The sequence below is a fragment of the Tachyglossus aculeatus genome, chromosome 2, assembly GCF_015852505.1.
Source record: "Tachyglossus aculeatus isolate mTacAcu1 chromosome 2, mTacAcu1.pri, whole genome shotgun sequence".
Lineage (NCBI taxonomy): Eukaryota > Metazoa > Chordata > Mammalia > Monotremata > Tachyglossidae > Tachyglossus > Tachyglossus aculeatus.
The window spans coordinates 133,048,601-133,173,908 of record NC_052067.1 but is presented as its reverse complement, the minus strand read 5'-3'; the positions used below and the strand labels follow the sequence as shown (position 1 = coordinate 133,173,908).

Sequence of the window (125,308 nt, the reverse complement as noted above, 5' to 3'; positions counted from 1 at the left end):
ATAAAATAAAGAAATAAATAGAATAGATATGTAGATAGATAGGTATGGCAAGTTTTGAGACAAGATGGAGCTATTCCTTCCTTAGCAAGGTCAGGACCCCTGGCCACCTAACTGGGTAAAAATTACGGCTGCTTGTCTTAGAAAATATACTTTGTATTGGTCTCTTTGATCATGTGTGAACTGTATGTGAAGAAACTCTGTATTGCTTGAAGTTGAGCTGGCCTCGATTAGTAGAGGAAACTCGGCCCGTCAAACCACCACTCCCTACTGTGCTACTAGAAATGAACTTGTCTCTGACAAACCTCCTTGAACTCAATACAGAGCCCATGAAATTTTCTTCGACAACAGGTAGTATGCAACTAATAAGTGCCACAGTTATTGTTATTTGTTTTTTAAAGAAGCTCAGATGCCAGGGCAATACTTCAGCAAGGAAGCTTCAAGCCCAAAAGGTTGGATGTCTAATGCCCTTTGGAGAGAATAGATTACCCCGTGCCGTATTTTCTTTCTTTCATTCATTCATTCATTCATTCATTCAATCATATTTATTGAGCGCTTACTGTGTGCAGAGCACTGTACTAAGTGCTTGTTCTTCTTGTTCTTTGTTTGGGAAAGGATGAAGTTAATTCTGCCATCATTCATAGCCAAATTCACAAGTGATGTCAGACATAACACTCCCCTCCCTGCCCCTGTCCCAGGTCAAGAGCAGTGCTTGACACATAGCAAGTGTTTAACAAGTATAACAATAATAGTGATAATAATAACAATAATAATGACATAAGCAATGATAATGATAATATATTGATTCTTTAGTACCTCTTTAATTTTCTAAAAGTCCACCGTGACCATTTCTGGTTCCCCAAGGAAATCCAGTCATCCTGAATGAATTATCCAGGGGCTGTAGCAAGAGAGTAATGTGCCAAGGCTGTAAACTCGTTGTGGGTGGGGAATGTGTCTATCAACTCTATTATTGTACTCTCCCAAGCCCTTAGAACAGTGCTTTGCACACAGTAAGAGCTCGATATGTACCACTGACTGATTGTGCATACAAAACAATCGCTCTTTTGGGCAATCAGGTCGCCACTCAGAGCAACCACTGGATGTCATGAAAGCCACAGGAAAGAATCCTATGCTATCGTTGCATTTGTGGCAATCAAGAGAAAAAGGTTTAAAATGCAGCAGGTGAGATTTCAGCTGGATTGAAGAAACAACTTATTGAATGACTGGGGAAATTGGCCACCATTGCAGTGTGAAATCCCCATCCCTGGGCCTCAGTTACCTCATCTGTAAAATGGGGACTAAGACTGTGAGCCCCCCTTGGGACAACCTGATCACCTTATAATAATAATAATGGTATTTGTTAAGCGCTTACTATGTGCAAAGCACTGTTCTAATTGCTGGGGGATACAGGGTGATAAGATTGTCCCACGTGGAGGCCCGCCCGCCATCACACCGCGAGACGCCCGGGACTCCGTTCCCGAGAGGCCCGCCCGCCATCACACCGCGAGGCCTTGCTGCTCCCGGAAGGATCCTCTCCTCAGAGCGCCGCCATAGACGCCCGGGACTCCGTTCCCGAGAGGCCCGCCCGCCATCACACCGCGAGGCCTTGCAGCTCCCGGAAGGATCCTCTCCTCAGAGCACCGCCATAGACGCCCGGGACTCCGTTCCCGAGAGGCCCGCCCGCCCGCCCGCCATCACACCGCGAGACGCCCGGGACTCCATTCCCGAAAGGCCCGCCCGCCATCACACCGCGCGGCCTTGCTGCTCCCGGAAGGTTCCTCTCCTCAGAGCGCGCCGCCATAGACGCCCGGGACTCCGTTCCCGAGAGGCCCGCCCGCCCCCCATCACACCGCGCGGCCTTGCCGCTCCCGGAAGGCTCCTCTCCTCAGAGCGCCGCCATTGACGCCCGGGACTCCGTTCCCGAGAGGCCCGCCCGCCCACCCTCCCGCCATCTCAGCGCCCCCACGGACGCCCCCCCCTGCTTCCACCCCCCCTACTTCGGAGGCCTTCCGTAAAGCGCCCCTCATCCCCCCCCACCTTCCCGGTCCGGTCCTGACTGACTCTCCCCCCGCCCCCAGGTAAAAAGCCCTTGTTAGCACCTTGTTAGCACCATGTTAGCACCATGTTACATGTTACATTAACGACAACCTCATTCACACCTCCTCAGCCCTCCCATGCTAGTTGACTGTTCGCTCCCCTCCCCAGGTATCTCTGCTCCCTGACCCCCCCTTAACTGGCCCACCCTACTCCAGCTCTTAATAGTTTGTATCTGCTCTCTGTGGCATCATTGTCTGCCAATTCTATTATTGCCATAGCATACTGATTGCTCAACTACACCCTGTGATGCCATCGCCTACTTTTATCATTGCTACTGTTTTATTGCTTCTGCATCTCAATTGTTAACCCCCCCGCGGTACTGTCACTCGCCCTGCTGACCTCACTATGAACTTTCAGTTCCCTTGCTCCCAACTGCCATTCCCATTCCTCACCTTCCCCTTCCCCTCTCCCACCCAGCTGTTTCCCTCCCTCTCACCCACCAAGACCGCTCCCCCTCAACCCCTACCAAGGATTCCTCTGTACCAGCGCAGGTCCTCCGCTTCTCCCTCCCGGCCCCCCTCCTCCCCTTCTCCCCGTCCCCACCCCATCCCAGTTCTCCTTTCCCATCGCCACCCCCCCTTCCCACTCTTCCCGCCCAGGCCCCCGCCAACTCATCCCAATCCAAACCCTCCCCCACCCCTCGCACCCTTCCCCCTCCCTCCCCACCCTCGACAGCTGATGCCAAGTGTGGCCTCTGGAACCCCCGCTCCGTTTTAAGTAAGATCCCTTTCATCCTGGACCTTTTCCTTTCCAGTTCTCTACTCCTCCTCGCCCTAACTGAAACATGGCTGTCGCCGGACGACACGGTCTCTTCTGCTGCTCTCTGCAGTGCAGGCCTCTTCTTCTCCCACTCCCCCAGACTCACCGGAAAAGGAGGAGGTGTCGGTTTCCTTCTCGCCCCCCCAATGTCGCTTTCGCACTATCCCTCCTCCCCCTTCCCTTTCCTTCCCTTCCTTTGAAGCCCACATTATTCGCCTCTACCACCCCCTCCAGATTCTTGTAGCCGTCATCTACCGCCCTCCGGGCCCCACTTCCAACTTCTTTAACGACTTTGACCCCTTCCTCACATTCCTTCTCTCCTTCTCCATGCCCACTCTGATCCTCGGAGACTTCAATATCCACATGGATATCCCTAACGACTCCTCTGCCGCCCGCCTTCTATCTCTCCTTGACGCTGCCAACCTCTTCCTCCACCCCACCTCACCCACTCACCAACTTGGTCATACCCTCGACCTCATCATCTCCTACCGCTGCACTGTGTCCACCCTCACCAACTCTGTGATCCCTCTCTCTGATCATAATCTTCTCACCTGCCTCCTCACTCACACTCCTTTCCCCTGTAAATCCGTATTACTCCCTCACAGAGATCTCCGCTCTCTGGACCCCACCCATCTTTCGGAGCGCCTCACACCCCACCTCGCCGCCCTCTCCTCTCTACCCAGTCTTGATGATCAGATTACTGCTCTCAACTCTACCCTTTCTACTCAGCTAGACTCGCTCGCTCCCCTTTCCCTTCGCCGCTCTCGCACCACTAACCCACAGCCCTGGATCACTGCCACTGTCCGCCTCCTTCGCTCTTATGCTCGAGCTGCTGAACGCTGCTGGCGAAAGTCTAAACACCATGCCAACCTCGTTCACTTCAAGTTTATCCTTTCCTGCCTTAACTCAGCCCTCTCTTCTGCCAGACAAAACTATTTCTCCTCCCTTATTGACACCCATGCCCATCACCCCCGCCAGCTCTTCCGTACATTCAACTCCCTTCTCAGGCCCCCGGTTCCTCCCCCTCCTCCTTCCCTCACCCCCAACGATCTGGCCTCCTACTTCATTAACAAAATTAAATCCATCAGGTCCGACCTCCCCAAAGTCTCTTCCCCCCTTTCTCCAACCCCCCGGCTCTCAACACTCTCTGCTACTCTCCCATCCTTCCCAGCGGTATCCTCAGAGGAACTCTCCTCCCTCCTCTCAAGTGCTACTCCGGCCACCTGTGCTTCTGACCCCATTCCCTCTCATCTTATGAAATCTCTCGCTCCATCCCTTCTCCCCTCCTTAACTTCCATCTTCAACCGCTCACTCTCCACTGGTTCCTTCCCCTCTGCCTTCAAACATGCCCATGTCTCTCCCATCCTAAAAAAACCCTCTCTTGACCCCACCTCACCTTCTAGTTATCGTCCCATATCCCTCCTACCATTCCTTTCCAAACTCCTTGAACGAGTTGTCTACACGCGCTGCCTAGAATTCCTCAACAACAACTCTCTCCTCGACCCCCCTCCAGTCTGGCTTCCGTCCCCTTCATTCCACGGAAACTGCCCTCTCAAAGGTCACCAATGACCTCCTGCTTGCCAAATCCAACGGCTCATACTCTGTCCTAATCCTCCTCGACCTCTCAGCTGCCTTTGACACTGTGGACCACCCCCCTTCTCCTCAACACGTTATCTGACCTTGGCTTCACAGACTCCGTCCTCTCCTGGTTCTCCTCTTATCTCTCCGGTCGTTCTTTCTCAGTCTCTTTTGCAGGCTCCTCCTCCCCCTCCCATCCTCTTACTGTGGGGGTTCCCCAAGGTTCAGTGCTTGGTCCCCTTCTGTTCTCAATCTACACTCACTCCCTTGGTGACCTCATTCGCTCCCACGGCTTCAACTATCATCTCTACGCTGATGACACCCAGATCTACATCTCTGCCCCTGCTCTCTCCCCCCTCCCTCCAGGCTCGCATCTCCTCCTGCCTTCAGGACATCTCCATCTGGATGTCCGCCCCGCCACCTAAAGCTCAACATGTCGAAGACTGAGCTCCTTGTCTTCCCTCCCAAACCTTGTCCTCTCCCTGACTTTCCCATCTCTGTTGACGGCACTACCATCCTTCCCGTCTCACAAGCCCGCAACCTTGGTGTCATCCTCGACTCCGCTCTCTCATTCACCCCTCACATCCAAGCCGTCACCAAAACCTGCCGGTCTCAGCTCCGCAACATTGCCAAGATCCGCCCTTTCCTCTCCATCCAAACCGCTACCCTGCTAATTCAAGCTCTCATCCTATCCCGTCTGGACTACTGCACTAGCCTTCTCTCTGATCTCCCATCCTCGTGTCTCTCTCCACTTCAATCCATACTTCATGCTGCTGCCCGGATTATCTTTGTCCAGAAACGCTCTGGACATATTACTCCCCTCCTCAAAAACCTCCAATGGCTACCGATCAATCTGCGCATCAAGCAGAAACTCCTCACCCTGGGCTTCAAGGCTCTCCATCACCTCGCCCCCCTCCTACCTCACCTCCCTTCTCTCCTTCTACTGCCCAGCCCGCACCCTCCGCTCCTCCACCACTAATCTCCTCACTGTACCTCGCTCTCGCCTGTCCCGCCATCGACCCCCCGGCCCACGTCATCCCCCGGGCCTGGAATGCCCCTCCCTCTGCCCATCCGCCAAGCTAGCTCTCTTCCTCCCTTCAAGGCCCTGCTGAGAGCTCACCTCCTCCAGGAGGCCTTCCCAGACTGAGCCCCTTCTTTCCTCTCCCCCTCGTCCCCCTCTCCATCCTCCCGTCTTACCTCCTTCCCTTCCCCACAGCACCTGTATATATGTATATATGGTTGTACATATTTATTACTCTATTTATCTATTTATTTATTTATTTTACTTGTACATTTCTATCCTACTTATTTTATTTTGTTGGTATGTTTGGTTCTGTTCTCTGTCTCCCCCTTTTAGACTGTGAGCCCACTGTTGGGTAGGGACTGTCTCTATGTGATGCCAATTTGTACTTCCCAAGCGCTTAGTACAGTGCTCTGCACATAGTAAGCGCTCAATAAATACGATTGATTGATTGATTGATTGATTGGGGCTCACAGTTTTAATCCCCATTTTACAGATGAGGTAACTGAGGCACAGAGAAGTAAAGTGACTTGCCCAGTGTCACATAGCTGACAAGTGGTGGAGCCGGGATTCAAACTCATGACTTCTGACTCCCAAGCCCAGGCTCGTTCCACAGAGCCACACTGCTTCTCTAACCTCCCCCATGCTTAGAACAGTGCTTTACACATAGTAAGTGCTTACTAAATGCCATTATTATTATTATTATTATTATTATTATTATTTAGACTGTAAACTCCTCCTATAGACTGAAAACTCCTTGCGGGCAGGGAATGTGCTTACCAACTCTGTAACTTTGTACTCTCCCAAGCATTAGTACAGTGTTCTGAATGCAGTAAGTGCTTAATAAATGCAACTTATTGTTGATTGATCTTTAAAGAAAGGACTACACACTAACTGCATTGGGATTAGTCACTCATTTGCCTGGAAATGAGGGGTTTTACTGATGACCCTCAGTAAATGTCCAACTCTGGGATTCTCTGATTGTCCATGGGTGTCCACAATAAGACTGAGAGATCCCTGAGGGTCAGTTTGGTGAGCATTCTCTAGACCGGGTCGCCAGTCATACATACAGAGCTTTGACTCTGGTGACTTCCTATTTATTCTATAAATAGAATATATCCTATTTATTCTGATGGTTTTGACACCTGTCAACATGTTTTTTTTTTGTTCTCTGTCTCCCCCATCTAGACTGTGAGCCCATTGTTGGGTAGAGACCGTCTCTATATGTTGCCGACTTGTACTTCCCAAGCGCTTAGTACAGTACTCTGCACATGGTAACCGCTTAATAAATACGATTGAATGAATGAATGAATCCTCTTAGCTAATGGCCAGGGGTCCTGATGAGTTTTCACTTGTGGCCCACCACTTTCTCACTTTATCCAGGTCATTTCCTCTTTCGCAATGGTTGATTGACTGGACAAAGTCCCCCGGTGAGTGGACTTCAGCAGAGACATGGGACAAGGAGGGGAAATTAAAAAGCACAAAGGTGTAATCTCACGAGAGATTCAATTTATTGCAATCCCATTTATTGGTCTGGATTGTTTCTGTGATTCTAGGTCAGTTGTTTTTTTTTTCCTTTTCTGCTTCATGGGTACATATGTGGATGATTATTTGTGTATATAATGTGATTTTTATTATAATGATGATGATGGCATTTATTAAGTGCTTACTATGTGCAAAGCACTGTTCTAAGCGCTGGAGAGGTTACAAGGTGATCAGGTTGTCCCACTGGGGGCTCACAGTCTTAATCCCCATTTTACAGATGACGGAACTGAGGCACAGAGAGGTGAAGTGACTTGCCCAAAGTCACATAGCTGAAGATTGGCAGAGCTGGGATTTGAACCCACGACCTCTGACTCCCAAGCCCGGGCTCTTTCCACTGAGCCACACAGCTTCTCAATGATATAATAATGCTAATACTGTAATTAATTAACTGTTTAGCAGGTGCTAAGTACTGGAGTAATAATAATAATAGCAATTATTGTAGATGTTAAGCACTTACTATGTGCCAAGCAAGTTAATCAGACTGGACCCAGTCCCTGTTCCAGATTGAGTTCACACTTTTAATCCCCATTTTTTACAGATGAGGTAATTGAGGCACAGAGAAGCTAAATAATTTGCCCAAGGTCACACAGCAGACAAGTGGTGGAGCTGGAAATAGAACCTGTTACCTTCTGATTTCCAGGTCCTTACTTTATCCACTACACCTTACAATATAATCAAATAAAACATAGTCTGTCTCCCAAATGAGGCTCACAATCTAAGAGGAAGAGAGAGTAGGCATTTAATTTTTATAATCATTGTGGCATTTGTTAAGACACTTACTCTGTGTCAAGCTCTATTCTTAGCTCTGGAGAGACCCAAGTTAATCAGCTTGGACACAGTCCATGTCCTACACAGGGATCACAGTCTATGTAGAGATGGGGAAACTGAGTCCCGCAGAGGATAAGTGACTTGCCCAAAGTCACACAACAGGCCAGGGGTAGAGCTGGGACTAGAACCTGAGTTTTCTGCCTCTGAGACTGACCGCAATGTAATATCGGAAATGTCAGAGCTTCCGCATTTCAAAGTCCAAATTTGGGGACAGGTTTCGTGCTTTCTAGATCAATCAATCCATCCATGGTATTTATTGAGTGCATATCGTGTGCAGAACACTGTACTAAGCGCTTGGGAGAGGACAATACAACAGAATTGGTAGATAGCTGAAAACCACAGTCCCAGCTCAGCTGAGGAAAAAGTTTGGAAAACTTTTTAAAGGCTGCACTTCCCCGGATTCCAGTCACTTAACTTCTCTGTGCCTCAGTTACCTCGTCTGTAAAATGGGGATTAATGATGATGGCATTTATTAAGTGCTTACTATGTGCAAAGCACTGTTCTCAGTGCTGGGGTAGATACAAGGCAATCAAGTTGTCCCACGTGGGGCTCACAGACTTAATCCCCATTTTCCAGATGAGGTAACTGAGGCACAGAGAAGTTAAGTGACTTGCCCAAAGTCACAGAGCTGACAAGTGGCGGAGCCGGGATTTGAACGCATGACCTCTGACTCTAAAGCCCCGGCCCTTTCCACTGAGCCATGCTTCTTCTCTATTAATAATAATGATGGCATTTGTTAAGCGCTTACTATGTGCAAAGCACTGTTCTAAGCACTGGGGGGATACAAGGTGATCAGGTTGTCCCATGTGGGGCTCACAGTCTTCATCCCCATTTTAGAGATGAGGGAACTGAGGCTCAGAGAATCAATCAGTCGTATTTATTGAGCGCTTACCGCAAGCAGAGCACTGCACTAAGCACTTGGGAAGTAAAAGTTGGCAACATATAGAGACAGTCCCTACCCAACAGTGGGCTCACAGTCACTTGCCCAAGGTCACACAGCTGACATATGGCGGAGGTGGGATTCGAACCCATGACCTCTGATTCCAAAGCCCGTGCGCTTTCCACTGAGCCACGCTGCTTCTCTAGTACAGTTCTTTGAAACAGTAAGCGCTCAATACATGCAACCTTTGGTTTTGTTCTCTGTCTCCCCCTTTTAGACTGTGAGCCCACTGTGTTGCCAATTTGTATTTCCCAAGCGCTTAGTACAGTGCTCTGCACATAGTAAGCGCTCAATAAATATGATTGATTGATTGTTGGGTAGGGACTGTCTCTATATGTTGCCAATTTGTACTTCCCAAGCGCTTAGTACAGTGCTCTGCACATAGTAAGGGCTCAATAAATACGATTGATGATGATGATGACTGACTGACTGACAAGGAGCCAACGAGGCCGTATTAAGACTATGAGCCCACCGTGGGACAACCTGATCCCCTTGTAACCTCCCCAGCTCTTAGAACAGTGCTTTGCACATAGTAAGCGCTTAATAAATGCTATTATTATTATTATTATTATTATTAGAATCACCGCCCACAGCAATGTTCACACAAGTAGGCTGGATATGGGGCTGGACCTGAGCTTGGTGGGTGAGTTCTGGCAGCTGCTGATTGGAAAGGATTCTGCGATGGCCACAGACTAGGCTGAATGCTCCCTGGAAGAATTTGGGAAGTGAGATCCACTGTCCTTTTTGAGTAGTGGCAAAGGGCACAGGGGTTTTGGGGGGCCTGGTCTGCCCCACCCCAGCCCTGGAAGGCTGAGAGGAAAATCCGAGCGATAGCCGGGGGAGGCTGTCTTCTCCTCTGGCTCAGGAGCAGGGAAGGCTACGACTTCCCAAACTCAATTCAGGTTCATCCTAACGTAAATGTCAGGGATCTTGGGATGGAGTGGCGTCTCAGCTATAAAGGGGAATTCATTCATTCAATCGGATTTATTGAGCGCTTACTGTGTGCAGAGCACTGTACTGAGCGCTTGGAAAGTACAAAACCCGGCTCTGCCGCATGTCTGCTGTGTGACCTTGGGCAAGTCACATAACTTCTCTGAGCCTCAGTTACCTCATCTGTGAAATGGGGATTAAGACTGTGAGCCCTACGTGGGACAACTTGATCATCTTGTAGCCCCCAGCGCTTAGAACAGTGCTTTGCACATAGTAAGCGCTTAACAAATGCCATTATTATTATTACAAGTTGGCAACATATAGAGACGGTCCCTACCCGACAGTGGGCTCTAGAATCTAGTCTAGAATCATTCATTCAATCATATTTATTGAGTGCTTACTGTGTGCAGAGCACTGTACTAAGCATTCGGGAAGTACAAGTTGGCAACATATAGAGACGGTCCTTACCCAACAACGGGCTCACAGTCTAGAAGGGGGAGACAGACAATAAAACAAAACATGTGGACAGGTGTCAAGTCATCAGGACAAATAGAATTAAAGCTAAATCAATCAATCAATCAATCAATCGTATTTATTGAGCGCTTACTATGTGCAGAGCACTGTACTAAGCGCTTGGGAAGTACAAATTGGCATCACATAGAGACAGTCCCTACCCAACAGTGGGCTCACAGTCTAAAAGGGGGAGACAGAGAACAGAACCAAACATACCAACAAAATAAAATAAGTAGGATAGAAATGTACAAGTAAAATAAATAAATAAATAAATAAATAGAGTAATAAATATGTACAACCATATATACATATATACAGGTGCTGTGGGGAAGGGAAGGAGGTAAGACGGGGGGATGGAGAGGGGGACGAGGGGGAGAGGAAAGAAGGGGCTCAGTCTGGGAAGGCTTCCTGGAGGAGGTGAGCTCTCAGCAGGGCCTTGAAGGGAGGAAGAGAGCTAGCTTGGCGGATGGGCAGAGGGAGGGCATTCCAGGCCCGGGGGAGGACGCGGGCCGGGGGTCGATGGCGGGACAGGCGAGAGCGAGGTACAGTGAGGAGATTAGTGGTGGAGGAGCGGAGGGTGCGGGCTGGGCAGTAGAAGGAGAGAAGGGAGGTGAGGTAGGAGGGGGCGAGGTGATGGAGAGCCTTGAAGCCCAGGGTGAGGAGTTTCTGCCTGATGCGCAGATTGATCGGTAGCCATTGGAGGTTTTTGAGGAGGGGAGTAATATGTCCAGAGCGTTTCTGGACAAAGATAATCCGGGCAGCAGCATGAAGTATGGATTGAAGTGGAGAGAGACACGAGGATGGGAGATCAGAGAGAAGGCTGGTGCAGTAGTCCAGACGGGATAGGATGAGAGCTTGAATGAGCAGGGTAGCAGTTTGGATGGAGAGGAAAGGGCGGATCTCGGCAATGTTGCGGAGCTGAGACCGGCAGGTTTTGGTGACGGCTTGGATGTGAGGGGTGAACGAGAGAGCAGAGTCGAGGATGACACCAAGGTTGCGGGCTTGTGAGACGGGAAGGATGGTAGTGCCGTCAACAGAGATGGGAAAGTCAGGGAGAGGACAAGGTTTGGGAGGGAAGACAAGGAGCTCAGTCTTCGACATGTTGAGCTTTAGGTGGCAGGCGGACATCCAGATGGAGATGTCCTGAAGGCAGGAGGAGATGCGAGCCTGGAGGGAGGGGGAGAGAGCAGGGGCAGAGATGGAGATCTGGGTGTCATCAGCGTAGAGATGATAGTTGAAGCCGTGGGAGCGAATGAGGTCACCAAGGGAGTGAGTGTAGATTGAGAACAGAAGGGGACCAAGCACTGAACCTTGGGGAACCCCCACCGTAAGAGGATGGGAGGGGGAGGAGGAGCCTGCAAAAGAGACTGAGAAAGAACGACCGGAGAGATAAGAGGAGAACCAGGAGAGGACGGAGTCTGTGAAGCCAAGGTCAGATAACGTGTGGAGGAGAAGGGGGTGGTCCACAGTGTCAAAGGCAGCTGAGAGGTCGAGGATGCACATCATTAACAAAATAAATAGAATAGTAAATAAAATAGAGTAATAAATCTGTACAAACATATATATGGGTGCTCTGGGGAGGGGAAGGAGATAGGGCAGGGGGGATGGGGAGGAGGAGAGGGAAAAGGGGGCTCAGTCTGGGACCTGATTGTTCTCTTCCCCCAGCATTTAGAACAGTTCTTGGCATTTAATAGACCTCCTCACCCCAGACTGCAAGCTTGTTGAGGGCAGGGAATATGTCTACCAACTCTGTTGCACTGTACTCTCCCAGGCGCTTAGGGCAGTGCTCTGCACGCAGTAAGCCCTCAATAAAAACCATTGATGATAAAATACCATTGTTGCTATAATAATAATAATAATAAGGGCATTTATTAAGTGCTTACTTTGTGCAAAGCACTGTCCTAAGCTCTGGGGAGGTTACAAGGTGATCAGATTGTCCCACGTGGGGCTCACAGTTTTAATCCCCATTTTACAGATGAAGTAACTGAGGCACAGAGAAGTTAAGTAATAATAATAATAATAATAGCATTTATTAAGCGCTTACTATGTGCAAAGCACTGTTCTAAGCTCTGGGGAGGTTACAAGGTGATCAGGTTGTCCCAAAGGGGGCTCACAGTCTTAATCCTCATTTTACAGATGAGGTAACTGAGGCACAGAGAAGTTAAGTGACTTGCCCAAAGTCACCCAGCTGACAATTGGTGGAGCCAGGATTTGAACCCATGACCTCTGACTCCAAAGCCCGGGCTCCTTCCACTGAGCCACGCTGATATGGTATAGTAGATACCATAGTAGTTACCATAAGGAGCTAACAGTGGAAAACGAGGAGAGTCATAGTGTAAAACCAAGGGCAAGTTTGCTTATTCGTTCAGTTGAGGTTGCCTTTAATGGAGCGTATTGCTTCAACTGAGGGGTGTAATCGTCCAAATAAGAGTAAAATTCAACACCCAGTTAATAATAATGATAGCATTTATTAAGCACTAATTATGTGCAAAGCACTGTTCTAAGCGCTGGGGAGGTTACAAGGTGATCAGGTTGTCCCACGGTGGGCTCACACTCTTCACCCCCATTTTAGAGATGAGGTAGCTGAGGCCCAGAGAAGTGACGTAACTTGCTCAAAGTCACACAGCTGGCAGAGCGGGGATTTGAACCCAGGACCTCTGACTCCAAAGCCCGGGCTCTTTCCCCCGAGCCACGCTGCTTCTCAGTTCTGAGGCGTTTCATAGATGTGGTGGTTCCGAGACAGCCTGTCAATCTTTCCTTCCTGATTCATTCATTCATTCCATCGTATTTATTGAGCGCTTGCTGTGTGCAGAGCACTGTACTAATCGCTTGGGAAGTACACGTTGGATGAAATGACTTGAGCGCTGAGCTCCGTGTTATGGGGTTGAGCTGAGAGCAGATATCATCCCGGGCCCTTATTGCTGTCATTCCCTGCCCTCGCCCTTGCTTGGTCCTGGCAGCCTCCTCTGCCCCAGACCCACCACACAGGTTTACTGCCCAACCCTCACCCCAAGGCGGCAAGGCTCACTTCCTTTCTTCCCTAATTTTCTTGTTCAATCAATCAATCAATCAATCGTATTTATTGAGCGCTTACTATGTGCAGAGCACTGTGCTAAGCGCTTGGGAAGTACAAATTGGCATCACATAGAGACAGTCCCTACCCAACAGTGGGCTTACAGTCTAAAAGGTGTTCACCCACCCAACACCTCCCTGTCACCTCCCTGCACCGCTGCAGAGCCAAGCAACTGATAACTGCCATCTCCCATTCATTCATTCATTCATTCAATCGTATTTATTGAGCGCTTACTGTGTGCAGAGCACTGGACTACAAGTTGGCAACATGGTCCCTACCCAACAACGGGCTCACAGTCTAGAAGGGGGAGACGGACAAGAAAACAAAACACGTGGACAGGTATCAAGTCATCACAACAATCATTCATTCACACAGTCTATCGTATTTGTTAAGCGCTTACTGTGGGCAAGGCACTGTATTAAGTGCTTGGGAAAGTACAAAACAACAATAAACAGTGACATTCCCTAACCACAATCAGCTCACCTCTGTACCACTGAAGGCCGCTACCCTGTGGTGCTGTGTGAGGGTCAGGTGGCAGATAATAATAATAATAATGGCATTTATAAAGTGCTTACTATGTGCAAAGCACTGCTCTGAGCACTGGGGAGGTTACAAGGTTGCCCCACAGGGGCTCACAGTCATAATCCCCATTTTACAGATGAGGTAACTGAGGCCCAGAGAAGGGAAGTGTGAGGGTCAGGTGGCAGATAATAAGAATAATAATGGCATTTATAAAGTGCTTACTATGTGCAAAGCACTGTTCTGAGTGCTGGTTAGGTTACAAGGTTGCCCCACAGGGGGCTCACAGTCATAATCCCCATTTTACAGATGAGGTAACCGAGGCCCAGAGAAGTGAAGTGTGAGGGTCAGGTGGCAGATAATAATAATAATAATAATAATGGCATTTATAAAGTGCTTACTATGTGCAAAACGCTGTTCTGAGCACTGGGGAGGATACAAGATTGTCCCACAGGGGGCTCACAGTCATAATCCCCATTTTACAGATGAGGTAACTGAGGCCCAGAGAAGTGAAGTGTGAGGGTCAGGTGGCAGATAATAATAATAATAATGGCATTTATAAAGTGCTTACTATGTGCAAAGCGCTGTTCTGAGCGCTGGGGAGGTTACAAGGTTGCCCCACAGGGGGCTCACAGTCATAATCCCCATTTTACAGATGAGGTAACTGAGGCCCTGAGAAGTGAAGAGACTCGCCCAAAGTCACACAGCTGACAATTGGCAGAGCCGGGATTTGAACCCCTGACCTCTGACTCCAAAGCCCGGGCTCTTTCCACTGAGCCAAGCTGCAAAAGTTGCTGGCTTCGTGGTGTCCCATCACTGGTCAGCCAGAAATGCTACCTTCCCAAGAACGGCCACCAGCTCCTCACTCCTCCATCCTGTCCTACTTTTTCTATCACCTGGCAGAAAAGAGAACAGATCCGCAGCCTGCCACCGCCACAAACCCCTGGGGTGCTGCAGGAACATATTCAGAGCCCCGGACTTTGAACCATAAAGAGCCTGAAATTACAGTGGGGCCTCAATCAATCAATCAATCAATCAATCGTATTTATTGAGCACTTACTGTGTGCAGAGCACTGCACTAAGCGCTTGGGAAGTACAAGTTGGCAACATATAGAGACAGTCCCTACCCAACAGTGGGCTCACAGTCTAAAAGTCTAAAAGTCTAAAGACAACTTTAAAGGGGAATCACCTATAGAGCCTTGGGCAGCGACTGTGTCTGAATGGTTGTATTGTTGTCTTCCTCAGCACTCAGCACAGTGCTTGGCACTCTGCTGATTTTTGTTTTCATTTTGTGTATTTGTCCTTGTCTTTCCTGTTTTAATGTCTTCCCAGTTCATCACTCTTTGTGCGTCTTTCTCCAGTTTCTTCTCCCCTCTTACAGTTTTATTCATTCATTCAATCGTATTTATTGAGCGCTTACTGTGTGCAGAGTACTGTACTAAGCTCTTGGGAAGTACAAGTTGGCAACATATAGAGACGGTCCCTACCCAACAGTGGGCTCACAGTCTACCGTGAGCCCCTTGAGAGGCAGGGACTGTATCAGTCAATCAATAAATCATATTTATTGAGCGCTTACTGTGTGCAGAGCACCGTACTAAGCGCTTGGGAAGTACAAGTTGGCAACATAGAGAGACAGTCCCTACCCAACAGTGGGCTCACAGTCTAGAAGGGGGAAGCAGAGAACAAAACCAAACATATTAACAAAATAAAATAAATAGAATAGATATGTACAAGTAAAATAAATAAATAAATAGAGTAATATATATGTACAAACATATATACATATATACAGGTGCTGTGGGGAAGGGAAGGAGGTAAGACGGGGGGATGGAGAGGGGAACGAGGGGGAGAGGAAGGAGGGGGCTCAGTCTGGGAAGGCCTCCTGAAGGAGGTGAGCTCTCAGTAGGACTGTATCTAATTCCCGCCTGCATATAATAATAATAATAATAATAATAATGGCATTTATTAAGCGCTTACTATGTGCAAAGCACTGTTCTAAGCGCTGGGCACTGTTCTAAGCGCTGGGCACTGTTCTAAGTGCTGGAATTCTTTCCCTGTGTTTATTACAGTGCTCTGCACATAGTAAGCCCTTGTTAAATACTCTACTATTACTTCTATTACTTTGAGAGTTCTTTCCTGTCTCACTGGGGCTGGTCATGGGTGCAAACGATTGCTTCCTGTAAACATGCAAACATCCTGGCCAGGAAGTGGGTTCTGAACAGCAGAGGTTCTTGCCAAATTTTCAGATGAGTGAGCTGGGTCAAGTTGTTAAATCTTTTAATAGTGCGTGGGGTTTCTTTCACAGCTGAAATTGTATTTTGAGAGCATTTAGCCTTCATTTCCTATATGTTGACGTATATTAAATTCTATACTAAACACAAACAATAATAATAATTCATTCATTCAATCGTATTTATTGAGTGCTTACTGTGTGCAGAGCACTGTACTAAGTGCTTGGGAAGTACAAGTTGGCAACGTATAGAGAGGGTCCCTACCCAACAACGGGCTCACAGTCTAGAAGGGGGAGACAGACAACAAAACTGAACATGTGGACAGGTGTCAAGTCGTCGAACAAATAGAATTAAAGCTAAATGCACATCATTAACAAAATAAATAGAATAATAAATATGTACAATATGTACAAACAATAATAATAATGATAATAATGGTACTTGTTAAACTCTTAATCTGTGCCAAGCACCGTTTTAAGCTCTGGAGTAGATACAAGTTCATCAGGTTGGCTCACAGTCTTAATCCCCATTGTACAGATGAGGTAACTGAGGCCCAGAGAAGTGATGTGACTTGCCCAAGATCACACAGCAGTCATGTGGCAGAGCTGAGATTAGACCCCATTTCCTTCTGATGCCCAGGCCCATTCTCTATCCACTAAGCCCTGATGTTTCTCCACGTACCGTGCTATTTCTGGTGGAGACCATCAGCTGCACTGGGATGCTCAGAAGAACCATGCCCACCTTGGCCACCCATCTATCCTCATGGTTGGGGATGGACCAGCCAGCATCTCTACAACTAAAATTCCCCTCTGCATTCTTATCTTCCCTTTTCAGAAACCGGTGTGGGCCTGTCATGTGGAATCCATCCAAAATCCTCCTGAACCTGAGGACACTGAGACATAACTGCTGCTGTAGAAGTGTCCTTGGATCAGCCAAGACCTTGGACCAGACCCCAGAGGAACATTTCCCTCCTGACAATCTTCCCCAGTCTAACCAGATCTCCACAAGCATTCTCCTTTCTTTAGTTCAAGCAACTCCTGTAGCTCTTTCTATTTTGGTAGTAAGGGGAAAGCTGATTGTGTGCCCTAAATGCAATGATGAGGGATTTCTGGTTGCTGCAGATACGGATAGGCAACCATTGGAGGTTTTTGAGGAGTGGAGAGATATATGCAGAATGATTTTTTAGGAAAATGATCCAGGCAGCATAATGAAGTATGGAATAGAGAAGGGAGAAACTGGAAGCAGGGAGGTCAACAGGAGGCTAAGGCAGTAATCAAGGAGGGATATGATAAGTGCTTCAGTAAATGTGGAATTAGTGGATTCTTGAGATGTTGTGAAGGCATGGCTCAGTGGAAAGAGCACGGGCTTTGGAGTCAGAGGTCATGGGTTCAAACCCTGGCTCCGCCAATTGTCAGATGTGTGACTTTGGGCAAGTCACTTAACTTATCTGTGCCTCAGTTCCCTCATCCATAAAGTGGGGATTAAGACTGTGAGCCCCACGAGGGACAACCTGATCACCTTGTAACCTTCCTAGCACTTAGAACAGTGATTTGCACATAGTAAGTGCTTAATAAATGCCATCATTATTATTATTATATATATGCACAATGATTTTTTAGGAAAATGATCCAGGCAGCATAATGAAGTATGGAATAGAGAAGGGAGAAACTGGAAGCAGGAAGGTCAACAGGAGGCTAACGCAGTAATCAAGGAGGGATATAAGTGCTTCAGTAAGTGTGGAAGTAGTGGATTCTTGAGATGATGTGAAGGCAGAATGGACAGATTTTGGTGACAGGTTGAATATGTTGGTTGAGGGAGAGAGATGTCAGGGATGATGCCAAGGTCACAGGCTTGTGAGAAAGGAAGATAATGGTGTTATCTACAGTGATGGGAAGGTTGGGAGGAGGAGAGGGTTTGGCTACCCCTTGCAGAGTGACTCTGTGGGTGTCCCCATCTCTGGAGTCTCGCAGAAGATGAGTTGCTTAAGCGGGATTAGAAACCAGGTCTCCTGATGACCAGTCTGTGTGCTATACATTTAACAACACTGCACACTGTGTATGGGGATAAGGGTCCTCATACACCCCTCTGGATTGTGTTCGTTCTTTCAGGATATGTCCAGAAGCCTCCAGACCTTATCTGTAAAGGGGAATTCAGAACTCCAGACTCTCAAAAGATTTAATGGGTGGGTTCAGCCTTGGCAGGTTTTCTCATAAGCCACCAGCCAAAGGGATCAGGATTGATTCCCACCAATCGTTGCCTGATTTTCCACTTAAAAAATAAGAAGAGGAAATAAATTTCCCTCTCCGTGAGAAGCCCAGTAAGCAATCTCCTTTACGTCACCATGAGCTCTCCATTTTCTTAGTCACTGAGTCTTCTGTTTATTGTAGAGGATGAATTCTCCCTCTAAGTCATTTTGCCTTTGATTGACGGATTGATTGATAATATGAGCTATTTCTGCCCTAGGTTGTTAGCTGTCAGAATTGTGAAAGGGCCAGGGAAACAGCTCTTGATTCCCTTCGGGTGTTGTTGCTCTTCTGACTGAAAATCATAGGCACCTGTCCTTCGTGGATCAGGCGATGTTTGGGGAGATTTTCTCAGAGTGTATGTGTGTGTGTATGATAAGATTGATGTAGGATGGAGGTCCCCTTCCTCATCTTGTGTGTGTGCAAACATTGTGCCTGATGTCATTTTCATTTCTGCCTCTTGAGATCACAATCTTCTTGAAGGCTCTGCTCTGAGACTCCCCATTTCTAATTGTGGTGCAATAAGCTGGCCTGTCTGCAATCTCCATCCCCCAGCTCTCTGGGGCTCGACCACATCCTCTGAGGTTTCACCTTGCTGGGTTTTAAAACGGTTCTTCTGTGCTTCCTGTTTATGTTTTCCCCATTTCAGCTCACCACAGAGCAGCTAATAAAAATGGCTGTGGCATTTATTAAGTGCTTATTATGTGCCATGTATTCTGTACTATGCCCTGAGGTAGATTCAAGATAATCAGGTTGGGCACGGTCCCTGACCCAAAGTGGGGCTCACATTCTAAAGGGGAGGGAGAACAATTTTTGAATCCCCATATTACAGATGAGGAGTAGGAAGGAAAGAGAAGTTAAATGGCCTTCACAGGATCACACATGGTAGAGGCAGGTAGAGGAACCAGGCTCTCTGATTCCACGCCTGAGCTGTTTCTACTAGGCCATGCTGTTTTTCGTGCTGCTATTGGGGTCTTTGCAGAAAATCAAAATTGTAACAGGGACTACCCAAATAATTTCAGGGAAATAAATGACCTGTTGTCTTGTTTGCTATGTTTGTGTGTGTGTGAAAGAGACAGAGGGAGATAGAAGAGAAAGAGTAAATTATGGTGGTAAAATAGGTATAGGAGCCACGCAGCACAATATATGATATTGGGAAAGGAGAAGAGATCAGGGCATTGTACACTAATGCTGTGCTAGGGATCCATACTTCCAATGCTGAATGAAACCTTGTCCCCAGGCTGATTTCAGTTTACCCAGCTGGAATTAGTTAGCGAGGTAGGTAACCCTCTGGGAAGAAAGGTGGAAAATTCCAACTAGAAAAGGGAAAGAAACACTTTTAAAATATTGAATCTATGTGGGTGCAGATATGAAAATGTCCTAGGTCTGTTACAGTTTAATGCAGCAAGGTGGAATTATATCTGCATCCAAGTTTACAGAAGAAATGGGCTGAGTCTCTTGCGGGGTCACTGGACTTGATTTCTGACAGCCTGGGGAAGGTAGTAGAGGGCTGAGTCTGGAAGACAGCGGGTTGTTTCCATCTTCAATGAAGAAAACAGTGGATAATAATAATAATAGTAATAATAATAATGGCATTTATTAAGCACTTACTATGTGCAAAGCACTGTTCTAAGCACTGGGGAGTTTACAAGGTGATCAGTTTGTCCCACGGGGGGCTCACAGTCTTAGTCCCCATTTGACAGATGAGGTATCTGAGGCCCAGAGAAGTTAAGTGTTTAGCCCAGAGTCACACAGCTGACAAGTGGCGGAGCTGGGATTTGAACCGATGACCTCTGACTCCAAAGCCCATGCTCTTTCCACCTAGCCATGCTGCTTCCCTGTTGTCTAAGCATATGCGTAGACAACTCCCAGAGTTGGGCAGGGAGAATTACTACCCCCATCCAAAATCTGCTTTCTCTGACCTCATCCTTCCATCCCCACTTCAGTCCATACTTCACTCTGCTTCCCCGATCATTTTTCTGCATGTTGCCATGTTTGGTCCGTAATTCCCTACTCCTTAAGAACCTCCAGTGGTTGCCCCATCCACCTCCTCATCAAACAGAAGCTCCTTACCAACTCCTCAAATTACTCAATCATCTTAACCCCCCTTACTTTACCTCACAACAGCCCACATACATTGCTCCTCTCATGCCAACCTACTCACTGTACCTTGATTTCTTTTATCTTAATGCTGACCCTTCATCATTAAGATAAATGATGAAGTATCTATTATCTATTAGAAGTAGATAATCATCTAGTCCTCCCCATTGAACTGCCCATCCATATACCAATCTCATTCAAAGATGTCTTACACTTATGAGCCCTCCCATCAATACATATCTTGTCTCTGCCATGGAATGGCCTCCCTCTTCATATCTGACCGACAATTACTCTCCCCACTTTCAAAACCTTATTAAGTAATAATAACAATAACGGCATTTTATTAAGCACTTACTATATGCAAAGCACTGTTTTAAGCGCTGGGGAGGTTACAAGGTGATCAGGTTGTCCCACGGGGGGCTCATAGTCTTCATCCCCATTTTACAGATTAGGTAACTGAGGCCCAGAGAAGTGAAGTGACTTGCCCAAAGTCACACAGCTGACAACTGGCAGAGCAGGGATTTGAACCCATGACCTCTGACTCCAAAGCCCGTGCTCTTTCCACTGAGCAATGCTGCTTATTTAAGGCTCTTCTTTAAGGCACATTAAAGGCACATCTCCTCCAAAAGTCCCCATTTGGGCCCTTACTTCCTCTTCTCCTACTCCCATCTGCATCTCTCTTGCAATTGGATTTGCTCCCCTTATTTGTCCCAACCTCAGCCCTACAGCATAAATGTACATAACTGTAATTTATTTATTTATATTAATAACTGTTTCCCCCTCTTGACTATAAGCTCACTGTGGGTAGGGAGCTGTATGCGCAGCACACAGTAAGTGCTGAATAAATACAATTGCTTGGTTGATTAAGAGTCACCTCAGCAGCTAGAGGAGGCTTAGGTAAACACAAGGCTAGGGTATCATTGGAGGCACAAGGGGTTCCTCATTTCTCTTAGCTCCCCTTCCCTGAGGGACAATTGATTGGGATTCAAAGTCTGAGGAGCATTTCCTTCTAGTCTTGGGCAGTTCCCCCTGGTACTGCTGCTTGGAAGATGGGACACTTGCTGCTGAGGTCTGAGAACCTCCACCTCTGACCAACTGGGGGCCTTTCGCAGCCTTAGTTCTCCCTTTAAAGCCCAGCAGAGCATCATCATCATCAATCGTATTTATTGAGCGCTTACTGTGTGCAGAGCATCAGGAACCACTGCTCCGTTGTCACCATAGGGTTTGTAGCGGCCTCTCAAATCCTGCTTCTGGCTTCTGTCCTGGGTCATGGGCACACCCCAAACTACAGTACCTGCAATCCAGAATCAGGTCTTGTCACCATTGCCCCTTCAGCCCACCATTCATTCATTCAATTGTATTTATTAGCGCTTACTGTGTGCACAGCACTGTACTAAGCGCTTGGGAAGTACGAGTTGGCAACATATAGAGACGGTCCCTACCCAACAACAGGCTCACAGTCTAGAAGTCTGACTCTTGCTGCTCAAGGTTTATTGATTGTTGGGTGTTGGCATTTATAAGCACTAACCCTCTACTGAGCACTAGGGTAATAATAATTATGGAATTTGTTACACCCCCAACAGTGTCTTACAAGGAGCTTGTTTCCCCAGAGGTGCAGGAGGGGGAACCCCAAGTAATCAGTTTAACATTCTTCCCTTCCTCCATACCTGGCTTTCCTCAACTCATCAAATCCACCAGTCTCCCCAACCCCTATGCTCATCTTCTTGACTCCCTCTTCAACCTCCTCCGTTTTTTTTAATGGTATTTGTTAAGTGCTTACTATGTGCAAAGCACTGTTCTAAGCACTGGGGATTACAAGGTGATCAGGTCATCCCATGTGGGGCTCACAATCTTAATCTCCATTTTACAGATGAGGTAACTGAGGCACAGAGAAGTTAAGTGACTTGCCCACAGTCACACATCTGACAAGCGGCCAAGTCGGGATTAGAAACCCTAACCTCTGACTCCAAAGCCCGTGCTCTTTCCACTGAGCCACGCTGCTTCTCACTCTTTTTGTCATAACTATCCAAACTGATATCAAATTGCATCTTTTCTATAATAGTTCATTAATATGACTCTTCACTCTTTCAGCCACTACAATGAAGCAAACTTCTCTTTCTCTTCCCTCAGAACTAGGCTATTTTCACAGCCTCTTAGCTAGCCCCTCTGCCTCCAGCCTCTCTCTTCTATTTCCACATTTAAAAAAAACCTCTCATCAGGTTTCTATCCTATTTTTTTGTAAACTTATACTGGCTGATATCTCCTAATAAACTGTAAGCTTTTCAAAAGAAGCAGTGGAGTTTTGCAAGTGGAAAGAGCATGGGACTGGGAATCAGAAGACCTGTGTTTTAATCCCAGATCCACCATTTACCTGCTGTATCTCATTTAACGTCTTTGCGCTTCGGTTTCCTCATCTGTAAAATGGAGATGAAATGCCCATTTTCCCTCTCTTATATACTATGAATGCCATGTGGTACAAGGATTGTATCTTCTCCGATGAGACCGTATCTCTCCCAGCCCTTAATACAGTGCTTGGAACATCATAAACACTTAATACTTCAGTTATTATTCAAAATTCTAGTACAATGTAGAAATGAGCACTTAATAAATATTGCGGATTATGAATGGCGATTTTGAAGCAGTGTGGACTAGTGGATAGAGTATAGGCCCAGGAGTCAGAGGGATCTGGGTTCTAATCCTGACTCCACCACTTGTCCATTGCGTGACTTTGGACAAGTCACTTCACTTCTCCTGGCCTCAGTTCCCTCATCTGTAAAATGAGGATTAAGGCTTTGAGCCCTAAGTGGGACAGGGACTGCCTCCAACCTGATTAGCTTGTATGTATCCTAGTGCTTAGTACAGTGCCTGACAGTAAGTGCTTAACAAATACCATAATAAAAAACGAGGAGGAGGAAATAACAACTCACCCTCTCCCTTTTCAACTTGGCTCGGTGTGATTTCCTGTTTTGCATAGTATTAATGCCTTGGTGTTAAATTCTGCCTTTCTACACATTGATCTTTGTAGGCAATAGCGAAACTCCAGCCATTAGCTGCAGCTGCTTCTGCAACTGTTAAACTAATAATTATAATGATGGTACATGTTAAATCCTTACTATAGGCCAAGCACTGTTCTAAGCACTGGAAATTAATCAGGTTGGACACAGTCCCTGTCCCAGATGGAGCTCACATCCTTAATCCCCGTTTTACAGATGAGGTAACTGAGGCCTAGAGAAGTGAAGTGACTTGCCCAAGGTCACACAGCAGACAAGTGGAGGGAGTGGAGATTAGAGCCCAGGTCCTTCTGACTCTTAGGTCCGCGCTCTATCCACTAAGCCACATTGCTTAGCTCTGTCGCTTTGCCTGCTGCGTGACCCTGGGCAAGTCACTTCACTTCTCTGTGCCTCAGTTACCCACTGGAAAATGGGGATTGAGACCGAGAGCCCCACATGGGACAGGGACATTGTCCAACTCGATTTGCTTATATCCACCTCAGTGCTTAGTATAGTTTCTGGCACATAGTAAGTGTTTAACCAATATCATTATTATTATTATTATTTATAAAATGGGGATTGAGACTGTGAGCCCCTGTGTGAGACAGGGATTGTGTCCAACCCAATTTGCTTGTATCCACCCCAAGGCTTAGTACGGTGCCTGGTGCACACAGTAAGTGCTTAACAAATACCGCAATTATTACAAATTGAGGTTCATCTTCATTTCTTTCCCCTCTTCTTTCCCCACTTCCATCTGTGGTTGGAGTTCTGTCCTTGAATTGGAAACAGCTGGGCTTTCCCCGTTTGGGTGAGGTCTCGTCATCTACCTGGGGCCAGTGGGAGAAGGGCATGCCTAGGGGTTCATGAGAGTCTTCTAACACTCCCCACACTCCTGTCTCTGAGGACCAACAATGCAGAAAAGCCCATTTCTTCTCCCATGACCCTGGAGCTCCCACTGACCCCCGTTTTAGCTTAGGGAATGTCGTGACCCTCTGCAGCATGAGGCCTTCTCTACTTCTAGAACTCTGTCAAGGTCACCACTGTGGCAGCAGCTGAAACCTCCTCAACCGTGGGTCTTTGAGCTGTGAAGAGGGTGAGATCCCGTCAGCCCTTCTGTAGTTTATCTTTGGCATTTTCGTTTGCCTTTCTTTAAGTGTCTTTCTCCTCTCCTCACTCAGAGATGTGAGGCCCTTGGGGGCAAGGGAGCACGTCTATAGCTCATCTATGTATCCATTTTTCAGTGTGTTATACAGTGTTTTGCATGTAGGAATTGCTTGAAAAAACTACTGCTACTTGGTGGCGATCCTGGGCAGAGGGTGCAGGGGAGGGTGAGGGGCAGAGAGAGAGAGATGTCCAGAACCAGATCAGGCAAGAACCACAGAAAGAGCTGAGCTGTTGCCTTATTGGCTCCCGTTTCCACCTCCCCTCTCCTGCCCACCTTCCTCCAAATATTACTGCCTTGACTTCCTCCTGAATGTGACTTGTCGGCAGACCTCCTCACCTCTCACAGTCCTCTCCCCGGCCCCGACTGCAACATGTTGGTCCAAGTCCAGTTGTTGTGGCTGCTCTCAGTTTTCACAGGTATTTTTTAACTCTACGAACTGGAGTTATCTGCGAGGTGGGGTTATCTGTGAGGCTGTGACTGCTCCTGACTGGCACTCTCTCCTTTGTTGACGGCTAATGTTTGTGCTTTCCTTTCCAGGATCCGAGGGTGAAGTGCGGCTGGTGGAGTCCGGAGGAGGCGTGAAATACGCAGGAGAGTCTCTGCGTCTCTCGTGCCAGGCCTCAGGGTTCAATTTTGGGGACTACAATATGGGTTGGTTCCGGGAGGTTCCAGGAAAGTCCCGTGAGCTTGTTTCCAGCATCAGTTACTGGGCTGGGAGTAGCACTAATTATGCGGATGCAGTGAAGGGAAGATTCACCATCTCCAGGGACAACGCTAATAGCCGGCTGTACCTGCAGATGGACAGGCTGAGAGTGGAGGACACTGGCCGGTATATCTGTGCAAGAGGCACAGTGAAGGAAAGAAGGTGATGGCCCAGACACAAATCCCTCGGGCCCCTCCTGTATCAAATCCCCCGAACCTACTGTGGCCACTACTGCTGCTGCTGAATGGTAGCACATGAGAGGAAGTAATGTCTAGCTACAGTTGGCCAGCACACCAGAAATCTCCCTTTTCAGCCACCCGTCTCCATTTAAACCATTAAAATGTTTTTTTGCTTTACTCACCCTACCCTCCATTTTCCCTCTCCTCTGCTTCCTCTTCCCAGTCCCCACTCACTCTCTATCCCTGTATCCATAGCTCCCCTGGCACTGCTGCTTCCCTGTTCCTTCACCCCCAGAATCCAGACCTGTCCTTCCCACATTCATTTAACATTTATCCACCCTTCCCTTCCTCCCCCTCTGCCATTTCTTCATTCCCAAGGATCGTCCCTCAAAGCCATGTGGAGGAAGAGGCAGAGGACACTAGCTGGGAAGGGATGGGAGGAGACCCACAGTGACAGAGTGGCGGGAGTAATTAAAACAAATAGACAGCGATCTTGCATTTCTGGGCAGCAACTAAGTGCAGAGGTTCAAAGTTTGGAACTTGTGGGTAGAGGATCAGGAAGTTGAGGTGCAGAGAACTATGGAGCCACACAGGTGACCGTTTAAATTTAAAGGGAGCAAGGTGAATGGAGGTAAGATGGTGAATGTGGGGTAAATGGGACAGAATGATTACTTTATCGAATGCTAAAATGGTCATTCCAACTAGCTTCCACAATCAGGAGGGGAGAGAGGAACTCAGGCAATGGACTCCTGGGGTGCCCCTCCCTTTGGGAAATTTAATGAACACCTTACATTGAATTATCTTATAACCAAGCCAATCAGAAAGAATAATTGGGAAGGAAGTCAAGTGGCCAAGGAGTTGGTGGGTAAAGACCTAGGCTATCTTGAGGTGGAAATTTTGGAAACATGTCCCTGGGAGAGCAGGACACTACAAAGACTTGAAACTATGACCCTGGAAAGATGCACAAGGAGGGACCATAGGGGAACCCGGATTGGGGTTAGGATATCAATCAATCACTCTATCTGTCAATCAATGGCATTTACTGAGCAACTGGTAGCAGGAATTGGAAGCAGCGTGGCCAAGGAAAAAAAAAAGAGCATCGGCCTAGGACTGAGAAAGACCTGGGTTCTAATCCAGGCTTCACCACTCGTCTTCTGGTGGAGCAGGGATTAGAACCCAGGTCCTTCAATTAGTTTATCTACAAAATGGGGAATAAGACTGTGAGCCCCACGTTGGACAAGGACTGAGTCCAACCTGATTAGCTTGTGTCTACTCCGTGTTTAGTACAGTGCCTGACACATAGTAAGTGCTTAACAAATTTCAAGAGAAAAAATTGTGCCTTACAGGCTGGCTGCTGTGATTGGGAGGAATTGCCAAATCCCTCTCCCCATCCCTGTCATAGCCGATCTCTCCAAATAGATAGGGTGAGCACACATAAATTAGAGAAGCAGTGTGGCTCAGTGGAAAGAGCACAGGCTTGGGAGTCAGAGGTCATGGGTTCTAATTCCTGCTCTGCCACATGCCTGTTGTGTGACCTTGGGCAAGTCACTCAAGTTCTCTGAGCCTCAGTTACCTCATCTGTAAAATGGGGATTAAGAATGTGAGCCCCACATGGGACAACCTGATCACCTTGTATGCCCCCACCCCCCAGCCCGTAGAACAGTGCTTTGCACATTCATTCATTCATTTGATTGTATTTATTGAGCACTTAGTGGGTGCAGAGCACTGTACTAAGTGCTTGGGAAGTACAAGTTGGCAACATATAGAGCCGGTCCCTACCCAACAGCGGGCTCACAGTCTAGAAGGGGGAGACAGACAACAAAACAAAACATGTTAGCAAAATAAAATAAATAGAATAAATATGTACAAGTAAAATAAATAAATAGAGTAATAAACATGTACAAACATATATACATAGTGACTTAAATATAAATAGCACATCCCTCTAAATATTTATCATGTTAAGTGCTTAACAAATGCCATCATTTTATTGTTATTATTATTATAGATTTCTCAGACACTCTGGTTTTAAACAGTCAATTATGATTACTCATAATTGAGTAAAAGGATTCAATAGCAACAATGGTACAAAGAAATCTCAAACCAGGTCCAGGAATGAATGCGCTCTTCCTGATTTTATGCCTGTTCTCCATCTAAACCCAAATCTAATCCTAAACTGCTCATTGTGGGCAGGGAACATATCTACCAACTCCATTATTCTGTACTCTCCTAAGAGCTTAAGAGCTTAGTACAATGCCCTGCATACTGATAGTACTCAAGTACAGTGCTAAGCGCTTAGTACAGTGCTCTGCACACAGTAAGTGCTCAACAAATAATAATGATGATAGTATTTGTTAAGCACCTACTATGTGAGAAGTACTGTTCTAAGCGCTGGGGGGATACAAGCTGATCAGGTTGTCCCACGTGGGGCTCACAGTCTTAATCCCCATTTTACAGATGAGGGAACTGAGGCACAAAGAAGTAAAGTGACTTGCCCAAGGTCACACAGCTGACAAGTGGCTGAGCTGGCATTCAAACCCATGACCTCTGATTCCCAAGCCCGTGCTCTTTCCATTGAGCCACGAATGAATGAATACCATTGATTGATTGACTGAGAGTCCTAACCCTTACCTCATATTCATCCCAGCATGGCTCAGTGGAAAGAGCCCGGGCTTTGGAGTCAGAGGTCATGGGTTCAAATCCCAGCTCTGCCACTTGTCAGCTGTGTGACTTTGGGCAAGTCATTTCACTTCCCTGTGCCTCAGTTCCCTCATCTGTATAATGGGGATGGAGACTGTGAGCCCCAGGTGGGAAAACCTGATCACCTTGTAAACCCCCCCCAGCACTTAGAACAGTGCTTTGCACATAGTAAGTGCTTAATAAATGCCGTCATTATCATTATTATTATTATCCCCTTTCAGGTGCTACAACTGTGGACAAGGGATCGAGAGGAGCTTCTTATAGTGCCTGGCTTAACAAATACCACAGTTCGGAATCTCTGGAAAAATAATACGACATTTCTTTTGTATGCTTGTAGACTGTCATGCCAAATGGCACCAAACTATTATTTAATCTTTAGTTAAGTAATTCAGAGTAAAATTTTGAATACATGGGGAGTTGTAGTGTGATTGTGAGTCTTTGTAGATGGCTGAAAAAGTAGAAGCTTTTTCTGCTATTAGTAATTTTTCAACCTGAGTGACAAATCAGTCCAGACTAAGTTGAATGGCAACCTCGGTCTCTTCTTAAAGCAACTGGTAGCAGGCATCTTTGAAATCTTCTTTCCTCAAGTGTCATCTAATTGTATTTATAAGTTCATTTGCTTCTTGAAAATTGATGCAGGATCTTAGCTGGTGGCAGAAAAGCCGTAACTTCATCGGTTTCAGCATCTTGCGATGATATATTAGATTTTTGAAGTTGGATGAGGTCCTTGTTGTCTGTGACTCCAGATAGGGAATCAGCGTGGGTTAGTGGAAAGAGCCCGGGCTTGGGAGTCAGAGGTCATGGGTTCTAATCCCAGCTCCACCACTTGTCTGCTCTGTGACTTCGGGCAAGTCTCTTAACTTCTCTGTGCCTCGGTGACCTCATCTGTAAAATGGGGATTAAGACTGTGAGCCCTATGTGGGACAAGCTGATTACCTTGTATCTCCCCCAGTGCTTAGAACAGTGCTTGGCACAAGTGAGCGCTTAAGAAAGGCCATCATCATCATTATTATTATGGAGAGACAGTTGACTTGACATCTGCCTCATCCATTTCCAAATGAAGCGACCTCCCCAGTTTAACAACTCCTTTAGTTATCTGCTCAAAGGTCTCTTTAGTGCCTTGAAAAATCTGACACAAACTGGGATAATAATAATAATAATGGTATTTGTTAAGCACTTACTATGTGCAAAGCACTGTTCTAAGCGCTGGAGAGGTTGTAAGGTGATCAGGTTGTCCCACGGGGGGGCTCAAAGATTTTAATCCCCATTTTTCAGATGAGGTAACTGAGGCCCAGAGAAGCGAAGTGACTTGCCCAAAGTCACACAGCTGACAGCTGGCAGAGCCGGGATTTGAACCCATGACCTCTGACTCCAAAGCCCGGGCTCTTTCCATTTAGCCATGCTGCTTCTCTTAAGCAGCATGGGGATGACTGGGGATCCCAGTCATTTTTGATTATTTCATCATACCTCCTGTCTCTCCCCACTCCAGTCCATACTTCACTCTGGTGCACTGATCATTTTTCTAAAAAAATACAAAAAACAGTCCATGTCTTCCCATTCCTCAAAAACCTCCAATGGTTGTCCATCCACCTCTGCAGCAAACAGAAACTCCTCACCATCGGCTTCAAAACACTCCATCAGGTCGCCCTATCCCACTTCACCTCATCTCACAGCCCTGCCTTCACACTTTGCTTCTCTAGTGCCAGCTTATTCATCATCAATCGCGTTTATTGAGCGCTTACTGTGTGCAGAGCACTGTACTAAGCGCTTGGGAAGTACGAATTGGCAACATATAGAGACAGTCCCTATCCAACAGTGGGCTCACTGTCTAAAAGGGGGAGACAAAACCAAATATACTAACAAAATAACTAACAAAAACAAGTAAACAGCCATCAATATAACTAAATAGAATTATAGATATATACACACATATATAAATACTGTGGGGAGGGGAAAGAGGGATGTGAGCTAATGAGTGTAGATGAATATAGAAGGAAGCCCACAGTTAGGGGATGGGAGGCAAAGAAGCAGCCCAGAAAAGAGACTGAGAATGAGTGGGCCAAGAGATAGGAGGAGCTTATTCACCGCTCCCTGATCTCATCTCCTTGCTGCCAACCCCTCCATATTCACCAGACCCCCATCCTTGCCACCTCCGAAGCCTTATTAAGGTCCCATCTCCTTCAAGAGGTCTTCCCCGATTAAGCTCTCTTTTCCCCGGCTGGCTCTCCCTTCTGTGCCATCTATGCACTTGGTTCTGTGACCTTTGGGTGTTTGATATTATCGGCACTTATGTACATCTCTTTAAATGGTTTAAATTATGAATTATTAATATTAATGACTCTCCCCCTCTAGATTGTAAGCTCACCGTGGGCAGGGAACATGTCTATCTCTCCTCTCCCAGGTGCCTAATACAGTTTTCTGCACGTAGTAAGCTCTCAATCAGTACCATTGATTGACTGATTCATCCCTCACCCAGATGTGGAGGAAGCAAGAAGGGGTTTATTTTCCATAATGCTCAGTGGGCACATCGAGGCTAGCCGGGCACTGGACGGGCTCTGGTATCGGGGGAGGCATCAAACAATATAAGGATGATTGTAAGCAGCACGGCCTAGTGGATAGAGCAGGGCCGGAGAGTCATAGGACCTGGGTTCTAATCCTGCCTCTGCCTCTTGTCTTCTGTAAGACCTTGGGCAAGTTACTTCACTTCTCTGTGCCTCAGTTCCCTCATCTGTAAAATGGAGAGGAAGACTGTGAGTCCCATGAGGGGCTGGGACTCTGCCCACTGCAATTTGCTTGTATCCTCCCCAGTGCTTAGTACAGTGCCTGGCACATGGTAAGCACTTAACAAATACCCCAATTACTGTTATTATTATTAACCTAGGATATGCCCATTCTATGTATTGTATTGATTGATACCTAAATGATCCTCACTCTGGAAAGGGTCGACAACAACACTTGTGGGCTGGGAATGTCTCTACCGACTTGGTTGTGTTGTGCTCTCCCAAGTGCTTAGTGCAGTGGTCTGTTCACGGTAAGTGCTCAATAGATTTCATTGAAAACGGGCTCCCTTTGGGGCTCCCTTTTTCATTTGGTTGGTTTATTATAATCGTTCTATATATTCTGCTGTATCCCAACTATACAGAGAGCGCGGGCTTGGGAGTCAGAGGTCATGGGTTCAAATCCTGGCTCAGCCACTTGTCAGCTGTGTGACCTTGGGCAAGCCACTTAACTTCTCTGGGCCTCAGTCCCCTCATCTGTAAAATGGGGATGAGGACTGTGAGACCCCGTGGGACAACCTGATCACCTTGCATCCTCCCCAGCACTTAGAACAGTGCTTTGCACATAGTAAGCACTAATAAATGCTCATCATTATTATTACTAGAGAAGCAGCTTGGCTCAGTGGAAAGAGCACAGGCTTGGGAGTCAGAGGTCATGGGATCAAATCCCAGCCCTGCCAATTGTCAGCTGTGTGACTTCGGGCAAGTCACTTAACTTCTCTGGGCCTCAGTTACCTCATCTGTAAAATGGGGATAAAGACTGTGAGCCCCCCGTGGGACAACCTGATCATCTTGTATCCTACCCAGCATTAGAACAGTGCTTTGCACATAGTAAGCGATTATCAAATGCCATTATTATTATTATTATTATTATTGTTACTGGTGCTGCTCACCTGCATCATAGGAAAGCTGAAACTCCCTGCTCTCTCCCTTTCTCCTGTACACTACATGTAGACTTCGGGCAAGTCACTTAACTTCTCTGGGCCTCAGTTACCTCATCTGTAAAACGGGAATAAAGATTGTGAACTCCCTGTGGGCCAACCTAATCACCTTGTGTCCTTCCCAGTGCTTAGAACAGTGCTTTGCACATAGTAAGCACTTAACAAATGCCATTATTATTATTATTATTATTACTATTGGCGCTGACGCTGCTCACCTGCATCATGGGAAGGCTGAAACTTCCTGCTCTCCCCTTAGAACAGTGCTTTGCACATAGTAAGCGCTTAACAAATGCCATCATCATTATTATTATTATTATTACTTTTGGCGCTGACGCTGCTCATCTGCATCATGGGAAAGCTGAAACTTCCTGCTCTCCCCCTTTCTCCTGTACACTACAGACACGTTCCCAGCTGGGATCCAGCAGCACAATCAGCACAGCTTGGGTGAAGGGCCCCACCACCCTCAACACTGAACAGGGGATTCACCCAAGTAGACACACTATTCATTCATTCAATCATATTTACTGAGTGCTTACTGTGTGCAGAGCACTGTACTAAGCACTTGGGAAGTACAAGTTGGCAACATATAAAGACGGTCCCTACCCAACAATGGGCTCACAGCCTAGAAGGGGGAGACAGAATATGCCTGGTTGCACCCATTCTCCATCTACCCTCTCAAGGAGCTGTCACATGAACACAGACAATGAGATACCATGAGCACTGCTGCATTCCAGGTTTAGTGTTGGCCACGTATCACTGTGGTACATATGGGACCACAATGAAACTTCCTCCTCAGGGCCCTGTACAAAAACCAACAGGTGTGAGAGGATGCAACAGGCTTCCATTTTATTACAGGACTCCAGTGCAAATGCCTAGTCAAGCACCACCATGCTGGCCTCTGCCCACCTTACTCCCCAAACTGCAGCAAAACTGAGGGGGAGAATCCTGATCTCCACCTCAGAACCCCCACCATTCCCCCTGGAAGATGCAAGAGGGCTTCCTAACGTAATGAGATGAGAGAAAGACAGGCAGACGGAGAAAAACACAGGAAGATGGAGACCAAGTGTGAGAAACACGGAGGCAAAGAAAGGCAATCAGAAATCAAGAGACTTAGACCCAGATTCAAAGAGATGAGAGATCCCAGGAGACAAGAACAGATAGAGAGAATTAAAGAGAGATGGGAGCAGAGAGACGCATTTATTGATTTCCAAGAGACAAGAACAGATAGAGAGAATTAAGAGAGATGGGAGCAGAGAGAGACATTTATTTATTTATATATTTATTTTACTTGTACATATCTATTCTATTTATTTTATTTTGTTAGTATGTTCGGTTCTGTTCTCTGTCTCCCCCTTCTAGACTGTGAGCCCACTGTTGGGTAGGGACTGTCTCTATATGTTGCCAACTTGTACTTCCCAAGCACTTAGTACAGTGGTCTGCACACAGTAAGCGCTCAATAAATACGATTGATGGATTGATTCATTCAATCGTATTTATTGAGCGCTTTCTGTGTGCAGAGCACTGTACTAAGTGCTTGTATAACTTCTCCCCCTTGTCCCCCACTCCATCCCCCCCATCTTACCTCCTTCCCTTCCCCACAGCACCTGTATATATGTATATATGTTTGTACATATTTATTACTCTATTTATTTATTTTACTTGTACATATCTATTCTATTTATTTTATTTTGTTAGTATGTTTGGTTTTGTTCTCTGTCACCCCCTGTTAGACTGTGAGCCCACTGTTGGGTAGGGACTGTCTCTATATGTTGCCAATTTGTACTTCCCAAGCGCTTAGTCCAGTGCTCTGTGCACAGTAAGCGCTCAATAAATACGATTGATGGATTGATTCATTCAATCGTATTTATTGAGCACTTACTGTGCACAGAGCACTGTACTAAGCGCTTGTATAATGAGGCATAATGTGATAGCGACTGAAAGTGGGGGGAAATACTGCGGAGAGGGCGAGAGAGGGAAATATAGCGAGGAACTGAGAAAAGAAATACTTCAAAGGCCGAGGACCTTGAAACAGAAATATAGGGAGGGGCAGACTGAGGAAAGTCAAAGAAACACAAAGTGACAAAGTCAAAGTGATCCAGAGACACTGAAAAGAAGATAGAATGGGATAAGGAAAATGAGCATAAAAGGCAAAGAAATGTCAGTAGCAGATTAATACCAAAGAACAGTTAAGGAAAGCTCCTGTCATCTGATAGGACACTAGGACAACTGGGGTTTGTATACATAGAATATAGTAAGTGCCCAATAATAATGATGGCATTTGTTAAGCGCTTACTATGTGCAAAGCTCTGTTCTAAGCACTGGAGGGGATACAAGGTGATCAGGTTGTCCCACGTGGGGCTCCCAGTCTTAATCCCCATTTTACAGATGAGGTAACTGAGGCTCAGAGAAGTGAAGTGACTTGCTCGAGGTCACACAGCTTACCTCCCCATCTTACCTCCTTCCCTTCCCCACGGCACCTGTATATATGTATATATGTTTGTACATATTTATTACTCTATTTATTTATTTATTTTACTTGTACATATCTATTCTATTTATTTTATTTTGTTAGTATGTTTGGTTTTGTTCTCTGTCTCCCTCTTTTAGACTGTGAGCCCACTGTTGGGTAGCGACTGTCTCTATATGTTGCCAATTTGTACTTCCCAAGCGCTTAGTACAGTGCTCTGCACATAGTAAGCGCTTCAATAAATACGATTGATGATGATGATGATGTGGCGGAGCTGGGATTAGAACCCATGACCTCTGACTCCCAAGCCCGGGCTCTTTCCACTGAGCCACACTGCTTCCCATAATACCATTGCTTCTCAATAAATACCAGTGGTTGCTATAAGCAATCAATTAGGCTCCCCTTCTACCCTATCCCTTCTGAATACTCAATCAATGGTATTTAATCATGTACTAGCCTTTGTGATTCAGTTTTCTACTTTCTGGCCTATAATTCCATCACTTCTCAGTGTGTTGCCTAGGTAATGATAGCATTTATTAAGCGCTTACTATGTGCAAAGCACTGTTCTAAGCGCTGGGGAGGTTACAGGGTGATCAGGTTGGCCCACGGGGGGCTCACAGTCTTAATCCCCATTTTGCAGATGAGGTAACTGAGGCACAGAGAAGTGAAGTGACCGTCCCAAAGTCACACAGCTGACAAGTGGCGGAGCCGGGATTTGAACCCATGACCTCTGACTCCAAAGCCCGGGCTCTTTCCACTGAGCCACGCTGCTTCTCTGGTCTTCTCAGACTTCTCAGACTTGTGTGCTGGGTGACCTTGAGCATGTAATGTAACTTCTCTGTGCCTCAGTCTCCTCATCTGTAAAATGGGGATCAAATCCTGTTCCCCCCTACCTAGACTATGAATTCCCCGCAGAACAGGGACTGTGTCTGACCTAATTAGCTTGAATCCACCCCAGTGTTTAGTTCAGTGCATGGTATATACAAAGTGGTTAACAAATACTGTAAAAACTACATATACATTTTTTTGTTATGTTACTGGCTTCCCTAGGTGCGGGATGATATATCACCCAAGTTTGTTTTGTTTTGTTTTTTGAGACTTATTATCAGCCCAAAAATCCTGGTTGAGTCAGTGAAACAGCCTACAACCATTTGCACGCCTTGTGTGTTTGCATCTGGGGCACAGTTTTCTGCTTACGGTAATTACTGAATGACGGCTTTAAGGGTTTCATTTGGTGCTGGAAGTCTTGTTGATTTGGAAGGTTTTCCCGTAGGGAGGGGAGCATAGTCTAACACTCGTCTCCAAGTCTCCTGTTGCATCCTCCAGCAGGGCTGCAGAGAATAAATTGTACAGGACTGGCCCAGTACGGATCCCCTTTTTACTCCATTTCCTTTGCAGTATGGATCTGAGGGGGAAATCCTTGGATTTGGCCCAGCTAGCTCTGCCATCATGAAGCAGTCTCGGAATCCTGATGAGCTTTTCAGGGAAGTCAAATTTTCTTACTACCCCCCTTATGTCATCATCATCATCATCAATCGTACTTATTGAGCGCTTACTGTGTGCAGAGCACTGTACTAAGCACTTGGAAAGTACAAATTGGCAACATATAGAGACAGTCCCTGCCCAACAGTGGGCTCACAGTCTGAAAGTTATGTGCTTACTTGGTTAATCTCTCATGGGACAGGGACTGTATTCAACCTGATTATAATAATAATTTTGGTACTTGTTAAGCACTCTGTGCAAAGCACTGTTCTAAGCGCTGGGGAGGATACAAGGTGATCAGGTTGTACCGTGTGGGGCTCACAGTCTCAGTCCCCATTTTACAGATGAGGTAACTGAGGCCCAGAGAAGTGAAGTGACTTGCCCCAAGTCACACAGCTGACAATTAGAAGAGCTGGGATTTGAACCCATGACCTCTGGCTCCAAAGCCCGTGTTCTTTCCACTGAGCCACGCTGCTTCACTAGAGGAAACTGCACTGGACTTTCCAGATGAGCTACTGCAAATCCGGACCTTAATTCTGGAATGCCCTGGCCCCACCATATTCACTCCATCCTCTCCTTCTGGTCACCCAATCCCTGTCCTTCTCACCCAACACTGCCCCTCGTTCTGTCATCTGTCATCTTGAGAAGCAGCGTGGCTCAGTGGAAAGAGCCCGGGCTTTGGAGTCGGAGGTCATGGGTTCAAATCCCAGCTCTTCTAATTGTCAGCTGTGTGACTTGGGGCAAGTCACTTAACTTCTCTGTGCCTCAGTTACCTCATCTGTAAAATGGGGATTAAGACTGTGAGCCCCCCGTGGGACAACCTGATCACGTTGTAACCTCCCCAGCGCTTAGAACAGTGCTTTGCACATAGTAAGCACTTAATAAATGCCATTATTATTATTATTATTCTCAATCAATCCCTTCCTACCCCTTATTCCGGCTCCTCCTCTCTTGCTCTGTCACGTGCATGTGCCTCAGTGGAAAGAGCCTGGGCTTCGGAGTCAGAGGTCATGGGTTCAAATCCCAGCTCCACTAATTGTCAGCTGTGTGACTTTGGGCAAGTCACTTCACTTCTCTGGGCCTCAATTACCTCATCTGTAAAATGGGGATTAAGACTGTGAGCCCCCTGTGGGTTAACCTGATCACCTTGTAACCTCCCCAGCGCTTAGAACAGTGCTTTGCACATAATAAGCACTTAACAAATGCCATCATTGTTGTTATTATTATCGGTGGAACCTCCACTGCATCATGGGAAAGCTTGCCGTCATCCTTGACCTGTTCCAAAACACATTATGAATAATTATGGTATTTGTTAAGCACTTACTATGTGCCGAACACTGTTCTAAGTGCTAGCCGTTATTGAAACTTGGCTCACCTCAGATAACACTGAGTCCCCTGCCACTCTCAGCAAGGCGAAGACCTCATTTTCTCCCTCTCCCCAAGGCTCACTGGGAAAAAGAGAGGAGTCAGCTCTTTCCTTGCTACACAATACCACTTTTGTGCCATCCCACCACCCCCATCCCTCTCTTTCCCTTCCTCTGCTGATCATGTCATCTGTCTCTAATCATCATCATCATCAGTCGTATTTATTGAGCACTTACTATGTGCAGAGCACTGTACTAAGCACTTAGGAAGTACAAATTGGCAACATATAGAGACAGTCCCTACCCAACAGTGGGCTCACAGTCTAAAAGGGGGAGACAGAGAACAAAACCAAACATACTAACAAAATAAAATAAATAGAATAGATATGTACAAGTAAAATAAATAAATAAATAAATAAATGGAGTAATAAATATGTACAAACATATATACATATATACAAACATATATACATATGCCCTATTCCAGTGACGAGACACAGTCATCTACTATCCCCCCACCCCCCAAGGCCCCACCTCCAACTTTCTGAATTATTTGCTACCTTTCCCACATTCCTTCTCCCTTTCAACATTCCTACATTGCTCTAAAGGACTTCAGTGTCCCTGATGACCTTTCCACTGTCCCCTCACTCCTCTCACTCCTCAACTTTAATGACCTCCTGTCTCACCCCACCTTACCTACATACCAACGTAGGTGCACATTTGATCTCACCAACTCTAATCACTGTAAAATCTCTACTCTCACCGACTCTGAAATTCCTCTATCAGACCACAACCTCCTCACCTACTTTCTCTCCCGCATACATACACCCCACAAACCTATCCTACTCTCACAGAGACCTCCGATCTTTTGACTCCCTCCAATATTCTAAATCCAACATGCCCCATTTCATCTTCATAAAAAAGTACATTCTCTTAATGCACAGACTTTCTTCGTGGCTTAGGGGAAAGAGCACAGGCTTGGGAGTCAGAGATAGTGGGTTCTAATCCCAGCTCTGCCACTTGTCATCTGTGTGACTTGGGGCAAGTCACTTAACTTTTTTTAATGGCATTTATTAAGCACTTACTATGTGCAAAGCACTGTTCCAAGCACTGGGGAGGTTACAAGGGAATCAGGTTGTCCCACGGGGGGCTCAAAGTCTTAATCCCCATTTTACAAATGAGGGAACTGAGGCCCAGAGAAGTGAAGTGACTTGCCCAAAGTCACACAGCTGACAACTGGTGGAGCGGGGATTTGAATCCATGACCTCTGACTCCAAAGTCTGTGCTCTTTCCACTGATCCACAGTGCTTCTCTCTGTACCTCGGTTACCTCATCTGTAAAATGGGGATTAAGACTGTGAGCCCCACGTGGGACAACCTGATTACCTTGTATCTACCCCAGCGCTTAGAACAGTGCTTGGCACATAGTAAGCGCTTAACAAATACCATCATTATTATTATTATTACCACCCTCGCTGCTGAACTCAACTCCCTCACTTCTCTGTCCCTCCACTGATCTCTTACCACTAACCCAGGGTAAACCACTAACCCTGATCACCTCCACACATTTCTTCTGTTCTGCTCAAACAATGAGCACTGCTGACTGAAATCCAGACATGTGGTTGATTTCATTGATCTCAATTGATCCTCATCTGCTTTGACTCTGCCTTCTCCACTTGTCAACAATGTTTCTCTATCCTAATCTTTTTTTTTCATGGCATTAGTTAGTTCCTTACTATGTGTCAAATACGGTTCTAAGTGCTGGGCTAGATATACATGATAATCAGGTTGGACACAGTCCCTGTCCTCTATGGGACTCAAAGTCTTAATCCCTATTTTACAGATGAGGGAACTGAAACACAAAGAAGTAAGTAACTTGACTAAAGTCACAAGGCAGAAAAGTCATAGATCTGGGATTAGAAATCAGCTCTCTGTCTCCCAGGCACATGCTCATTCCACTAGACTAGGCTGCTTCTCATGACCATAATTGACTCTCATTCCCATTGCCCCCACAAGTCATTTCAAACATTACACTGTCTCCTCAAATATCCTGTCCTCCAGCCCCTTATCTCTCTTTTAATGATCTAGTCAGATTAAATTGAAACTATCAGGTGTGAATTCCCTAAAATGTTGGCCGCTTTTCTCCAGTCCCTCCCTCCTCTTGTGACCTTTTTGAATCTTTCAGTTATCCCAGTAGTGTCTCAAAAGGAAATCTCTCCTCTCCTCTCAAAATCTACCCCCTCAGGGTCCCTTACTTCATACCTTACTAAACACATGCCCCCTGACTTCTTTCTCACCTAACCACCAACTTCAACCATTCACTTTCCAATGGCTTCTTCCCCACTGCTTTCAAACAGGCTCATGTAACTCCAGTCCTAAAGAACTTCTCCCTTTTCCCCATGGCTCCCACCAGTTGTCACCCCATCTCCTTCCTAACATCCTTTCCCAAACTCCTTGCTGCTGTCTCCACTTCCACTCCTCCTATTCTCTCTGCGATTCCCTCCAATTTGATTCCACCGGCTTCAGTCCATTGAAATTGCCCTTTCTAAATTCACCAGTGACCTTCTTGCCAATATCTATGACATCTACTCCATCCTCCTACCTTTGACACTCACCTTCTCCCTGAAGTATCCAACTCTGACTTCACAGTTGACATTGTCCTCTCCTGGTTCTCCTCCTACTTCTCTGTTCTATCCGTCTCAGTCTCTTTTACAGGCTCCTCCTCTGCCTCCCACCTTTGGACAGTGGGACTCCCTCAAGGCTCAATTCTGGGTCCCCTTTTATACTTCACCTACACCCATTACCATGGAGAATTCATTAACTCCAACCAATAGGGTGGCAACAGAATAGCATGGTGCTAGATAGTCATGAAGGAGAGACACTTTTTGAGCTGAATCTCCTAGAAGAACATTCGTTAATCAATCAATCAATCGTATTTATTGAGCACTTACTGTGTGCAGAGCACTGTACTAAGCACTTGGGAAGTACAAGTTGGCACTCGATCCACCACGCCATGTTGCTTTTCATGAAAACAAGCAATGAATCCATCGGTGATGTCTACTGAGCAATGATTATTGTGTGCACAGCACTGAACTAAGCTTTTGGAAAAGTCCAATACAACACAAAGTTGGTAGATGCAATCCCATCCACCACATCTTATTTGTGTGTCCTTGCCTCTCTCAGCTCTGAAAGACCACAGGAACAAACCTGATGACATGATGAAAGATGGTCTTTGTGTATACACAGTGTTGGCAGGACACACATTGGACTTTTCGGCCACACAAGAACTCATAAGTGAACACCATTGTCTAAACCATCTCCTTCAGAGAGGACCCATTCTTCCTCTAGTGTGGGAACTGCCTTCTTGTGAAATTGCACATGAAGAATAACTCACTCTGTATTACTCACCCCATGTTCAAACCTACATGTGTGCTCAGACCTGATTCCCTAAAGGTTGATTGCATTGTGTGTTTCCAAACCAATCCATTCCTGGAAGAAAATTTCCCAAATTCCTAACAGTTTCCATCTATAACACTAAGTGTGAAAACATGCGTTAGGATTAGGACACAATGGAGTGTACAAAGAACAACTCCATGTTCTGCTACAAGCAGGCAACTTCCACAAGGTGTCTCTTCTGTTCCAAGTAATTTGCTCACCATCACATTTAATAAGCATCATGCTCTATGAATGCTTATCAATTTCCAGATAACACTATTTTAAAGTCCCTCCACCTTCTTTCCCACCCTTTCCCTCTTCTTTGTCACTAACTCGAATTGCAGGTAGGCTGGAGGGAGAAGACCCAAGACAAAAAAAAGGGAGCAGCATGGCCTAATGGAGAGAGTGCGGGCCTGGGAATCCAGAAGGAGCTGGATCTAATTCTGGCTCTGCCAATTGCTTGCTGTGTGACCTTGGGCAAGACACTTAACTCCTCTGTGCCTCAGTTTCTTCAACTATAAAATGGGAATAGCTGTTCTCATTCATTCATTCAATCGTATTTATTGAGCACTTACTGTGTGCAGAGCCCTGTACTAAGTGCTTGGGAAGTACAAGTTGGCAACATATAGAGATGGTCCCTACCCAACAACGGGCTCACAGTCTAGAAGGGGGAGACAGACAACAAAACAAAACATATTAACAAAATAAAATAAATGGAATAAATATGTACAGTTTGTAACGGCACAGCCCAGGACCGGCCCTGGGGCCACCTTCATCATTGACAAAATAAATAGAATAGTAAATATGTACAAGTAAAACAAAAAGAGTAATAAATCTGTACAAACATATATACAGGTGCTGTGGGGAGGGGAAGGAGGTAGGGCTGGGGGGATGGGGAAGGGGAGAGGAAAAAGGGGGCTCAGTCTGGGAGACTGTGAGTCCCATGAGGGACAGGGACTATGCCCAACCTAATTAATTTGTACCTATCCCAGCATTCAGACCAGTGTCTTACACACAGAAAGCACTTAATCCCATTAAAAAAAAGGAAGTGTCAGTTTCAGCAGCATTTCAGTTCATTCCTATTGGGTTTATCTAATTTGTTTCAATCATTCAATGTAAATTATTCTATCCAGCTATTTCCTTTTACTTCATTGAGATGTCCATATATATTGACAGGGGAAATGTATTTCATGTAATTATTAAAGAATGAAATTTGTTACCCCTTGCCTTCCGGTGACCCCTAGCCATTTCCACCATGGAGCTGACCCCAGTCCTTACCGCATCCCTGGGTGCCCCTGGGTCCCACGTGATGATTGCTGTCAAAATAACAATAATAATAATAATAATGATGGCATTTGTTAAGCGCTTACTATGTGCAAAGCACTGTTCTAAGTGCTGAAAACACCCTCACTTTGCTGCGATAATCTTCATCACTCTTTCTATTCTCCCCCTGTTACATCCCTGTTGCCCGAGATGAGCTCCTCCATATAGAGGAGTTCCGAGCCATTTCAACCATGGAGCCAATGCCAGCTGTCCCTTCCGGCCATGTCTCCCTGACCCCAGATGCCATGGAGCTGCTACTCCCGTGGAATACCCCCAAGCTGATGCAGCAATCCTTCCAGCTCCCTCTCTTCTCCCATCACCTTCTTTCATCCCAGTAGTAATAACAATAATAATAATAATAATAATAATGGCTTGTATTAAGTGCTTACTATGTGCAAAGCACTGTTCTAAGTGCCGGGGAAGTTACAAGGTGATCAGGTTGTCCCACAGGGGTCTCACAGTCTTAACCCCCATTTTACAGATGAGGGAACTGAGGCCCGGAGAAGTGAAGTGACTTGCCTAAAGTCACACAGCTGACAATTGGCGAAGCTGGAATTTGAACGCATGACCTCTGACTCCGAAGCCCGGGCTCTTTCCACTGAGCCATGCTGCTTCTCGTAAGTAGCTTGGGGTGAGCTCCACAGCACAGAGAAGGAACTCTGAGCTGCTCTGCCTTGAGCCCATGTGTTCCCCCATCTAGTTCCCCCCTCATCTCCAGCGCATCCTGAGGACCTCACTTGGTAGAGCTGCTGGGGTGCCTAGTGTCCATGCTTATCACCCCCAAACCCAACTCCCACCTCTTCACTAGTCCCTTCTCCCAGCTTGTCACCGCTCTTCCGAGGATGGGTTCATTCAGTAATCGGTGAGGCGAGAGAGAAAGAGGCCGGGGATGGAAAGCCTGAGTTCTATATAAAATTGATTCCGCGAGGTGAATTGAATTATTCAGTTGTTCAGTTGCAACGGATGAGCTTCCCTTTCCGGAGGAATGCAATCAATTAGCAATATTCGAGCTTCCCTAACAGGAGGAACACAATCATATGTTAATTGCGCCTGGGTGAGGCAGCTACCTCTCACCCATGTGCACTTCCCACTCGGGAAGAATCCACTTACTTTCACGCACACGGTGGGCGGCTAGCTCTCACCATGTGCTCTCCTTGCATGGGAGGAATCCACTCATGCTGGGGTAAATACAAGCTATTTAATTTGGACAGAGTCGCTGTCCTGCCTGGAATTCACAGTCTAGGGATGAGGGAACAGGATTTGATCCCTAGTTTACAGATGAGGAAACAGAGGCACAGAGAAGTTAAATTACTTGCCCAATGTCACCTAGCAGACAAGTGGCAGAGCCTGGGTTTAGAAACCAGGTCCTCTGACCCCCGGGCCCGTGCTCTTTCCACTAGGCCACACTGTTTATCCTTTTGTGTCAAGAAAGAAATACACATTTTAGCAGAATTCTATTTGCAGAATTTAGCAGGCCCGTGCTCTTTCCATTAGGCCACAATGTTTATCCTTTTGTCAGGAAAGAGATACACATTTTAGCAGAATTCTATTACCTAAGCAATGCATTGATGAGTGGTGCAATTATAAGCAGGAAAGTAGAAACTGAATTACAAAGGCGAGCACATCCTTAAATACCATTGACTGAGAGTTAGGAAGTCCGTGAGGTAAGATAGGAGGGGAGAGCTGATTGACTGCTTATACCAATCGATGGTATTTATTGAGCACTTGCACTGTATACACATCCCAGTTACTCTAGTGCCTTTATCAGGTCAAATATTCTTTTGGATCAATCTGTTCCAGGCATTTCTTCCATTTCTGCTGGAAATTTAGAATTGGGTAATCGCAATGGGTCAGAAACGACTCCACAGCATGAGACACCTCCGCATAGAGGTGGTAGTTGAAGCCATGGGAGCTTTATTTCTATTTGTTCTGATGACTCGACACCTGTCCATGTGTTTTGTTTTATTGTCTGTGTCCCCCTTTTAGACTGTGAGCCCGTTGTTGGGTAGGGACCAACTCTGTATGTTGCCAATTTGTACTTCCCAAGTGCTTAGTACAGTGCTCTGCACACAGTAAGTGCTCAATAAATATGACTGAATAATAATAATAATAATAATGGTATTTGTTAAGCACTTACTATGTGCAAAGCACTGTTCTAAGCACTGGGGAGGTTACAAGGTAATCAGGTTGTGCCACAGGGGGCTCACAGTCTTCATCCCCATTTTCCAGATGAGGCCCAGAGAAGTGAAATGACTTGCCCAAAGTCACACAGCTGTCAGCTGGCGGAGCCGGGATTTGAGCCCATGACCTCTGACTCCAAAGTCCGGGCTCTTTCCACTGAGCCACGCTGCTTCTCCAATGAATTCATTCTCTGAATGAATGAATGAATGAGTTCACCAAGGAGTGGATGTAGATGGACAGTAGAAGGGGACCCAGAACTAAACCTTGAGGCCCCCGAACTGTAAATAAATAATATTCATTCATTCATTCAATCGTATTTATTAAGCGCTTACTGTGTGCAGAGCACTGTACTAAGCACTTGGGAAGTACAGGTCGGCAACATATAGAGATGGTCCCTACCCAGCAACGGACTCACAGTCTAAAAGGGGGAGACAGACAACAAAACAAAACATGTAGACATATTCTCCCTCCTACATAGATGGTGAGCCCCATGTGGGGCCTGGTTAATTTGTATCTAGCCAAGTACTTAATACAATGCTTGGCATACAGTAAACACTTAAATACCACAATTATTATCATAGCTTTTTAATGGTATTTGTTAAGTGCTTACTGTGTTGCCAGGAACTGTACTGAGTGCTGGGGTAGATACAAGCTAATCAGGGTGGACACAATTCATGTCCCACATGGGGCTCACAGTCTTAATCTCCATTTGACAGATGAGATAACTGAGGCCCAGAAAAGTGAAGTGGCTTGCCCAAGACCATACAGCAGACAGGTAGAGGAGCCGGAATTAGAACCCAGCTCTTCTGACTCTGAGGCCCGTGCTCTTACCACTAGGCCATGCTTCTTCTGACACAATTTTATTAACAAGTGACTCATGTGAGAAGCTTGTGAGACCCATGAGGCCTTGTAGGAAAGGGAACTCTGATTTGGAGCTTGGTTATCACTAAACGGTGGGACAGTCATGTGGAACTTCTCTTGACAGTCAGGGTTCTTGGGTCTCCTGGATTCATGGAAACATGAATATCATGAATAACATGGAAACATAATATCACCCATATAAGTACATTGGTCCAATGTTATTCCTCAGGCAACTAACAAAGGAGGTAAAATGATGATTGCAGTATTTTTAAGCACTTATTGTGGGCTGTGCTAAGTTTTGGAGTATGTACTAGATAGAGTGGGCATGTCCCCGATCCACGTGGGGATCCCAGTCTAAGTAGGGCAGAATACAGATGAGGAAACTGAGGCACTGACAAAATAAGTGATTTGCCATTGATTAGCCAGAGGGCAAGTGGCAGAGCAGGGTAAGGACCCAAGTCTTCTGACTCTGAGGCCTAAGCTCTTTCCAAGAGCCCATGCTGCTTCCCATGGAATTCTGAGAGACATAGCCACGGCTCAACTCCTGGCCTGGACACAAAAACTTTCTGTGTCTCAGTTTTGTGGGGGTTTTTGATGGCATTTGTTAAATGCTTACTATGTGCCAGCCAGTCTACTTAGTGCTGGGATAGATACAAGTTAGTTTGGACAATCTATGTCCTACATGGAGCTCACAATCTTAGTCCCCAGATTACAGATGAGGTAACCGAAGCCCAGAAAAGTAAAGTGACTTGCCCAAGGTCACACAGCAGACAAATGGCAGAGCTGAGATTAGAACCCAGGTCCTTCTGACTCCCAGGCACATCCTCCCAGGACACACAGCTTCTCAGTTTTCCCATTTTCAATATAGGAATAATGTTGCCTGCCTTTCTCTACTGTTTGAGGGCAAAAATGACTTAACTGACTGGAAAGTGTGTTGGAAATCGGATTGCTAAATAAAATCATAGTATTATTACACTGATGTGCTGATTTTTTTGACTGTTGCAAGGAAGGCCAGGGGCTAGAATCCTTGGGGTGGACCCAAGGTCAAGGTGTGAGACGGCAGAGCTGTGGAGCCCAATTGCCCATCAGAAGCTGAGGCAATTAATTGCCTCAGGGGGAAGAGAATTTAGAGTGAAAGTTGTCTGCTCCTCAGAACAGACCCTCCCTGAACCTCAGCAAGCTACTATCACCAGTTCTGCTAGAGAGGCACAGCTCGAGTGAGACAGAAGATGAATAGGTAGAGAAATGTCTTGTCCTGGGGACCATTTGTCCATGATTCACCCAGATTTGTGTTAATTCTCAGGATCTGTTTGATGAAAGAAATTGACATCCATTGGCAACTTTCAGAGCATCTGTACTTGTAGCCCATCCCTCATCTGCCCTTTCAGGGAGATGTCAAATGATGATGATGATGATGATGGCATTTGTTAAGCGCTTACTATGTGCAAAGCACTGTTCTAAGCGCTGGGGGAGGTTACAAGGTGATCAAGTTTTCCCACAGGGGGCTCACAGTTTTAATCCCCATTTTACAGATGAGGTAACTAAGGCACAGAGAAGTGAAGTGACTTGCCCAAAGTCACACAGCTGACAGTTGGCGGAGCAGGGATTTGAACCCATGATCTCTGATTCCAAAGCCTGGGCTCTTTCCACTGAGCCACGCTGTTTCTCCAAGCCACACTGCTTCTCCAACCATGAGGTAAACTGAGTGCTGCATTCTGGAAGGGGAGGGAGGTTTAGTGTTGGCTGTGTATCACTGTGATAACTGGAGCCACAATGAAACTTCCTCTGCGGGGCCCCGTGCAAAAACCATCAGGTGGGAGGCTTCTACTATACCAGAGGACTCCAGTGTGACAGCTATGTCAAGGCTGTCTGCCCATTCAACTCCCCACACTTCAGCAGGATCATAGTGACTGCCCAGGACCCCATCTGCTTTCCCAGAAGATGGAAATAAGAGTGTTTTCTCACACTGTGGGCCGAGAAAGAGATAGAAGGAGGGAGAGAGTGGAAGAGAGAGGGAGAGAGACTGTTCAACACATAAGCAGAGAACAAGAGACAGAGAATCAGGACTACAGATTCAAACCAAAATTAAGATTCCGAGAAGAACAGAGTTTCTTTCATCTCTTTCCCTTCATTCATTCATTCATCCAATCATATTTTTTGAGCACTTACTGTGTGCACAGCACTGTACTAAGCGCTTGGGAAGTACAAGTTGGCAACATATAGAGACAGTCCCTACCCAACAACGGGCTCACAGTCTAGATGGGGGAGACGGACATCCTTCTCTTTCCCTTTCTCTAAAGCCCTAATCATCAGCCTCTACCACCCACTCCAGTTACTAGATAAAGTCATCTACCAACCTCCAGGCCCCTCCTCCAACTTTCCCAAGCCATTTGGTCCCTCTCCCACATTCCTTCAATCTTTTGTATTTCGTGTCTTTCTGTATATTTCACGTAATTAATAAGGAATGAGATTATTTTATGCTTGGGGACTTCAATATCTCCAGTGACTTTTCTGCTGTCCACTTCCTCTCCCTCCTCAACTCCACTGACCTCCTGCCCCACTTTCCCCACAACACCACCATGGGCACACATTTGATCTCATCATCGAAGTTATTGTACAATCTCTCTCCTCGCCTACTCTGAAATTCCTCTATCAGACCACAACCCGCTCTCTCTCCCACATTCACACGCCCCACAAATCTGTCACGTTCCCTCAAAGAGACCTCCGATTTTTTGAATCCCTCCAATATTCTGAAGTCGTCATGTCCCATTTGATCTCCATAACAAACTACTTTCTCTTAATGCACACCTTCCCTGGATCCCCTGCCCCCTTTACAAATCTCATATCACTAACCCGCAACCCTAGATCACCTCCACAGTACATTTCCTCTGCTCCTGTGCTCAAACAATGTGCTCTTGCTGGCAGAAATCCAGACACTTGGCTGACCTCATTCATCTCAGTTTATCATCATCATCATCAATCGTATTTATTGAGCGCTTACTGTGTGCAGAGCACTGTACTAAGCGCTTGGGAAGTACAAGTTGGCAACATATAGAGACAGTCCCTACCCAACAATCCTCATCTGTTTGATCCTGCCCTCTCCTCCAGCTAAGAATACTTCTCTCCACACAGTAAGCACTCATAAATACAATTGAGTGAATGAATCCTAATTTTTTATGGCATTTGTTAGGAGCTTACTATGTGTCCAACACTGTTCTAAGTGCTGAAGTAGAAATCAATCAATCGTATTTATTGAGCGCTTACTATGTGCAGAGCACATACTCTACATATACAAATACAATATACTCTACAAATACAATATAATGAGGATGACACAGTCCCTGTTGCACATGGACTCACATTCTTAATGACTCGCCTAAGATTACAAGGCAGACAAGTGGCAGAACTGAGATTAGAACCCAAGTCCTCTGACTCCCAGGCTCCAGCTCTTTCCACTATGCTAGGATTCTTCTCATCACTATAACTGACTCTCATTCCCATTATTCCCTCAAGCCATTTCAGACATTTAAATGACTCCTCAAACACCTGTCCCCCAACCCCTTATTTCTCCCCTCATGATTTACCACATTCTAAACTGATAAATGGAAACCATCAATTGCAACTCCCTAAAATCCCGCCTGCTTTTCTCCACTCCTTCCCTCCTCCGGTGACCTTTTTGAGTCTCCCAATTTTCACAGTAGTGTCTCAAGAGGAGATCTCTTGTCTCCTCTCAAAATCTAACTCCTCTACCAGGGCCCCTGACTTCATCTCTTTACACGTTATTAAACACATGACCCCTGTCTTCTTCCTTCCCTAACCATGGCTTCCCCACGGCTTTCAAACATACGTATGTAACCCCTTTCCTAAAGGACTTCTCCCCTTTCCCCATGGCTCCCTCCAGTTATCGCCCCATCTCCCTCCTATCATTCCTTTCCAAACTCCTTGCTGTTGTCTCCACTTCTACTTCTCCAATTCTCTCCATGATTCCCTCCAATCTCATTCTGGCCTCTTCACTCCTTGGAAACTGCCCTCTCTAAATTCACCAGTGAACTTCTTCTTTGCCAAACGAATGAGTTCTCCATCCTGCTATCTTTGACACGATGGACCATCGCCTTCTCCCTGAAATATTATCCAACTGTAACTTCAGTGACATTGTCCTCTCCTGATTCTCCTCCTATCTCTCTGTCCACTCCTTCTCATTATCGTTTACAGGCTCCTCCTCTGCCTCACACCATCTGACAGAGAAGATCTTTCAAGGCTCAGGTCTGGGTCCCTTTTTATTCTTCACTTACACTCACTACCTTGGAGAATTCATTAGCTCCAACCAGCAGGGTGGCAACAGAACAGGTAATCAAGAAAGGAGAGGCTCTTTTTGAGATGAACTTCTAGAATAATGTAAGCTAATGTGGAAAGAGCACCAATCCTGCAAACAAACTCAATGGCACAATAAAAGAGAGTCTTTGCATGTGCACAATGTGGTTTGAACAGAGGGACACGTCCTTTTCAGGCACAAAAGCACTCATAAATGAATGTCACTGTCTAAACCATATCCTTCAAAGAGAACCCATTCTTCCCCTAGTGTGGGAGCTGCTTTCTTCTAAAATCCCTTGTTAAGAATAACTCCCTCTGTTACTTACTCGTGTTAATAATAATAATAATGGCATTTATTAAACACTTACTATGTGCAAAGCACTGTTCTAAGCGCTGGGGAGGTTACAATGTGACCACGGTGTCCCACGTGAGGCTCACAGTCTTCATCCCCATTTTACAGATGAAGTAACTGAGGCACAGAGAAGTGAAGTGACTTGCCCAAAGTCACACAGCTGACAATTGGAGGAGCTGGGACTTGAACCCATGACCTCTGACTCCAAAGCCCAGGCTCTTTCCACTGAGCCATGCTGCAGTTCTAACCAACATGCATGCTCAGGTGCTCAGGCCTGGTTCTCTAAAGATTAATTCCATTGTGTGCTTCCAAACCAGTCAATTCCTGGAAGAAAACTTCCCAAATTCCTAACAGCATTCCATCCATAATGCAAAGTGAAAACATGAATTAGGATTAGGGCAGAAGTGAGTGTGCAAAGGAGAACTCTTCGTTCAGCTACAAGTAGGCAACTTCCACCAGGTGTCACTTCCATCCCAAGAAACCTCATTTGTCAAAATCCAGTTAAAATCACATTTAATAAGCATCGCAGTCTATGAAAGCTTGTCAATTTCCAGGTAAATAATACAATTTTGAAGCTGCTGAACTTATTTTCCCACACTTTACCTTTCCTTTGTCCCTCTCTTGAATTTCTGGTAGGCTGGAGGGAGGATACTGAAGTGAAAGGGAAGTAGCGTGGCTGATTTACTTGTACCCACCCCAGCACTTAGTACGATGCATGGCACATAGTAGGCTCTTAACAAATACCACAATTATTGTTATTAATAGAGAGAGAGAGCACAGGCCTGGGAATCAGAAGGACATGGGTTCTAATCCTAATTCTGCCAATTGCTTGAGGTTTGACTTTGGACAAGACACTTAACTTCTCTGTGCCTCAGTTTCTTCAACTGTAAAATGGGGATACCTGTTCTCCCCCTTTCCTCTTCCCCTCTTCCCCCTCCCCATCCACCCCCGCCTTACCTCCTTCCCCTCCCCACAGCACCTGTATATATGTATATATGTTTGTACGTATTTATTACTCTATTTATTTATTTTATTTGTACATATTTATTCTATTTATTTTATTTTGTCAATATGTTTTGGTTTGTTTTGTTGTCTGTCTCCCCCTTCTAGACTGTGAGCCCTCTGTTGGGTAGGGACCATCTCTGTATGTTGCCAACTTGTGCTTCCCAAGCGCTTAGTACAGTGCTCTGCACACAGTAAGTGCTCAATAAATATGATTGAATGAATGCTTAGACTGTGAACCCCTTATGGGACAGCGACTATGTCCCACCTCAACTTGTACCTACCCAGCACTTAGAACAGTGTTTGGCACACAATAAATACTTAACAAATACTATCAGAAGAAGAGACAGTGTTAGTTCCAGCAGTATTGAGAGAGGGATTCAGTTGATTCCTATTTACTTTAATCTGTCTAATTCATTTCAATCATTCAATCAATCAATCAATCGTATTTATTGAGCGCTTACTGTGTGCAGAGCACCGTACTAAGTACTTGGGAAGTACAAGTTGGCAACATATAGAGATGGTCCCTACCCAACAGTGGGCTCACTTTTAATGTCAGCTATTCTATCCAGCTGTATCCTTTTACTTTATTGAGATCTCCATAAATATTGACAGGGAATATGCATTTCATGTAATTCATGTAAGAATGAAATTTTTTATTCCTTGCCTTCCAGGGGCTGAAGTCTGAGGAATTGACCCCTAGCCGTTTCCACCATGAAGCTGACTCCGGTCCCTACCCCAATCCTGGGTGGCCAGGGGTCCCACATGTGGAGCCTCTGCTGTCACAAGACTCCCTCAGGCTGCTGTGAAAATCTTCCTCACTCCTTCTCTTTTCCCCCTGTTTCATCCCCATTGTCCAAGGTGAGCTCCTCCATATAAGAGAAGCAGCATGGCCAAGAGAAGCAGCATGGATCAGTGGAAAGAACTCTGGCTTTGGAGTCAGAGGTCATGGGTTCAAATCCCGGCTCCGCCATCCGTCTGCTGTGTGACCTTGGGCAAGTCACTTAACTTCTCAGAACCTCAGTTACCTGATCTGTAAAATGGGGATGAAGACTGGGACAACCTGATCACCTTGTATCCCTCCCAGCGCTTAGAACAGTGCTTTGCATATAGTAAGCGCTTAACAAATGTCATTATTATTATTATTATACAGAGGAGTTCTGAGTTATTTCATTCGTTCAGTTGTATTTATTGAGCACTTACTGTGTGCAGAGCACTGTATTAAGTGTTTGGGATGTACAAATTGGCAACATATAGAGACGGTCCCCACCCAACAACGGGCTCACAGTCTAGAAACCATAGAGCCAATGCCAGCTGCCTCCTCCTGGACCCCAGGTGCCATGGAGTCTGTCTCCCCCTTCTAGACTGTGAGCCCATTGATGGGTAGGGACCGTCTCTATATGTTGCCGACTTGTACTTCCCAAGTGCTTAGTACAGTCCTCTGCACACGGTAAGCGCTCAATAAATACGATTGAATGAATGAATGGAGCTGCTAATCCCACGGGTTGCCCCCAGCAGCAATTCTGCTGGCTCCCTCTCTTCTCCCCCTATGTCCCTTCATCCTTGTAGCCCAGGGTGAGCTCCTCAGCACAGAGAAAAAGCTCTGAGCAACTTCAGGACCGAGTCCATGCCCTCCCCCAATCCAGATCTCCCCTCATCTACATCACACCCTGAGGACCTCACTTTGTAGAGCTGCTGCCTTTACCTGTATATATGTATATATGTTTGTACATATTTATTACTCTATTTATTTATTTATTTATTTATTTATTTATTTTACTTGTACATATCTATTCTATTTATTTTATTTTGTTAGCATGTTTGGTTTTGTTCTCTGTCTCCCCCTTTTTAGACTGTGAGCCCACTGACCGTCTCTATATGTTGCCAACTTGTACTTCCCAAGAGCTTAGTACAGTGCTGTGCACACAGTAAGCGCTCAATAAATATGACTGATTGATTGATTGATTTACGGAGCATCACTTCGGGGTGGCTACTTGATGCCCACGCTCACCCCCCATCACCCTCACATCATCACTTGTCTCATCATCCATCTCCACTGTGAGACTTGATTCAGTGACCCAGAACCATCACACCCTTCCCACATATACACCCACAACCCAACAGTGACACGCCAAGATGAGTTCCCAACACTGTCCTGGAAGACAGCCTCACAACAATAACTGTTCATGGTTCAATCTATGTTTGCGCCCACGGACACCTCAGATATAGAAGCAGTAGTACGTACTGGACGTGTTCTTCACTTAAACATACCTTAAAACATGGAATGCCCTCCCTCCACACATCCACCAAACTAGCTCTCTTCCTCCTTTCAAAGCCCTACTGAGAGCTCACCTCCTCCAGGACGTCTTCCCAGATTAGTTGCCAGCTTGTACTTCCCAAGTGCTTCGTACAGTGCTCTGCACACAGTAAGCACTCAATAAATACAATTGAATGAATGAATGTATATATGTTTGTACGTATTTATTACTCTATTTTATTTGTAAAATAAATACATGGCAACATGTATTTTTAGACTGTGAGCCCACTGTTGGGTAGGGACTGTCTCTATGTGTTGCCAATTTGTACTTCCCAAGCGCTTAGTACAGTGCTCTGCACATAGTAAGCGCTCAATAAATACGATTGATTGATTGATTGATTTGTACATATTTATACTATTTATTTTATTTTGTTAATATGTTTTGTTTTGTTATCCGTCTCCCCCTTCTAGACTGTGAGCCCACTGTTGGGTAGGGACTGTCTCTATATGTTGCCAACTTGTACTTCCCAAGCGCTTAGTACAGTGCTCTGCACACAGTAAGCGCTCAGTAAATGCAATTGAATGAATGAATGAATGAATGAGTCCCCTTTTTCCTCTCCTCCTCCCCATCCCCCTGACCTACCTCCTTCCCCTCCCCACAGCACTTGTATATATTTGTACAGATTTATTACTCTATTTATTTTACTTGTACATATTTGCTGTTCTATTTATTTTGTTAATGATGTGCATATAGCTTTAATTCTAATTGTTCTGATGATTTTGACACCTGTCTACATGTTTTGTTTTGTTGTCTGTCTCCCCCTTCTAGACTGTTGGGTAGGGACCATCCCTACATGTTGCCGACTTGTACTTCCCAAGTGCTTAGCACACAGTAAGCGCTCAATAAATACGATTGAATGAATGAATGAATGAATGAGTCGCTGCCACCTCGGGACACCTCGGGACACCTCCAGCCACCCTACAACTCATTGTCACCTGCCAACTTGTACTTCCCAAGTGCTTAGTACAGTGCTCTGCACACAGTAAGTGCTCAATAAATACAATTGAATGAATGAATTGATCCTAGTGTCCCGGATTTCCCTGAAATCTTGGTGTGGGGCATACACCCACCCCACTAAGCAACCTCCAGGCCACATGGATCCAAGTTGGCAGATCAAATGGAGATGTGAGCGGTTCTTCTGGCTTTTACTCTCCAGAGGGAATGTTGGAGATGAAACAAAGAGTGGATAAATGTATTAAAATTCTACACAGATACACATCCCATGCCCAACATCCACAGCCGTGTGCTGCAATCTGGGACGGGAAGGATTTAAAGAGTCTGACATGGAGCAGGCTATTGTCCCTGCCTTTTTGATGCTGCTTGTCTCTGGGAGTGGTAACAAAATTCATTTATGCTTGTCTGGTCTTCTTCTAATGTCCCCTCCTCTCCCTATCTGACTCTTAGTAGTAGAGAGAACAGGTGAGTTAACTGAGGCACTGAGAAATTAAGTGACTTGCCCTGGGTATCCAGGAGGCAAGTGGCAGAGGCAGGATTAGAACCCAGGTCCTCTGATTCCCACACCCGTGCTCTATCCACTAGGCCATGCTGCTTCCCATAGCACTTTAGGAAACAAAGGCCTGGGTTCAACTTCTGTGTAGGCTATATAACCTCTCCAGGCCTCACTTTTTTTGTTTTTTGGGGGGTTTTATGGTATTTGTTAAGGATTTCCTATGTGCCAGGCACTGTACTTTCTAAGTGCTGGGATAGATACAAGCCAATCAAGTTCGACCCAATTTATGTCCCAAATGGGGCTCACAGTCTTAATCCCCATTTTACAGATGAGGTAACTGGGTCACAGAGCAGTAAAGTGACTTTTTCAAGGTCTCACAGCAGACAACTGGCAGAGCCAGGATTAGAACCCTAGTCCTTCTGATTTCCAGGCCTATGTTCTATACACTAGGCCACTCTGCTCCTCACTTTCCCCATTTGCAAAATGGGAATAATGATACCTGTCTTTACCTTATAGGACTGTTGCCAGGGCAAAAACGACCTAAGTAATTGGAAAGTGCTTTGGAAACAGAATCACTAAATAAAATCATAGGATTATTACAATGATGCTCTGGTTTTTTGACTGCTGCAGGAAAGGCCAGGGGCTAGAACCCCTGGGGAGGACCAAGGTCAAGGTAAGAGAGGGCAGAGCTGTGGAGCCCAATTGCCCATCAGAAGCCGAGGGGCTGAACTCAGCGGGAAGAAAATTTAGAGTGAAAGAAATCTGCTCCTCAGACCAGACCACCCTTAAGTTTGGGTGGGGAGGCACAGCTTGGATGTGACTGAGGATTAATAGGAAGAGAAGCAGCATGGCTCAGTGGAAAGAGCCCGGCCTTTGGAGTCAGAGGTCATGGGTTCAAATCCCAGCTCCGCCAATTGTCAGCTGTGTGACTTTGGGCAAGTCACTTAACTTCTCTGTGCCTGTTACCTCATCTACAAAATGGGGATTAAAACTGAGCCACCCAGGGGGACAACCAGATCACCTTGTAACCTCCCCAGCGCTTAGAATAGTGCTTTGCACATAGTAAGTGCTTAATAAATGCCATCATTATTATTGTTATTATTATTGTCCTGGCAACTATTATCTATGATTCATACAGATCTGTGTTAATTCTCAGGATCTGTTTGATGAAGGAAACTGACATCCATTGGCAACTTTCAGAGCAACTTTACCTGTAGCCCATCTCCCATCTGTCCTTTCAAGGAGATATCATATGACCCCAGACCACGAGATACCTTGAGTGCTGTATTCCAGGAGGGGAGGAGGTTTAGTGTTGGCTGTGTATCACTGTGATGGCTGGAGCCACAGTGAAACTTCCGTGGCAGAGCGCTGTGCAAAAACCAGCAGGTGAGAGAGAGTGCGACTCCAGTGTGGCAGCTAAGTCAAGCTATTATTGAGCCAGGCCTGCCCACATCACTCCTCAAACTGCAGGAGGACTGGGGGATCATATTGACCACCCAGGACCTCATCCACTTTCCTAGAATATGGAAGGGAAGAGAGACCCTTAACGAGAGAGAGAGAGAGAGAGAGAGAGAGAGAGAGAGAGAGAGAGAGAGAGAGAAAGTCTGTTAAATACAGAAGCAAAGAAAATGTGAGACAGAGAATCAGGAATAGCATCAGAACACAACTGAGGTCCTAAAAGATCAGGGGTGAAGAAAAATATTGATCAAAACAGATTGAGATTCAGAGACAAATTCAGGAACACTGAGAGTATCCCTGAGAGAAAGAGAGAGAGAGAGAGAGAGAGAGAGAGAGAGACTCAGAGAGATGACAGAGAGGCAAAGGGAAATAAGACTTACAAAGATGGTGACAGGAAAGACAGAGAAATAGAGAAGACTGGGAGCTCTACAGAAGGAAAGATAGAATCAGAAAATCAGAAAGACTGAAACAGAAATAAAAGTCATTAGGCATGGCAGGGAAGGGAGTCTCTTAACATGAGAGAGAGAGAGAGAGAGAGAGAGAGAGAGAGAGGGAGAGAGAGAGAGAGAAAGCCTGTTAAACACAGAAGCAAAGAAAATGTGAGACAGAGAATCAGGAATAGCATCAGACCACAACTAAGGTCCTAAGAGATCAGGGGTGAAGAAAAATATTGATCAAAACAGATTGAGATTCAGAGACAAATTCAGGGACACTGAGAGTGTCCCTGAGAGAAAGAGAGAGAGACTCAGAGAGATGACAGAGAGGCAAAGGGAAATAAGACTTACAAAGATGGTGACAGGAAAGACAGAGAAATAGAGAAGACTGGGAGCTCTAGAGAAGGAAAGATAGAATCAGAAAGACTGAAACAGAAATAAAAGTCATTAGGCATGGCAGGGAAGGGAGTCCCTTAACATGAGAGAGAGAAAGAGAGAGAGAGAGAGAGAGAGAGAGAGAGAGAGAGAGAGAGAGAGAGAGAGAGAGAGAGAGAGAGAGAGAGAGAGAGGGAGAGAGAAAGCCTGTTAAATACAGAAGCAAAGAAAATGTGAGACAGAGAATCAGGAATTGCATCAGAACACAACTGAGGTCCTAAAAGATCAGGGGTGAAGAAAAATATTGGTCAAAACAGATTGAGATTCAGAGACAAATTCAGGAACACTGAGAGTGTCCCTGAGAGAAAGAGAGAGACTCAGAGAGATGACAGAGAGGCAAAGGGAAGTAAGACTTACAAAGATGGTGACAGGAAAGACAGAGAAGTAGAGGAGACTGGGAGCTCTAGAGAAGGAAAGATAGAATCAGAACGACTGAAACAGAAATAAAAGTCATTGGGCATGGAAGGGAAGAGAGTCCCTTAACACGAGAGAGAGAGAGAGAGAGAGAGAGAGAGAGAGAGAGAGAGAGAGAGAGAGAGAGAGAGAGAGAGGGAGAGAAAGCCTATTAAATACAGAAGCAAAGAAAATGTGAGACAGAGAATCAGGAATAGCATCAGACCACAACTAAGGTCCTAAAAGATCAGGGGTGAAGAAAAATATTGATCAAAACAGATTGAGATTCAGAGACAAATTCAGGAACACTGAGAGTGTCCCTGAGAGAAAGAGAGAGAGAGAGAGAGAGAGAGACTCAGAGTGATGACAGAGAGGCAAAGGGAAATAAGACTTACAAAGATGGTGACAGGAAAGACAGAGAAATAGAGAAGACTGGGAGCTCTAGAGAAGGAAAGATAGAATCAGAACGACTGAAACAGAAATAAAAGTCATTGGGCATGGAAGGGAAGAGAGTCCCTTAACACGAGAAAGAGAGAGAGAGAGAGAGAGAGAGAGAGAGAGAGAGAGAGAGAGAGAGAGAGAGGGAGAGAGGGAGAGAAAGCCTATTAAATACAGAAGCAAAGAAAATGTGAGACAGAGAATCAGGAATAGCATCAGACCACAACTAAGGTCCTAAAAGATCAGGGGTGAAGAAAAATATTGATCAAAACAGATTGAGATTCAGAGACAAATTCAGGGACACTGAGAGTGTCCCTGAGAGAAAGAGAGAGAGAGAGACTCAGAGAGATGACAGAGAGGCAAAGGGAAATAAGCCTTACAAAGATGGTGACAGGAAAGACAGAGAAGTAGAGAAGACTGGGAGCTCTAGAGAAGGAAAGATAGAATCAGAAAGACTGAAACAGAAATAAAAGTCATTAGGCAGAAGTCACTGGTCTCCAGAAGAAACCAAAGCCTAAGTCCATAGATGTACTTGGAGAAGCAGCGTGGCTAAGTGGAAAGAGCATGGGCTTTGGGGTCAGAGGTCATGGGTTCGAATCCTGGCTCCACGATATGTCTGCTGTGTGACCTTGGGCAAGTCACTTAACTTCTCTGAGCCTCAGTTACCTCATCTGCAAAATGGGGATTAAGACTGTGAGCCCCACGTGGGACAACCTGATCACTTTGTAACCCCCAGCGCTTAGAACAGTGCTTTGCACATAGTAAGTGCTTAACAAATGCCATTATTATTATTATTAGATGTTCCTTAAAGGTCTCTTCTGGATCCTATAGTCTTCTCAGTCTTCAAACACTGTTTTGGGGCGGGGGTCTAATGATTCACATGGTTTCAGCTGCACACACACACACACACACACACACACACACACACACACACACACACACACACACACACACCCCACTCACCCACCCACCCATCCATGCATGAATATTGCTGTCCTTTGTACTTGAAGAAATTTGGTTATGTGAACCAAAATTCATATCGACAATATACAACCAAAACTTCTTAGTAGCCACAGACAGCTATAAGCTGGGACAGAATCCTCCTACTGTGGCAGAGCACCAACCGATAACACAATGATAGATAAGGATGTGAATCAAGGAGGCCAGCACATCTTTTGGAAGACTAACATTATGGGATCAGGCTCAAAACCACGTTAAAAATCTGCATAGTAGAAGTGTTGTTGTTTGTACGCATGTATTACTCTATCTATTTTGCTTGTACATTTTTATTCTATTTATTTTATTTTGTTAATATGTTTTGTTTTGTTGTCTGTCTCCCCCTTCTAGACTGTAAGCCTGCTGTTGGGTAGGGACCATCTCTATATGTTGCCAACTTGGACTTCCCAAGCGCTTAGTACAGTGCTCTGCACACAGTAAGTGCTCAATAAATACAACTGAATGAATGAATGTTGTTAAAACTTCTCTATGGCTGGGAATCCTGGAGCAGTTTCTTCAGTACTATTCCTTCAGTACTACTTATGGGACCAGTTCAGTATCAATAGGCAAGACAAGGTAATAATAATGATAATAATGATGGCATTTATTAAGCGCTTACTATGTGCAGAGCACTGTTCTAAGCTCTGGAGGTCACAAACAATAGAGTTCTGAAACAAAGTCAGTCTCCTGGCACCAAATTTCTGCTCACCTTAATATACCTATACTGGATGGAACATGGGAGGCTACCCAAAAAACTACAATATGGTGTGATAAAAGAGCAACCAAAAGCAAGAAAGACAGAGGAAACCTTTTCAAATAGGGTAAAACAAAACCTTAGGAAATGCTGCATCCCAGCTGAGAAATGTCAGTCAAGTGCTAAAGACAGACCAGCAGAAGCAGTGTGGCTCAGTGGAAAGAGCCCGGGGTTTGGAGTCAGACGTCATGGGTTCGAATCCCAGCTCTGCCAATTGTCACTGTGTGACTTTGGGCAAGTCACTTCACTTCTTTGGGCCTCAGCTACCTCATCTGGAAAATGGGGATCATCATCATCATCATCATCATCATCAATCGTATTTATTGAGCACTTACTGTGTGCAGAGCACTGTACTAAGTGCTTGGGAAGTACAAGATGGCAACATATAGAGACAGTCCCTACCCAACAGTGGGCTCACAGTCTAAAAGGGGGAGACAGAGAACAAAACCAAACGTACTAACAAAATAAAATAAATAGAATAGATATGTACAAGTAAAATAAATAAATAAATAGAGTATATAATAATAATAATAATGGCATTTATTAAGCGCTTACTATGTGCAAAGCACTGTTCTAAGTGCTGGGGAGGATACAAGGTGATCAGGTTGTCCCATGGGGGGCTCGCAGTCTTCATCCCCATTTTACAGGTGAGGTAACTGAGGCACAGAGAAGTTAAGTGACTTGCCCAAAGTCACACAGCTGACAGTTGGCGGAGCCGGGATTTGAACCCATGACCTCTGACTCCAAAGCCCGGGCTCTTTCCACTGAGCCACGCTGCTTCTACAAACATATATACATATATACAGGTGCTGTGGGGAAGGGAAGGAGGTAAGATGAGGGGAATGGAGAGGGGGACGAGGGGAAGAGGAAGGACGGAGCTCAGTCTGGGAAGGCCTCCTGGAAGAGGTGAGCTCTCAGTAGGGCCTTGGGTTAAGGATTAAGACTGTGAGCCCCCTGTGGGACAACCCGATCACCTTGTAACCTCCCCAGCATGAGGTGCTTTGCACATAGTAAGCACTTAACAAATGCCATCATTAGTATTATTATTATTATGTACAGCTAGGCAGCGTGGCTCAGTGGAAAGAGCACAGGCTTTGGAGTCAGAGGTCATGGGTTCAAATCCTGGATCCACCAGTTGTCAGCTGTGTGACTTTGGGCAAGTCACTTCACTTCTCTGTGCCTGTTACCTCATCTGTAAAATGGGGATTAAGACTGTGAGCCCACCCTTGGGACAACCTTATTACCGTGTAACCTCCCCAGCACTAAGAACAGTGCTTTGCACATAGTAAGCGCTTAATAAATGCCATTATTATTATTACAGCTATTGGGAAACGGCTCCTTGTGAGCAAAACCTTTGTAAGGAATGAGAAACAAGGAGGCAAAGGGTGAACAGTTCCAGACACTGCAAACATTAAGCATGACAATATAACAAGGAGAAACAGCGTGGCTCAGTGGAAAGAGTCCGGGCTTTGGAGTCAGAGGTCATGGGTTCCAATGCCGGCTCCACCGATTGTCAGCTGTGTGACTTTGGGCAAGTCACTTAACTTCTCTGTGCCTCAGTTACCTCATCTGTAAAATGGGGATTAAGACTGTGAGCTGGGACAACCTGATCACCTTGTGACCTCCCAAGTGCTTTAAACAGTGCTTTGCACATAGTAAGTGCTTAATAAATACCGTTATTATTATTATTATGTACTGCTATTGGGAAATGGCTCCTTGTGAGCAAAATCTTTGTAAGGTATGAGAAACAAGGAGTCAAAAGGGTGAACAGTTCTAGACACTGCAAACATTAAGCATGACAATATAACAAGGACACCCATTGAATGCTCTCCCACATTGGCCTTTTTGGCCATGTATACTCTATGAAGAAGCTAAAACAGTGAAATAATGCACCTATGGATGTATGTTTGCCTGAAAAAAACAATGCAGAACTCACAGCTCTGACTACAATATGCACAAAGATTGTTCCTTGCTGTCCATTTTGTTGTTTGCAGCACCTTAAACCTTCTCACTTTACCTCCTTGCTTTACAATCCTTTTAAAGTTTTTGCTCAAAAAATGCTGCTCCTTTCTTAATTCCAGGGAACCAGGCTGGTCTATCTTTAGCAATTGCTTCCCAGTTTTCAGCTGGGATGCAGAGTTGATTGAAACATTTCATTACAGCCCCATACCTTTCTTCTCTCACCTTGCTTTCAATTTCCCAATTGCAACTCACCCTTTTTCCTCCCCACCTCCATCCCCCCGGCCCTACCTCCTTCCCCTCCACACAGCACCTGTATATATGTTTGTACAGATTTATTACTCTATTTATTTTACTTGTGCATATTTACTATTCTATTTATTTTGTGAATGTTGTGCATCTAGCTTTATTTCTATTTATTCTGATGATGTGACACCTGTCCACATGTTTTGTTTTGTTGTCTGTCTCCCCCTTCTAGACTGTGAGCCCATTGTTGGGTAGGGAATATGCCCAGAAATGCTCTGGGCATGTTACTCCCCTCCTTAATAATCTCCAGTGGCTACCAATCAATCTGTGCATCAGGCAGAAACTCCTCACCCTGGGATTCAAGGCTGTCCATCCCCTCGCCCCTCCTACCTCACCTCCCTTCTCTCCTTCTACTGCCCATCCCGCACCCTCCGCTCCTCCACCGCTGATCTCCTCACCGTACCTCGCTCTCGCCTGTCCCGCCATCGACCCCCGGCCCACGTCATCCCCCGGGCCTGGAATGCCCTCCCTCTGCCCATCCGCCAAGCTAGCTCTCTTCCTCCCTTCAAGGCCCTGCTGAGAGCTCACCTCCTCCAGGAGGCCTTCCCACACTGAGCCCCTTCCTTCCTCTCCCCCTCGTCCCCCTCTCCATCTTACCTCCTTCCCTTCCCCACAGCACCTGTATATATGTATATATGTTTGTACGTATTTATTACTCTATTTTTTTATTTATTTATTTTACTTGTACATATCTATTCTATTTATTTTATTTTGTTAGTATGTTTGGTTTATTTATTATTTTTTTTTCTCTGTCTCCCCCTTTTAGACTGTGAGCCCACTGTTGGGAAGGGACTGTCTCTATATGTTGCCAATTTGTACTTCCCAAGCGCTTAGTACAGTGCTGTGCACATAGTAAGCGCTCAATAAATATGATTGATTGATTGATTGATTGATAGGGACCGACTCTATATGTTGCCAACTTGTACTTCCCAAGCGCTTAGTACAGTGCTCTGCGCACAGTATGCGCTCAATAAATATGATTGAATGAATGAATGAATATAATAATAATAATAATAATGGTATTTGTTAAGCACTTACTATGTGCCAAGCACTGTCCTAAGCACTGGGGTAGATACAAGGTGATCAGATTGTCCCACATGGGGCTCACAGCCTTAATCTCTGTTTTACAGATGAAGTAACTGAGGCACAGAGAATTTAAGTGACTTGCCCAAAGTCACACAGCTGACAAGTGGCAGAGCTGGGATTAGAACCCATGACCTCTGACTCCCAAGCCCGGGCTCTTTCCACTGAGCCAGGCTGGGTATCTTGTGGTGGTCTATTCTCCTCACACACCACACTCAGTTCAACCGTGTTGTGGTAAGTATAGCTTCAGTGCTAAGAGACTGAATTCATAGAGAAGTAGTATGGCTCAGTGGAAAGAGCACGGGATTTGGAGTCAGAGGTCATGGGTTCAAATGCTGACTCTGCCAATTGGCAGCTGTGTGACCTTGGGCAAGGCACTTGACTTCTCTGTGCCTCAGTTACCTCATCTGCAAAATGGGGGATTAGGACTGTGAGCCCCCCGTGGGACAGCTTGATCACCTTGTATCCTCCCCAGCTCTTAGAACAGTGCTTTGCACATAGTAAGCGCTTAATGAACGCCATCACTATTATTATTCTTTTGGATCCAGTGCTGATATTGGATGTTGAGTGCAGCCCATGAATGACACTGCCCATGACTTGGCATCTATGTGGAGTTCACATCACAAAACCATAGAGACACCTGGACGGAACTATAGCTCTGCAAATCTTTACTTTCCTGGGGATACGATCAATCAATCAAACAATCATATTCACTAAGCACTTAAGTGTGTGCAGAGCTATGTACTAACTACCCGGGAGAGCATAATACGACAGAGTTCCCTGCCCACAGTGAGCTTACAGTTTAGAGGGGGACATAGACATTCATATAAATAAATAAATAATGGATATGTACAGAAGGGTTGTGCGGCTGCGGGAGGCGTGATAAAGGGAGCAAATTAAAATGCAAGGGTGAAACATAAGGGAATGGGAGAAGAAGAAATGAGGGACTAGTTTGGGAAGGCCCCTTGGAAGAGTTGTGTGTGCAATAAAGTTCTCCATCACCTTGCCCCTGAGCTTACAGTTTAGAGGGGGACATAGACATTCATATAAATAAATAAATAATGGATATGTACAGAAGGGTTGTGTGGCTATGGGAGGAGTGAATAAAGGGAGCAAATTAAAATGCAAGGGTGAAACATAAGGGAATGGGAGAAGAAGAAATGAGGGACTAGTTTGGGAAGGCCCCTTGGAAGAGTTGTATGTGCAATAAAGTTCTCCATCACCTCGCCCCCTCCTACCTCACCTCCCTTCTCTCCTTCTCCAGCCCAGCCCGCACCCTCCGCTCCTCTGCCACCACTAACCTCCTCACTGGGCCTCGTTTTTGCCTGTCCCAATGTCGACCCCAGCCCATGTCCTCCCTCTGGCCTGGAATGCCCTCCCTCCACACATCCACCACATCCACATCCATCTCTTCCTCCCTTCAAAGTCCTACTGAGAGCTCACCTCCTCCAGGAGACCTTCCCAGACTGAGCCCCCCCTTTTCCTCTGCTCCTCCTCCCCATCGCCCCCACTTTCTCCCTCTGCCCTGCCCTCTACCCCTCCCCACAGCACTTGTGTATATTTGTACATATTTATTACTCTATTTTATTAATGATGTGTATATATCTATTTTGATGGCATTGACACCTGTCTACTTGTTTTGTTTTGTTGTCTTTCTCCCCCATCTAGTCTGCAAGCCTGTTGTTGGGGAGGGACTGTTTCTATCTGTCTCCGAATTGTACTTTCCAAGCACTTTCATTCATTCATTCATTCAATCGTATTTATTGAGCGCTTACTGTGTGCAGAGCACTGTACTAAGTGCTTGGGAAGTACAAGTTTGCAACATATAGAGACGGTCCCTACCCAACAATGGGCTCGCAGTCTAGAAGGGGGAGACAGACAACAAAACAAAACATATAAACCAAATAAAATAAATAGAATATATATGTACAAGTAAAATAAATAGAGTAATAAATATGTACAAACATATTTACATATATGTAGGAACACATATATATGTATGTATTCACAGGTATACATATGTACACTTAGTATAGTGCTCTGCACACAGTAAATACAATAAATAAATATAATAAATACGATTGAATGAATGAATGAATGAATGAATGAATGAATGAATGAATGAAAGAATGAATAAGGCTTTGAAGGTGGGGAGAGTGATTGTCTTTTAGATATAAAGTGGAATGGCATTTCTGGAGCAGCATGGTTCAGTGGGTAGGGACTGTCTCTATATGTTGAGCCTGTTGTTGAGTAGGGACCGTCTCTATATGTTGCCAACTTGTACTTCCCAAGCATTTAGTACAGTGCTCTGCCCACAGTAAGCACTCAATAAATACAATTGAATGAATGAATGAATGGAAAGAGCCCGGGCTTTGGAGTCAGAGGTCATAGGTTAAAATCCCGGCTCCGCCAATTGTCAGCTGTGTGACTTTGGGCAAGTCACTTAACTTCTCTGAGTCTCAGTTCCCTCATCTGTAAAATGGGGATGAAGACTCTGAGCCCCACAGAGGACAACCTGATCACCTTGTATCCCCCCCCCAGCGCTTAGAGCAGTGATTTGCACATAGTAAGTGCTTAACAAATGCCATTATTATTATTATTATTATTATTAACAGCAGGGTGTGGGCAAATGTGACTGGCGAGATAGATAAGATAGAGGTACAGTGAGTAGGTTGACAATGGAGGAGTGAATTGTGCAGACTGGGATGTCTCAGGCTAACAGTGAAATAAAGTAGAAGGGGGCAAGGATTGGATGCTTTAAAGCCCATGATGAGTTCCTTTCCACCACCTCCTTCTGTTCCTGAATCTCCCTTTCTCTCTGATCTGCCGATCCCGTAATAGGCCTCTCCCTTTTTTCTCTGTTCTTTTCAAATAATCTCTCTGTGTTTTTTGCAGATTGGTCTTTTCTGTTATTGGTCCAGTTTGTCTCGGCAAATAAAAGCAAGAAAAAAATATAAGACAATTCTGAGGAACATCAGGAAGAGTATAAAAAATAAAGCCAAAGAAACTGCATCATCAAAGGTATTGGTAGCCAAAGCAGAACCTCAGGGAGGTACCCAGCATAGAATTACATTTGAACAGATTCTTTACATTTCTCATTGACCAACCTTCTACAGAGAAGAGCATGGAGAGACAGGAAGGTTTTGGTTATGTTACATGTCATTGTGCTATGCTAACTACTATGGATCAGGGACAACAGTTACAGTAAAACCATGTAAGTAACCAATTTAGAGCATCATTCCATCATAGGCAGAAAGAAAAATGGTAAAACGCTGTTGGCGTGGAAGAGATTGCATTATTTGTTCTTCCAGTAAGCAGGTTGGGGATTAAGCTGATCAAGGGTAATTGTGATAGAAGCAGCGTGGCTCAGTGGAAAAAGCTCGGGCTTTGGAGTCAGAGGTCATGGGTTCAAATCCCAGCTCCACCACTTGTCAGCAGTGTGACTTTGGGCAAGTCACTTAACTTCTCTGTGCCTCATTTACCTCATCTGTAAAATGGGGATTAAGACTGTGAGCCCCATGTGGAAATCTGATCACTTTGTAACCTCCCCTGTGCTTAGAACAGTGCTTTGCACATAGTAAGTGCTTAACAAATGCCATCATTATTATTGTTATTATTTCAGGAGCCAGTGACCATCCTAGGGGAGAGGTGCCTGCCCAGGAACAATGGGAGAGTCTCACAGTTGCGTTTTGGGGGTCCTATGCTTCTGTGGGGTTCCTGAGGGGTTGAGGGGGTGGAAGGAAACCGATCATCCTTGGATCAGAGAGATCAGGGATGCGGCAGTGGCGAGGCTCTAATCCCTTCTGTTAGGTTTTGTTTTCAACCCTCCCATCTCCCTGGGATTCTTAGGAGAGATTTGCCAATTAATAAACTCTGAGGGGTCATCTGGAGGGACCATCTGCCTCCCAGCAGAATGCCATCTAGTAACCCCAGACAGATAAGGATTTCTCTTTAAAAACCCCAGAGGAGAGTCTTTTAGTCACCCACTCGATCGTCTAAAAGACGTCTATATCAGACAGTTCTACTGAGTCTTCCTCTGCCCTTCCCTCTGCAGAGCCAGCCTGATATCTCAGCGGGGCTGGAGGAACAGCCTGTTCCCAACCCCAGAATGGGAGGACTCAGGATTCTGTCCCCTCAGCCTCCCTCTACACTCAGTGATCCCGTTTTCTTCCCTTCCCTACCAGCTCCAAAAACTTCTCCCACTTCTCCAGGTATCTTCTGTTTTCTTTCCTGATCCACTCAGGGCCCTCCTCCCTTTGGCCCTCCTCCCTCTTCCATCCCTCTGCCCAGCCTCCTTAGCCGGTTGGTACAGCCCAGCTCCTTCCTAGTAATAATAATAATAATAATTAATAATAATTCTGGTATTTGTTAAGCACTTACTATATGCCAAGCACTGTTCTAAGCACCGAGGGAGATAAAAGGTAATCAGTTGTCCCACATGGGGCTCGCAGTCTTCATCCCCATTTTCCAGATGAGGTAACTGAGGCACAGAGAAGTGAAGTGAGTTGCCCAATGTCACACAGCTGATAAGCGGTGGAGGTGGGATTCGAACCCATACCCTCTGAGTCCCAAGCCCATGCTCTTTCCACTGAGCCACGCTGCTTCTCAGGTGACCTGATCCTGGCTGCTCCTGACATGGCTTGCACAGTAAACCCCTCTCTATGTTGTTGGTTTTCTCCTTCGGGTGTAAGTCTGCAGCTCCGGGGTCTGCATTGCTCATGAGCTGACCCCCATCCCGTGAACGGGGTCTTGAATGTCCACCATTATTCTTCCATGGCTGCACTCAGTTTTAGGAACCAGTCTTCTCGGACACCAAAAGCCTGGCAGGATCATTTATCTGCTCTCAAGGGCAATAAGTTGGATCTGATCATCAGTTTTCAGCTCACCCATCCCAGGGGAATGGGCCTTCATGGTCGGAGGCTCCTTTGGATCAGGCACCCAAGGTTTTCCTGACATTATCTGAAGTGTCTTGGGCTAGGAAAATGGTCCACTCAGATTCCAGGATATGCAACGCTTGGCCATTCTCCAAGCAGCTCTATAATATCTCTGTCTTCACTGTTTCCTCCTGGCAGGGGCTGTGAAACTGGCGGGGGATTCTCTCCACCTCTCCTGCGCAGACGCTCGATTCACCTTCAGGGACTATGAGATGGGCTGGTACCGGCAGGCTCCTGGGCGAAGACCGGAATGGGTCTCCCACATTGACCCCACCGGGAGATACCCACAGTACGCAGATGCCGTGAGGGGCCGCTTCTCCATCTCCAGAGACAACACCAAAGGCCAGCTGTACCTGCAGCTGGACAATCTGCAAGTCGGGGACAGCGGGCGGTATTACTGTGTGAGAGTCACAGTGAGGGGAGGATACTGGGAGCCCCCACACAAACCACTCTCTGTTCCTGCTCGACCCTGGCGGAGGTGAGTCTTGGGCTGCTGTGGCACAAAACCACAGAGGAAACCCGTCTCCCCGGTAGCAACGACTGAGAGGCGGAGCCCTGCCCAGGTCTGGTGGCACTGGAGGCCCAGCAGGAACAGCAGCATAAAGGACGCTAAGCAAAGAGCTAATGATTGGAGTCTCTACTCCCAGGTCTCCCAGACTCTAACCATTGCTCTGATTCTGCTCCCCTGAAAACAAACCAGCTCAGCATCCTCATTCTCGCTCTCCTCCCCCTCATCATCATCATCCTCATCACCACCATTGCTGACTGACCTTCTCTTGGGTAATAATAATAATAATGGGGATGGCATTTATTAAGCGCTTACTATGTGCAAAGCACTAAAGACGATACTGGAATGTTACAACTCCCCCAAAGACCATAGTAAACAAGAAAGCAGAACACTAGCTCATTCCAGTCCAGGCACTTTCATTCGCTTAGTACAGTGCTCTGCACACAGTAAGTGCTCAATAAATATAATTGAATGAATTCCCGGTCTCTCCCTGGAGGAAGTAGTTCACAAGTTCAGGCGCTGGGCACATGCACTCTGCAAAACTGACTATTCATTGCTTTGGCCCATCAATGGTAGCTTGTTGTGGGTAGGAATTTTCACTCTTTATTGTTGTATTGTACTTTCCCAAGCGCTTAGTACAGTGCTCTGCACACAGTAAGCGCTTAATAAATACGATTGAATGAATGAATGAATGAATGTTATTTTTGGAGTGCAAATGTGTTCAAAGCACTGTAATAAGAGCTTGGGAAAGTACAATACAACATAGTTGGTAGACATGTTTCCTGGTCATAAGGAACATACAGTCAAGAGTGGGAGACAGACATTAAAATAAATTACAGAAATGTACATGAATGCTGTGAGGCAGAAAGGAGGGTAAATACTGAGTGCTTAAAAAGGAGAAATCTAAGTGCAAAGTGATGTAAAAGAAAGGAGTAGGGGAAAACGAGGCATAAGCAGAGAAGGCCTTTTAAAGAATATATTATTTTAATAAGGTTTTAAAGGTGGAGAAGGTGGTTATCTGTTGTATGTGAAGGGGGATGGGGCAGGGAAAGGGGGAGGGAATGGCTTAAGTCATCGTGGGGAGTTTGGATGGGAAGGAGATGGGATGCTGAGAAGGAAAGGCAGACATGGGTTGATTAGAGGGAGGGAGCTGAGGAGATTTAGTGAGGGTTATAGGCGACATTGTCTGCAGCAATAACTGCTTAATCTGGTGGTGGAAGAACGTGGGCCAGGGGTCAGTAGCGAAACAGATGAGATTGCGGTACAGTGAGTAGATTGGTGCAAGAGGAGTGAAGTGCGCGGAGTGGGCTGTAGTAGTAATAATGATGGCATTTGTTAAGCGCTTACTATGTGCAAAGCACTGTTCTAAGCACTGGGTGGGGTATACAAGGTGATCAGGTGGTCCCACATGGGGCTCACAGTCTTAATCCCCATTTTACAGATGAGTGAGGCATAGAGAAGTTAAGTGACGTGCCCAAAGTCACACAGCTGTTTAGCGGCGGAGCCGGGATTAGAACCCATGACCTCTGACTCCCAAACCCGTGCTCTTTCCACTGAGCCAAGCTGCTTCTCTAGTAAGAGATTAATGGTAAGGCAAGAGGGAGGAAGCTGGCTGAGTGTTCTAAAGTTGGTGGTAAGGAAGAGGGAGATGGGATTTCTGTGAAACTCTGTAAGAGGAAGGGACTCATGTGGGAGTGGACTGTCCAACGGGAATGCATGCATGTTCAGTTTCCTCTAAAACTGAAACATGTGTGGGTGAAGGGGGACTTGTGTGTGAGGTTTCCACCGCCTGTCCAGGGAGAGGAGGCATGACTGCCGAGGTGGCTGGAGAGGGGAAAGTGGGAAAGCACTTGCAGCTCCTCATTATGTTCCAAGGGGCTCGTGGTTGTTTTCTTTCTATTTTAAAAAATGACAAAAAATAAATCCCCCTGGGTCGGCAGCAGCCCAGGGAAGGGGTGACCCCCGGGCTGATGCGCAAAGCCTGGAGGCCTCTATCACGGCTGCATGGATGTAAGCAGAGCGGTTGCATCTTGGTGTGCTCCTTGACTCCTCTCTCTCATTCAATCAATCAATCAATCATATTTATTGAGTGCTTACTGTGTGCAGAGCACTGTACTAAGCACTTGGGAAGTACAAGTTGGCAACATATAGAGACAGTCCCTACCCAACAGTGGGCTCACAGTCTAGAAGGGGGAGACGGAGAACAAAACCAAACTTACTAACAAAATAAAATAAATAGAATAGATATGTACAAGTAAAATAAATAAATAAATAAATAAATAAATAAATAAATAGAGTAATACATATGTACAAACATATATGCATATATACAGGCATATATATACATCCAATCTGTCACCAAAACCTGCCGTTCTCACCTTCACAACATCGCCAAGATCTGCCCTTTCCTCTCCATCCAAACCGCCACCTCGTTGCTTCGATCTCCTATCTTATGGATGGATGGATTACTGCATCAGAGTAGTAAGTATGTACAAATAAAATAAATAGGGTAATAAATATGTACAAATATATACAAGTGCTGTGGGAGAAGAAGGGGGTAGGGCAGAGGGAGGGAGGGGAGCCAATGGGGAGGGGAGGAGGAGGAGGAGAGGAAAAAGGGGGGTTCAGTCTGGGAAGGCCTCCTGGAGGAGGTGAGCTCTCAGTAGGGCTTTGAAGGGAGGAAGAGAGCTAGTTTGGTGGATGTGTGGAGGGAGGGCATTCCAGGCCTGAGGTAGAATGTGGGCCAGGGGTCAACGGTGGGACAGGCAAGAATGAGGCACAATGAGGAGGTGAGCGGCAGAGGAGCGGAGGGTGCGGGATGGGCTGCAGAAGGAGAGAAGGGAGGTGAGGTAGGAGGGGGCAAGGGGATGGACAGCCTTGAAGCTGAGAATGAGGAGTTTTTGCTCGATTCGAAGGTTGACTGGCAACCACTGGAGATTTTCGAGGAGGGGAGTGACATGCCCAGAGAGTTTCTGTACAGAGATAATCTGGGCAACAGAGTGAAGTGTAGATTGAAGTGGGGAGAGACAGAAGGATGGGAGATCCGAGAGGAGGATGATGCAGTCATCCAAATGAGAGATTGAACCAGTAGGGTAGCGGTTTGGATGGAGAGGAAAGGGCGGATCTTGGTGATGTTGTGGAGGTATGACCAGCAGATTTTGGTAACGTATTGGATGTGTGGGGTGAATGAGAGAGCGGAGTCGAGGATGACACCAAGGCTGTGGGCTTGTGAGACGGAAAGGGTGGTAGTGCCGTCTACAGTGCTGGGAAAGTCAGGCAGAGGACAAGGTTTGGGAAGAAAGATAAGGAGCTCAGTCTTGGACATGCTGAGTTTTAGTTGGCAGGCAGACATCCAGGTGGAGATGTCCTGAAGGCAGGAAGAGATATGAGCCTGGAGGGAGGGAGAGAGAGCAGAGGCGGAGATGTAGATTTGGGTGTCAATCAATCAATCAATCAATCGTATTTATTGAGTGCTTACTGTGTGCAGAGCACTGTACTAAGTACTTGGGAAGTACAAGTTGGCAACGTACAGAGACAGTCCCTACCCAACAGTGGGCTCACAGAATAGAAGGGGGAGACAGAGAACAAAACCAAACATATTAACAAAATAAAATAAATAGAATAGATAAGTACAAGTAAAATAAATAAATAGAGAAATAAATATGTACAAACATATATACATATATACAGGTGCTGTGGGGAAGGGAAGGAGGTAAGACAGGGGGATGGACAGGGGGATGGGGGGAGAGGAAGGAGGGGGCTCAGTCCGGGAAGGCCTCCTGGAGGAGGTGAGCTCTCAGTAGGGCCTTGAAGGGAGGAAGAGAGCTAGCTTGGTGGACGGGCAGAGGGAGGGCATTCCAGGCCCTGGGGATGACATGGGCCAGAGGTCGACGGCGGGACAGGGGAGAACGAGGCACGGTGAGGAGATTAGCGGTGAAGGAGCGGAGGGTGCGGGGTGGGCTGTAGAAGGAGAGAAGGGACGTGAGGTAGGAGGGGGCAAGGGGATGGACAGCCTTGAAGCCCAGGGTGAGGAGTTTCTGCCTGATGCACAGATTGATTGGTAGCCACTGGAGATTTTTGAGTAACATGCCCAGAGCATTTCTGGACAAAGACAATCCAGGCAGCAGCATGAAATATGGATTGAAGTGGGGAGAGACACGAGGATGGGAGATCAGAGAGAAGGCTGATGCCGTAGAGATGATAGTTGAAGGTGTGGGAGCGAATGAGTTCACCAAGGGAGTGAGTGTAGATAGAGAACAGAAGGGGACCAAGAACTGACCCTTGAGGAATCCCTACAGTACGGGGATGGGAGGGAGAGGAGGAGCCCACAAAGGAGACTGAGAATGAAGCGACCCCTTGTGCCCATCTACCCCTTGCCCATGTGCTACCTCTGGCCTGGAATGCCCGCCCTCCACATATCCACCAAACTAGCTCTCTTCCTCCCTTCAGAGTCCTACTGAGAGCTCACCTCCTCCAGGAGGCCTTCCCACACTGAGCCCCCCTTTTTCCTATGCTCCTCCTCCCCTCCCCACCACCCCCACTCCCTCCCTCTGCCCTTCCCTCTTCCCCTCTGCACAGTACTTGTGTATATCTGTACATATTTGTTACTGTATTAATGATGTGTATGTATCTATATACTCTCTCCAACTCCCATATACTCTCGCCAGTGTATACTCTTGCCAACTCTCTCCTCGACCCCCTCCAATCTGGCTTCTGTCCCCACATTCCATGGAAACTGCCCTCTCAAAGGTCACCAATGACCTCCTGCTTGCCAAATCCAATGGCTCCTACTCTATCCTAATCCTCCTTGACTTCTCAGCTGCCTTCGACACTGTGGACAACCCCCTTCTCCTCAACACGCTATTCAACCTTGGCTTCACAGACTCTGTCCTCTCCCCGTTCTCCTCTTATCTCTCCAGCTGTTCATTCTCAGTCTCTTTTGCAGGTTCCTCCTCCCCCACCCATCCCCTTACTGTAGGGGTTCCTCAAGGGTCAGATCTTGGTCCCCTTCTGTTCTCGATCTACACTCACTCCCTTGGTGAACTCATTCGCTCCCACGGCTTCAACTATCATCTTTACGCTGATGACACCCAAATCTACATCTCTGCCCCTGCTCTCTCTCTCTCCCTTCAGGCTCGGGTCTCCTCCTGCCTTCAGGACATCACCATCTGGATGTCTGCCCGCCATCTAAAACTCAACATGTCCAAGACTGAACTCCTTATCTTCCCTCCCAAACCCTGCCCTCTCCCTGACTTTCCCATCACTGTTGATAGCACTACCATCCTTCCCGTCTCACAAGCCCGCAACCTTGGTGTCATCCTCGACTCCACTCTCTCATTCACCCCTCACAACCAATCCATCACAAAACCTGCCTGTCTCACCTCCACAACATTGCCAAGATCTGCCCTTTCCTCTCCATCCAAACCGCTACCCTGCTGGTTCAATCTCTCATCCTATCCCGGCTGGATTACTGCATCTGCCTCCTCTCTGATCTCCCATCCTCCTGTCTCTCCCCACTTCAATCTGTACTTCATGCTGCTGCCTGGATCATCTTTGTGCAGAAATGCTCTGGGCACGTTACTCCCCTCCTCAAAAATCTCCAATGGCTGCCAATCAACCTACGCATCAGGCAAAAACTCCTCACTCTCGGCTTCAAGGCTGTCCATCACCTCACCCCCTCCTACCTCACCTCCCTTCTTTCCTTCTATAGCCCAGCCCACACTCTCCACTCCTCTGCCACTAAGCTCCTCATTGTGCTTCATTCTTGCTTGTCCCGCCATCGACCCCCAGCCCACGTCATCCCCCTGGCCTGGAATGCCCTCCCTCCGCACATCCGCCAAGCTAGCTCTCTTCCTCCCTTCAAGGCACTACTGAGAGCTCACCTCCTCCAGGAGGCCTTCCCAGACAGAGCCCCCTCCTTCCTCTTCCCCTCCTCCCCCTCCCCATCCCCCCCACCTTACCTCCTTCCCCTCCCCACAGCACCTGTATATATGTTTGTACAGATGTATTACTCTATTTATTTTACTTGTATATATTTACTATTCTATTTATTTTATTTTGTTAATATGTTTTGTTTCGTTGTCTGTCTCCCCCTTCTAGACAGTGAGCCCGCTGCTGGGTAGGGACCGTCTCTAAATGTTGCCAACTTGTACTTCCCAAGTGCTTAGTACAGTGCTCTGCACATAGCAAGTGCTCAATAAATACAATTGAATGAATGAATGAATCTATAATTCTATTTTTCTATTTTGATGGTATTGACATCTGTCTACTTGTTTTGTTTGGTTGTCTGTTTCCCCGTTCTAGACTGTGAGCCCATTATTGGGTAGGGACTGTCTCTGTTGCCAAATTGTACTTTCCCAGCGCTTAATACAGTGCTCTGCACACAGTAAGTGCTCAATAAGTATGACTGAATTAATGAATAACTGGCAGGGTGAGGTGGAGCCATGCTGGGTGTCATTCAACCCCTTCTCCTCTAGTTTGGTGGAACTGTTAGGACACCCAGACAAATTCATAAGCTAAACAAACACTTCTCATGCAGATTTCCTCCTTGTATCTAACCTGTCTCTGACACTGAGTCCTAAAGACTTCTCAGCCCCAGGGGATCCCCCCTGAAACATTGCGTCTTTCATCTCAGGGGCCTGACTCAGGCAGACTCAGAATACAGGCTGGGGCAGGGTTTCTGTTTTGCCATGTATCACTGGGGAAAGACAATTATGCACAGCTAGATTTCAGAACTGGTACCGAAGTTATAGTGGAACCAAGTAAGTGACGCATTCAATAATGTTCCTTTATGGTAGGAAGGGCATTTAGTAGCACATTAATGAAAGACACAGGCACTCTGTGGTATGTTTTAGCTCTTAATTTCATGCCAAGATCACCTAGAATTCAGACGACAGAATTGATCAGTTCCACACAGACCTCTCTTTTAATCCCTGCCTCTGGTCTTCCTAGAGTCTTCCTTTTAAACTGTGAGCCCACTGTTGGGTAGGGACTGTCTCTATATGTTGCCAACTTGTACTTCCCAAGAGCTCAGTACAGTGCTCTGCACACAGTAAGCGCTCAATAAATACGATTGATGATGATGATGATAGGGAACCTCAACAACCAAGCAAGAGCTATGATATTATCCCCCTGCAGCCTGATTTCCTTCAGGCCCTGGCCTGAGGGCCTGCTCTGCTATGCTTGCCACAAGATATATTTGGTTTGGTTTTAGAGCCCATCCTGACATTCCTTGGGGTCCTAGAGACTCTGGCCACATGGTGACCAGTTTTGTCCAGCTGCAGAAAGCAGGTCAGAGCCCCCCCCTCCCCCAGGCTGCAGCAGTGGGACCCATAGCAGGGGCAGAGCTGTGAGTGAGGGGCTGGGGGATGCAGCTGGGAACATCCTCTCTCCCTCCCTCTCCACAGACTCCTCACCGCAGGGCATCTGGCAGGGCGAGAATGGTCCACAGCGGGACTCTGGTCCCAGATTCCCTCTCCACAAACAGTCCGGAGAGTTTCCTAAAAATCTTCCTTCCTTCCTAAGCTACCCGAGGCAAGGTTGTGGAACTGAAGTCCTGAGGGACCTCTCTCCTTTTCCCTTCTCTTCGACCCCCATCCCTCAGCTCCCTCCCCTTCATTATCTGAAATATTTCCACAAATGTCCAGGAAATTTCTCCCAAGGAGATCCTGCAGCTCCCATTTCACAGCCCCGGACCCAGTAGTTCTCTTCCCTCCACCATTGTCATCATCATTGTCTTCACCTTCATCAGTACATTCTGCATGCTTATTGTATGTAGAACTCTGTACTGAGCTCCTGCTGTGTACAGAGCTCTGAACTAAGCCTCTACTGTGTGCAAAGTTATGTATTGAGCCCCTACTGTGGGCAGAGCTTTGTATTGGGCCTCTACTGTGTTCAGAGCTGTGTACTGAGCTCCTATGTGTACAGAGCTATGTACTGAATTCATACTATGTATAGCGCTCTGTCTTGGCCTCTACTGTGTGCAGAGTTATTTACTGAGCCCTCACAGTGTGCAGAGCTATGTATGGAGCCCCACCATGTGCATAGCTCTGTATGGAGCTCCTATGTGGGCAGAGCTCTCTACTGAGCTCATATTTTGCGCAGAGCTCTATAATAATATTAATAATAATAATAATAATGGCATTTGTTAGATGCTTACTATGTGCAAAGCACTAAGTGCTGGGGAGGATACAAGGTGATCAGGTTGTCCCACTTGGGGCTCACACTCAACATCATCATCAATCATCAATCGTATTTATTGAGCGCTTACTGTGTGCAGAGCACTGTACTAAGCACTTGGGAAGTACAAGTTGGCAACATATAGAGACAGTCCCTACCCAATAGTGGGCTCACAGTCTTAATCCCCATTTTACAGATGAGGGAACTGAGACACAGAGAACAACAATAACAATAGTGGCATTTGTTAAGCGCTTACTATGTGCAAAGCACTGTTCTAAGCGTTGGGGAGGGTACACGGTAATCAGATTGTCCCACGTGGGGTTCACAGTCTTAATCCCCATTTTACAGATGAGGTAACTGAGGCACAGAGAAGTTAAGTGGCTTGTCCAAGGTCACACAGCAGACATGTGGTGAAGCCAGGATTCGAACCCATGACCTCTGACTCCCAAGCCTGTGCTCTTTCCACTGAGCCACGCTGCTTCATTATACTGAGCTCTCACTGTGTGCAGAGTTCTATACTGAGCCCCTATTATGTGAATAATTCTGTATCGAGCTTCAGCTGTGTGTAAATGCTGCCCTATAGGACTTGAGAATATGTACCTGAAGTAACATGAAGAGTCCCCTACTCTTGAGGAGTTTACAATCCACAGCATACAACTCCGGGGTTTCCTCCCTGAAAATAAAGTCGAGCATGTTTTGATGTGTTACATGGACTTTTGGGGAAAATCACGAATAAGAAATGTGTAGAACTGAATGGTGACATGGGAGAGAGCAAGGGAGCTTGTCAGAGGTATTCAGCAATGCGGCCTTTTGGAAGGAGAATGGGCCTGATAGTCAGAGGATCTGGGTTCTAATCCACTTATCTGCTGTAAAACCTTGGGGAAGCCACCTAACTTCTCTGGGCTTCAGTTCCCTCATCAGCAAAATGGGGATTCAATACCTGTTCTCCCTTTTATTTAGACTGTGAACCTCATGCGGGACATGATTATCTTGTACCTACCCCACTGTCTACTTAGTACAGTGCTTGGCACATAGTAAGCACTTTACAAATGCCACATTTATTAGGGGAGCTAGTGCAGACTTGAGATAGGGCAGACAAGGGGCTGTGGTGATGTTCCGTTTGGACCGTTACTGTGGGATTGCCACATCAGAGGGAAAACTCACCCCGCAGCTCCTCAGATGAGCCCTGGGCTCAGGCTGCGGGGAGATGAGAGGAAAGATTCCTCCCCCAAGCCTGGAAACCACCAAAAGCCATTGAGGCCTCGAAACTGGCTTGAAGATGGCAGGAGGTTCAGACCCTAACTGGCCTCAGGTTTTGGTCCCGGGGTGGGGAAAGGCAAGGTGGGGTGTGGCCAGGAGTCAATCAATCAATCAATTGTATTTATTGAGCGCTTACTGTGTGCGCAGAGCACTGTACTAAGTGCTTGGGAAGTACAAGTTGGCAACATATAGAGACAGTCCCTACCCAACAGTGGGCTCACAGTCTAAAAGGGGGAGACAGAGAACAAAACCAAACATACTAACAAAATAAAATAAATAGAATAGATATGTACAAGTAAAATAAATAAATAGAGTAATAAATATGTACAAACATATATACATATATACAGGTGCTGTGGGGAAGGGAAGGAGGTAAGATGGGGGGGATGGAGAGGGGGACAAGGGGGAGAGGAAGGAAGGGGCTCAGTCTGGGAAGGCCTCCTAAGTCAGTGAGGAGTGACTTAGTCACTCCTCAGTCAGGAGTGGACTGGGTTGGGGGGTGGGCAGGACAAAATCTGCTTCCTTCTGGGAGCCTCTCCAAAATGACTGTGTTTCAGGAGCCCGAGCTGAATCTCAGCCCACAGTCTTCGTCCTGAGGAACCAGAGCTTCGCCGCTTGCCTGGTGAAGGATTTCTATCCCAAGAAGCTGAGCCTGACTCTGTCCGCCCCCCGCCCCCCACTCACAGAGCCTCTCCAGGCCACGGTACCCACCGCCCAGGGAACCTACAGCGCTGTCGGGATCGGACAGTTCAGAGAGGAGGATACGGTGACCTGCTCCGTGCGGCATGGCTCGGCGCAGATGAACGTGACCGAAGGGCAGGATGCAGCCCCAGGTGAGGGTCGGGGATGGAAGCCTGGGGTGCGGGAACCAGGAGGATTTGGGGGGTCTGTGGTGGCTGGGCCTGACACTGAGCCCTGACAGACAACCTGTCACAGGATCTCCAGAGAGAGGCAGTGCCAGGGGAGATGTTGACCACTGTGACTTGGGAATTAGGGAAAATCCCAAGGAATCACCTCCTCCTTCATTTCCTCCTCCTCCTCATCCTCCTACTGTACCTCCACTTCCTCTCCCAGAGTCTCTCAGCTACTGAATCTGGGCCCGTGCCCCAAAGGGTTCAGAGACAGAATTCCCTCCACGAGGCAGCTCTGGGCTGTAAGAGGGTCTCGGGCTGAGAACACCAGGAATCTGATGATACTTTTCCAGTTTCAGCACATCCTGGTTCAGAAAATTCCCTGAAATCTGTCACCTCCAGTCCAGGACAGAGCTACATAGTTGAGTAACTACTGAGAGTTCTTGAGGAAACTCCATCTCTTCCCTGGTCATCTGCTTCTGGATTTTATCCCCTTGGTAGCCTGGAAGGTCTTCCTTCTTGGCGGTCAAAATCTCTCCTGCTTTCCTTTCAACCAATTGTATGTGGTTCAGCACTCTCTGGATGGACATGAAGAATAACTGACCAGCCTCTTCCCCCCCAAATAGTCTTTCTAGGTGTCACCCCTTAGCCTTCTCATCTCTGGGTTAAACACTTCCAGTTCCTCTCACCTTCCCCACAGAACCTATTTTCTATCCCTTTCATGGTTCCTCTTCTAACCTTTCCAGTTTCTCCACATTCTTTTCAAAGTGAGCAGAACAAAACCCAAGAGGCTTTCTAGGACTGGATTCAGACCAGTGCCTTATTGATCTGAAGGTCAGAAGGTCCCAGGGCCAGAGACAGAAATCAATCACTTGATAATATTTATTGAACGCTTACTCTGTGTATAGCACTGTACTAAGCACTTGGGAGAGTACAGCATAGCAGAGCTGATAGACACATTTCATGCCCACAGCAGTTCCTAACAACAAGGCGGCTCTGGGCTGGAAGAGGGTCTCAGACCAAGAACACCTGAAAACTGATGTTACGTTTCTGGTTTCAGCACATCCTGGTTCAGAAAAACTCCAGGGCTCTGTCTTGACCTGTTCAGAACAGAGCACCACAGGTGAGTTACAACTGATGGGCAAAGGTGGGTGTTCATTTTTCCTTTGAGACAATTCCTAGATGGAGGCACCATCTATTGTCCGGTCACCTGTTTCTGGATTTTATCACCTTGATAACCTGGATAACCTTGTGTCCATCTGAAATCTCTCCTGGTTCCATTTCAGTCAATTTCTTCTTAGACACTTCTCAGTGGCATATATTAAGTATTTTACTGGGGAGAGGGCTGAACATTTTTTTTTCCACGCATACTGGAAAAACACCCTGTGTAGAATATAGCCGGCTTTAAAATTAATGTATATATTGCACTTGAGAGGAAGAAGCTCTTGGTCACAGAAGTAACACAGAAAAAACTCTCTTTAGAACCCACAACCCTAGTCCTGCTCTTGACTCCCCCATACCCCATATTTTGGGGTTACAGTTCCCATCTGTTGCTTTCTCTCTCCAGACCACGCATGGCTACAGTTGACAGCGCCACTGCTCCTTCCCAGCATCTGAGGGTGGGGTTTCCTTCTTCAGGCTCATTCATTCATTCGATCGTATTCATTGAGCACTTACTATGTGCACAGCACTGTACTAAGCGCTTGGGAAGTACAACTTCGCAACATATAGAGACGGTCCCTACCCAACAACGGGCTCACAGTCTCGAAGGGGAAGACAGACAGCAAAACAAAACATGTGGACAGGTGTCAAGTCGTCAGAACAAATAGAATTAAAGCTAAATGCACATCATTAACAAAATTAATAGAATAGTAAATATGTGCAAGTAAAATAGAGTAATAAATCAGGTTTCAGTTCTTCAGTCTGTTCAGTCCTTTCCTAAGAATAATAAATGCTATTAGTACTACTACTGTCTTGGGTTGTAACTAAAGGAGGAGTCAGTGTCTGAAAACCAAAAAGATTTATTTTGCTGCTTCTTTTTTTAAATATTATTTTCCTCTTTTTATCCAATGGCTAGCTCACACTCCCTCTCTCTGATGGGCTTTTTGTCTGATTACTCAGAGCCAATATGCATTAGCTGCGGGCTCACTGGAAAGAGCACGGGCTTTGGAGTCAGAGGTCATGGGTTCTAATCCTAGCTCTGCCAGTTGTCAGCTGTGTGACTTTGGGCAGGTCACTTCACTTCTCTGTGCCTCAGTTACCTCATCTGTAAAATGGGGATTAAGACTGTGAGCCCCACATGGGACAACCTGATTGCCTTGTAACCTCCCCAGCGCTTAAAACAGTGCTTTGCACATAGTAAGCACTTAATAAATGCTATTATTATTATTATTATTATTTATGGATTCTGTCCCTCCAAATCTTCAATGACCTGGTCCTATCAGTGAGTGTTGCTTTAGAACAAGTTTTTCTGAGATTTTCTATTGCTCAGCCTATTCTTCAGTCAACAAAACCCCCCTGTAGCTAGGATGGGATTCTTCCTTTCCCACAGGTCTGGTTGTGTGTAACGGTGGAACTTGGTTTTAAAATCGTTGCACTTCTAACTGTTCTTTACCAAGATCTTTTTTATCCACAGCCTTCAATTCTGCTTTTCTCTCCCTGAGAACTATTCATTCATTCAATCATATTTATTGAGTGCTTACTGTGTGCAGAGCACTGTACTAAGCGCTTGGGAAGTACAAGTTTGCAACGTATAGAGACGGTCCCTACCCAACAGCAGGCTCACAGTCTAGAAGGGGGAGACGGACAATAAAACAAAACATATAAACCAACATGTACAAGTAAAATAAATAAAGCCTGGGGGATGCAGGATCATCATCATCATCAGTCGTATTTATTGAGCGCTTACTGTGTGCAGAGCACTGTACTAAGCGCTTGGGAAGTACAAATTGGCAACATATAGAGACAGTCCCTACCCAACAGTGGGCTCACAGTCTAAAATGGGGAGACAAAACCAAACATACTAACAAAATAAAATAAATAGGATAGATATGCACAAGTAAAATAAATAAATAAATAGAGTAATAAATATGTACAAACATATATACATATATACAGGATGCTGCCCTATCATAGAGGGGAGGGACAGGGTTGGGGGCTGGGGCAGAGAGGCTATCGGAAAGGGCTTGGTCAAGGGCTCAGAGACTGTAGAAGCTGTTCCTGGTCTCCAACCAGGAGGCACAGGTCCGGAGGCTTTAATTCTGTTTGGAACAAAACTGGGGTCTTTTGGTAAGCAGACAGAGAGTATCCAGATGCCCCAGACCCCCTATGGATACAGGGCCCAGCACTTTCTGGTGAGGCCTGATGCTATTTTGCCCTCCACAGGAGACCGTGAATGGGGCAACACCCTGTCCATTGTCATCCTGGCACTCAGAGTCCTGCTCCTGAAAAGCGTCGCACTCAATATTCTCCTGACATTCCAGGCCTCTTGTCGCTGAGGTAAGGGCCGGCCCCTCCTATCCGAACCCTTGTTGGGGGAAGGCAGAGACTCCTGTAGACGGGGAGGTACAAACCACCCCAACCAACCAAACTGGCTCCCCCATGGCACATAAGTCTGCTGTAGGCTGCGGGTGGAGGCGAAGGTTCAGGGAAGACAAGAAGAAGCAATGAGCGGTGTCTCTGATAGTTCTGGGTACAGGGATTGACTTGGATTATTTCTCTCCTAGGCTGCTGGAGCCTCCTGTCCAGAGAACCTCACCTGCTTTCCTTCATTTCCACTGGCCCTGAGTCAGTGAGCCCCACGTGGGACCACCTGATCACCTTGTATCCCCCCAGCACTTAGAACAGTGCTTTGCACATAGTAAGGGCATAACAAATGCCATTAAAAAAAATTGTCTCCCTAGTATCTGGAACAAAAACTTTTTCTGACTCATTTCCTTGGCATTTACTATTTGGGTTTGGAGAGTTGGGAAACTGGGGATAGTGGAACTGGGGCTTGTGTTCTGTCCAGAACCTGAGATTCTGTTCTGAAACCCGATTTAGAGGCCATCACAAATTTCTTTCTATGGAGCCACTTTCGCCTCTGATGGCTGGGGTTGAGGAGCAGGGTCCTGAGTCTGGGGTGAGTGTTCAGATCATAGCTCCAATGAACTAGGTACAGCTGCGGACACATCTGATCCATCCCTCTCTTCTTTCCACAGCAATGGCTGCAGATTCTGCCCAGCCCCAGAATCCGGGGGTGCCCAAAGTCCAGGGGGCCCAGGACTGTGCAATGTCTCTATAGTTCCTGCAACATTCATTCATTCATTCATTCATTCATTCATTCATTCAATCGTATTTATTGAGCGCTTACTGTGTGCAGAGCACTGTACTAAGCGCTTGGGACGTACAAGTTTGCAACATATAGAAACGGTCCCTACCCAACAATGGACATCCAGCCCGGGGCAGGAGGGGGTCTGAGGAGACAGGGAGACCCTCCCCAACCATTCATTCATTAATTCATTCAATCGTATTTATTGAGCTCTTACTGTGTGCAGAACACTGTACTAAGCGCTTGGGAAGTACAAATTGGCAACATATAGAGATGCTCCCTACCCAACAATGGACATCCAGCCTGGGGCAGGGGGGGCGTCTGAGGAGACAGGGAGACCCCCCCCCATCCAGCCCAGGGAGGAGGGGTCTAAGGAGACAAGGAGACTCCCCACCATCCAGCCCAGGGGTCTGAGGAGACAGGGAGACCCTCCCCATCCATTCATTCCATCGTATTTATTCACTCAATCATATTTATTGAGCTCTCACTGTGTGCAGAGCACTCTACTAAGCACTTGGGAGGTACAAGTTGGCAACATATAGAGACGGTCCCTACCCAACAACGGACAAGGGATGGGGGCGTAAGCATCCCCCATGGATCCTCTCCTCGGGGCAGGGTAACTTTCAGGTCACATGGTCACTTGTGATGAAAAATTGAGCATGGCACCAAACACCTATACCCTAACACCCTAATAGTAATAACAACAATAATAATTATGGTATTTGTTAAATGCTTACTATGTGCCAGGCACTGCACTAAGCGCTGGAGCAGGTACAAGGAAATCAGTTTGGACATGGTCCCTGTCCCACGTGGGGCTCACAGTCTCAATCCCCATTTTACAGATGAGGTAACGGAGGTACAGAGAAGTAAAGTGACTTGCCCAGGGTCACACAGAAGAATAGTGGTGGAGCCGGGATTAGAACTCATGACCTTCTGACTCCCGGCCCCTGCTCTAGGCACTATGCCATACTGTCTTCTTCCCATTCTCCTCAACTCCCTCAGTTGATCCCGTTGTTGGGTAGGGACCGTCTCTATATTTGCCGACTTGTACTTCCCAAGCACTTAGTACAGCGCCCTGCACACAGTAAGCGCTCAATAAATATGATTGAAAGAATGAATGAATTACATCCAGCTCCCCTGACCACCCCTACCATTATAAGAAATAAACCCATTATTAATAATAATAATAATGTTGGTATTTATTAAGCGCTTACTATGTGCCAAGCACTGTTCTAAGCGCTGGGGGGATACAGGGTAATCAAGGTTGTCCCACGTGGGGCTCATAATCTTAATTCCCATTTTCCAGATGAGGGAACTGAGGCCCAGAGAAGTGAAGTGACTTGCCCAAAGTCACACAGCTGAGAAGTGGCAGAGCCGGGATTAGAACCCATGACCTCTGACTCCCAAGCCCGGGCTCCTTCCACTGAGCCACGCTGCTTCCCACGTTACTTGGGAATGTGTCGGTTTATTATTATATTGTACTCTTCCAAGCACTTAGTACAAAGCGCTGCACAAGTTAGTGCTCAGTAAATAAGATTGTCTGACTGACTCTGGGGCCTTGGAGCTCTCAGAGGGACCTTTGACACACCATCCTGCAGCATGGCTCAGTAGGAAAGAGCCGGGGCTTTGGAGTCAGAGGTCATGGGTTCAAATCCTGGCTCCGCCAGTTGTCAGCTGGGTGACTTTGGGCAAGTCACTTCACATCTCTGGGCCTCAGTTACCCCATCTGTAAAATGGGGATTAAGACTGTGAGCCCCACAAGGGACAACCTGATCACCTTGTAACCTCCTCAGTGCTTAGAACAGGGCTTTGCACATAGTAAGCACTTAATAAGTGCCATTATTATTATCCTCTGGTCTCCTAAGACCACTCAGACAGCTCCCTCATGACTCATCTCTTCCCTTGGTGCCAAAACCACTGCTGGGCTTCAAATACCGCAGCAGTTTCAGGGAGGGGGTGGGTGGATGGACAATGGGCCAGAGTTTGGGACCAAATTTCTTCCTGGGAGGCAGCCCCGAGCCCAACACAATGTTGATCTGGTCCTGCCTCGTTCTGTACTGATGATGAGGATGATGATGGCAGTTATTAAGCGCTTACTATGTGCAAAGCACTGTTCTAAGCGCTGGGGAGGTTACAAGGTGATCAGGTTGTCCCACGGGGGGCTCACAGTCTTCATCCCCATTTTACAGATGAGGGAACTGAGGCCCAGAGAAGTGAAGTGACTTGCCCAGAGTCACACAGCTGACAATTGGCGGAGCCGGGATTTGAACCCATGACCTCTGACTCCAAAGCCCGGGCTCTTTTCACTGAGCCACGCTGCTTCCCCTGAGCTCTCCAAGCTCTCCTCCCCTGGTCTGGGACCTCCGGCTGCCTCTCACTGCCCCTAAGTGAACTTCAGTGTGCAGGGAGCTCACACGGGCCTAGTTCAGGAGCAGAGGAAACTGCACGACATTTCCACCCCTGCTCTTGGCAGCGTGGCTCAGTGGAAAGAGCCCGGGCTTGGGAATCAGAGGTCACGGGTTTGAATCCCAGCTCTGCTGCTTGTCAGCTGTGTGGCTTTGGGCAAGTCACTTCACTTCTCTGGGCCTCAGTTGCCTCATCTGTAAAATGGGGATAAACTGCGAGCCCCCCCGTGGGACAACCTGATCACCTTGTAACCTCCCCAGTGCTTAGAATAGGGCTTTGCACATAGTAAGCGCTTAACAAATACTATTATTATTATTATTATTAAATGACCTCTCCCAGAAAGCCTCCGTATTTGTCCTGAGGTTTCCCCAAGGGGAAGCGGAGGTGGCCTGCTCAGAATTCTGCCTTTTTAGCTGAACCCTGGTGTTCACAATCATGGAGTTATGGCATTTTTCCTGTCCTCCCCTCCCTAGGTTGCTGTATGGGGGCACAGAGAGTGTCTGTGGGCTATTTGCTCATAGGTATTCACTCATTCATTCATTCAATCATATTTATTGAGCGCTTACTGTGTGCAGAGCACTGTTCCAAGCGTTCGGGAAGTACAAGTTGGCAACATATAGAGACGGTCCCTACCCAACAACGGTATCTCTACCCAGCACTCTGAGGTCTGTCCTGAGGTCCATATTGACGTGGCTTACGGGGCCCTGTGAGGGCCATGAGTTTGGGTTTCTCACCTGGGATTTTGCAAGCCAAAGAGCTTTAAAATAAATGGCCATGGTCAGGGTGGGACAGGGTTCTGGGCTAATATCCTCGAGACAAGCAGACTCTCTGAGGAGAAGTCTGTCGCCCCATAAACTCCAAGACTGACAGAACCATTCTGTCATTTTAGACTGTGAGCCCACTGTTGGGTAGGGACTGTCTCTATATGTTGCCAACTTGTACTTCCCAAGCGCTTAGTACAGTGCTCTGCACACAGTCAGCACTCAATAAATACGACTGATGATGATGATGATGATTCTCCTGACTTCAGTGGCCCTTCACCAAGCCCAGTCCCGACTGGTTGCTCTGATCTCCAGCCCCTGGTCCTCTCCCCTCTCAAAGGAATGTTGTCCAGGAATAATGATCACGACTCCCAGACTGAACTGCTTTTTTGGTGGAGGAATGGTCACAGGAGGACTGGTGGGCAATGAGGGGGTGCTGGGAATGAGGCAGGGGGCAGGGAGGGGGCTGCAGGGGACATTTCCGATGGTACCTTTGTTTTTACCTCCTCCAGGAGGCCTTCCCAGACTGAGCCCCTTCCTTCCTCTCCCCCTCTTCCCCCTCTCCATCCCCCCATCTTACCTCCTTCTCTTCCCCACAGCACCTGTATATATGTATATATGTTTGTACATATTTATTACTCTATTTATTTATTTATTTATTTTACTTGTACATATCTATTCTATTTATTTTATTTTGTTAGTATGTTTGGTTTTGTCTCCCCGTTTTAGACTGTTAGCCCACTGTTGGGTAGGGACTGTCTCTATATGTTGCCAATTTGTACTTCCCAAGTGCTTAGTACAGTTCTCTGCACACAGTAAGCACTCAATAAATACGATTGATGATGATGATGATTTCTAGACTGTGAGCCCACTGTTGGGTAGGGACTGACTCTATATGTTGCCAACTTGGACTTCCCAAGCGCTTAGTACAGTGCTCTGCACACAGTAAGCGCTCAATAAATATGATTGATTGATTGATTGATAAAAGTTGAACGGATCAGCTCAGTATCAGAGGGCAGTCATATTTAATTAATTAGGAGGTCCAGCGTTGAGGTCTCTGGAGAATGACGCCGGAAGCCGAAATATGTTGTTAGAGGCTGCCAGACCCAAGGGGCTTAATTGGTGATTTCAGAGGATCAGGTGATTCAAACAAGCAGGTTTAATCGCCCTAATCTGACTCAGTTGGGTTCCCAAACCCAACTGACTCCTGGGGTTTTTGGGAGGGGGAAGGAGGTGGCCACCATGGTTCCATGGGCCAGGCCGGGCCTGTGGCCATGGCTTTGAGCCATTCACATTCTCCCTTAAGAGGTAAGTGACATCGAAGACGGTTGTCAGAGGCCAAGCAGGCCGCGGGGGTCCATTTGCGGGGGCTTATATTGTAGGCGAGAGGCACATTACTTCTCTGAAATTCATTAGGGAAGCAGCATGGCTTAGTGGAAAGAGAATGAGCTTGGGAGTCCACTGCTGAATTGTAGTGCTCTGCACACAGTAAGTGCTCAATAAATATTTACATGTGTGTATCTCTCCCCATTCCCCTGTGGTTTGGGGATGGGAATATATAGGGGGTGGTGGGGAGGGTCCTGGATTTGGAAGTAAGTGGGTTCGTGTTTCAGTCTGGTGTGTAATTATTAATAATATGAATTCTAAGTAAGTGCAGTTAACCTCAAGCTGACTGGTTGAGTTTAATAGCCCGTTATTAGAAAGCAAGTTTAAGAACCCTTCCTCCAGGGAAGGGGCCCAGAGCTATCTAGCTTTAAAGTTCACTTTCTTTTCAAAACTACCCCTTGAGTGTGTTATTGATTCTTGTAATGAGATACATCGACTGACTTTGGGATGAAGGGCTGAGGAGCTCCTGTTAAGACCAGCTGGGAAAGAGAAAAAGCAAACTTTCCATTAATTTGTAAAGTGAATTTGTCAAAAATGGCTGCATGGTTGCATTTTCTCAGCTGACTTCTGGAATAGTGTCCATGTGTCTTGTTACCTTAGTGAACTCAAGGCAGCTGGTTGTATCAAATGCAGCTGTCCATCTGTCTGTGTGAAAGGGATTTCCTAGACTGTACGCTCATTGTGGGCAGGGATTGTGTCTGCAAACTCTGTTGTATTCTAGCAAGCACTTAGTACAGTGCTCTGCACATAGTAAGCACTTAATAAATACCATTGATGAGGCTCAGTGGAAAGAGCACAGGCTTGGGAGTCAGAGGTCATGGGTTCTAATCCTGGCTCTGTCACTTGTCAGCTGTGTGACTTTGGGTAAGTCACTTAACTTCTCTGAGCCTCAATTATCCCATCTGTAAAATGGGGACTAAGACTGTGAACCCCACATGGGACAACCTGATCACCTTGTTTTCCCCCCAGCGCTTAGAACAGTGCTTTGCACCTAGTAAGCGCTTAACAAATGCCATAATTTATTTTTATTTTTTTTTAATATAATTGAATTACTGAGTTAGAGGTCATGGGCTCTAATCCGGGCTCCGCCACTTGTTTGCTGTGTGACCTTGGGCAAATCACTAAACTTTTCTGTGCCTCAGTTCCCTCATCTGTAAAATGGGGATTAAGACTGTGAGCCCCACCTGGGACAACCCGATTACCCTGTATCTACCAGTGCTTGGCACATAGTAAGCGCTTAACAAATAACATTTTTTTTTCCTTTTCCCACAATTTCTCTGCCTGCAACTGGCACGGCCATTACCAAACTCCTGGTGATGGCCGGCATCTGGTGCAGCTGGACCAGCGTGGCCCAGTGGCTAGAGCCTGGGCTTAGGAGTCTGAAGGACCTGGGTTCTAATCCTGACTCCTCTGTTTGTCTGTTGTGTGACATTGGGCAAGTCATCTTACTTCTCTGTTCCTCTACCTTCATCTGGAAAATGGGGATTAAAACTGAGCCCCATGTGGGATGGGGACTATGTCCAACCTGATTTGCTTGTATCTACCCTAGCACTTAGTAAGTGCTTAGCAAATGCCAATAACAATAATAACAATAATAATAAAAACCTCTGACCTCCGGGACCTATTATTCAGTACCAGTGATTGATGCTTTAGCTACTGACCGTACCCAGATCTTACTACAAGCTTGAAAAATTTGCAAAACCTGTAACGGGCCTGGCGCCTGGACTCCATCTTGTTCGGGCAAGCTACCGTTTGTTTGAGATAGGCATGTCATTTTGCACATAGTAAGCGCTCAACAAATGCCAGAACTATTATTACCCCATAAGTCTTCCCCCAAATCCGCAGACACTGTTGGTCCAGCTCCTGATGTTGGGGAAAGACAGGGCACAAGCCCCAGATCAGCAGATAGCATTTGGATACCACAATTGCTTCCCAGATCAATCAATCGTATTTATTGAGCACTTACTGTGTGCAGAGCACTGTACTAAGCGCTTGGGAAGTACAAGTTGGCAACATCTAGAGACGGTCCCTACCCAACAGTGGGCTCACAGTCTAAAAGGCTGACTGAGCCCCCTTTTTCCTCTCTTCCTCCCGTCTCCATCGCCCCCCCCTCCCTCTGCCCTACAGCACTTGTATATATTTGTACATTTTTATTTGTACATATTTATTACTCTATTAATTTTTCTTGTCCATATTTACTACTCTATTTTATTAGTGATGTGCATGTAGCCATAATTCTATTTATTCTGATGGTTTTGACACCTGTCTACATGTTTTTTGTTGTCTGTCTCCCCCTTGACTGTGAGCCCGTTGTTGGGTAGGGACCGTCTCTGTATGTTGCCGACTTGTACTTCCTAAGTGCTTAGTACAGTGCTCTGCACACAGTAAGCATTCAATAAATACAATTGAATAAATGAATGACTGAGCCCCCTTTTTCCTCTTCTCCTCCCCATCCCCCCTGCCCTACCTCCTTCCCCTCCTCACAGCACCTGTATATATGTTTCTACAGATTTATTGCTCATTCATTCATTCAATCGTATTTATTGAGCGCTTACTGTGTGCAGAGCACTGTACTAAGCGCTTGGGAAGTACAAGTTGGCAACATATAGAGACGGTCCCTACCCAACAGCGGGCTCACAGTCTAGAAGACTATTGCACTATTTTATTTGTACATATTTACTATTCTATTTATTTTATTAATGATGTGTATATAGTTATAATTCTGTTTATTCTGATGGTATTGACACCTGTCTACTTGTTTTGTTGTTTGTCTCCCCCTTCTAGACTGTGAGCCCGTTGTTGGGTAGGGACCGTCTCTATATGTCGCCAACTAGGACTTTCCAAGTGCTTAGTACAGTGCTCTGCACACAGTAAGTGCTCAATTATTATGATTGAATGAATGAATGAATAAAAAGGAGTTCACATTCTCTGGGGAGTTCCCTTTATGAAGCAGTTAAAAAGAGTCAGGGAGATGTTGAGTCGATATATCCAGAAAGAATCTTTCTGGGGTACCAGAGTCTTCTCCCCAGAGCCAATCTGAGATGCCCTCCCCACTCGTTGGATGACCCCAGTTCTTGGGCTGGAGATGGGTAGAGAAACAGCGTGGCTCAGTGGAAAAGAGCCCAGGCTTTGGAGTCAGAGGTCATGGGTTCAAATCTCGGCTCCGCCAATTGTCAGCTGTGTGACTTTGGGCAAGTCACTTCACTTCTCTGGGCCTCAGTTACCTCATCTGGAAAATGGGGATTAAGACTGTGAGCCCCCCTGTGGGACAACCTGATCACCTTGTAACCTTCCCAGCGCTTAGAACAGTGCTTTGCACATAGTAAGCACTTAATAAATGCCATTATTATTATTATTATGGGTCTGACCGGACCGTGAGCTGGAGGCCTCCTCTGGGGGTAGCCAGTTTCTAAGCCACTGTCTTCCACGAGGGTCTCGGATTGGAGAGATGGGACTTTGGGTTTCAGTGTCTATTCAAGGAGCTGCCAGGCAGCAGCTGTGGTCAGAGGGAGGGAAGTTCCAAAACAGAAGTCCTTATCTTCCCACCCAAACCCTCTCCTCCTCCTGACTTTCCCAGCACTATAGACAGCACCACCATGTTTCCTGTCTCACAATCCCATAAACATCACTCTCATTCAAACCACATAGTCAATCTATTGCTAAATCTTCAACCCTCATGACATTGCTAAAATCTGCTCTTTCCTCTCCATTCAAACTATCGCATTAATCCAAGCACTTATCCTATCCTACCTTGATTATTATATCAGATTCCTTGCTGACTTTCCTGCCTCTCCTCACTCCAGTCCATATTTCACTCTGCTGCCAGATCATTCTTCTACAAAAATGCTCAGTCCATGTTTCCCAGCTCCTCAAGAACCTCCAGTGGTTGCCCATCGACCTCTGCATCAAACTCTTTACCATCATTTTGAAGTACTTAATCACATCACCCACTCCTACCTCACCTCGTTGCTTTTCTACTACAACCCAGCCTGCACATTTTGCTCCTCTGATGCTCTTCTAATACTCACCTTAACTCCATCTCATCTATTTTACCTTGGAACTCTCCCCTATATCCTGCCTCTGGCCTGAAACATCCTCTGTCTTCATATACAACAAGAGAAGCACTGCGGTTCAGTAGAAAGAGCCCGGGCTTTGGAGTCAGAGGTCATGGGTTCAAATCCCGGCTCCGTCACTTGTCAGCTGTGTGACTCTGGGCAAGTCACTTAACTTCTCTGGGCCTCAGTTACCTCATCTGTAAAATGGGGATTAAGACTGTGAGCCCCCCGTGGGACAACCTGATCACCTTGTAACCACCCCAGCGCTTAGAACAGTGCTTTGCACATAGTAAGTGCTTAATAAATGCCATTACTATTATTATTATTATTCTTTGGGCCTCAGTTACCGCATCTGTAAAATGGGGGTGAAGACTGTGAGCTCCCTGTGGGACAACCTGATCACCTTGTAACCTCCCCAGTGCTTAGAACAGTGCTTTGCACATTGTAAGCACTTAATAAATGCCATCATTATTATTATTATACAACACACATACTCTCCCCATCTTCATAGTCTTGTTGAAGACACATCTCTTCCAAGAGGCCTTCCCTGACTAAGCCCTCATTTCCTCTTTTCCCACTCTCATTTGCGTCTCCTTGATTTGCTCCCTTTATTTACCCCCCCCCCCCCCAAGTCCCACAACACTTACGTAAATATCAGTAATTTATTTATATTAATGGCCGTCTCCTCCTCTAGGCTGTAAGCTCGCTTCAGGCAGGGAATGTGTCTAGCAACTCTTTTGTATTGTACTCTCCCAAGCACTTAGTACATTGATTCATTCAATCAATTGTATTTATTGAGCATTTACTGTATGCAGAGCACTGTACTAAGAGCTTGGGAAGTGCAAATTGGCAACATATAATAATAATGGCATTTATTAAGTGCTTACTATGAGCAAAGCACTGTTCTAAGCGCCGGGTAAGTTACAAGGTGATCAGGTTGTCCCACTGGGGGCTCACAGTCTTAATCCCCATTTTGCAGATGAGGTAACTGAGGCACAGAGAAGTGAAGTGACTTGCCCAAAGTCACACAGCTGACAATTGGCGGAGCCAGGATTTGAACCCATGACCTCTGATTCCAAAGCCTGTGCTCTTTCCACTGAGCCACGCTATATAGAGATGGTCCCTACCCAACAATGGAGCACAGTGTCCTGCACACAGTACTCACCCAATAAATATGATTGATTGATTAATTGATTGAGAGAAGGAGTCAAGGAGGGAGGGAAGAATGAAATAAAAAAGAGGGGAAGGAATGAAAAAAAATGAAGGAAGTGGAGAGGAGAGGAGAAAAAAGAGGTGGATAGGATGTTTGAAGATGGATGGAACTACTACAACTTCAGCATGAAGGTGGGGCTTGAATGCAATTTTCCACCCACGTGAGGCCCTTGACTGTAAACTCCCCCATGACCCTGTAGATAAAACCAAGTGGAAAGCCCCATTTGAAAGTTCATCTCACTTTGTGGGATTCTACAGTCAAGCAACAGTAATCTCTATAGTTTGAAAAAAAAAAAACACCCTTCCTTCCTGCTGTTGCTACTCCTTCTCTTCCCCCTTTCACTTTTGGATACTTCCTTTGAGGGAATGGGAAATCAGAGAATGGGGAAAAAAGGGATCTTCAAGGTTGCCAATAGATAACTGAGCCCAGACTGAGCCCCCTCTTTCCTCTCCCTCTTCTCCCCTCTCCATCCCCCCCGCCATACCTCCTTCCCTTCCCCACAGCACCTGTATATATGTATATATGTTTTTACGTATTTATTACTCTATTTTACTTGTACATATTCTATTTATTTTATTTTGTTAATATGTTTTGTTTTGTTCTCTGTCTCCCCCTTCTAGACTGTGAGCCCACTGTTGGGTAGGGACCGTCTCTATATGTTGCCAACTTGTATTTCCCAAGCGCTTAGTACAGTGCTCTGCACACAGTAAGCACTCAATAAATATGATTGAATGAATGAATAACAATAATAGTACATTATTTTTGGAATTTCCCCTTTGATTTTTTCAAAACATTTTCAAATCCATGATGTCATTTTAGCCTCACTACATTCTGTGAGGTAGGGTGAGGCAGGTGTTTTTTACCCTCTTTTAATAATAATAATAATAATGATGATGCTGTTTAAGTGCTTACTATATGCAAAGCACTGTCTAAGCGCTGGGGGGGATACAAGGTGATCAGGTTGTCCCACGTGGGGCTCACAGTCTTCATCCCCATTTCACAGATGAGGGAACTGAAGCACAGAGAAGTGAAGTGACTTACCCAAAGTCACACAGCTGACAATTGGCAGAGTAGGGATTTGAACCCATGACCTCTTACTCCAAAGCCTGTGCTCTTTCCACTGAGCCATGCTGCTTCTTATTCTCACAAATGATGCTAATAATAATAATAATGGCATTTATTAAGCCCTTACTATGTGCAAAGCACTGTTGTAAGTGCTGGGAAGGTTACAAAGTGATCAGGTTGTCCCACGGGGGGCTCACAGTCTTAATCCCCATTTTACAGATGAAGGAACTGAGGCCCAGAGAAGTGAAGTGACTTGCCCAAAGTCACACAGCTGACAAGTGGCAGAGCGGGGATTTGGACCCATGACCTCTGACTCCAAAGCCCGTGCTCTTTTCCACTGAGCCACGCTGCTTCTCAGCGAGCAGTTGCTCGCTGCTAAGCAACTTGTCCGCATTCACAAGCCGAACAGCGGCAGAGGTGGGATTGGAACCCAGATCATCTAATCTCTTGGTCCAGGCTCTTTTCACTAGGCCACACTAGTATTGGAAACATAGCCATAGCCAAGGAAGGAGATGGAGTTGTGCTATAGCTGTCTGGTTGGCAGTAGGAGGCTGCAGGATCATGATAAGAGATCAGAGCCTTCTCTCTGATCTCCTATCCTCGTGTCTCTCCCCACTTCAACCCATACTTCATGCTGCTGCCCAGATTATCTTTGTCCAGAAACGCTCTGGGCATGTTACTCCCCTCCTCAAAAGTCTCCAGTGGCTACCAATCAATCTGCGCATCAGGCAGAAACTCCTCACCCTGGGCTTCCAGGCTGTCCATCCATCCCCTCGCCCCCTCCTACCTCCCCTCCCTTCTCTCCTTCTCCAACCCAGCCCGCACCCTCTGCTCCTCCGCCGCTAATCTCCTCACCCTACCTCGTTCTCGCCTGTCCCACCATCGACCCCCAGCCCACGTCATCCCCCGGGCCTGGAATGCCCTCCCTCTGCCCATCCGCCAAGGTAGCTCTCTTCTTCCCTTCAAGGCCCTACTGAGAGCTCACCTCCTCCAGGAGGCCTTCCCAGACTGAGCCCCTTCCTTCCTCTCCCCCTCATTCCCCTCTCCACCCCCCCAATCTTACCTCCTTCCCTTCCCCACTGCACCTGTATATATGTATATATGTTTGTGAATATTTATTTATTACTCTATTTATTTTACTTGTACATATCCTATTTTATTTTGTTAATATGTTTGGTTTTGTTCTCTGTCTCCCCCTTTTAGACTGTGAGCCCACTGTTGGGTAGGGACTGTCTTTATATGTTGACAACTTGTACTTCCCAAGCACTTAGTACGGTGCTCTGCACACAGTAAGTGCTCAATAAATACGATTGATGATGATGATGATGATGATGATAAAGGGCCCTCTGAAAAATTCCAGTCTGCAGAGAAGCTGCTCCCGGTTACCTGAAGGTAAAGTGACCCTTGTACGGGGCTTCTGGAGAACTGGTTGGAGTGAGGATAGATGGGGAAAGTGGTGGGGCGAGGAAGAAGAGAGGTTGATGTTAGGGGGCTGAGGTGGAGATGTTCAGCTTAGCCCTTTATTTCCCATCGCAAGAGACCATGTGGCTTGAAAGCCAACCCTTTCCCTGACACATTCGTGAGAAGACCCTAATGGGGAGTGTTGTGCCCTGCTGCAGAAAGTATAAAGACATAGGCCCTGGGCTCCCTGGACTTTGGGCACTGGGCAATCATCCCCCGCTCCCCAGAACCTGCAGCCCTTGCTTTGGGAAGAGGAGAAGGATGGATGGAATGTGTTCTCAAACACACCTGGATCCTTGGAACTATGACCTGAACCCTCACCCCAGACTCAGCTCCCTGCTCCCCATCCCCAGCAGCTAGAGGCACAAGTGGCTCCACAGAGTGAAACTCATAATAATAATAATAATAATAATAATAATAATAATAATGGCATTTATTAAGCACTTACTATGTGCAAAGCACTGTTCTAAGCGCTGGAGAGGTTACAAGGTGACCAGGTTGTCCCACGGGGGGCTCACAGTTTTAGTCCCCATTTTCCAGCTGAGGGAACTGAGGCCCAGAGAAGTGAAGTGACTTGCCCAAAGTCACACAGCTGACAATTGGCGGAGCCGGGATTTGAACCCATGAACTCTGACTCCAAAGCCCTTGCTCTTTCCACTGAGCCACGCTGCTTCCCTCATGACATTTTCCAGGTTGTGTCTCAGAATAAAGTCTCAGGACAATAATAATAATGATGGCATGTATTAAGCGCTTGCCATGTGCAAAGCACTGCTCTAAACTCTGGCCTGAACCACAAGCCTTGGTTTCCCAGTCCCTCCCCCGGCACAAAACGTCCCTGTATGTGGCCATGAAACTTCTCCCAAACCCAAATAATAACTGCCAGGGAAATGGGTCAGCAACAGGTCTTTATTCCAGACACCAGGGAGGGAAATGATTCAGGGCCAGTGGAAACAAAGGATGGTTTGTCCCAGACAGGAGGCTCCAGCAGCCTAGAAGAGAAATAACCTAAATTAATCAAGCTCCTGAAGATCTAGGGCCCATCCCCTGCCACCAGCTCTGGACACAGGACGATCAGGGACACGACTCATTGATACTCTCCATCTTCCCAGCATCTTCACCTCCACTGGCTCATTGAGCCAGCAGACTCCTGTGCCGTGGGGGAGCCAGTTTGGTCGGTCCCCTCTCTGTAGGGGTCTCAGATAAGAGGGAGCAACACTTACCTCAGCGGCAAGAGGCCCGGACTGTCAGAAGAAGATTGAGTGCGACACTTTTCACGAGCAGGATTCTGAGCGCCAGAATGACAGTGGACAGTGTGTTGCCCCACTCGCGGTCCCCTGTGTAAAGCAGAGTGGCATCGGGTCTCACCAGGAGAATGGTGGGCCCCCGATCCACAGGTGATCCCTGGGGAGACTAGGGACTCTGTCCTCTGGCTGAAAGAGTTCAGACCCCAGTTCTGTTCTGAACAAAATTAAATCCTCCAGACCCACGCCTCCTAGTTGGAGACCAGTACAGCCTCTCCAGCCTCTGAGCACTAGACTAAGCCTTTCCCTATAGTCTAAATCAATTAATCAATCAATCATATTTATTGAGAACTTACTGTGTGCAGAGCACTGTACTAAGCGCTTGGGAAGTCCAAGTTGGCAACATATAGAGACAGTCCCTACCCAACAGTGGGCTCACAGTCTAAAAGGGGGAGATAGAGAACAGCCTCCAGCCCCTGTCCATCCCCTCCATAATAGGGCAGCTCCAGGCCTCCTGCTCCCTGCAAGCTCTCAGGGAGAGGAAAGCAGAGTTGAAGACTACGGGTAGCAGCATGGCATGATAATAATAATGGCATTTATTAAGCGCTTACTATGTGCAAAGCACTGTTCTAAGCGCTGGGGAGGTTACAAGGTGATCAAGTTGTCCCACAGGGGGCTCACAGTCTTAATCCCCATTTTAATAATAATAATGGCATTTATTAAGTGCTTACTATGTGCAAAGCACTGTTCTAAGCACTGGGGAGGTTACAAGGTGATCAGGTTGTCCCACGGGGGGGCTCACAGTCTTCATCCCCATTTTACAGATGAGGTAACTAACTGAGGCACAGAGAAGCTAAGTGACTTGCCCAAAGTCACACAGCTGACAAGTGGTGGAGTGGGAATTTGAACCCACGACCTCTGACTCCAAAGCCCAGGCTCTTTCCACTGAGCCATGCTGCTTCTCCTGCATAGTGGATGCAGCATGTGCCTGGGAGACAGAAGGTCGTGGGTTCTAATCCTGGCTCCGCCAGTTGTCTGCTATGTGGCTTTGGGCAAGGTCCCTCATCTGTAAAATGGGGATTGAGATGGTGAGCCCTCTTTTAGACTGTGAGCCCACTGTTGGGTAGGGACTGTCTCTATATGTTGCCAATTTGTACTTTCCAAGCGCTTAGTACAGTGCTCTGCACATAGTAAGCGCTCAATAAATACGATTGATGATGATGATGTGGGACGGGGACTGTGTCTAACCCAATTGTTTGTATACAGCCCAGCGCTTAGTACAGTGCCTGACACATAGTGCTTAACAAATGCCTTTATTATTATTATTATTCTTATTATGTGTTAAGAAGACCTTGGTACAGTGCTTTGCACACAGTAAGCGCTCAATAAATACGATTGATGATGATGACCTTGGTAAGGAGCAATTACAAGGACAATGATTTTAAATCCAAGTTCTATCCCACACCCATCCAGACCTGTGGGAACAGAAGATTCCCATCCTAGCCAAAGGGGGTTATGTTGACTGAGAAACAGGCTGAGCAATAGAAAATCCCAGAAAACCTTTTCCTAAAGCAATACTCGATGACCGGCCCAGGTCAGAGAGGATTTGGAGGAATGAAATCCACAAATGAGAACCTGCATTAGCTATCACATATCTGCTCTGGGTAATCAGAGATAGGCCCCATCAGAGAAAAGGAGTGTAAGTTAGCTACTGGAGAGGAAAAAGGACACAATATTTTAAAAGAGAAGCAGAGAAATGGAATCTTTGGTTTTCCGTTTGTTTTGATTCCCGATTTGGCCCTGGAGTTAAGGTAGTAAGAGAAGCAGCGTGGCTCAATGGAAAGAACACGGGCTTTGGAGTCAGAGGTCATGGGTTCAAATCCCGTCTCCGCCAATTATCAGCTGTGACTTCGGGCAAGTCACTTAACTTCTCTATGCCTCAGTTCCCTCATCTGCAAAATGGGGATTAAGACTGTGAGCCCCAAGTGGGACAAACTGATCACCTTGTATCCCCCCAGCGCTTAGAACGGTGCTTTACACATAGTAAGTGCTTAACAAATGCCATCATTATTATTATTATTGTAGTAATAAGTAGTAACGGTATTTATTATTACTACTAAAGGTCTGAAAGACTTAGGGACTAAAGTGCTAGCAAAGGAATGTTACCTCGGGATGCTGGGTGGGAGTGGTGGTACGGCAAGCTGCAGCCATGGATGGTGCAGAGAGGGAAATTTACAGACAAGAAGTGTAAACCAGGAAATATCGGGTGTGGCCAGTCAAGGCTGGGTCTACGGCTGGGAGATTTAGCGGGATTTACTTCTATATTGTTAACATGACCAATAATTCCTTCTATTCAAGTGTAGTATATACATTAACTTTAAAGCTGGCTATAATCTATCCAATGTGTTTTTACAGACAATCCCCAGTGTGCATGGAAAACACTGCAAAACCTCCTCACCAGTGAAATATTCATTCATTCATTCAATCGTATTTACTGAGCGCTTACTGTGTGCAGAGCACTGTACTAAGCGCTTGGGAAGTAAAAGTTGGCAACATATAGAAACGGTCCCTACCCAACAATGGGCTCACAGTCTAGAAGGGGGAGACAGAAAACAAAATGAAACATGTGGACAGGTGTCAAGTCATCAGAATAAATAAAAATAAGGCTAGATGCACGTCATTAACAACACTGAATATATTAATATATAAAATATTGAATATATGTCACTGAGGATTGAATAATAAGAAATTGTTGAAATGAAAGTAGGAGAGATTTCAGTTGGACAGAGAGGAAAACTTCCCGGCTGTCAAGGTAATAAAATCCACAAACAGGTGACGAGGGAGGAGAGGCAGTCTCCATCCATGAAGGTCTTCAAAGAAAAGAACAGATACCGATTTTTGCCCCTCAGTTACAACTCACCTGTGAGGCTCTGTTCTGAACAGGTGAGGACAGATTCTTCAGGATTTTCTGGCTCGGGATGTGCTGAAACAAGGAAAGTATCATCAGCTTCCAAGTATTCTCAGCCTGAGACCATCTTTTAGCTCAGAGCGGCCTCCTGCAGGGAATACCGTCTCTGGACCATCAGTTACCCTGATCCCTGAGGCATTGGCCCAGATGGAGTCCCGGAGAGACTCTGGGAAAGGGATACATGAACACTTTTTGACCTGCCAAGTTATGATTCTATCAATAAGCCCCAGAAGGGAAGGCCCGTAGTAAAGACTGGGGCTAGGGAGGATCTAATTGGATTTCTTTTCGTTTGTTTTTTTCCTGAACCATGACAGGCAATCAGTTTAGTGTGATGCACGCACTGATTTTAAGCTGGCTATAGTCTAATCAGGGAATCTGGGAGTTATGAAGAAGAAATGGCACAGCCAGGATTATGGAGGCATGACTGCAGAATATAAATAGGGAGGGGAGATTGGCCAACTTTCCACTCATTCATGCGTTCATTCAATCATATTTATTGAGCATTTACTGTGTGCAGAGCACTGTACTAAGCGCTTGGGAAGTACAAGTTGGCAACATATAGAGACGGTCCCCACCCAACAACGGGCTCACAGTCCTGCAACAGTAGCCCACTTGCTTGACGATGGAGATTAATTAATTCATTCATTCATTCGGTGGTATTTATTGAGCTAATTCATTCATTCATTCATTCAGTTGTATTTATTGAGCAGTACTGTGTGTAAAGAAACTTGTACTAAGGACTTGGGAGAATACAATATATCAACAGACACATTCCCTACCCACAGTGAGCTCACAGTCTAGAGGGGGAGACAGACATTAACAACCATAAATATATACATAAATTACAGATATATACATCTGTACTGTGGGGATGGGAGGAAGGATGAATGAAAGGAGCAAGTCAGGGTGATGCAGAAAGGAGGAGGAGAAGAGATGAGGAGGGCTTAGGGAAGGCTTCTTGGAGGAGAAGACTGGATTGAATTTGATCCAGTCTAATGGTGGTGGCAGTGATTTCATGGTGAGGGAAGGGGGTACCGTTAGAGAAGACATCTGGACTCAAACTCCCATTATGGTAATTATGTGTCTTCAAGAAGAGCGGAGATGAGAGAGACCAGTGCAGAACAAAGACAAAAGGCAAAGGAATCAAAAACTTCCTTGTGAAATTACAGAAGACACTAAATATGGTAGATTTTGAATGCTTTGAGAGGGAGGGATGGAGGTAAAACACATTTAAACTAACTGGATCAGTGTTATAAAGTGCCAAGAGGGGCACATAGGCACGAAAGATGAACATCTTTGGGGGCTGGGAGGACATAACTACTGGCAATCAATCAATCATTGGTATCTATTGGGGGCTTATTGTATTCAGAGCACTATACTAAACACTTGGGAGAGTACAATGCATCAGAGTTTGTAGAACTGTTCCTTGACCACAAGGAGTTTACAGTCTAAGGGGGAGACAGTAAAATGAATAATAATTATATAATTATTATATAATTATATATTATAATCTATATAGAGAGATTATAGATATGGATATGGCAGCGTGGCTCAGTGGAAAGGGCTCAGGCTTTGGAGTCACATCATAGGTTCAAATCCTGGCTCCGTCAATTGTCAGCTATGAGACTTGGGGCAAGTCACTTAACTTTTCTGTGCCTCAGTTCCCTCATCTGTACAATGGGGATTAAGACTGTGAGCCCCACGTGGGACAACCTGATCACCTTGTATTCCCCCCAGCACTTAGAACAGTGCTTTACACATAGTAAGTGCTTAACAAATACCATTATTATTATTATTATTATTATTATTATTATTATTTGGATATGTTTTGTGAGGCTGAGGGTGGGATGAATATCAAGTACTTAAAGGGTGCAGATCCACCCTTTAAGTTGGATATGTAGAGATTTTAAAGATAGAGAAGCAGCATCACTCAGTGGAAAGAGCCCGGGCTTTGGAGTCAGTGGTCATGGGTTCAAATCCCAGCTCCACCAATTGTCAGCTGTGTGGCTTTGGGCAAATCACTTAACTTCTCTGTGCCTCAGTTACTTCATCTGTAAAATGGGGATTGACTGTGAGTCCCCCGTGGGACAACCTGATCACCTTGTCACCTCCCCAGCACTTAGAACAGTGCTTTGCCCATAGTAAACGCTTAATAAATGCCATCATCATTATTATTATTATTATCCAGGGGCATAGGCGATGCAGAAAGGAGAGAGAATAGGGGCTTAGTGGGAGAATGTCTCTTGAAGGAGATGTGATTTGAATAAGGCTTTGAAGGAAGCCTTCAAAGGCTGTGAGCAGGGAGTCATGGGGGAACCTAAGGTGATTTTTATACATCAACAATATAGAGTTCTCTTTAAAAAGACAGCAGAGCACTCAGAGGAGTTGGGCCAAGATTTTTCCATTATGTTCTGCCTTGGTTGGACCCTTGTTAGCACAGTGGGTGGTGTTTTGTTCATTTTGTAAAGAATGTGAAGAAACTAGAAAAGTCAGAAGAAGAGTGACAGTTAATACTGATAGGGGTGGAAAATAGATGCTGCAGGGAAAGATGAGAGGAATTGGCAGTGCTTAGCCTGGAGAAGAGAAGACTAAAGGGCGATGCCTATTAACAGAATTTATGGGGTGGAACTTGGCCGGTTATTCTTCATGTACCAAAAGCGTTATCAATCAATCAATCAATCAATCGTATTTATTGAGCGCTTACTGTGTGCAGAGCACTGTACTAAGCGCTTGGGAAGTACAAGTTGGCAACATATAGAGACAGTCCCTACCCAACAGTGGGCTCACAGTCTGAAAGGGGGAGACAGAGAACAGAACCAAACATACTAATAAAATAAATAGAATAGATATGTACAGGTAAAATAAATAAATAAATAGAGTAATAAATATGTACAAACACATATACATATATACAGGACATATATACAGGTGTTAAACCATAAGAAACTGAAAACAAAGTAGGAGAGATTTTGGTTACAATAGGTTCCTCCCTTCAAGGCCCTGCTGAGAGCTCACCTCCTCCAGGAGGCCTTCCCAGACTGAGCCCCTTCCTTCCTCTCTCCCTTGTCCCCCTCTCCATCCCCCCCACCTTACCTCCTTCCCTTCCCCACAGCACCTGTATATATGTATATATGTTTGTACAGATTTATTACTCTATTTATTCATTTTACTTGTACATATCTATTCTATTTATTTTATTTTGTTAGTATGTTTGGTTTTGTTCTCTCTCTCCCCCTTTTAGACTGTGAGCCCACTGTTGGGTAGGGACTGTCTCTATATGTTGCCAATTTGTACTTCCCAAGCGCTTAGTCCAGTGCTCTGCACATAGTAAGCGCTCAATAAATACGATTGATGATGATAGGTTACAGGTTGTCAAGGGAATAAAATCCAGAAGCAGGGGAAGAGATGAAAATCTTTGAGGGAAGAACCCTCAGTTATAATTCACCTGTGGAACGTCTTTCTGGACCAGCAGGGTCAGACTGCCTGGACTTTTCTGAACGGGGATGTGCTGCAATAAGAAAAGCATCGTCAGATTCCTGGTGATCTGGGATTTCCTGCTGGAAGTCCTGTCTCTGGGCCCTCAGACCTCTTGATTTTTGGATCAATGAGTCCCCAAGAGCCTCTGGGAAAGGAGGTAGGGCCCCCCCAGGGATGCGGGAGACGGTAAGAGGAAGAGAAGGAGGAGACAACGTCTCCTCCAGCACTGCCTCGCTCTGGAGATCACACGACAGGCTATCAGTAGGGGTTCAGCATCAGACCCGGCCACCGTGGACCCCCTGAGCCCCCCTGGGTCCCACACCCCAGCCCTCCATTCCCTACCCCCATACCCCCTCCCCAGTGCTTAGAACAGCGCTTTGCACATAGTAAGTGCTTAATAAATGCCATCATCATTATTATTATTACTCTCTGGGCCTCAGTTGCCTCATCTGTAAAATGGGGATTAAGACTGTGAGTCCCCCGAGGGACAACCTGATCACCTTGTAACCTCCCCAGCGCTTGGAACAGTGCTGTGCACATAGTAAGCGCTTAATAAATGGCATCATCATTATTATTATTATTACTCTCTGGGCCTAAGTTGCCTCATCTGTAAAATGGGGATTAAGACTGTGAGCCCCCCGAGGGACAACCTGATCACCGTGTAACCTCCCCAGCGCTTGGAACAGTGCTGTGCACATAGTAAGCGCTTAATAAATGCCATCATCATTATTATTATTACTCTCTGGGCCTCAGTTGCCTCATCTGTAAAACGGGGATTAAGACTGTGAGCCTCCCGAGGGACAACCTGATCACCTTGTAACCTCCCCAGCGCTTGGAACAGTGCTGTGCACATAGTAAGCGCTTAATAAATGTCATCATTATTACTATTATTACTCTCTGTGCCTAAGTTGCCTCATCTGTAAAACGGGGATTAAGACTGTGAGCCCCCCGAGGGGCAACCTGATCACCTTGTAACTTCCCCAGCGCTTGGAACAGTGCTGTGCACATAGTAAGCGCTTAATAAATGTCATCATTATTACTATTATTACTCTCTGTGCCTAAGTTGCCTCATCTGTAAAACGGGGATTAAGACTGTGAGCCCCCCGAGGGACAACCTGATCACCTTGTAACCTCCCCAGCGCTTGGAACAGTGCTGTGCACATAGTAAGCGTTTAATAAATGCCATCATTATTACTATTATTACTCTCTGGGCCTCAGTTGCCTCATTTGTAAAACGGGGATTAAGACTGTGAGCCCCCCGAGGGACAACCTGATCACCTTGTAACCTCCCCAGCGCTTGGAACAGTGCTGTGCACATAGTAAGCGCTTAATAAATGCCATCATTATTATTATTATCATTCTACCCCTGACCTGGGGCTGCGTCCCGCTCTTCGGTCACGTCCATCTGCAGCGAGCCGTGCCGCACAGAGCAGGTCACCGCATCCTCCTCGCCGAACTGTCCGATCCCGACAGCGCTGTAGGTTCCCTGGGCCGTGCGGGCCGTGGCCTGGAGAGGCTCCGTGAGTGGCGGGCGGCGGGCGGACAGAGTCAGGCTCAGCTCCTTGGGGTAGAAATCCTTCACCAGGCAAGCGGCGAAGCTCTGGTTCCTCAGGACGAAGACCCTGGGCTGGGATTTGGCTCGGACTCCTGAAACATGTCCAGTTTGGGAAGGCTCCCAGAGGAAGCGGATTCCATCCTACCCACCTGCCAGGCCCCTCGTTAACTCTGCCTCCCCCAGTAAGAGAAGCAACATGGCCTAGTGGATTGAGCACGGGCTTCTTGGGAGTCAGAAGAACCTGATTTAGCCCCTTGTCTGCTGGGACCTTGGGCAAGCCACTTCTCTGTGCCTAGTTCCCTCGTCTTCTAGACTGTGAGCCCGTTGTTGGGTAGGGACTGTCTCTATATGTTGCCAATTTGTACTTCCCAAGCGCTTAGTACGGTGCTCTGCACATAGTAAGCGCTCAATAAATACGATTGATGGTGATGATGATCGGGACCGTCTCTATATCATAATAAGATTAATGACGATGGTGTTTAAGTGCTTACTATGTGCAATGCACGGTTCTAAGCGCTGGGGAGGATACAAGGTGATCAGGTTGACCCATGGGGGGGCTCACAGTCTTAATCCCCATTTTACAGGTGAAGTAACTGAGGCACAGAGAATAATAATAATAATAATAATAATAATAATAATGGAATCCCCATTTCACAGATGAAGTAACTGAGGTACAGAGAATAATAATAATAATAATAATAATGGCATTTAAGTGCTTATTATGTGCAAAACACTGTTTTAAGTGCTGGGGAGGATACAAGGTGATCAGGTTGGCCCACAGGGGGCTCACAGTCTTAATCCCCATTTTGCAGATGAGGTAACTGAGGCACAGAGAAGTTAAGTGACTTGCCCAAAGTCACACAGCTGATAGTTAATAATAATAATAATATTTATTTATTTATTTAAGTTGTACATATTTATTCTAATTTTATTTTGTTAATGTTTTGTTTTGTTCTCTGTCTCCCCCTTCTAGACCGTGAGCCCGCTGTTGGGTGGAGACCGTCTCAATGTGTTGCCAACTTGTACTTCCCAAGTGTTTAGTACAGTGCTCTGCACAGTGTAAGCACTCAATAAATACGATTGAATGAATGAATGAATAATAATAATGGCATTTATTAAGTACTTACTATGTGCAAAGCACTGTTCTAAGCACCAGGGAGGGTACAAGGTGATCAGGTTGTCCCATGGGGGTGCTCACAGTTTTAATCTCCATTTTACAGATGAGGTAACTGAGGCCCAGAGAAGTGAAGTGACTTGCCCAAAGTCACACAGCTGAAAATAATAATACTAATAATAATAATGGCATTTATTAAGCGCTTACTATGTGCAAAGCACTGTTCTAAGCACTGGGGAGGTTACAAGGTGATCAGGTTGTCCCACTGGGGGCTCACAGTTTTAATCTCCATTTTACAGATGAGGTAACTGAGGCCCAGAGAAGTGAAGTGACTTGCCCAAAGTCACACCGCTGACAGTTGGCGGAGCAGGAATTTGAACCCATGACCTCTGACTCCAAAGCCTGTGCTCTGTCCACTGAGCCATGCTGCTTCTGTTTGTTGCCGACTTGTACTTCCCAAGCGCTTAGTACAGTGCTCTGCATCATCATCAATCATATTTATTGAGCACTTACTATGTGCAGAGCACTGTACTAAGCACTTGGGAAGTACAAATTGGCAACATATAGAGACAGTCCTTACCCAACAGTGGGCTCACAGTCTAAAAGCACTGTCTGCACACAGTAAGAGCTCAATAAATACGATTGAACGAATGAATCTGTAAAATAGGATTAAGTCTGTGACCCCTATGTGGGAGAGGTACTGTGCCCATCCCGATTAGCTTGTATATACCCCAGTGCTTAGTGTCTGGAACGTAGTAAATGTTCTAGACTCTGAGTCCGCTGTTGGGTAGGGACTATCTCTATATGTTGCCAACTTGTACTTCCCAAGTGCTTAGTACAGTGCTCTGCACACAGTAAGCGCTCAATAAATACGATTGAACGAATGAATCTGTAAAATAGGATTAAGTCTGTGACCCCTATGTGGGAGAGGTACTGTGTCCATCCCGATTAGCTTGTATATACCCCAGTGCTTAGTGTCTGGAATATAGTAAATGTTCTAGACTGTGAGCCCGCTGTTGGGTAGGGACCGTCTCCATATGTTGCCAACTTGTACTTCCCAAGTGCTTAGTACGGTGCTCTGTACACAGTAAGTGCTCAATAAATACGATTGAATGAATGAATCTGTAAAATAAGATTAAGTCTGTGACCCCTATGTGGGAAAGGTACTGTTTCCATCCCGATTAGTTTGTATGTACCCCAGTGCTTAGTGTCTGGACCGCAGTAAATGTTCTAGACTCTGAGTCGGCTGTTGGGTAGGGACCGTCTCTATATGTTGCCAACTTGTACTTCCCAAGCGCTTAGTACAGTGCTCTGTACACAGTAAGTGCTCAATACGATTGAATGAATGAATACGATTGAATGAATGAATAGTAAATACCGCAGTTATCATTGCTAATCCGAAGGCCTAAACCTGGGGCCAGTTAGGGGCTGAACCTCCTGCCATCCATGGGCCAGATTCAAGGCCAGGTGGCTCTGAATGGTTTCCAGACTGGGAGGGGAATCTTTCCTCATGTCTCCCTGCTGTTTAAGCCCCTCCAGCCCCAGAGGCTCATCTCAGGAGCTGCTGAATGAGGTTTCCCTTAGATGTGGCAAACCACACGGTAACGGTGCAAATGAAACATCATCACAACCTCTTATCTGCCCTATCTCACGCTTGAATAAGCCCTACTTGACAAATAATCCTGTCTCTCCCCTATCACCATTCATTCACCCCTCTAAACTGTAAGCTTGTTGTAGGCAAGGAATTATTGTACTCTCCCAAGCACTTATTTAAGTGCTCTTCACACAGTAAGTGCTCAATTAATACAACTGAATGTGTGAGTGAATGAATGGATTTCTTGATCTCTTCATTTATGACTTCCCCTGGCACTCCGTGTAAGACCTTGGAATACTCTCAGGTTTATTTTCAATCAATCGTATTTATTGAGCGCTTACTGTGTGCGGAGCACTGTACTAAGCGCTTGGGAAGTACAAGTTGGTAACATATAGAGACGGTCCCTACCCAACAGTGGGCTCACAGTCTAGAAGAGGAGGAAACCATAGAGGTAGGAGCTGTGGATTGTAAACTCCTCAAGGGTAGGGGCTGTGTATATTACTTCAGGTACATATTCTCAGACCCCTGTAGGACAGCATTTTGCACACAGTAGGAGCTTGGTTCAAGGATTTTTAGGCTAGGTTATCAAAGCATCCTTCTAGCAAAACCAAATATGTCCTCTGATAACGTTTACAGCCCCAACCCACAGGCCCAGGACCTGACCAAAATCAGCGTGAAGCAGTGTGCCTTAATTGAAAGAGCACAGGCTTGGAAGTCAGAGGACGTGGGTTTTAATCCTGGTGCTGCCGCTTAGCAGCTGTCTGACATAAATAAATAAAAATTTATTTATTTTACTTGTACATATTTATTCTATTAATTTTATTCTGTTAGTATGTTTGGTTTTGTTCTCTGTCCCCCACTTTTAGACTGTGAGCCCACTGTTGGGTAGGGACTGTCTCTATATGTTGCCATCTTGTACTTCCCAAGCGCTTAATACAGTGCTCTGCACACAGTAAGTGCTCAATAAATGCGATTGATTGATTGACTTTGGACAAGTCACTTCAGTTCTCTGTGCCTCAGCTACCACATCTGCAAAATGGGGATTAAGACCGTGAGCCCCGTGGGACAACCTGATGACCTTGTATCTACTCCAGCGCTTAGAATAGTGCTTGGCACATAGTAAGCACTTAACAAATACCATCAGCATTATTATAATACCACAACTCTCACTCGGACTTTTAGGGTAGACCAAAGGCAGTTAAAAAATGAGATCTTAAGTTCCTTGTGGGCAGGGAATTTGTTTACAAACTCTCTTGTAGTGTACTCTACCCAGAACTTAGTACAGTGCTCTACACACAATAAGCGCTCAATAGAACTGATTATCTTTGTGCAGAAACGCTCTGGGCATGTTACTCCCCTCCTCAAAAATCTCCAGTGGCTACCAATCAATCTGCGCATCAGGCAGAAACTTCTCACCCTGGGCTTCAAGGCTATCCATCCCCTCGCCCCCTCCTACCTCACCTCCCTTCTTTCCTTCTCCAGCCCACCCCGCACCCTCCGCTCCTCTGCCGCTAATCTCCTCATCGGGACTCATTCTCGCCTGTCCCGCCATCGACCCCCGGCCCACGTCCTCCTCCGGGCCTGGAATGGCCTCCCTCTGCCCATCCGCCAAGCTCGCTCTCTTCCTCCCTTCAAAGCCCTCCTGAGAGCTCACCTCCTCCAGGAGGCCTTCCCACACTGAGCCCCCTCCTTCCTCTCCTTCTCCTTCCCCTCCGCCTTACCTCCTTCCCCTCCCCACAGCACCTGTATATATGTTTGTACAGATTTATTACTCCATTTATTTTATTTGTACATATTTACTATTCTATTTATTTTATTTTGTCAATAGGTTTTGTTTTGTTGTCCGTCTCCCCCTTCTAGACTGTGAGCACGCTGTTGGGTAGGGACCATCTCTATATGTTGCCAACTTGCACTTCCCAAGCGCTTAGTCCAGTGATCTGCACACAGTAAGCGCTTAGTAAATACAATTGAATGAATGAATGATTGAGGGATGGACCATGTCTGTTCTTTTAAGTCTAGGTGCCCTTGGCATGAAATGAAGAGCTAAAAACTGACTGGATAGGGCCTGTGCCTCTCCCCGGTGTGCTACCAAATGATTTTCCTCTCACCAAACACCTTTCCTACCATGAAAAAACAATATTCATGTGGCACTTACTTGGTTCCACTGTAACTTCCGTTCCATTGTGGAAAGTTAGTTTTGCATCATTGTCTTTCCCCTGTCCCAGTGATACGTGGCTTAACAAAAACCCTGCCCCAGCCTGTGCTCTGAGTCTGCCTGAGTCAAGCACCTGAGATGAAAGACACGATAGTGGAAGGGATTTTCCTGGGGTTTAACGGTCTGCAGGGCTCAGTTAATCACCCAGTCAGTGCTATTTATTGAGTGCTTTACCTTGCTCATAGTGCTACACCGAAGTACTTGGGTTGCTAAACCTATTCCCAGGCTACCAGCCTACAGTCTAGAGTGGGGAACAGACATCACCTGTTGAGGATGAAGACTGTGAACCCCCTATAGGACAACCTGATCCCCTTGTAACCTCCCCAGTGCTTAGAACAGTGCTTCGCACATAGTAAGCACTTAATAAATGCCATTATTACTATTATTATTGTTATCACCTGTCTCCATGTTTTGGTTTGTTGTCTGTCTCCCTCTTCTAGACTGTGAGCCCGTTGTTGGGTAGGGACTGTCTCGATATGTTACCGACTTGGACTTCCCAAGCGCTTAGTACAGTGCTCTGCGCACAGTAAGTGCTCAATAAATACGATTGAATGAATGAATGAATTAATAGAAATAAATAGATGAGTAAATCGCGGCAACGTACCGAAGTGTTGTGGGGCTGAAGGTGGGAATTATTATCAAGTGCTTAAAGGGGTATAGATCCACTTAACTTCTTTGTGCCTCAGTTACCTCATCTGCAAAATGGGGATGAAGACTGTGAGCCCCATGTGGGACAACCTGATCACCTTGTATCAATCAATCATATTTATTGAGCGCTTACTGTGTGCAGAGCACTGTACTAAGCACTTAGAGCAGTGCTTTGCACATAAGTGCTTAACAAATGCCATCATTATTATTATTATTATTATTATTATTATTATTATTATTATTATCCAAGTGCATAGATTCTGCACAAGGGAGAGGGAATCAGGGAAAAGAAGGCTCAATCTGGGAAGGCCTCCCGGAGATGTGACCTTAATAAGACTTTGAAGGTGGGGAGAGTGGTGGTCTGCTGTATTTGGAAGAGGAGGGAGTTTCCAGGCCAGAAGGAGGATGTGGGAAAGTGGTCAGTGGCAAGATAGGTGTACTATGTGCTTAGTACAGTGCTCTGCACACAGTAAGCGCTCAATAAATATGATTGAATGAATGATAAATGAGCCCTGGGCACAGTGAGCTAGCTGGTGCTAGAGGAATGAAGTGTGAGGGCTGGGCTGTAGTAAGACATCAGTGAGGTAGGATAGGAAGCTCTTTAAAGAGGAGGGTAAGGAATTGCTGTTTGATGTGGAGGTGGATGGGCAACCACTGCAGTTCTTGAGAAGGGAGGTGGGGTCTGAATGATTTTTAGAAAAATGAAGTGGAAGGACGTTCTAGGGCAGAGGGAGGACAAGGGTATGGAACCAGCAGCAAGACAGATGAGACTGAGATACAATAAGTAGGTTGGCCTTAGAAGGGCGTGGGTGCGGCTGTAAATTAATTCATCATTCAATCCTATTTATTGAGCGCTTACTGTGTGCAGAGCACTGTAATAAGCACTTGGGAACTACAAGTTGGCAATATATAGAGACGGTCCCTACACAACAACAGGTTCACAGTCTAGAAGGGGGAGACAGACAACAAAACAAAACTTGTGGACTGGTGTCAAAATTGTCAGAACAAATAGAATTAAAGCTATATGATGATGGCATTTATTAAGCGCTTGTTATGTGCAAAGTACTGTTCTAAGCGATGGGGCTTGAAGGAGATCAGGGTTGTCCCACGGGGGGCTCACAGTCTTAACCCCCGTTTTACAGATGAGGTAACTGAGGCCCAGAGAAGTGAAGTGACTTCCCCAAAGTCACCCAGCTGACGATTGGCGGAGCCAGGATTTGAACCCATGACCAAAGCCCGGGCTCTTTCCACCAAGTCACACTGCTTCTCTTGCACATCGTATATGCACATATATGCACATTCTATATGTACATCATTAACAAAATAAATAGCATAGTAAATATGTACAAGTAAAATAGAGTAATAAATCCGTACAAGCATATATGCAGGTGCTGTGGGGAGGGGAAGGAGGTAGGGCGGGGAGGATGGGGAGGAGGAGAGGAAAAATGAGGCTCAGTCTGGGAAGGCCTCCTGGAGGAGGTGAGCTCTCAGTAGGGCTATGAAGGGAGGAAGAGAGCTAGCTTGGCGGATGGGTGGAGGGAGGGCATTCCAGGCCAGGGGGAGGATGTGGGCCGGGGGTCGATGGCGGGACGGGCGAGAACAAGATACAGTGAGGAGGTTAGCAGTGGCAGAGGAGCAGAGGGTGCAGGCTGGGCTGGAGAAAGAGAGAAGGGAGGTGAGGTAGGATATGGGTTGGGTTGTAAATAACAGATCATTCCCAGTAATATTTAATAATAATGATAATAATGGCATTTATTAAGCGCTTACTATGTGCAAAGCACTGTTCAAGTTACAAGGTGCTCAGGTTGTCCCACGGGGGGCTCACAGTCTTCATCCCCATTTTACAGATGAGGGAACTGAGGCCCAGAGAAGTGAAGTGACTTGCCCAAAGTCACACAGCTGGCAGTTAGCAGAGTCGGGATTTGAACCCCTGACCTCTGACTCCAAAGCCCGGGCTCTTTCCACGGAGCCATAGCATGTATTTACAATTTATTATCCTTCTGTTACTCTCCAAATCCTTGAGATATGATGCCTGTACTTTCCCTAGTCCCTTAGTACAGTGCTCTGCACACAGTAAGCGCTCAATAAATACGATTGATTGATTAAAAGGAACACAACTGCCAAGACAAAATAAACATCCAGAACTTATCTTTTTCATATGCAAAGCACACAGAGGGACAAACACTCATCTGTTTCTAGCCCCATTGGGCAAGATATAGTAGAGACAGCATTTAGGGCTTTCATTTGAGCCCACTGTTGGGTAGGGGCCGTCTCTATATGTTGCCAACTTGTACTTCCCAAGCGCTTAGTACAGTGCTCTGCACACAGCAAGCGCTCAATAAATACGATTGATTGATTGATTGATTTGTTTTAACCCTTAACAATGTGGAAATTTTATAGTAGAAAAGCATCTGAACCAAAAGATCAATGTAACCAGCAAAGATGAACAAACCAAACCCATTTCTAATGCATTTAATTTGTAATGTTCAGCAGTTAAATCTCTCCTTTGTGTGCAGCTGCCCCCTTATCCCAGAGTAATAATAACGATGGTATTTGTTAAGCGCTTACTATGTGCAAAGCGCTGTTCTAAGCGCTGGCACGGCTGACAAAGTTTCTTAGCCCAATTCTGTTCCATTTAAGTCTTAATAGGCATTATGAGATCTGGGGTTTTAGGTGGACTTGAAGTTCTAGACTGTGAGCCCGCTGTTGGGTAGGGACCGTCTCTATATGTTGCCAACTTGTACTTCCCAAGCGCTTAGTACAGTGCTGTGCACGCAGTAAGCACTCAATCAATCAATCAATCAGTCAATCATATTTATTGAGTGCTTACTGTGTGCAGAGCACTGTACTAAGCGCTTGGGAAGTACAAGCTGGCAACATAGAGACAGTCCCCACCCAACAGTGGGCTCACAGTCTAAAAGGGGGAGACAGAGGACAAAACCAAACATACTAACAAAATAAAATAAATAGAATAGATATGTACAGGTAAAATAAATAAATAGAGAAATATGTACAAACATATATACATATATACAGGTGCTGTGGGGAAGGGAAGGAGGTAAGATGGGGAGATGGAGAGGTACGATTGAATGAATGAATGAAAGAAAATAAGGAGATGTCCCACTCCCGGGTCCTTTTCCCCCAGAATTTTTTGTAACCCAATAGGTCTCACATTGCCTGACAGAGATTCCTTAGAAGCAGCGTGGATTAATGGAAAGAGCCCGGGCTTGGGAGACAGAGGTCGTGGGTTCTAATCCCAGCTCTGCCACTTGTCAGCTGTGTGACTTTGGGCAAGTCACCTAACTTCTGTGTGCCTAAATTACCTCATCTGTAAAATGGGGATTGAGACTGTGATCCCCACGTGGGACAACCTGATTACCTTGTATCTAACCCAGGGCTTAGAACAGTGCTTGGCACATAATAAGCGCTTAACAAATGCCATCATTATTATTATTAAATATCATCATCATCATTGTCATCGTCATTCTCCTTCAATTTCAATTCGTGAAAAATCCAGACTCAGTCATCATTCCAAATTTTCTCTTCCGGTCATTAGTATTACCTTTACTCAGAACAACATTTTGTTCCCCCAAATTTCCATTTTCCCATTTATCCAAAATTATATAAGAAAGGAACTCATACATTTTCTTTACATCCCTTTTTTTTCCCACCACACATTGTTAGTTCCATAATGAACCTATCAAAGCAAGTTTCCTTGTCAAACCATCACGTTTATACTAGCTAGATATAAAAATGACAGATTGTATTCAACTTGCATAAGCGCTTAGTACAGTGCTCTGCACACAGTAAGCGCTCAGTAAATATGATTGATTGATTTATTACCTTTACTCAGAACAACATTTTGTTACCCCAAATTTCCATTTCCAGTTTATCCAAAATTATATAAGAAAGGAACTCATACATTTTCTTTACATCCCTTTTTTTTCCCACCACACATTGTTAGTTCCATAATGAACCTATCAAAGCAAGTTTCCTTGTTCAAACCATCATGTTTATACCGGCTAGATATAAAAATTACAGATTGTATTCAACTTGCATAAGTGCTTAGTACAGTGCTCTGCACACAGTAAGCGCTCAATAAATACGGTTGAATGAATGAATGAAATTCTCTGCACACACAGTAAGTGCTCAATAGATACGACTGAATGAATGAACGAAATTCTCTGCACACAGTAAGTGCTCAATAAACACGATTGAATGAATGAATGAAATTCTCTGCACACACAGTAAGTGCTCAATAAATACGATTGAATGAATGAATGAAATTCCCTGCACACACAGTAAGTGCTCAATAAATACGATTGAATGGATGAATGAAATTCTCTGCACACACAGTAAGTGCTCAATAAATACTATTGAATGAATGAATGAAATTCTCTGCACACACAGTAAGTGCTCAGTAAATACGATTGAATGAATGAACAAAATTCTCTGCACACACAGTAAGTGCTCAATAAATGCGATTGAATGAATGAATGAAATTCTCTGCACACACAGTAAGTGCTCAATAAATATGATAGAGTGAATGAACGAAATTCTCTGCACACACAGTAAGTGCTCAATAAATACGATTGAAAGAATGAACGAAATTCTCTGCACACACGGTAAGTGTTCAATAAATGCGATTGAATGAATGAATGAATGAAATTCTCTGCACACACAGTAAGTGCTCAATAAATACGATTGAATGAATGAACGAAATTCTCTGCACACACAGTAAGGGCTCAATAAATACGACTGAATGAATGAACGAAATTCTCTGCACACACAGTAAATGCTCAATAAATGTGATTGAATGAATGAACGAAATTCTCTGCACACACAGTAAGTGCTCAATAAATGTGATTGAATGAATGAACGAAATTCTCTGCACACACAGTAAGTGCTCAATAAATGTGTTTGAATTAATGAATGAAATTCTCTGCACACACAGTAAGTGCTCAATAAATGCGATTGAATGAATGAATGAAATTCTCTGCACATACAGTAAGTGCTCAATAAATATGATTGAATGAAAGAACGAAATTCTCTGCACACACAGTAAGTGCTCAATAAATACGATTGAAAGAATGAACGAAATTCTCTGCACACACGGTAAGTGTTCAATAAATGCGATTGAATGAATGAATGAAATTCTCTGCACACACAGTAAGTGCTCAATAAATACGATTGAATGAATGAACGAAATTCTCTGCACACACAGTAAGTGCTCAATAATTACGATTGAATGAATGAATGAATGAAATTCTCTGCACACACAGTAAGTGCTCAATAAATACGATTGAATGAATGAACGAAATTCTCTGCACACACAGTAGGGCTCAATAAATACGACTGAATGAATGAACGAAATTCTCTGCACACACAGTAAATGCTCAATAAATGTGATTGAATGAATGAACGAAATTCTCTGCACACACAGTAAGTGCTCAATAAATGTGATTGAATGAATGAACGAAATTCTCTGCACACACAGTAAGTGCTCAATAAATGTGTTTGAATTAATGAATAAAATTCTCTGCACACACAGTAAGTGCTCAATAAATGCGATTGAATGAATGAATGAAATTCTCTGCACACACAGTAAGTGCTCAATAAATATGATTGAATGAAAGAACGAAATTCTCTGCACACACAGTAAGTGCTCAATAAATACGATTGAAAGAATGAACGAAATTCTCTGCACACACAGTAAGTGCTCAATAATTACGATTGAATGAATGAACGAAATTCTCTGCACACACAGTAAGTGCTCAATAAATGTGATTGAATGAATGAACGAAATTCTCTGCACACACAGTAAGTGCTCAATAAATGTGATTGAATGAACGAACGAAATTCTCTGCACACACAGTAAGTGCTCAATAAATGTGATTGAATGAATGAACGAAATTCTCTGCACACACAGTAAGTGCTCAATAAATGTGATTGAATGAATGAACGAAATTCTCTGCACACACAGTAAGTGCTCAATAAATGTGTTTGAATTAATGAATGAAATTCTCTGCACACACAGTAAGTGCTCAATAAATGTGATTGAATGAATGAATGAAATTCTCTGCACACACAGTAAGTGCTCAATAAATATGATTGAATGAAAGAACGAAATTCTCTGCACACACAGTAAGTGCTCAATAAATACGATTGAAAGAATGAACGAAATTCTCTGCACACACGGTAAGTGTTCAATAAATGCGATTGAATGAATGAATGAAATTCTCTGCACACACAGTAAGTGCTCAATAAATACGATTGAATGAATGAACGAAATTCTCTGCACACACAGTAAGTGCTCAATAATTACGATTGAATGAATGAACGAAATTCTCTGCACACACAGTAAGTGCTCAATAAATGTGATTGAATGAATGAACGAAATTCTCTGCACACACAGTAAGTGCTCAATAAATGTGATTGAATGAACGAACGAAATTCTCTGCACACACAGTAAGTGCTCAATAAATGTGATTGAATGAATGAACGAAATTCTCTGCACACACAGTAAGTGCTCAATAAATGTGATTGAATGAACGAACGAAATTCTCTGCACACACAGTAAGTGCTCAATAAATACGACTGAGTGAATGATGGAATGACCTGGGAGCAGAAATTCCAATCTTTAGCAGTTTGCTCAGAGTCCCGGACGATGCTTCCCTGCTGGGTCTCCGGTGCCACCAGACCCAGGCGGAGCTCCGCCTCCCAGTCGTTGCTGCTGGGGTGACTGGTTTCCTCTGTGGCTTTGTGCAGCCCAAGGCTCAGCTCCGTCAGGGTCAAATGGGAGGAGGGAGCGGTTTGTGTGGGGGCTCCCAATCCCTTTCCCTCACTGTGAGCCTCACACAGTAATACCGCCCGCTGTCCCCGGGTCTCAGGCTGTCCAGCAACAGGTACAGCAGGCCTCGGCCATTGTTTCTGGAGATGGAGAAGCGGCCCTTCACCGCCTCTGCGAGCTGCGAGGTCTTCCCGGTGGGGTCAATGTGGGAGACCCATTCCGGCTCTCTCCCGGGAGCCTGACGATACCAGCCCATCGAGTAGTCCTTGAAGGTGAATCCGGAGGCCGTGCAGGAGAGACGGAGAGACTCTCCGGCCGGTTTCACAGCTCCCCCGGACTCCACCAGAGACTCGGCCCCTGCCAGAAGGAAACGGGGAAGGTTGAGATATTACAGAGCTGCTTGGAGAGTGGCCAAGCATGAGGACCATTCTCCTTGCCCAAGACACTTGGGATAAAGTCAGGAAAACCTTGGGTATCTGATCCAAAGGAGCCCCTGACCATGTAAGCCCATCCCTTTGGATTGCTGTGAGACCGTTGTTGGGTAGCGACCATCTCTATATAGTTTTTTTATGGCATTTATTATCAATCAATCGTATTTATTGAGCACTTACTGTTTGCAGAGCAATGTACTAAGCGCTTGAATTATGTATTAATAATGTATTAAGCGCTTACTATGTGCAAAGCACTGTTCTAAGTGCTGGGGAGGTTACAAGGTGATCAGGTTGTCCCACGGGGGGCTCACAGTCTTAATCCCCATTTTACAGATGAGGGAACTGAGGTCCAGAGAAGTGAAGTGACTTGCCCAAAGTCACACAGCTGACAACTGGCAGAGCCGGGATTTGAACCCATGACCTCTGACTCCAAAGCCCGTGCTCTTTTCCACTGAGCCACACTGCTTCTCTGTTGTTGCCAACTTGTACTTCCCAAGCACTTAGTACAGTGTTCTGCACACAGTAAGTGCTCAATAAATACAATTGAATGAATGAATGAATGAATCTAGACTGTGAGCCTGCTGCTGGGTAGGGACTGTCTCTATATGTTGCCAACTTGTACTTCCCAAGCGCTTAGTACAGTGCTCTGCACACAATAAGCGCTCAATAAATATGATTGAATGAATGAATCGCTATATGTTGCCAACTTGTAATAATAATAATAATGATGATGATGGCATTTGTTAAGTGCTTAGTATGTGCCAAGCACTGTTCTAAGTGCTGGGGGGGATACAAGGTGATCAGGTTGTCCCACGTGGGGCTCCCAGTCTTCATCCCCATTTTACAGATGAGGTAATTGAGGCCCAGAGAAGTGAAGTGACTTGCCCAAAGTCAGACAGCAGATAAGTGGCAGAGCCGGGATTAGAACCCATGACCTCTGACTCCCAAGCCCGCGCTCTTTCCACTGAGCCGCACTGCTTCTCTAAATAAAAAAACTAAGAACGATGGCATTTATTAAGTGCTTACTACGTGCAAAGCACTGTTCTAAGCGCTGGGGAGGTTACAAGTTGATCAGGTTGTCCCACAGGGGGCTCACAGTCTTAATCCCCATTTTACAGATGAGGGAACTGAGGCATAGAGAAGTGAAGTGACCTCTGACTCCAAAGCCCTGGCTCTTTCCACCGAGCCACGCTGCTTCTCAAGCGCTTAGCACACAGTAAGCGCTCCATAAATACGATTGAATGAATCACGGGCTGGGTCAGCTCTTGAGCAATGCAGATCCCAATGCCGCAGACTTACACTAGGAGAATCAATCAATCAATCGTATTTATTGAGCGCTTACTGTGTGCAAAGCACTGTACTAAGCGCTTGGGAAGTCCAAGTTGGCAACATATAGAGACGGTCCCTACCCAACAGTGGGCTCACAGTCTAGAAGAAGAAAACCGATGAGACAGAGAGGGGAACTGGGCTGCCACAACCGGCTAGGGAAGCCGGGCAGAGAAGCAGCGTGGCTCAGTGGAAAGAGCCAGGGCTTGGGAGTCAGAGGTCGTGGGTTCAAATCCCGGCTCCACCAATTGTCATGTCAGCTGGGTGACTTTGGGCAAGTCACTTCACTTCTCTGGGCCTCAGTTCCCTCATCTGTAAAATGAGGATTAAGACTGTGAGCCCCCAGTGGGACAACCTGATCTTGTAACCTCCCCAGCGCTTAGAACAGTGCTTTGCGCATAGTAAGCGCTTAATAAATGCCATCATCATTATTATTGTTATTATTATTAATAAAAGGGAGGAGGGCCCTGAGGGGACCAGGAAAGGAAACAGAAAGGACCGGGAGAAGTGCGAGAGACTTTTGGAACTGGGAGGGAAAGGAACAAATCATCATCAATCGTATTTATTGAGCGCTTACTGTGTGCAGAGCACTGTACTAAGCGCTTGGGAAGTACAAGTTGGCAACATATAGAGACAGTCCCTATCCAACAGTGGGGATCATTGAGTGTAAAGGGAGGCTGAGGGGGCAGAATCCCGGCTCCCCCAAATCTGGGAGTTTGGGAACAGCCTGTTTCTCTATCCCAGCTAAGGTAACAGGCTGATCCTGCAGAGGAAAGGGCAGAGAAGGCTCAGGGGAACTTTCTGATAACGGAAGCCTTTCTGACCATCGGGTGGGTGACTGAAAGATTCTCCCCCGGGGTTTTTAAGGAGCAATTCCTTTCAGTCTGGGGTGGCTGGATGGTTTCTGCTGGGAGGCAGATGACCTTTTGGAGGTTATTAACTGACACCACCCCTCCTAAGAATCCCAAGGAGATGGGAGGGTTAAAAACCAAACCAAACAGAAGGGATTAGAGCTTCACTACTGCCCCGTCCCTTAGCTCTCTGGTCTCTCCTCCACTGACAAGAACCCCACACAGGCACAGACCCCAGAAGACCTGCCTGTGGGACCCTTAAATCCCTCCTGGGCAGGCACTTCTCTCCTAGGATTTACTGCCCAAGCGCTTAGTACAGTGATCTGCACACAGTAAGCGCTCAATAAATACAATTGAATGAATGAATGAATGAATCACTGGCTCCTGAAACCACAGTTACCCTTGGACAACTTAATCCCCAACCTGGAAAGAACAAATAATGCAATCTCCACCAAGCGATCGGGTTTTTCCCATTTTTCTTTCTGCCTGTGACGGATCAGTGTATGAAATCGGTTACTTACATGGCTTTACGGTGACTGTTGTCCCTGGTCCGTAGTAGTCGTAATTGCACAGTGACACATAGCGTAACCGAAACCTCCCAGTCTCCCCACATTCCTCTCTTTGAAGCTTGGCCAGTGAGAGACATAAAGAACCTTTTCAAATATTCTTCTCCCTGAATCCCCCCATCCCCCTCTCCATCCCCCCCTTCTTACCTCCTTCCCTTCCCCACAGCACCTGTATATATGTATATATGTTGGTACATATTTATTACTCTATTTATTTTACTTGTACCTATCTATTCTATTTATTTTATTTGGTTAGTATGTTTGGTTTTGTTCTCTGTCTCCCCCTTTTAGACTGTGAGCCCACTGTTGGGTAGGGACTGTCTCTATATGTTGCCAACTCGTACTTCCCAAGCGCTTAATACAGTGCTCTGCACACAGTAAGTGCTCAATAAATACGATTGATGATGATGATGATGATGATGATGATGAATCATTCTGGTTTGACTACCAACACCTTTGGCGAAGGAATTTCTTGCCGGGAAGCAGCGTGGCTCAGTGGAAAGAGCCCAGGCTTGGGAGTCAGGGGTCATGGGTTCTGATCCCAGCTCCGCCAATTGTCGGCTGTGTGACTTTGGGCAAGTCACTTCACTTCTCTGTGCCTCAGTTACCTCATCTGGAAAATGGGGATTAATAATAATGATGGCACTTGTTAAGCCTTACTATGTGCAAAGCACTGTTCTAAGCGCTGGGAGACTGTGAAGCCCCCGTGGGACAATCTGATCACCTTGAAATCTTCCCCAGCACTTAGAACAGTGCTTTGCACGTAGTAAGCACTTAATAAATGCCATTATCATTATTATTATCATTATTGTCAGCTGTGTGACTTTGGGCGAGTCACTTTACTTCTCTGTGCCTCAGTTACCTCATCTGCAAAATGGGGATTAAGACTGTGAGCCCCCCGTGGAACAACCTGATCACCTTGTATCCTCTCCAGTGCTTAGAACATTGCTTTGCACATAGCAAGTGCTTAACAAATGCCATCATTATTATTATTATTATTCTCTGTGCCTCAGTTACCTCATCTGTAAAATGGGGATTAAGACTGTGAGCCCCCCATGGGACAACCTGATCACCTTATATCCTCCCCAGCACTTAAAACAGTGCTTTGCACATAGTAAGCACTTAACAAATGCCATCATTATCCAGAGTTTAGAACAGTGTTTTGCACATAGTAAGTGCTTAATTAATGACATTATTATTATTATTATTATTTTGTTTTGTGTTTATACCCTTCCTAATGTGGCTCAGTATTGTGTTATTTGGGGGGTGGGGTGCCTTAATTTGCCGATATAAATTGGACTAGTGATAAAAAAGACTGGTCTGCAAAAACACAGGAAGAGAGAATATTTGAAAGAAAGAGGAAAAAAGGGAGAAGGATTCATTCATTCATTTATTCATTCAATCATATTTATTGAGCACTTACTGTGGGCAGAGCACTTTACTAAGCACTTGGGAGAGTACAATACAACAACAAACAGACACATTACCTGCTCACAGTGAGCTTACAGTCTAGAGGTGGGGAGACAGACATTAATATAAAGAAATAAATTACAGATACATACCGAAGTACTGTGGGACTGGGAGGGGGGGATGTTCATTCATTCATTCATTCAATCGTATTTATTGAGCGCTTACTGTGTGCAGAGCACTGGACTAAGCGCTTGGGAAGTACAAGTTGGCAATCTATAGAGACGGTCCCTACCCAACAGGGGGCTCACAGTCATTCATTCATTCATTCAATCGTATTTATTCATTCATTCATTCAGTCATATTTATTGAGCACTTACTGTGTGCAGAGCACTGTACTAAGTGCTTCGGAAGTCCAAGTTGGCAACATCTAGAGATGGTCCCTACCCAACAGTGGGCTCACAGTCTAGAAGGGGGAGATGGAGAACAAAACAAAACATATTAACAAAATAAAATAAATAGAATAAACATATACAAATAAAATAAATAGAGTAGAAGGAAACAGTCTAGAACGGGGAGTATGAACAGAGAGAGCAAGTCAGGGCGATGTAGAAAGGAGTGGAAGACGAAAGGGGGAATTAGTCAAGGAAGGCCTCTTGGAGGAGAGGTGCCTTCAATAAGGCTTTGAAGAAGGGGAGTGTAATTGTCTGTCGGATTATGGTGTTCCAGCTAGAAGCAGGATGTGAACAAATGATGGGTGGCCATATAGTTCTCTCCTCCTTCATCCCAGCCCACACACTCGACTCCTCTGGTTCTAATCTTCTCACTGTGCCTCGTTCTCTCCTGTCCCGCCATCGATCCCCGGCCCACGTCCTCCCCCTGACCTGGAATGCCCTCCCTCTGCCCATCTGCCAAGCTAGCTCTCTTCCTCCCTTCAAGGCCCTACTGAGAGCTCACCTCCTCCAGGAGGCCTTCCCAGACTAAGCCCCCCTATTCCTCATCTCCACCCCCCCCCATTGCCCTGATTCGCTTCCTTTGCTCTCCCCTTAATCTCCACCCCACAGCACTGGGAAGCAGCGTGGCTCAGTGGAACGGGCCCGGGCTTGGGAGTCTGAGGTCATGGGTTCTAATCCCAGCTCCGCCACTTGTCTGCTGCATGACTTTGGGCAAGTCCCTTCACTTCTCTGAGCCTCAGTTACCTCATCTGTAAAATGGGGATTAAGACTGTGAGCCCCACGTGGGACAACCTGATCACCTTGTATTCATTCATTCAATAGTATTTATTGAGCGCTTACTGTGTGCAGGGCACTGTACTAAGCGCTTGGGAAGTACAAGTTGGGTAGCCTCCCCAGCGCTCAGAACAGTGCTTCACACATAGTAAGCGCTTAAAGAATGCCATCATCATCATCATTATTATTATTATTATTATTATATACATATATATCTATAATTCTATTGATTTACATTGATGCCTGTTTACTTGTTTTGATGTGTATATATCTATATTTCTATTTATTTATATTGATTCCTGCTTATTTGTTTTGATGTCTGTCTCCCCCCCTTCTAGTTTGTAAGCACCATGTGGGAGGGGATTGTCTCTCTTGTTGAATTGGACTTTCCAAGCGCTTAGTACAGCGCTCTGCACAGAGTAAGCGCTCAATAAATATGATTGAATGAATGAATAGATGAGATCGAGGCACAGTGAGAAGGTTAGCATTAGAGAAGCTAAGTTTGCAGGATCAAAGGTTCTGAGGGTCAGAGAAAAGAGGAGATTCAGGAACTAAGGGAATTAGTGGCAAGCACTCAGTCACCTTGCCCACTCCTACCTTACTTTGCCGCTATAATAATGATGGCATTTATAAAGCGCTTACTATGTGCAAAGCACTGATCTAAGCGCTGGGGAGGTTACAAGGTGATCAGGTTGTCCCACGTGGGGCTCACAGTCTTAATCCCCATTTTACAGATGAGGGAACTGAGGCCCAGAGAAGTGAAGTGACTTACCCAAAGTCACACACCTGACAAGGGGCAGAGCTGGGATTTGAACCCCTGACCTCCAACTCCAAAGCCCGGGCTCTTTCCACTGAACCACGCTGCTATCCTTCTATATCCCAGCTGGCACACTTTGCTCCTCTAATGCCAATGTACTCACAATACCTCCATCTCAACTATCTAGCCATTGACATCTCCCGTTCATCCTGCCACTAGCCAGGAATGCCCTCTCTCTTCATAGCCAAAAGATGATCACTCTCCCCACCTTCAAAGCCTTCCTGAATGAACAACTCCTCTCCATCCAAACCACTACCTTGCTGGTTCAATCTCTCATCCTATCCCGACTGGATTACTGCATCGGCCTCCTCTCTGATCTCCCATCCTCCTGTCTCTCCCCACTTCAATCCATACTTCATGCTGCTGCCCGGATCATCTTTGTGCAGAAACGCTCTGGGCATGTTACTCCCCTCTTCAAAACTCTCCAGTGGCTGCCAGTCAACCTACGCATCAAGCAAAAACTCCTCACTCTCAGCTTCAAGGCTGTCCGTCACCTTGCCCCCTCCTACCTCACCTCCCTTCTCTCCTTCTTCAGCTCAGCCCACACCCTCCATCCTCTGTCGCTAACCTCCTCACCGGGCCTCGTTCTCGCCTGTCCCGCCGTCGACCCCCAGCCCACGTCCTTCCCCGGGCCTGGAATGCCCTCCCTCCACACATCTGCCAAGCTAGCTCTCTTCCCCTTTCAAAGCCCTACTGAGAGCTCACCTCCTCCAAGAGGCCTTCCCAGACTGAGCCCCCTTTTTCCTCTCCTCATCCCCATCCCCCCGCCCTACCTCCTTCCCCTCCCCACAGCACTTGTATATATGTTTGTACAGATTTATTACTCCATTTATTTTACTTGTACATATTTACTATGCTATTTATTTTGTTAATAATATGCATCTAGCTTTAATTCTATTTGTTCTGACGACTTGACACCTGTCCACATGTTTTGTTTTGTTGTCTGTTTCCTCCTTCAAGACTGTGAGCCCGTTGTTGGGTAGGGACCGTCTCTATATGTTGCCGACTTGTACTTCCCAAGCGTTAAGTACAGTGCTCTTCACACAGAAAGTGCTCAATAAATACGATTTAATGAATGAATGCTTGGCACATAGTAAGCGCTTAGCAAATACCATAATCATCATTATTATTATAGGACCTAGGATGCTCAGGCTTTGGCTTCCTCTGGAGACCAATGACTTCTGTCTAATAATCTTTATTTCTGTTTCAGTCTTTCTGATTCTACCTTTCCTTCTCTAGAGCTCCCAGTCTTCTCTACTTCTCTCTCTTTCCTCTCACCAGCTCTTATTTCTCTTTGCAACTCTTTCTCTGGTCTCTCTGAGTTTCTCTCTCTTTGTCTCCAAGTGTCCACACATCTGACTTTGAATATCAGTCTGATCACTAGATTTCTTTACCTCTGTTTTTCTTGGAAGCTTAATTTTTGTCTGACTCTGTATTCCTGATTCTCTGTCTCTTGTTCTCTCTACTTCTGTTTTTAACAGGCTTTCTCTCTCTCTCTCTCTCTCTCTCACCACAATATTAGGGAAGTCCCTTCCCTTCCATCTTCTGGGAAAATGGATGGGGCCCTGGGAGGTAACTTATTCCGCCTGTCCTGCTGTAGTTTGGGTAGTGGGGTGGATAGAGCCCGGCCCAACTGAAGCTTGACTCGGCTGTCGCCCTGGAGTCCCCTGGTACAGTGGAAACGTGTCACACCCTCCGACACCTGCTGGTTTTTGCACAGGGCTCTGCCGAGGAGATATCGCCGTGGTCCATCTTCCACAGTGATACACAGCCAACACTAAACCTCCGCCCCTCCCTCAATGCAGCACTGACGGTATATCATGGTTTGGGGCCGTGTGACTCTCCCTGAAAGGTCAGAAAGGGGATGGGCTGCAGGTAAAGATTCTCTGAAAGTTGCCAATAGATATTATTCATTCATTCAATCATATTTATTGAGTGCTTACTGTGTGCAGAGCACTGTACTAGGCACTTGGGAAGTACAAGTTGGCAACATACATCATATATCAATTGCCTTCATCGAAAGACCCTGAGAATTAACACAAATCTGTGTGAATCTTGGGCA

General features: G+C 45.9%; 2 protein-coding genes across 2 annotated transcripts; one reads left to right on the top strand and one right to left on the bottom strand.

The window, feature by feature from the left end:
- The first annotated feature begins 24,886 nt into the window (after positions 1–24,886).
- On the top strand, positions 24,887–81,858 carry LOC119950161. The gene is made up of 12 exons (XM_038772235.1): positions 24,887–24,945; positions 25,067–25,368; positions 65,754–65,844; positions 66,353–66,363; positions 67,154–67,169; positions 67,703–67,977; positions 70,021–70,027; positions 74,780–74,833; positions 78,068–78,343; positions 78,721–78,752; positions 79,370–79,484; positions 81,746–81,858. The coding sequence occupies exons 1-12, from the start codon at positions 24,900–24,902 to the stop codon at positions 81,856–81,858; spliced, it is 1,338 nt and encodes a 445-aa protein (XP_038628163.1). The 5' UTR covers positions 24,887–24,899.
- Positions 81,859–95,905: 14,047 nt separating this feature from the next.
- On the bottom strand, positions 95,906–124,998 carry LOC119942349 (Ig heavy chain Mem5-like). Its single transcript, XM_038763102.1, has 9 exons — positions 124,939–124,998; positions 119,749–119,854; positions 116,675–116,976; positions 109,122–109,182; positions 104,075–104,350; positions 102,672–102,734; positions 99,179–99,241; positions 96,238–96,351; positions 95,906–96,006 (listed from the first exon to the last, which is right to left on the bottom strand). The coding sequence occupies exons 1-8, from the start codon at positions 124,996–124,998 to the stop codon at positions 96,239–96,241; spliced, it is 1,044 nt and encodes a 347-aa protein (XP_038619030.1). The 3' UTR covers positions 95,906–96,006; position 96,238.
- Between the last annotated feature and the right edge of the window lie 310 nt (positions 124,999–125,308).

What these genes read in the sequence shown, in the direction of transcription:
- LOC119942349 (XM_038763102.1), bottom strand. Translation starts at nt 124,998, where the DNA reads ATGGACCACGGCGATATCTCCTCGGCAGAGCCCTGTGCAAAAACCAGC. An exon ending in TCCAGAAAGACGTTCCACAG is followed by an intron (nt 99,242 to 102,671) that starts GTGAATTATAAC and finishes TCCTTGTTTCAG; the next exon opens with CACATCCCGAGCCAGAAAAT. An exon ending in TTCAGAACAGAGCCTCACAG is followed by an intron (nt 96,352 to 99,178) that starts GTGAGTTGTAAC and finishes TGCTTTACACAG; the next exon opens with GGGACCGCGAGTGGGGCAAC.
- LOC119950161 (XM_038772235.1), top strand. Translation starts at nt 24,900, where the DNA reads ATGTTGGTCCAAGTCCAGTTGTTGTGGCTGCTCTCAGTTTTCACAG. An exon ending in AGGGCAGGATGCAGCCCCAG is followed by an intron (nt 78,344 to 78,720) that starts GTGAGGGTCGGG and finishes TTCCAGTTTCAG; the next exon opens with CACATCCTGGTTCAGAAAAT. An exon ending in CAGAAAATTCCCTGAAATCT is followed by an intron (nt 78,753 to 79,369) that starts GTCACCTCCAGT and finishes CTGGGCTGGAAG; the next exon opens with AGGGTCTCAGACCAAGAACA.